This window comes from Bos javanicus, chromosome 15 (genome assembly GCF_032452875.1).
Source record: "Bos javanicus breed banteng chromosome 15, ARS-OSU_banteng_1.0, whole genome shotgun sequence".
Classification (NCBI taxonomy): domain Eukaryota; kingdom Metazoa; phylum Chordata; class Mammalia; order Artiodactyla; family Bovidae; genus Bos; species Bos javanicus.
The window spans coordinates 53,360,012-53,486,612 of NC_083882.1; the positions used below are offsets into that span (position 1 = coordinate 53,360,012).

General features: G+C 37.8%; 1 protein-coding gene and 1 pseudogene across 2 annotated transcripts; both read right to left on the reverse strand.

The window, feature by feature from the left end:
* Positions 1-2,822: 2,822 nt before the first annotated feature.
* On the reverse strand, positions 2,823-93,331 carry RAB6A (RAB6A, member RAS oncogene family). 2 transcript variants are annotated; one of them, XM_061380790.1, is made up of 8 exons: positions 92,631-93,331; positions 50,706-50,764; positions 37,225-37,278; positions 35,555-35,660; positions 33,672-33,783; positions 25,564-25,657; positions 6,101-6,167; positions 2,823-5,104 (listed from the first exon to the last, which is right to left on the reverse strand). In XM_061380790.1, the coding sequence occupies exons 1-8, from the start codon at positions 92,698-92,700 to the stop codon at positions 5,040-5,042; spliced, it is 627 nt and encodes a 208-aa protein (XP_061236774.1). In that variant the 5' UTR covers positions 92,701-93,331; the 3' UTR covers positions 2,823-5,039. The 2 variants fall into 2 exon arrangements, with proteins under 2 accessions (XP_061236774.1, XP_061236775.1); XM_061380791.1 differs by lacking the exon at positions 35,555-35,660 and adding an exon at positions 35,727-35,832 and having other exon boundaries at positions 92,631-93,199.
* Positions 67,617-85,229, reverse strand: LOC133226825 (zeta-crystallin-like; annotated as a pseudogene).
* Positions 93,332-126,601: the final 33,270 nt, after the last annotated feature.

Sequence of the window (126,601 nt, forward strand, 5' to 3'; positions counted from 1 at the left end):
TAATGCTCAAGAGTTTCTATTCTTAAACTGTTTCCTCTTGAGAGAAGATGAGCAGCACTGGGCCCACTCACCTCTGCCTTTTTTGTTCCCCACTTTGGTTGTGTTGTTACTTTCGGAATTGCACTTTTCACCTTGTCATAGTAGCTGCCAAAGTGTGTTTTTATAAACATAGGGTTCTAGAGCGCTGGCTTCCTGGGGCAGAGGAAAGAAAGAAATGCATGTTGTACAAAATCAGTATGTTCATATGTTTAATAAAATAGTTCTATTATTGAAGAAAAAAAAAAGAATTATCACATGATCCAGCAATTCCATTCCTAGGTTATATTCTAGGACAATGTTGTGATTCCACTTACATATGGTACCCAGAATAGGCAAATACACAGATAGCAGAATAGAGGTTACTAGGGACTGAAGAAAGGGAGAAACAGATTGTTATTTAGAAGTTTGCATTTACTAGAACTTTATATAAATGAAAACATACATATTTTTCTTTTTGAATAATTTTTTCTCACTAAGGATAAGTTTCAGAGATTCATTTATGTTGCGGGTATCAATAGTTCCTTCTGCTTTATTGTATGTGATTCCATAGTATGCGCCATGATTTGTTTACATAGCCACTTTTTGACGGACATTTTTGACGGGTTATTTCTAGTTCTTGCCTAATACAAGCAAAACTGCTATGAACATTTGTGTTCAAGTCTTTGCATAGAAACAAGCTTTCATTTCTTTTAGGTAAGTACTTAGGTGTGGAATGGCCACTTTATATAAATGTTTATTTAACTTTCAAAGAAATTTCCAAACTGTTTTTCCAAAATCTCAGATAGCTGAGTATGAGAATTCCAGTTGCTCATCTTCACCTACACCTAGTATGACCAATCTTTTTAATTTTAGCCTTTCTGATATGTATGTATTTCACTGTGGTTTTACTTTGCATTTCTCAAATGACTAATGATGTCAAACATTTTTCATGGTTTTTTCCCTATCAACTTATGAGAGTTCTTCATGTATTTTGAATACTGGTCCTTCATCAAGCATGCAATCTACAAATATTTTCTCAATCTGTAGTGTACTTTTTGTTCAGTTCATTTCAGGCTGCCTAATTAAGAACCTCAGTTCCTCATTGACTGAAGAATGCCCTCAACTCATTGCTGGGCCTCTCCATAGGCAGCTCAAATGTGGCAGACTGCTGCACAGAAGCAAATGAGGAGTCAGATTGTGTGGACAAGACAAACGCCACAATCTTTCATAATCTAACCTTCAAAGTGATGAAGCAACCCTTGCTGTATTCTATTCCTTAGATGCAAGTCACCAGGTGCAGACTATATTCTAGGGGAAAGGATAATGAAATGTATGAATATGAATACTAGAGTAGATATATCATTTCAGAAACTGCTTTCAGAAGATACACAGATGCCTATACAAATATTATCTTCAAAATTCTTTGTTTTCAGTACTTTATAATTCTTCTTGGTTTTTATCTTCCTGGAATTTCTGAATGTTGCTATGTATATTATTCTATTCCTAATCTTTACTTTTCTATTTTTTTGCTGTCTAATGAAATGGTTCCTCAATTTAATTTGCTAATTCAATCAATGCAATCCAGTCTACTACTTACCTGTATTTTTTATTTCAGCTATTATATTTTTCATTTAATAGTTGTATTTTTCACTCTTGCTCCACATATTACCATTATCTTATTTCTTTAATATTTATCATGCCATATTTAAATTATTGGTTGTCTTTTCAAGTATTTCTGCTTCAAATGGTATTCACTTTTTCTTTTGAGAGAGTTTTCAGATATCCAACTACTCTAGCTTATGAGTCCAAATTCTCCTAGGGTTTGGGCTGTAACTCTGGGAAGGTACACTGGGCAAGTGCCAAAGACCAGAATGTCAAGTATTAAGGTAGGGAAGGGACAAACCTTGGCACAGCTTTCTAGGAACCACAAGACCACATGTAACTGTTTCCATTCAGTTTCATCCCACCAAACCAAACCTTTAAATCCAGTCTAGGAAGAAGCAACTTTGCAGGAGGCAGTCTCCCTAGATTACAGACCACTAACTGATGTTTTCAAAGGATAGAGTGAGTGAAAAGCCTAAGGTAGATAAGTTATTTCCCACCTAGTTTCATTCTCACTACTCAAGGATTTTTTTTTTTTTTTTTGCCATGCCGCACAGCTCGAGGGATTCTCAGTTTCCTGATCAGGGATTAACCTGGGCCATAGCAGGGAAAGCCCAGAATCTTAACCACTAGATCACCAGGGAACTCCCTCTCACAGATTCTGTTCTGCCCTGACTTCACCCCTGTGGATATCTGCACCTGTAATCTACGTTGTGGCCTCCATTTCTATAGTAATGGGGCTAGTTATGGTTTGCCCTAAGGCAGGGATCAACCCTTTTTTCTGTAAAAGACAATAAATATTTTTGGCTTTGGAGGCCATAAAGTCAGTTACAACTTCTCAACCTGATTTTTGTGAGTATGGCTGAGGTCTAACAAAATTTAATTTAAAAACAGGTTGCAGGCTAGATTTGGTGGAAGGGTAGTTTGTCACTCCTGTCTCAAGGCAAAGGTGGAATTAAGAGTGAGGTGACATAAGTGATACTTAAACTGCTCTCCTTAAGACATCTTATCATTGCCTCCACCGGTGACCCTATCTTTCAAGTTGCAGCCACTTTCCCTCACCCTCAACAGTTGAAAAGCGTCTTCTGATTCCCCTGAGGTTTCTCAGTTTTGTTGTTACTTATCTGGATTCCATGTTCCCTTTACAGTCCTCGGGAGGAAGTAAGTAGCACATGTTTGGCAGGAATGGGCAACCAAGTCAATAACTGTTTTCTTTTGTGTTTATTTATACATTTTTTTGGCAGCAAAACTTTATTAAACAGAAAATCTGCACTATGAACACACTTCACTGCTTCTGTTGAAGAACCCCAAGCCAAATAAAAAGACCAATATTAAAAGCAGCATAACTGGTTACTGCCTTAAAGATACATCAAATGCTACAGTGTAGGAAGACAATCATCCCCATATCAGAAATCACAACTTCTTCCAAATAAAGAATATGACCGACCCATCTGCCATATTGAATTGATATTTATTTCAGGACATGCCATGTCAAAAGAAAACAAAAGAGTCAACCCTTGCCTTTAACAATAATATTGTATTATAAAAGCACTTTACAACTCCATCCCATCTTTGAGTACAAGTTACTGGGGTATGTGGGCTAATGATTATCTGAAAGCATTTCTCTATTCAGACCCATAATCCAAGTGCTCTCTGAATATTATAAGGTGATACAGTAAGTGGGAAGTGGAGGAGGAAGAGGAAAGAGAGGGGAATAAGGTTCTCCCAGTTAAGGGCTTTGTTGCAATGAGGGGATGAGGAAGTATGAAGATATTTTTGCTGTCTTTTCATCCTTATACTGTGTTAAGTAATGCTTACAACATAAATTCAGCAGGCTTTTCCTGAGCTGTACTCAGAAATTTACTTCCTGCAAACAATGTATTTACAAATGTGTTTATTAACTTACACAGCAATCTCACAATAACTAGTAAAGATTAAAATGGTGCACTCCTAGTATATTTGTTTGCAGTGTTTTAAGGGAAATACATATTGCCATTGTGATGCTCTAAAGACTGAATAAAACATCTAAAAATTCAAAGTAGTTAAAAAAGGCAAAGAAATAAATATCAAAGAAAAAAGATTAATTGTAGCTTAAATATAAAACCAACTCACTAATTAACCAAACTATACAGATCTAATAAAAAGCAAAACCAGGTTGAGAGAACCAACATAAAAAAAAAAAAAATGCTGAAAAATAAGGCATAAATCTGCATAATGTTAAGTTTTATTTTCACTCTCTCTTTTCCCTCTTCTATGTATGCTTGTTCAGATCTGCCTCTAAGGGCTTATGAGAAAACTTTCCATTTTCAATTTGATCTCAAATGTCCTGGGCTAAGTATTTGCTAATCTGCTGAAGAGTCTATAGTTGGTAAGCTTTAGATATCATTGTTTCCACTTGTTACAGTAGTTTTGATCAAGATGCCAAATTTAAATTCTTGCACTGGTTCTTCTTAAAGGAATTTGATTTCTACAGTGACTTGCCTGCATAGCATTTTTTAAAAAAGAAAGAAAGGAAGAAATAAAGAAACTCAAGAGTAATCTATTGCTTAAAAAAGTCTTTTTCAATCAGAACTCTATTTTGACAATTTTAAAATCTTGGGAGAATTAGCTCTTAGAAGAATTAAATATTTAAAACTTGTTCTGAAGCGCTTTTACTTTTCTCTCCCAGAGTCTAACATGTGAAAGGATCATTTGTTTTGGTCAGAAATATATTTTATGTTCATTTACTTATAAGTACTTAGTATGGTCATTAGGACTCATTCTGAAGACACATCAGAAACCCTTTCCTTATTCCAGCACTGCCTTCCATGATAGCTGAGTTTTGACCTCAATTAAGGCCTAAGTAATTTATATCAGTGCTCAAGAATAATTTTGGATATCTTGGCTCAAGGCCTAGAGCAAGTGGTATCGCTAAAATACAAGGTAATTCCAGTAGGCTTGGTCTGACTTTGCCTCCTCTTGTTAGTTTTGAGGGAGGGTGGGGAGGAATAAGAGATAGGGTAAAGGAGACGTGAGTACAGCAGGGAGAGATCAAATAAGTCGGCATAGGCAAGTACTCCTATGAATAACTGTTCCGTAACCAAGCCACATACTGCTGAGAGTTCCATCATTTTGAAGTACATTCTCATAACATTAAAAATGAAAAACAATGTTAAGAAAATGTATCTAATTTTTAAAGTTATCACTGGAATATACTGGAATCATTTGGCTTTTTGTAAAATATAAATAATGAAGACACTGACTTTTTTGTGCTTGTGAAGCTAATAGATCATCTCCACGATACAGGCAGCAATGATGAATTGCAATACATTATTACTGAAGGGAAAAGGTTCAAGCCAATATTCACACTGCAGTCAATGAAAGAGTAAGGGGGCCAAAGCAGTGAGCTTCTGGAGGAAAGTTGAAGATGCCATGGAGGATTAGCAGGAACAGCCTCCTTCGCTGACTGGCTGCTCCTGAGGCTTTTCCAGTTTTATATCAATCACTGAAACAAAAGTTAAGGAACCATAAACAGAGAAGTACAAATCCCATTCTCCTGGACACCAACGATTCTCCCATTTCTATTTGGCTTCAGAGCCTACTCATCCATTTTATTTCCTATATAGCTAGCCTACCACATGAGGTACTCATATGAAATAAATGTGCTTTTATCTCCTATATGCCGCAAGTTTCCAAACAAGGTTAATTCCTATTCATCAGAATCTATCCTAAGGTAATTATTCTACAGGAATAAGAAACCATACAAAGATGATGTTCCTTAAGGAATAATCTGTAACAAAAATCTGAAAACAGCCTACAAGAGTTCCAACAATACGGACAGAATTTAACAAACAACTGGGCTTCAACTCAATAGAACACATCATACTACTAATAAAGGCTTAGAAAACACATAACATTTAGAAGTGGGAAGAGCTGACTATAAAGTGCTATGAGTTCCATGGCTTTTAATAAAAATGTCTGCATATAGAAAAACACTAGAAGATAAATATGTGACAAATAAGGAAAATATAAAAACTTTTAAATAATAATTTACATGTGCTTTGTTCTGTCCCCATTTCTGAAAGCAGAGGCCGTGATAAAGCTTCAGACTGAGTTATCTCCTGCCTATTCCAAGTAGAAAGCTCAAATGTTAGAAAACACAGGAGTAAGATATATACTGTGGTGAAAAAGCCCAGAGTCAAGAGGAGTCAAAATTAAGAAGCAGCAGGGTGGGATGCTAAGAGTTTCCTGCTCATTAAAAACCAAGCAGGCAAAACAAACACAAACCCTGTCACTGATTAACTGTAGTGAGCAGCAGGCTCTAAAGAGTACACTTGGATAACCAGATTGCATTTACTATAGAAAAACTCAGAGCTTTTTTGCTCCCAAACCATCAATTCTTAGCTCTAAAAGGCAATGGCATAATATTCCTAAGTCAACCAAGTTGGGTTTTAAAGGCCTATGTTAACAACAAAATTTTCTTATGAAACAAAAAGGATACTGTCTTCTCTGCTTCTGTCCTGTGTGCTTTCCATTCCAGGTAGAGCTGCTGCAACACGTCGGAAGAGCTATGGGGAAAAAAAAGACATGATAATTGGGAGGGGAAATTCAGCAAACGACATCAAGTAAAGACCACTCGATGGCTGAGTTAAAAGATATGGCTTCTGGGTTATTCCTTAGACCTTAGCATAATTAAAACACATTAAAATGTCTATTTATTCTATAAACAAATGCTATATGAAAACCAATATGCCAAACACAAAGAGGAATAAAGATATGATCCTTGCTTTCCAACAAGTGAGATTAGACATGAACAAACAGCTAAGAACTAAGTAGTAAAAATACAATTTGAGTCACATAAACAAAGTACTATAGGAATTCAGATTAAGGACAGAATATTAATTTAGTTAAACTGTATAGTGGCATTCCTATCTTATTTATAATGAGTTAGGTTCTAAAGTTAGTGTACAGAACTATGGAATGAGGTTTGTGACATTGTACAGGAGACAGGGACAAGACCATTCCCATAGAAAAGAAATGCAAAAAAGCAAAATGGCTCTCTGGGGAGGCCTTACAAATAGCTGTGAAAAGAAGAGAAGTGAAAAGCAAAGGAGAAGAGGAAAGATATAAACATCTGAATGCAGAGTTCCAAAGAATAGCAAGAAGAGATAAGAAAGCCTTCTTCAGCAATCAATGCAAAGAAATAGAGGAAAACAACAGAATGGGAAAGACTAGGGATCTCTTCAAGAAAATCAGAGATACCAAAGGAACATTTCATGCAAAGATGAGCTCGATAAAGGACAGAAATGGTATGGACCTAACAGAAGCAGAAGATATTAAGACGAGATGGCAAGAATACACAGAACTGTACAAAAAAGATCTTCATGACCCAGATAATCATGATGCTGTGATCACTGACCTAGAGCCAGACATCCTGGAATGTGAAGTCAAGTGGGCCTTAGAAAGCATCACTACGAACAAAGTTAGTGGAGATGATGGAATTCCAGTTGAGCTATTCCAAATCCTGAAAGATGATGCTGTGAAAGTGCTGCACTCAATATGCCAGCAAATTTGGAAAACTCAGCAGTGGCCACAGGACTGGAAAAGGTCCGTTTTCATTCCAATCCCAAAGAAAGGCAATGCCAAAGAATGCTCAAACTACCGCACAACTGTACTCATCTCACATGCTAGTAAAGAAATGCTCAAAATTCTCCAAGCAAGGCTTCAGCAATATGTGAACCATGAACTTCCTGATGTTCAAGCTGGTTTTAGAAAAGGCAGAGGAACCAGAGATCAAATTGCCAACATCTGCTGGATCATGGAAAAAGCAAGAGAGTTCCAGAAAAACATCTATTTCTGCTTTATTGACTATGCCAAAGCCTTTGACTGTGTGGATCACAATAAAATGTGGAAAATTCTGAAAGAGATGGGAATACCAGACCACCTGACCTGCCTCTTGAGAAATTTGTATGCAGGTCAGGAAGCAACAGTTAGAACTGGACATGGAACAACAGACTGGTTCCAAATAGGAAAAGGAGTTCGTCAAGGCTGTATATTGTCACCCTGCTTATTTAACGTATATGCAGAGTACATCATGAGAAACGCTGGACTGGAAGAAACACAAACTGGAATCAAGATTGCCAGGAGAAATATCAATAACCTCAGACATGCAGATGACCCCACCCTTATAGCAGAAAGTGAAGAGGAACTCAAAAGCCTCTTGATGAAAGTGAAAGTGGAGAGTGAAAAAGTTGGCTTAAAGCTCAACATTCAGAAAACGAAGATCATGGCATCCGGTCCCATCACTTCATGGGAAATAGATGGGGAAACAGTGGAAACAGTGTCAGACTTTATTTTTCTGGGCTCCAAAATCACTACAGATGGTGACTGCAGCCATGAAATTAAAAGACGCTTACTCCTTGGAAGGAAAGTTATGACCAACCTAGATAGCATATTCAAAAGCAGAGACATTCCTTTGCCAACAAAGGTTTGTCTAGTCAAGGCTATGGTTTTTCCTGTGGTCATGTATGGATGTGAGAATTGGACTGTGAAGAAGGCTGAGTGCCGAAGAATTGATGCTTTTGAACTGTGGTGTTGGAGAAGACTCTTGAGAGTCCCTTGTACTGCAAGGAGATCCAACCAGTCCATTCTGAAGGAGATCAGCCCTGGGATTTCTTTGCAGGGAATGATGCTAAAGCTGAAACTCCAGTACTCTGGCCACCTCATGCGAAGAGTTGACTCATTGGAAAAGACTCTGATGCTGGGAGGGATTTGGGGGCAGGAGGAGAAGGGGACGACAGAGGATGAGATGGCTGGATGGCATCACTGACTCGATGGACGGGAGTCTGAGTGAACTCCGGGAGTTGGTGATGGACAGGGAGGCCTGGCGTGCTGCGATTCATGGGGTGGCCAAGAGTCGGACACGACTGAGTGACTGATCTGATCTGATGAGAAGGTCAGTCTAGTCAGAAATCACTATCTTAGAAAGCACCACACCACACTCAAGTTGGGTGAGATGTTCACTTTGAGAGGCATGTGGGAACAGAAACTGACTGAAGGAACAAAAGACTTACACCTTTTACTTTGTGCCCAGACCTATCTATCCACTTACTGCGTAGAATGGTAGGTGAAACTGCCACATTATTTCCATCATTTCTCTTTTTTTGTTAGGCATTCAGTGCAAAATTCCTATAAAATGCACATATGATGTAACTATCTTGTACTAAATAAATAAGTACTTGCTTAACTTGAGGCACTGTCTAAAGTTCTCCAGAGACACAGAAATGAACAAGATGTGGTTTTTAGATGTAAGGAGCTCAAAATTTGGCAAAGGATATAGACTGAAACCATTCCTTGTGATACAATGTTATGAGTGCTATAAATTAAGGAACTAGAAAATGACAGGCGAACACAGCTGTAAGAAGGCCCTGTTCAAGCAGATGAGAAAAATTCTTAGGCAATGACATTTGAGTTGGGATTTAAAGATTTCACTCAGTTGAAAACCATACCATGGAAAGCACTTTAAGAGTTTAAAAGCACTTTAAAAGCATGGAAAGAGTTTAAGTGTTCGATAAATGTTGCTGTATTAAAATGAGAAGTAACAGAAAGAAGGCCAGAGATGAAAGAATGGAACTATAAATAATCTGTTTAGGGAAAGAAGTATAGAAAAGGAGCAAATCTTTATCTGTAGGCAATAGCTTGATGGGGTAGGATTAAGGAAGATATGAATAAAAGTATAATTGTCTTGGTTCTATAACATTTAATAGCATTTTAAAGATGTGCCAAAGTTAGGCATTAGCCTCAATATTCAACCAAAATCAGTTATTAGACTTAAAACTGCAGAATGCTTACCTTAACATCATTTCTGCTACTCAAGAAATTGTGCATGACCAAAGATCATGCATAATTGTATAAATTACTATCAATCAAATCAACACAACATTAATTGTATAGTGAAGTGAAAGTGAAAGTCACTCAGTTGTGTCCGACTCTGCAACCCCATGGACTGTCCATGGAATTCTCTAGGCCAGAATACTGGAGTGGGTAGCCTTTCTCTTCTCCAGGGGATCTTCCCAACCCAGGGATCAAACCCAGGTCTCCTGCACTGCAGGCGGACTTTTTACCAGCTGAGCCACAAGGGAAGCCTAAGAATATTGGAGTGGGTAGCCTATCCCTTCTCCAGAGGATCTTCCCAACCCAGGAATCGAACTGGGGTCTCCTGCATTGCAGGCAGATTCTTTACCAACTGAGCTATCAGGAAAGCCCATTAATTATTAATTAATTATACAATTAATTAAGCCAGTAGTTAACTGTGTAAGGTGGGTCCATATGGATTAATATATGAATACTCAGTTTCAAATAAAGATCAGCATTCTCTAGATCTAGATATAAGAATAAATATTGCAACAATTAATGTCTGTGAAAGCTGTTAATGTTACGAACAAAAATAACAAAATTTACAAAAGCAAAATGAACAGAGAAATACACTGACATAGTACTTTAGATAAATGTAGGAAAAGTATTATGCCCTTTCAAAACTAGCAAGTGTTTATAATTAATGCATGCAAAGTTGGACAATAATTCTAATCTTTTTGAAGTTTTTATATATTAGTATTAGATAATACATTAAAAGCAGAATGCCAGCTTTGTCAGCTCAAAATTTTATGCATCAGGAAAGTCTGACACCCATTAAAAATCACTTTTCATCCAGAGGTGAAGAATATAGAGTATGAAGGAAAACATTTTATAGACAATAAGAAAGACTGAAAAAAAAAGTGTTCCCCTGCCAAAATCAACTGAAAATAATCATCTATTTAGGGCTGCAAACCAGTATACTGTATAGTGATTATTGGAATGATCTAGCAGCTGACAATATGGCACTAAATCTTGTATCCCAGAAATTCATTCTATAATGATGATACTCAGTTTTGGCTGCCATGATTTTCAAGAATGGATAGATAGTCCAGACCAGCTGGAACACACAATATGTAAAAGAATTAGAATGAAGCTATATATATTGAAGGGCAGACTAAGAAAGACCTGAAAAGAATGTGGATTTCATCCTAGCAAAGGAAGGTGCTAAAAAAAAGCATGCATTAAGACTTCTTTCTATAATTCCAGCATCTTACTATAACTATAAAGTCATATAAATCACATATTGAAAACAAAAGATACTAAGGTAGATGGCTAAAAACTAAAAGGTGAAGTTTTTACATTCTGGGTAGGTCACTTGACAGGCCATCTTTCTGTTCCTCAATTTTCTTATCTGTAAAATGGACTTAAGATAATAGTACACATAATTAACTAGATTACTATGAAAATTAAGTGAAATCATTATGTAAACTGCTTAAAGACGATCTGTTATATAGTAAGTCTTTCATATACAGTAGCTCTATTTCTATTAGAATAGAATATCATTCACAACCATCCATGGTCCTGTGGACTACGGAAACAGAATGTTTTTCCAAATGTTATGAAATTCTGCAAGAATTCGAGGACTACAGCAAAACACCAACAGATACAAAATTCTGCTTTAGGAAACAATATAAAACTGACAGGAAAAGTGTGGGGGCTGGGAGAAACTATCTGAAAATATTTAAGCGGAACTGAAATGTCCTTACTTAGGGAAATCTAGAAATTACCCCCAAGATCTCATAGTTTGGTTGGACATGAAATATTTATTTAATTAACTGCCTACCTGTTTATAATCTACATAATCTTTTTGGCTCCAAAGGATATTTTATTACGTGCTAGCTTAGAAATTGAATTTTTTTTTTATGGTGGAGGCACAGAGGTCTGTTTACCTTCCATGAAAATGGAATGAAGTTTACAAGTTTTGAGACTTTAAAAAAAAAGCAAATAACTAATGAGGTCTTTCAAGGAGGATATTGTTAGAATTACAGTCAACTATCTATTCTCATAATACACCATACCACAGTATTTAATGTGTTTATAGTATTTAATGTGTTTATAGAAAGACACAGAATTTGAGCCAAGAAACTCTGGTACTAACTACCCCATTATTACAAGTTTTGTGACCTCAAGGATATGAATTCCTCTAATCCTTAGATTCCTTCTAATAAAAAGGGGGACGTAGTTGTGCAGTTCAAAGGTCATAATGATGCTACTTTTCCTTGGAACATCCTCCCCTACTCCCAGCCCAATCAGTCTAGTTGACAGATCTTGACGATCCATTTCCTGGTAATTCCTGAGAAAAACGTCCCTAACCCACTACCAGAATTCTTCAATCCCACCATCTTACAATCAATTAAATACTTCTATATATTCTGATCGGAGAAGGCAATGGCACCCCACTCCAGTACTTTTGCCTAGAAAATCCCATGGACGGAGGAGCCTGGTAGGCTGCTGTCCGTGGGGTCGCTAAGAGTCGGACATGACTGAGCAACTTCACTTTCACTTTTCACTTTCATGCACTGGAGAAGGAAATGGCAACCCACTCCAGTGTTCTTGCCTGGAGAATCCCAGGGACGGGAAGCCTGGTGGGCTGCCATCTATGGGGTCCCACAGAGTCGGACACGACTGAAGTGACTCAGCAGCAGCAACAGCATATATTCCGAAAGTACCCTGTATTTCTTCTTTCAGAACTTTTAATACACTGATTGCAATGGCCTATTTACCTGTCTATCCCTCTAGACTTTAACCACTGGAGGACAAGGCTCATAGTTCATTTCTGCTATCCTCGTACATGACATGCAATAGATTTTTTTTTTAAATGTTAACTGAAAGAATGGTTAATACATGTGAAAACACATTAGAAAACATAGAGTACAGTACAAATGGTTGTTAGTGCCTTTAACCACTGACTTTTTTGAGTTCACTTGCATCTGAATTCCCAGCTAATTCTTTAGGCATGACTATCCATAATACTATTTAGCACATGACCACAGATCTGATAAAGCCTCTTTTTTTAATCAAGTGAAATAAAAATTAGCAATACTTATGCCCATCAAATTCTCCCAACTCCCAAAAAAGGCAACAAAAAAAATTAATGTATTCAGTTTCTTGTAGAAAAAGGAAATATAAAAGGAATATGCAGAGTGACAGTGAAGGAAAACACTGATAAACTTCAACTTGATGAAAAACAAACGCCTCTAAGTATCTCCAAACAAATATGAAAAAGAATTTTTTTTAAAAAGTTAGGATTTGACTAACACAAGAAAATGTAATGGGAGAAAATGACAAGAGGAACCAGAATAACAACTGGTAGATCAGAGAAATATGGGCTTCCCCATTGGCTCAACAGTAAAGAAGCCTCCTACCATGAAGGAGACATGGGTTTGATCCCTAGCTCGGGATGATCTCATGGAGGAGGAAATGGCAACCCACTCCAGTATTCTTGCCTAGAAAATCCCATAGATAGAGGAACCTGGTGGGTTACGGTCCATAGGGTCGCAAAGAGTTGGACATGACTGAGTGAGCACACACGCACACAGATAAATATACACTTAAAAAAAGCAACAACCCTCCATTATCTATAAAATTAAATATATTACACACAGAAGGGTAAATAGGTTAACATGATCCCATAGGTTCTTCCCACTGTTTTATTTAACTTTGAGAGTAATTAGAACTAAATACTTCAGGAAAGCTTTATTGAAAGGTTATGTGTGAAGTCCAGTAGTTCTCAACACCTATAGTGCATCTGAATTACCCATTAAACTTAAAAACAAACAAAACACCAGAAGCTTGGGTTCCATCCCCAAAGACAGAGTAAGCTAGTTTGGGGTGGGGCTGGATATTCAGTGTTTCATTCAAAAATCTCCAGATGATTCTAATGTACTGTGAAAGTTAAAGGCCAATGCTATAAAAATAACCTGTAAGGAGTGTGAAGTAATCAAATCAAGTAAGGGAAGAAAGAAGCTAATACTGAGTGTTTAACTTCACACACTTTTTCATTTTTATCCTTGCAGTAATTTGTAAGGAAGGTATTAATATCCCCATTTTACAGAAATCTAAGGCTAAAGAGAGTATCTGCCATTCACCAAATGAACAGCAGAGCCAAGATTCTGAAGTTCATATTTTTCCTATTATCTTATGTTGCCTAGTATAAATAGAAGTTGTTTCTTCTGTGGGAAGAGCTGTGTTAAGAAATAGCTAACAATCGATTCTGGGTATAGGAATTTGCTTTGTGAAACACTGATAATATACAAATTACAGACATAAAAATTTAATCCATTTTCTGTAACCTAAAATTTTTGCCTATAGCTTTAATCAATGTATTTGAAAAATTTAGTTCTCCTCCAAAATACTTCAGTTAAAAGGGTCAATTAAAAAGGTCAAGCATCACTAACTTATACTAAAGACATCCGAAAATGGGCTAAGAAATGCTTTCCAAAAAACCAAGTTCAACCCTTACATAAATATATGTAAGAGACAAGAAGGAGAAAATTCTGGAGGTTTAAGCTGTTTTAAATTATTAAAGGAAAATCTATTTCTTAAATGCCAACAATATGCTAACAGAGGCTTCTGCTAAATTAGAAATTACAGTTGACTAAATATGGGGTCGGTACTGTTGGTAATATTTTTTAAAAATCCTCTCACTTGTATTTACTGAGTATCCACTTTCTTTCTTTCTTTAACTTTTTTGTTTTTATTTTTTGGCTGCACCATGTGGCATGTTGGGCCTTAGTTCCCCGACCAGAGATTGAACCCACACCCCCTGCATTGGAAGCATGGCATCTTAACCACTGCACCACCAGGTAAGTTCCAAGAATCCACTTTCTACAGACATTTTGGGGCATCCTTGCCAGGACGCTTATTAGGACATTTTCTTTTCCTGGAAAAATGGTATCAATTCCACTTGGACCTCCAGGTGTATGGTATTTTACTTGTAATTTCTAGGGGGAAATAGACATTTTAAATTGCAGTGACAGCTACAGGAATTAGCTTTGGAGATGATGACAAGCTGAGTATTGGCTCTCCACAGAAACTTTCAAGTTGAATACTTTGGGCTATAATTTAAGATAGTTCATTTAAAGGGGTAAATTGGAGATCTCAAAGTAAAATCACTGTTGCTACCAGTTCTTACCTTTATTATAAAAGTAACTAAGTATTTTATAAGCAAGAAGAAATTCCATTCCGCAAGCCATCCTAATCAGCTCCGTTAACATACAAAAATTTTTCCATTATGAATATAATCTTTGTAAGAGCACGGAGTGTATTATACATCACTATAATTTGCACATGAGTGCTCAGTATTTGTTAACTTCGATTTTTTTTTTTTGCTAGATTTCTATTTTAATTTTAGTAGCCAAGCATTTCTTAAACAAAGTATTACCTGGGTTTTTGGTTGTTTTTTTTCAATAACTCTGAATAATCGTTTTGCTTCTACCCTTACCTCTCTACAGTCTACTTTTACAGAGTAGCCAGTGACTTCTTTTACATCCTAAACCACAGCATGTCAAATCTCTGATTAAAACTTTCCAACAGCTTCCTATACTACTCAGATTATTCAGCCAGCCAGGCTCCTCCATCCATGGAGATTCACCAGGCAAGAATACTGAAATGGGTTGCCATTTCCTCCTCCAGGGGATCTTCCACACCCAGGGATTGAATCCATGTCTCCTGCACTGGCTGGCGGATTTTTTTTTTACCACCGAGCCACCTAGGAATCCCATGTTACTCAGAATAAAAGCCTAAATCCTTGTTACAGCCTGCATGGACATGGACCTCTGTCCCCTAGTACTGTCCCTCTGTACGTTTATTTCCTGTCACTTGCCTCCTCCTTCACTTCACTCTAACTGAAGCAGCCTTACTATTCCTTAAACATGCCAACGACCTTTGAACTTCTCATTGCACTTGATGCTTAGAATGTTCTTCCCCAAATACACAAACAACATACTCCCTTAATTCCTTTAGATATCTGTTCAAATATCCTTATCAGAAAGGCTTTTCTTGATTATCTTTCATAAAACATCAATATCCTAACACTTTAACTACTACTCTTTATTTCCCTGACCTTACTTTTACTTTTTTCCAAAGCACTTATAGCCTCATGAAGTACTGTATTCTCATTTATTGCCTAACTTTTCATACTAGAATGCAAACTTCATAATGGTATGGAATTATGATATTTTGCTAACTATTGTATCTCCAGTGCCTTAACACAACAAAACTAGGCATGTAGGAGGGGATCAATAAATATCTGATGAGTGAATTAATAAGAACATGGTCAATATAATAATTTCTCATTTAACCAGTTCATATCCACTTGTATATGGATTCCTGACCATTGAGTGATATTAAAGTCCTACTGTGTTAGGGATATAAAGCACAAAAGGATAAATTAGGGGTAAGGTTAAATATGAAAGAAGCAGAATGGTGTAGGGTTAAGAGCACAGATAATAGACCTGGGTTCAAATTCTAGCTTCAGCTATAATCTTAAGCAAGTCACTTACCCTCTAAAACTTTGGTTTCCTCTCAGTGAGATGGATATACCTATCTACTTCACAGGGATACTGTGAGAATAAGTGAGATCAACACTTGGTATATTAAGTGGTTCTAACACATAGTAGCTGGGTAATTTGGAAAAAACTGTATAATTTCTGTGTCTCAGATCTTCTAAAATCAGGACAACAATAGCAGCAGACTTAGAGCACTGTTACATGGATTCATTCTTGTATTCAACAAAAATCTAAGCATTTATATACTGTATGTAAAGTACTTGGTAAGAAGACAACAAAGAAATGTTTTAAACTTAGTATTTATGATTTATGACAAGTATTTATACAATGTGTACTAGGCAGTCTTCTACTGTATGTTAACTGCTCTTCTTTCTTGGAGTACCATCTGTCTTTTATGTATCTAAATCAAGTATGTTCCTTTTTTTGGGGGGGGCTGAGCCATACAGCATGTGGGATCTTAGTTCCCTGACCAGGGACTGAACCCATGTCCACTGCACTGCAAGTGCAGAGTCTTAATCACTGGACTATCAGGAAGTTCTCAAATATACTTCTCAAGGATTTAACTTTTTTCACAGCATTAAAATAATTATTTATTTATTTGGCTGCACCAGGTCTTAGTTGTGGCACACAGGATCTAGTCCCCAGACAGGGATCGAACTTGAGAGCCCTGTGTTGGCAGCATGGAGTCTTAGCTACTGGACCACCAAGGAAGTCCCTTTTGCGGCATTTATAAACAAAGTCTTCCTTGATCATCCTATCTGAATATGATCTTATTCATGTGTCACTATTCATTTCACATCTCAATAATATCTTACTATCATGTAGCATTTGCATCTTTTATCATATACTACCTACCTTTCACTACACAGATTTCATGAGAACGTGATTCTTTTCCTCAGCTATAAATGTTTTAAAGCCGAGAACTTTATATTCTCTGAAGAACCAACAGTGGTAATACACTGTAGGCACTTGATACTTGTGGAATAAGGTATGTGATAAATTACAAGATTAAGATCTGCTATGAGTCAAGAACTATGGTGGACATGGGATATGGTGGTGTGGCAGAGACACCATCCCTACCAATGCTTAAAGTAAGTATGTCTTCTCAGCACATATAAAACAATTTTTTTCATATACACATGCAACTCCACTATGAACAGCACACAAGTTTTCACTGAGTTGTTAGTGCTGATGCCCATCAGTTATCATTAATTTCCCAAAAGTCCTCCTCTCTCTTTCAAACAAATCTTTTTCTTCTGATAAGTATTGATGATTTTAGAAGAGAAAGATCAAGGAGTGTTTCAGTTCTATTTCATTTTCCAGTAATGCAAAATTACATAATATAGCAAGAAGGGTAATACCCACACACTGAATACTTTACTAAAATAATGAATTAATCATCAGATGAAAAATGAGGTCGAACCTTAAATATTACCTTGTCATTACCATTTCCTTCAGCAATTTTAATATGAGACCACTTTCACAAAGAAAACAATATTACTGTTTTTTAAGAACAAATTTAGAAAAATAAAGGATAATTTTTTCTTACGCTGTTTCCATGACGATTTTAGAGTTAAGTGCTTAAACCAAAGAGTAAAAGGTTTTAAGCCAAGACCATTTTTAAATAAGAAGAATAAGTAGCAATAATGAGTAGGAATAAATTTATTTTATTTTAAGCCAAAGCTCTCAGGCACTAAGACCCAATTACTTGAACCATGGTTAGACATTAAATGATGCATTAGTGAAATCTCTCCTAGAATTGTTTAAAAAGGAAAACAAGCAATAGAGAAAGCCTATTTTAAGCTTTTATTATATGTATTATAAGCCAGTACATGAGGGAGTGGGGAGGAATCCAATTAGCAGAAAAAACTAAAAACACATCTCTGTATATGTAAAGTACAACTAGATGGTACCTTTAGTACTGATAAACATGTCTTATATACAGAATGACTTCTGTCTACCTTCGGTGAAAAGGCATGATTTTGTCAAATAAAATGAGTACAATGCACAATCATCAAAAGGAACTCTGTTTTGCAAACACATGGCTGAATAAAACACACACAATGGTTACTGAACAGCTCACAAGAGTGTGATTCCCAATGTGTTCCATGGTAGTGACTGGACTGTAAAATTTACCTAGTAAATTTTTGAATACCAGCACCATTTCTAAATTGTTACTGACCTACAACAAAAACTCCGAAGGAATTTGACATTATTTCTTCAAAATCACTTCTTTTGATATGTTACTCACTGACCAAATAATTTACTTCAAAGATCTACTGATATTGATCTTAGATAAGCAACAACATACAGAATCCAGGAGTAAACTAACCTTCAATATTAAATAAGACTAAGTATGTACATGCTAAATAGTCTCAGCTATTTCATTTATCAGATATTTTAATTTTTACCCCAGTTCAAGATAGACTCCACTTTTGGTAACAGCACAGCAGCTTGTATAGGACTAATACTCTTGCAGATAGCAATTATTAACTCTGAACAACTATTTGAAGACTTTCAAGAGTAACAAGAGGACAAGAGGACATACAAACTAGGAGTAATTCAATCCTGGGAAAAACAGAACCCACACTCAATGGGTGAGAGTCATGCTTATTAACAGGTTTTCCCAAGAGCCAATCCTAGCTTGTACAATAAAGGGTGGCTAGAACTCAAGCAAAAACTAGAGTTTTACATGTTTGAGGTGTCAACTGACTACCAGGATGGCCATACTGATGAAGGAAATAACAAAAAGGAGGGAGCCAAGAGGAGGGGCCCTAAAATCAACACATAAAATTCCTACAAACCCTCAGTTAACTCCTTAGTGGTACATATGTAGGAGAAGCTCTAAGGAGTCACCATGTAGGTGACTTCAAGGAACTACTTGAAAGCAAAAGCTAGAAAGAATGCTGAAAGAAATGAGCAGAGATTTCAGCTACCGCCTGCATCAGGGATATAGCTTAGAGTTTGAATCTCACCAAAATAGAAAAGCTTGCTAAACATCTCAGGCTTTCTACAGGTCCACCCAAACAATGCATAATATCAAACTATACAAATTCATGATCATCAGCCAGCAATATAACAACCTGCCACAATACAATCCCAAATTTTAGAGAAAAATACAGAAACCAGAATCTCTATGTATATACTATGCCAAGCATACAATAAAAAATTACTAGATACATGAAACAGAAAAGAAAAATCTACCTAGAGTCAAGAGAAAAAGCAAACAGCCAACAGAAATAGGCTCTTAGCTGACCCAAACGTTGGAATTTGTTGCTGTTTAGTCACTCAGTCGTGTCCGACTCTTTTGAGACGCCACAGACTGTAGCCCGCCAGGATCTTCTGTCCACAGGATTTCCCAGGCAAGAATACTGGAGTGGGTTGCCATTTCCTTCTCCAGGGGATCTTTCTGACACATGGATTGAACTTGCATCTCCTGTACTGCAGGTAGATGCTTTACTGCTGAGCCATCAGATACTTCCCATGGTGGAATTAGCAGACAAGAACTTCAAAGCAATTACTCAAATATGTTTAAGAACTTAAAGGTAACAATGGCCATAATGATTGAACAGATGGGGAATTCTGACAAAGAAATGGGAATTTTAAGAAATAAAAAAAATTTAGGACTGAATTAAAATATCTGAAATAATAAATTCACTGGATGGATTTCCTAACAGTTTAGATATGGCAGAAAAAGGATCAGTGAACTTTAAGACACTTCAATAATAATATATAATCTGAAAAGAAAGGAAAATAAGATCATAAAAACAATGAGTAGAAGCCTTAATGACTAGCAGGCATGGGATAATATCAAGTCATTTAATAGATGTGCCACTGGAGAAAATGAGAAAATGGGACAGGAAAAATACTTTAAAACAACACATTACAAACAGAGAATGATATAAATTAGAGTTCCCTTCTCATTAAAAACAATGGAAGCCAGAAGACAATAGAAAGGCAACTTTGAAGTAATGGAAGAGAAAAATCTCTTTCCAAAACAAAATTTAAAAACTCGCAAAAACATTCTTCAAAAGGCCTTTTGGCATACGTGAAAGCAGAGAGAATTTATCACTAGGAGACCCCTGAAACAAACAGTAAAGAAAGTTATTTAAGCTAAAGAAAAATATCAGGTGAAACAGATCTGTAAGAAGGAATGAAGAGCACTGGAAATGGTAAATATATAGGTAAATAGGATTATCTTTTTTCTTCTTTTAATTACTGTTTAAAGCAAAAATTTAAATATTTATTGGGCTTCCCTGGTGATCTAGTAGTTAGGAATCTGCCTTGCAACGCAAGGGACACTAGTTAGATTCCTGTGCTGGAAGATCCACAAGCTGCAGAGCAACTAAGCCTGTATGCCACAACTACTGAGCCTGTGCTCTATAGCCCATGAGCCGCAACTACTGAGCCCATGCACTGCAACTACTGAGCCCATGCACCTAGAGCCAGTTCTTCACAAGAGAAGCCACTGCAATGAGAAGCCCATGCACCACAACTAGAGAGTAGCCCCCCATGAGCTGCAACTGAAGAAAGCCCACATGCAGTAGTAAAGATCCACCACAGTCAAAACATAAAAGTAAATCTAAAAAAAAAAAAACCTTTAATATGGAGGTTTATAATATATGTAAATACAAAATATGTGACAACAAGAATACAAAGGACAGGGTGCATAATCTCATATGAAATGGCATAATACTAACTCTAATTTAACCCCTAGAGCAACCACTAAAAAGGTTATGAACAAAAGCTAAGGATCAAAAAGAGGAATTAAAACACAACATAAAAATATTTGATTAAAACAAAAATGACAGAGGGACAGGTAGAAAGCAAAGAGCAAATGGTAGAAATAAACCTAACTACAATTAAATCTAAATAAACCAAACACTCAAATTAAAAGACTGTCACACCAGAGGGAAAAACAAACATCCAACTGTATAACATCTACAAGAGACCCACTTGACAAAGAAAAAGAGATACCAAGTAAACAGTAAGTAGAGAGCTACTGTGGCCATATTAAGATCAGATAATGGAAAGGAGTATTATTAGAGCTAAAGAGCAATATTTCTCATTATTTTAAAAATTAACACATTAGGAGGATAACAACATTAACATGTATGCATCTAATAACAAAACTTCAACACACATGAAGTAAAAGCTGACAGAAGGAATTCCCTGGTGCTCCGATAGTTAGGACTCCATGCTTTCACTGCTGAGGGCTCGGGTTCAATCCCTGGTTGGGGAACTAAGTTCCCATGAATACAAATATTGTTATAGAGAAATTTAATACCCCATTCTCAGTAATTGACTGAACTACCTACCTCCCAAAATTACTAAGGCTAAGATTTGAACAATGCTATCAATTGTCTTGACCTAATTGATATTATTTATAGAACACTGTACCTGACAACTGCAGACAAGTTTTTCTTTTCCAGGGCACATGGAACATTCATCAACATAGGCCACGTGCCAGGCCATAAAACAAGTCTCAGTGAATTATAAATAACTAAAATATTATAGAGGATATTCTCTGATCACAGCAGAATTAAATTAGAAGCCATAACAATATCCAGAAATGCCTCAAATATTTGGAAATCAAACAACCTATTTCTATATCTTCCTTAATGTGGTCATTGTGAAAAGTGAACCCGCTCAGTCATTACATTTATCAAAATTCATCTAATTATAAACTCAAGATGTGTACATATCACTATAAATACTTATCTTAATAAACGAATGGAAAAAAGTTCAATATAAGTGTAGCTAAATTAAAACAAATTCAATGTATCTTTATCTAAGTTGCAGTCAAGGTACTGAATGAAGGAAAATTCCCCATGTAACCTAGATTTTTTAAGCTTAAGACACAGTCGAGCACAGTCAATAAATTATTAATCAAGCTCAGTATATTATTCTTTCATTCAATGAACATTTATTGAGTTCAGTCTAATGGGAGGCAGAGCTGACAAAAAAACTTCAATATTAAAAGTGCTACTACAACAAACAGGAAAGGCACTTAATCTACATTTGATTATGTTTAATCTGGGCTTTTAATTACAGATAGCAAACAGGGAGGAAGGAGTGTGTTAGAAAGGACAATCACATACAATGAAAATGTGAGAACACAGTAAACTTCAGGCACTTTAAGATGTATTGCATTGGGATGACCTGGAGGGATGGTACGGGGAGGGAAGTAGGTGGGGGGTTCAGGATGGGGAACACAGGAAGGAAGGATTCATGTTGATGTGTGGCGGAACCAATACAATACTGTTAAAAAAAAAAAAAAGATGTATTGTATGGGTATGTGGTGGCCAAAGATTAGAATTGTGATATATGGAGGGGCCAGATCACATATTCTGAACAGGAGAGCATAGCATATTAAGGAGTTTGCTTAAAATTCAGGATAAAATTCACAGATGTAACCTGAGCAGATCTGTATTGTAAAACAATCACTCTGGCAGCAGAATGGAGAGTAAACTAAAGTTGGGCAACGTTGGAGCAGCTATCAGTTAATAAGTTATGGGAGCAAACAAGGCAATAAATCAAGAGAGCTTCTGGGTTTCACTACATTTGTCCTCTTACTTTATGAAGACACATTTGACACTTGGGAGACATGACATTTAATTCCTCATGTTTTGAATTTGGCTTCTACAAAAGATTGAGGAGTTGGAGTGTAGGAGGCCTGTCTTCTGTATCTAACAGGGATTAGGGAATTAATATTTGCTCAAACAATTATCACACTGAATATATTTGATATAATTGACAAACCATCTCTATGGCTTTCTGTGTCTTTTTACAAAGTATGGTTTGCATGAGAAATCCCTTGGTATTCTTATTAAAAATGTAGATTTTAGGATATTAACCTACACTTACTGAATCAATATCTGTAAGTCAGGCCTCAGGAACTAGTAGTTTATATAAACTTTCAGGTAACTGATGCACATTAAAATTGAGACCCATTAATCTCTAATCCTAGGAAAATAAACACTGAACTCCAACCACACAAGGTGCACTGTCCAGTCAAGAATTGGGCAATGGTTACTGGGCAGATTTGATAAAGATTTTACTTAGGAAAATTTGAATTTTTCTATACAGCTAACTAGTATCAAAGACTTAAAAAAAAAAAAAATTAGGGTGACTTGTGCAACTAAAAAGATAAACACTTCCATTTAAAAACCACTGGTCATTTAAAAAATTAAGTTTTTAAAAGTGATACTCTAGCTGATTAGTTTTAAGTTCCTTTATAAAACCTAACTCAAGGAACAGATAATCCATAAAAAATAATTTTAAAAAATGGATTATGATTTATTTCTTATCTAAAAGTTAAAATCAGTCAGTAATTTCCACACATGGCAGAAATGCATTCTATATGATGCACTATCTACAGTTAGGGGGGAAGATTTTAAACCTATTACTTAAATAGGCTTATTAACATAAGATTTTAGTTGTTTTTTGATTTTTCATTATTTCATGGGCATGTGAGAACCCCAGGATTCTTTCTTCCGCAACTTAATTATATAAGCTAACAAGGCATAGGTCTTTAAATATTGAAATAAAATTCTAACACACCGTGGTACTCTCTATAAAATAAAACGTAATGGTTTTTATGAGTTAAGAAGCTACAAAAACATTAAAAGGCAGTTCTGTTCCAAAGTTTGAAAATGGAACTTTTAGTCACATTTATATTTAAAAAAATAACAAAATCAGGTCCTAATAGAATAGGGACTTTAGCAAAACCACACATTCAGACATATCATCTAAATAAGGAGAAATAATAAAGTAGCAAATGTGTTTCAAATTCAGGATAAGACTGTTCTGTAAAAAGTCTCTCTTCATTTTCAATGGCTATCAATATCTGTCTGTACGGGTCAGGCTTTTAGAAAAAATTGCATGGCAAGTGATGAAAATGTTCTAAAGCTGAATTATGCTGATGGTTGCACAATGATGTAAATTCACCGAAAATAACTGAATCCTACACTTAAAACAAGTGAATTTTGTGGTACACAAATTATACCTCAAGAAAGCTGTTACTAAACCTATGAGATTACTTAAGGTTGGGACTAGGGGACCACAGCAACCCCTTCTTTAGACATTAACCCAGATCCAAAGATGTCTTGGAGAAGTCCATATTCTAATATATAAGCAACTATTTCACATTCTTATCAAAACATCCGTAATACAGAAAGGTAGATGAAGCTACCCACTTCTTTGTCTTAATACAGTAACATATGATAATATTACGGCAACTTTTATTACTCAAACTGTTTAATAAATTCCTTATATACTTGCAGGCTCTGAGAATATATAATTTTGATGGGAAAGCAATTTTAGTACAATGTGGTAAGTTCTGTAACAGGGGTTTCACAGGGGTCAAGGATCTGTGAAAGCACACATGAGAGTCATTTATCATTAAGTGATAATACCTGGAGGTATGGTGGAGAATGGGCTTCCCTGGTGGCTCAGATGGTAAAGAATCCACCTGAAATGGGGGACCTGGGTTCGATCCCTGGGTTGGGAAGATCCCCTGGAGGAGGAGATGGCACCCACTCCAGTATTCTTGCCTGGAGAATCCCCATAGACAGAGGAGCCTGGTAAGCTACAGTCCATTGGGTCACAAAGAGTCAGACACAATCAAGCAACTAAGCACAGAACAGCACGGTGGAGAATGTAAGAGAAAATACCTCTAAATAGCTGACATCTAAACTGAAACTTAAAAATATGGGTAGGTATCCGTCAGGAAAGAAGAAAATGAGTATTCTAAGTAAAGAGAACACAGCATGAATGCAGATATGGAGCCATGAAACAGTATACTATGAGGACGAAATTAGTGACAATTCAGTATTACTTACAATGAGAATTTTTCATAAAGCTCTACTTACTCAGTTTCAAGGATTTAATTTTACCCCTTTACTGATAACATACGATTTAAAAAATAATTTATTGGGAGGTAAAGCCTATAAATCTGGGACAGTACTCTATATGATATGTAGACGTGAAGAATTAAGCAGGTAAGTTTTTGGTTACCCCTATCTTTAAGGTAACAACTTGATAAAGTGAGGTCTCCCTATATTTTCCTGCTCTCCAAAACAAGAATAAACACTGTTATAAACACTGTTAATACCAGCAGTTATTAAGGATAAAATAATCAGAATGTATTTTTATAACAAGCAAAATACCAACCCTGAAAGCAAATACTTGTTTTATCATAATCTTCTCATCAAACACTAAAATGAAGAAAATTCACCTTAAAGTAGGGATGCAGTTAGAGTATGGCAGGTTTACAACCCAGCAATCATTTTCTAATCATAATGAAATACTCGTTCTATGAACAATCTGAAAAGTTTGACAAGTCTCTTCTCTCTTTTTCCCAAACTATGCCACATTTAGATTTTTCACTGTTCACTGTAGTTATGTTGCTAATTCATGAGGCTTGCTACTGTCAACTGGAAGAAAATCTTACACTAGAGAATAGAAAACTAATACAATTATTTTAAAATATATTTTTTCAATTTGATAACTTTAACCCACTCATTCTCAAATAACTTACCTGCTTTACATTGTATCCTGCTTTTGCACTAGTTTCAATAAACATAACATTCAGCTCTTTGGCTTTCCTCTCTCCTTCCTCGATTGACACTTGCCTGTAGAAAAATAAAAAAAACAAATTCACCTTTTTGAAAGATGATGATATGAAGATTATAAACAAGGTTCTGAACTTCTCTTAATATGGTGCTGGTTATACAGGTAAGACTAGTTTGAGTAAAAAAACTGCAATATACTTAAAATTTGTGCACTTCTTAAGTCAGAAAGACAAATACCATATGATATCACTTATATATAGGATCTAAAATATGATATAAATGAAACAGACTCACAAACATAAAGAACAAACCTGTGGCTGCTGAGGAAGGGAGGGATGGAGTGAAGTTTGGGGTTAGCAGATTCAAAGTATACAGAGTGGATAAACAAGAACCAGAGGTGTATAGCATAGGGACTTATATTTAATATTTTATGATAAACCATAATGGAAAAGAATATATAAAAAAGAATGCATACATAACTGAATCACTTTGTTATACAGCAGAAATTAGTACAACATTATAAATCAACTACACTTAAAATCTGTGCACTTCCGTATTTTCACCCAACTAAACATTTTTTAAGGGCATTTTTTTAAATGATTTGCTTTTACCTGCTGAGCTCACTTTTATTTTTTAAATTTTAAAAACTTTAATAGCTTAATGGGTTGGCCAAAAAGTTCGTTTGGGTCTCCTGTAACAGTCTACAAAAAAACCCAAACAAACTTTTTGGCCAACCCAATATTTTAATATCAGATTATAAAAATTTAGTTTTGTGATTAAAATTTTTTAATGTAAAACAATTTTTAATGGATAGACATTTATCTATTTTAACCAGTCTCAAAGTATTAAAAATGTATGTTGCTTTCAAATTTTACACTACTGTGAAAATGTTGCTATGGACATCTTTGTGCTTTGAGCACTTTGGATCATTTCTTTAGGTTGGATTTTGTGGATTTCTATAACTGGAACAAGTGAGTTAAAGTCACATATGTTAAAGTTTCTTGATACACAGTATTAATGCTTCTTTTACAGGGAAGCTTCTCAAGATGTCAGCTCTTCAAGAGCAGTATTCTCTCATTTATCTTGGTGTTCCTTGTGCCCAGCAATCATATAGGTGTTTAATGAATAAGCAACTATTCTAATTAAATGGATCTAAGATGACACCACCCTTATGGCAGAAAGTGAAGAGGAACCAAAAAGCCTCTTGATGAAAGTCAAAGAGGAGAGTGAAAAAGTTGGCTTAAAGCTCAACATTCAGAAAACTAAGATCATGGCATCCGGTCGCACGACTTCATAGGAAATAGATGGGGAAACAGTGGAAACAGTGTCAGACTATTTTTGGGGGCTTCAAAATCACTGCAGATGGTGATTGCAGCCATGAAATTAAAAGACGCTTACTCCTTGGAAGGAAAGTTATGACCAACCTAGATAGCATATTCAAAAGCAGAGCTATTACTTTGCCAACAAAGGTCCATCTAGTCAAGGCTATGGTTTTTCCAGAGGCCATATATGGATGTGAGAGTTGGACCGTGAAGAAAGCTGAGCACCGAAGAATTGATGCTTCTGAACTGTGGTGTTGGAGAAGACTCTTGAGAGTCCCTTGGACTGCAAGGAGATCCAACCAGTCCATTCTAAAGGAGATCAGTCCTGGGTGTTCATTGGAAGGACTGATGCTAAAGCTGAAAGTCCAATATTTTGGCCACCTCATGCAAAATGCTGACTCATTGGAAAAGACCGTGATGCTGGAAGGGATTGGGGGCAGGAGGAGGAGGGGACGACAGAGGATGAGATGGCTGGATGGCATCACCGACTCAATGGACATGAGTTTGAGTGAACTCCGGGAGTTGGTGATGGATAGGGAGGCCTGGTGCACTGCGAATCATGGGGTGGCAAAGAGTCAGACACGACTGAGCGACTGAACTGAACTGAACTGAAACTATCAGCTGATAAATCTTACTTCTTACAAAACAGAAAACCAAAGCAATGTAAGAGAATTTCTACAAGCTCACACCACATCTATCCTACAATCTACTTGTGTGTGTGCCTCATAGTCTACCTCTAGACCCACGACTGTGGAAGAACTGTCCTTATTCCTCAAACTTATACCAATGTACTAGATTCCGCTCTCTTCTGGTCTACAAGAAGATACTATTCTACAATTTCTCCACCTTCTAAGAGCAAAATCATTCTTTATATATAATACTTCAACTGCTAATGCTTTATTCTATCTGCTTGTTATATCCACTCATTCTCTATGTATTCAAGTATAAATTTTTTAAAATATGTTTTTTTAACCATTTGAAAGTAAGCTGACAATCAGCAGCAGAACTTTAAACACTTCAGCACTATGGGTTTCTGAAAAACAATGATTTCAGATGCCCTAAAACTTACTCATTGGACCTTGTCTCTATCTACAATTACTGCCTTGGAGATCCTATGCAGTCTCATGGCTTTAAATATCATCTATATGCTGATGACTCTCAACTTATATATCTAGCTTGGACTGCTGCTCTGAATTGCATGCTCACAGCCAACTGCCTACCTGACCTCTAATTATTAGGATAGCTAATAGCCTTTCTACACTTAAAATGACCAAAAGCTGAAGTCATGATATTCCCTCCGAAACTGTTCCTTGATGCAGTCTCTCCTGTCTCAGTTAATGACGGTTTCTCAGGCCAAAAATCTAGGGGTCATTCTTGATGACTCCTTCCCCAACATAATATATTCCATCCATCAGTATATATTCTATCTATCACATCAGTATATCCTGTCAGTTCTATCTTCAAAATATCTAAATTTGACTACTGATCACCGCACAAGTTACCACTATCCTGGTCCAAGTCATCATTATTTCTTGCTTGGAATCAAGTCTAGTTTATCCTCCTCTCTTCTCCCCTTATGCATTTTCAACAGAGCAAACAGTGACCTATGAGAAGCTACTCCTCTGCTTAAACCCTCCAATCTCATTCAGAAAGTTTTTACTTTGTGCTACATGATCTGGCCTTCACTATCTTTCATTTTATTTTAATTTCATTTCATTTCCATATTGCTCTTTCCATCATTCTCTTTATCAGTTATATAGGATTCCTTGCTGTCTCTCAAATAAGTGTATTCCCGACTCAGTAATTTTGTATTTTCTGAGTCATCTGCCTAGGACCTTTTCTTCCTCAACATACTGGTATAGTTAACTCCCTCACTTCCTTAGCTTCTTTACTCAAAAGTCACCAATCATCTTCTCAGGGAGCTTTTCCACTGCTATCCCATCTAATATTACAAACTTGTCCTTAACATTTCATATTCCTTTTCCCTGCTTTATTTTCAACCTTAGCATATATCACTATAAAACATGCTATTTTTTTTATTTACTTATTGCCTGGTTTATTCACTGGAATAAAATCTCCTTGAAGATTTTAGTTCACTATCCTAAGAGTAGCATCCTCTGAAATATGCATGATACTCAATAAATATCTCCTGAATCAATGATTATTAGTCCATAAACCCTACATGTGAAGGATTCCAGGTAGAAATTCTAACTAGTTGTAGAACTATAAGTCACCTCAATAAAATGGTTCAAAGTTAGCTATACCAAGGTTCACAACAGTGGTTTGGATTTGTCAGAAGCACCTAGAAAGACTGAGACTTCCTAGGTTGCACGAGTGGTAAAGAACCTGCCTGCTAATGCAGGAGACAAAGAGACACAGGTTTGATCCCTGGGTGAGGAAGATCCCCAGCAGGAGGCCATCCATGGCAACCCATTCCAGTGTTCTTGTCTGGAGAATCCCCATGGACAAAGGAACCTGGCAGGTTACAGTCCACTGGGTCCCACAGAGTCAGACATGACTGAAACAACTTAGCATGCACATACCTAGAAAGATTAATTAAAACATAGATTCAAGGAACCTACTCTGGATTAACTGAATCTGGAAGGAGGCTCAAAAACATCAAAAAATTTAAAGTTGACCACAATCCTCTATAGCCAGAATCTTAAAAGAGGGTCTAATATACCATGTTTACCAAGTGATTCTCAGGTTTGAAACATCTGTGAAGCACTGGGCTACACAGGACAAAAAGAATACTGAGCATCTAGGTGCTAAGACACTATAACAGATATATTCTGGTCTTTCCTCTCAGTTTTCATGAAAAAACTAATTGTCAAAGAAAGTAGAAAAGCATTTAACTTTAAATTGCTGTTATTAAAACTTTTTTTATCTGATTACAACAGTAATTTTTAAAAGACCAATACAATAAACTCCTATATAATCCCACTCTCTTCCCAAAAAATACTAGTTAAATTTCATTTATTCTTACACAGATTTGTTCTAGGCCACAGAACCATCTCATTTATTTACTTGTTTTAAAGACAAAGGATTCAGGTATATGCAACGATCAAGGGTTTTTAAGCTTCATGTGTAAGCCAGCAATAAATTCCTCTTTTTTCCTTTTTTACTGACTCAAAGAATTTCACTTATATTAATAAAATACTACTACTACTACCAGTCATTTAGACTGATTTTAATTCTTTAATATTACAAATAATGGTACAATAATAACTCCTCTATGTTCATCTTTTCAAATTTCTGTGGGTATATCTATGGAGTAAGTTATTGGAAGTAGATTTCAGTCAAAAAGTATTTTAAATACTGATGTTAAACTGTTTCTGCTAAAAATTGTATTAGTTACATTTTCAGTGTATGAGAGTTCTTATTTATTCAGACGATTGATGATACAGTGCATTATCAATCTTTTGAATAATGGCCAATCTAAAAGCATCACTACGAACAAAGCTAGTGGAGGTGATGGAATTCCAGTTGAGCTATTTCAAATTTTGAAAGATGATGTTGTGAAAGTGCTGCACTCAATATGCAGGCAATTTTGGAAAACTCAGCAGGGGCCACAGGACAGGAAAAGGTCCATTTTCATTCCAATCCCAAAGAAAGGCAATGCCAAAGAATGCTCAAACTACCGCACAATTGCACTCATCTCACATGCTAGTAAACTAATGCTCAAAATTCTCCAAGCCAGGCCTCAGCAATATGTGAACCGTGAACTTCCTGATGTTCAAGCTGGTTTTAGAAAAGGCAGAGGAACCAGAGATCAAATTGCCAACATCCGCTGGATCATGGAAAAAGCAAGAGAGTTCCAGAAAAACATCTATTTCTGCTTTATTGACTATGCCAAAGCCTTTGACTGTGTGGATCACAATAAACTGTGGAAAATTCTTAAAGAGATGGGAATACCAGACCACCTGACCTGCCTCCTGAGAAACCTGTATGCAGGTCAGGAAGCAACAGTTAGAACTGGACATGGAACAACAGACTGGTTCCAAATAGGAAAAGGAGTATGTCAAGACTATATATTGTCACCCTGCTTATTAACCTATATGCAAAGTACATCATAAGAAACGCTTATGGCAGAAAGTGAAGAGGAACTAAAAAGCCTCTTGATGAAAGTGAAAGTGGAGAGTGAAAAAGTTGGCTTAAAGCTCAACATTCAGAAAACTAAGATCATGGCGTCCGGTCTCATCATTCCATGGGAAATAGATGGGGAAACAGTGGAAACAGTGTCAGATTTTATTTTGGGGGGCTGCAAAATCACTGCAGATGGTGACTGCAGCCATGAAATTAAAAGACGCTTACTCCTTGGAAGGAAAGTTATGACCAACCTAGATAGCATATTGAAAAGCAGAGACATTCTTTGCCAGCAAAGGTCTGTCTAGTCAAGACTATGGTTTTTCCAGAGATCATGTATGGATGTGAGAGTTGAACTGTGAAGAAAGCTGAGTGCCGAAGAACTGATGCTTTTGAACTGTGGAGTTGGAGAAGACTCTTGAGAGTCCCTTGGACTGCAAGGAGATCCAACCAGTCCATCCTAAAGGAGATCAGTCCTGGGTGTTCACTGGAAGGACTGATGCTGAAGCTGAAACTCCAGTACTTTGGCCACCTCATGTGAAGAGTTGACTCATTGGAAAAGGCTCTGATGCTGGGAGGGATTGGGGGCAGGAGAAGAGGATGACAGAGGATGAGATGGCTGGATGGCATCACTGACTCGATGGACGTGAGTCTGAGTGAACTCTGGGAGTTGGTGATGGACAGGGAGTCCTGGCGTGCTGCGATTCATGGGGTCGCAAAGAGTCAGACACAACTGAGCAACTGAACTGAACTGACTGAATAGGTGAATACAATTTTTATATTTATGTATTCAAACTTATCAATCTTTCCCTTTAAGGCATTAGGATTCCATGTTATGCTTATGAAAAGCCACCTAGTACCAAAGATTTTCTTTTAATGCTGTAAAAATTTTTTTTTAATTTTTTTCCTCATTTAAAAATTATTTTATTGGGAATTTCAGATTAACAGATACACACTGTATGTAAAACAGATAAACACCAAGGACCTACTGCATGGCACAGGAAACTATATTCAGTATCTTATAATAACCTATAATGGAAAAGAATCTAAAAAAGGATAAATACATATATATGTATTAATATAACTGAGCCATTATTTTTTCTGAATCATTTTGCTATATACTTGAAACACTATAAATCAACTATACTTCATTGGAAAAACAAGGCAACTGTTACATTAATAAATAGATGAAGTAATAAATAATAATAAAAATAGATGAAAAAACAAAATTATTTTAATGGAATGATAAGACTCCGATTCTTTTGTTTTTTTTTAATTAAATTTTTTTAAGACTCTAATTCTTTTAAATGTGAAAGCTAATAGGCAATAGTCTGGCAAAAATTACTGAGAAAGAAGTTCTAAAGCAATGGACAAATATTATCTTAAAGAAAAGTTACTATAAACATAATTTAGATACCTTTCTATATATCTGTATACTCAACTATTATGCAGTAAAAGAACAGACTCTTGTATGCATCCTTTTAGATAACTCTAGCTATAAAGAGAAACAAATATATATATTATCTTTCTTTTAATAGTGAAGGTATCCTGGGACTCTCCACTATAAGAATATATATATATATAAGATCTTCAAATTCTCATAGTGAAGATAAATAATGAAAATTTATATAATAGCATTGAAGTCCAAAAAATGATTTTCATAAAGAAAAGATGAAGTCATATGCTGAATTTACTTTTAAATAAAGAAAGACTTTCTTGCCAATTCCAAATGAGGTACTGTGAGCAGAAACAGGCTTTACATTTCATAAGTCTTTGAACATACTGTATTTCTTTATAACTTTTAAATTAACAGCAAAAGTTCATTACTGGAATTTCAATATCCAACTAATGAATAAACAGTAAAAACCTCAAATATTAAATTGTCAAGATTACTTAAAGCAGAAGGACTATCTAGTAGATCACTGAGGAATGCTAAAGGCAGATATTCAAGCCATGGGTTCTACAGTGAATGTTAATACATTTTGCATCCTGTGACTTGAATATGTCTTTGCTCATTTGACTAAGGTATCACAATCAAGCTATTCAGTTCAACCTCACAGTTTGGCTCAACCATACAATTAAAAAAAGAAAAGAAAAAAACTACACTACTGAATTATAATGAATATTTATAAGGCTAGCAAAAGAGTGTGCATTTAATCATTATGAATACTTTTTTAAAGATAGGATTTTGTTTTTAAAAATATTTTGTTCTCTAACAGAATACTGCTTTTATTTATTAATATGAGGCCTAAAAAATACAAAATAGCTATCAGCTTCATGTGTAAACAATCTTGCACGAGTTATTTATATATGGGTTTACACACAAAAATAATTATTTTAAGGACTGAGTTTAATGTGTGTTTTTTTTTTTTTTTGGGCACACTGCGGGGGGTTTGTGGGATCTTAGTTTCCCAATGAGAGATTGAACCCATGTCCCTTGGCAGTGAAAGCACAGAATTCTAACCACTGGACTATTAGGGAGTTTCCAGGACTGAGTTTACCTATTTCAGGTTCTTACACTAAAGAAAAGGGATGGGGGCATAAGATTAAGGATTAAACAAGTCTCCTTTTAAAACTAACAAAAATAATAGGATTCACTAACAAAAATAATAGGCTACTTAACAAAGAAATCAAACATTCCATATACATATGAAATCATTCCATACCTCTTGTCCGCAAGATCTGTTTTATTTCCTACTAGCATGATGATAACATCACTTCCTCTTTCTGTTCTGACATCATCAATCCATTTTGTAGTTTGCTGGAAGGAGTTAACATCTGGTATATAGGAAGGTGGACAGAGATTAGTGTTATTGCAAGTAACCTCCCAAGTGAAGGACCAAAAAAGGAAAAAAAAAAAGCACTTGAAGTTGGAAGGAGGTTGGCACATTAGAACCCACCTTTAATGTGCCTGCAACATAACTCCATTTTATCTGAGTACAAGTATCAGTTATCTAAACAAATCACAAGAATAAAATCCACAAGGTAACTTTTATAATAGTTTAAAATTTTTGTACATGACCAGATGAGTATACTATATGTAACTGAAAAAAAATATTTAAACGATGAAAGGATAGCTATGGCAGATAAGATGGTGTCATGTTGCCACAATGCTCTTTTGATTACTTACACATACCAAACGTGACAAAGAAAGCATCTCCAAAAGTACGTCAGCCAGTAAGTCCCAACACATCCACAAAATTTGTAAAGCCTTTCAATAGCTTTCAACACCACTCTGTTTGCATTGCTTATTCAGTTTGTGATCACTTTAACTTGGAGTTTATTAGTTTAATGTACCAGAATCACTTAAAACAAAACCCATCTTTTCCAGCCCTGGATTCTGAGTACTTCAATAATTCTTAAAGCAGCTAAAGAAAACAATTTGCTAATATTTTAACCGCATGTGCACAAATTTCAAAGAATACACCTGGTTTTACTTGATTTGGTTAAAGTAAGCACAAACATTTTAAAGCTGCAAAACTTGTGACAGCACAATAATGAACATACATTTTTAAAACAGGTAGCAACCCAAAGAAAAGCTTCAAGAAAAGAAGGACTGCATTTGGCACCTAACCAAAATAAAAAGTTTCTGAATGCAAACCTCTAACTTATAATTCTGCCACTGTAATTATTCTTAAGTAAATATGATTTCTGTTTGAGCAAATTTGTAAAAATGTATGCTAATATTATAGTTTATGTTTTTAAAGAAGTCCAAGATGTGGTACTATCCTGGTTTTCCTATAAAATATGGAGCACTATATGGAATGATACTTAATATTGCCTAATATATCATAAACCAATTTACAAAGACAATTTTAATCAGATAGCATTTCCCTGGCAGTCATCAAGGCTCTATTCAAAATTTACAGTCACTTAAAATGCCAAAGGCATTGTTATTCAGTCTTGAGGGAAAAGAAAAAGGAAGACCATCACTTGTTTTAGTCTCCCATTTAAATGTTTTTCTTGGAGAGAAATGAAAAGTGTCACTTGTTAGCAACAAAGTAAATGAACTAGTCAGAGAATCCAGATTTCACTCAAATGAAAATGATTAACAAAAATTAAGTTTTCTCTGCTCTTCCTCTATATAGAGGATGGCTAGAAGGTGAAAGCAGAGAAAAGCTGGTTAGCAGAAGCTTTTAACAGCCTCAGTGGAAGCCTTGAAGGATTTGGAAAACTTGGCAAGAGACATAAATGCAGATTATTTTAAAGAAATCTGAAATAAAATTAAATAAAAAAGGAAACACTCTTCCAACCATAATTATGGTGTAGCTTAGGGATAACAGGATAACTAAGAAAGCCTTGGAGAGGGTTCATAATTAGACCCAAATGAAAATTTCTGGGGCAAAAAACCCTGGCATAGTAGAAATAAGATATATTGGTACAAACAATGAAGCAAATACTCTGACCTAGATGGTGTGTGATAAGGTCTGGTATGATAAAACTCAATTTTACATGCCGGTATAGAAAACAAGCACAAAACAAGAACATGCATGCAACTAAGCTAAAGGTTGAAAGAAGATTAGAAATGCGTAATTCCCCCCCCACTCACTTGTGATATCATAAACAACAACTGCCACAGTGGAGTCACGAATGTAGCTAGGAATCAAGCTCCTGAACCGCTCTTGACCTGCTGTGTCCCATAATTGCAATCGTACCTAACAATAAAATCAGTCAAACAAGCAAGAAAAATAAGAAAGGTCAACCCGTTGCAAAATACCTACTTGTGATATCGTAAACTACTACAGCTGCAGCAGAATCACGGATGTAACTGGGAATGAGGCTACGGAAACGTTCCTGACCCGCAGTATCCCACAGCTGCAGCCTGATCTGTGGGATGGGAAAAAATAAATAAAAAAAAAAAAACAAAACAAAAAAAACAAACTCATACTAAAAAGAAAAAAGAAATAATGTTTTTAAAGGGAGGAGGGTGGCAAGGAGGTAAAAAGGAAACTCATGCAAAAGGTGGCAGGGATGTGAGGAATGAAAACAACATAAAATTCCTTTCCTTTTTCAAAAGGGAGTAATATTTAAAATTTGCTTGCTCTGAAGGTACATAACTCAAAAAAATACAAAAATAAAAAACAGCAATAGCAAAGATTTCACAGGACGAGAAGTACAGCTTCCTTTTTATCCCCGCTCTCTACAACCTCTCTTTGAATCCTATACCTTCCGGACAGCACAAGCAGACTGCTCATGTTCAAATAGTGAAAATAAAAGAGAAAAACAAAGGTAAATGTCAATGATCAGCCCCTCTCAAATGAAAATAAAATGTCTCTTTTCTCTACTGGATACAGAACACTTTGAAATTGGATCTCTGACAATTGTGCTTGTTCTCCCACACATTTATTTCTAGAACATTATATATAATCTAGCAAAAAGGAGAAATATCTTATTGCAACCCTACTTAAACGTGTCTTTACTTTCTTATTCACATCTACATTCCAGGAAGAAAAGCCTGAAAATAAGCATTAAGTTCTTTTACCATCATAAAGCAGTTTCTGTTTTCAAATTTTAAGAAATGAAATGCTATATATTAAAACATAAAGGAGAACATCCAAAAGAAAAAGACTTACAAACTTAAAGAAATGTCATTAGAGATAATGCTTTTTGGGTACAGGTCCCAAAATAATGCATTTAAGAGAGTTACTGTTTAGGTGACAAGAATCTCTTCAAAGGACAGCAGGCTAGAATACAGAATTTATATCGCACTTAAAGGGAGCAGTCCAAAAGATGGAAGACAAAAATCTAACCAGGAGATACATATTACTTTTGTCTATTCACAGTCATTTTGGTATATACCATATTCCAACAAAGCCTGGAAGTTCACAAACTGTGTGATATTCAAATAAAATGTTTGAATGGTTCAGCGTGGTACACAAAAGGTCTTTAGCAGCTCTAATTTCTTCATGAAAATATTCTTATCTCAATGCTATTTGTTATAATATTCCAAGTCAAGACAACATATTTTGTTTAACAAGCCTAGGGCTATCAGAGTATTACAAATAATGACTTTCTCTCCCCTTTGGAGTCTACTTGAGGATAAAAAATTCAAAGTGCTAAGTACTATTCATTCTATAATAACAGTTTTTCTCAAGGCCTGTACACCAACTTTGGCAACTTTGCTAAGTACTCTTATGGCAACAATCACTGATTACATTTTAAGCATAATATTCTGTCCTGCAGCGTTGCAGCAAATTGCACACTGAAAACATTACTCACTGTTCGATCCTCCAAGTACATCGTTTTTGATAAAAAGTCAATACCAATTGTTGCCTATAAAACAAAACAAAACAAAGAAGTTAAAAATAGTAATAATTAATGACAGCAATTTAGAGTTCAAGTGGGCATTATGATTGTAGAAAAAATAATGAATATATAAATTATTATAGCCAAATAATAAATGAACAAAATTTTCAGTGATAATGGCTTTTACCTATTGAGCACTTGCTGTACATTAGAGATTCTTTTAGGCCCTTTACATGATCATCTGTAATCCTAATACATCCCTACAAAGTAGCTACCAGCATCATTATTTTTCTCATTTTATACAAAACAATATTAGGGTTTGGAGAAGTTATGCAACTTGTCTAAGAACACACAACTTCTGCTGTGGAGTTGGGAGTAAAATTGTATCTCTAATACATAATTCTATATTCACTTTATATATATATATACTTAAAAAATCTATCTTTATATATATAATTTATAATTTCATGTATCATATATAGTTCATGTTATACATTTTATATACACTTTATACATATACTTGTGGTAAAATACACAACTGCGCTTTTAAAAAGTCTTTCAAAAAATGGTTAAGAGGGTTAAAGAGTAGTTTTTGGTTCACAGCAAAACTGAGCGAAGGTTCAGAGATTCCCTTTTGCCCCTGCCCTCACATACGCAGAGCATCCCTATTATCAACATCCCCCAGCAGAGTGGTACTACTTTTGTTACGAATGATGAACTTAACACTGACAGTGATGTAATTCTTTAAAGACAAGCTTTGTTTTCAAACTGTGGTAAAACAAATACAGGCTTGCCTGGAGGCTCAGCAGTAAAGAATCTGCCTACCACTGCAGGAGATGAGGGTTTGATTCCTGGGTCAGCAAGGTTCCCTGGAGAAGGAAAACTCACTCCAGTATGTCCCAGTGTGGGACTGGGAAATCCCATAGACAGGGGGGATCTTGTGGCCTATAGTCCATGGGTTTGCAAAGAGTTGGACACTATTTAGCAACCAAGCAACAATAAAAATATACATACCATAAAATATGATATTTTAACTATTTTAAGTATATAAGCAATGGCATTAATTACATTCACAACTGTATAACTGTAATATTTACAAAAGTTTTTCACCACCCCAAAATTTTGTACCCATTCAGTTCAGTTCAGTGGCTCAGTTGTGTCCGACTCTTTGCGACCCCATGAATCACAGCACGCCAGGACTCCCTGTCCATCACCAACTCTTGGAGTTCACTCAAACTCATGTCCATCAAGTCGGTGATGCCATCCAGCCATCTCATCCTCTGTCATCCCCTTTTCCTCCTGCTTCCAATCCCTCCCAGCATCAGAGTCTTTTCCAACAAGTCAACTCTTCTCATGAGGTGGCCAAAGTATTGGAGTTTCAGCTTTAGCATCATTCCTTCCAAAGAACACCCAGGACTGATCTCCTTTAGAATGGACTGGTTGGATGTCCTTGCAGTCCAAGAGACTCTCAAGAGTCTTCTCCAACACCACAGTTCAAAAGCATCAATTCTTCGGCACTCAGCCTTCTTCACAGTCCAACTCTCGCATCCATACATGATCTCTGGAAAAACCATAGCCTTGACTAGACGGATCTTTGTTGGCAAAGTAATGTCTCTGCTTTTGAATATGCTATCTAGGTTGGTCATAACTTTCCTTCCAAGGAGTAAGCGTCTTTTAATTTCATGGCTGCAGTCACCATCTGCAGTGATTTTGGAGCCCAGAAAGATAAAGTCTGACACTGTTTCCACTGTTTCCCCATCTATTGTAAGCAATACCAAATTACAGTGTATGGATATACCATTTCATTCATCCACTGATGGACATTTTGGCTATTAAGAGTTCCTGTTTTCAACTCTTTTTGGTATAAAACTAGGAATAAAACTGCTGGGCCATATGGTAATTCTTTTTAACTTTGTGAGGAAAGTTTCTACAGCAGTGGCACTATTTTATTTTAATTAATTAATTAATCAGTTAATTTTTCTTTATGGTCATGCTGCATGGCATGTGGGATCTTAGTTCCTGGACCAGGGTTTGAACCCGCATCTCCTGCAATGAAAGTGCAGAGTCTTAACCACTAGATCATCAAGGAAGTTCCCGGCTGCACTATTTTAAATTCCCACTAGCGATATATGGAACAACAGACTGGTTCCAAATCGGAAAAGGAGTACGTCAAGGCTGTATATTGTCACCCTGCTTATTTAACTTATATGCAGAGTACATCATGAGAAACGCTGGGCTGGAAGAAGCACAAGCTGGAATCAAGACTGCCAGGAGAAATATCAATAACCTCAGATATGCATGACACCACCCTTATGGCAGAAAGTGAAGAAGAACTAAAAAGCCTCTTGATGAAAGTGAAAGAGAAGAGTGAAAAGTTGGCTTAAAGCTCAACATTCAGAAAACTAAGATCATGGCATCCAGTACCATCACTTTATGGCAAATAGATGGGGAAACAGTGGAAATGGTGGCTGACTTTATTTTTGGGGGCTCCAAAATCACTGCACATGGTGACTGTAGCCATGAAATTAAAAGACGCTTACTCCTTGGAAGCAAAGTTATGACCAACCTAGACAGCATATTAAAAAGCAGAGACGTTACTTTGCCAACAAAGGTCTGTCTAGTCAAGGCTATGGTTTTTCTAGTAGTCATGTTATGGATGTGAGAGTTGGACTATAAAGAAAGCTGAGCACAGAAGAATTGATGCTTTTGAACTGTGGTGTTGGGGAAGACGCTTGGGAGTCCCTTGGACTGCAAGGAGATCCAATCAGTCCATCCTAAAGGAGATCAGTCCTGGGTGTTCATTGGAAGGACTGATGTTGAAGCTGAAACTCCAATATTATGGCCATCTGATGCGAAGAGGCTGACTCACTGGAAAAGATCCTTATGTTGGGAAAGATTGAAGGCAGGAGGAAAAGGGAATGAGAGAGGATGAGATGGTTAGATGGCATCACCGTCTCAATGGACATGAGTTTGGGTAAACTCCGATAGTTGGTGATGGACAGGGAGGCCTGGCGTGCTGTGGTTCATAGGGTCGCAAAGAGTCGGACACGACTGAGCAACTGAACTGAACTGGGTTAGATCCTGGGTCCAGGAAGATTTCACATGTTGCAGAGCAGCTAAGCCTGTGCACGGCAACTACTGAGCCTGTGTGCCACAACTACTGAAGCCTGTGTGTCCTAGAGCGGGCACTCCACAAGAGAAGCCACTGTGTTGAGAAGTCTGTGCACGACACCTCAATGAAGAGCAGCCCCCTTTCTCCACAACTAGAGAAGGCCTGTGCAAAGCAACGAAGACCCAGTGCAGCCAAAAAAATTTTTTTGTCATTTTGTTATTGGTTTGTACAAGTTCCTACATATTCTGGATATTAAATCCTTATCAGGGGGAGGGGAAAAAAAATAAATAAATAAATCCTTATCAGATATATAACTTTCAAATATTTCCCCCTATTCTGTAGGTTGGGCCTGGTGTCTCTGCTGAAAATCAATTGTGTGTGTGCTCACATACATACATACATATATATATAGATATGGATATATATATATATATATATATATGGATTCTCTATCCTATTCCATGGGGCTTTCCAGGTGATGCTAGTAGTAAAGACTCTGCCTACCAATGCAGGATACATAAGAGACACAGGTTTGATCCCTGGGTCAGGAACATCCCCTGGAGAAGGAAATGGCAAGCCATTCCAGTATGCTTGCCAGGAGAATCCCATGGACAGAGGAGCCTGGTGGGCTACAGTCCGTGGGGTCGCAAAGAGTCGGACACGACTGATCCTACTCCATTGTGTCTATATGCCATTACCACATTGTTTTAACTACTGTAGCTTTGTAGGAAATTCCCAAATTGGGAACTGTGAGTCCTCCAACTTTTTCATATGTTTCAGTAATGTCTTGGCTATTGCAAATTATGATTAATCTCTTCATATCTACAAAAAAAGGCATGGGGATTTTGAAAAGGATTGCAATGAATTTGCAGCTTGATTTGAGTAGTTAGTATTGACATCTTTTTTTCCAAAGAGATTCATTTTATTTTATATTTATTTATTTTTTGGCTGTGCTGGGTCTTCACTGCTACACAGTCTTTTCTCTAGTTGCAGAGAGTGGGGGCTACTCTCTGTTGTGGTGCATGAGCTTCTCATTTTGTGGTAGCTTCTCTTGTTGAGGAGCTCAAGCTCTAGGTCATTCGGGCTTCAGTAGTTGCAGTGTGTGGGCTCAGCAATTGTGGTTCCTATCCTATTCCATGGGGCTTTCCAGGTGATGCTAGTAGTAAAGACTCTGCCTACCAATGCAGGATACATAAGAGACACAGGTTTGATCCCTGGGTCAGGAACATCCCCTGGAGAAGGAAATGGCAAGCCATTCCAGTATGCTTGCCAGGAGAATCCCATGGACAGAGGAGCCTGGTGGGCTACAGCCACAGGCTCAACAGTTGTGGCTCACAGGCTTAGTTGCTCCATGGCATGAGGGATCTTCCAAGACCAGGCATCAAACCCGTGTCTCCTATATTGGCAGGTGGATTCTTAACCACCTGGGATGTCTCTCCATTTAATTAGGTCTTCTTTTATTTTTTTGAGTAGTTTTGTAGGTTTCAATTTCCCACAGACTTATATTTTAAACAACAAAAGCAGCTTCCTCCTTTATCCCAAACTATGTGACTAACATATAACCGAGTACTAATTCTACCTTATGACATTCAACTTGAATGTCATATCCCACTCTTTCATATGGGGATGGGCTTATAAACTTGAATTACTATGCAAGAGAATCTAATTGACAAACCCCAGGGAAGTACAGGAGTGGCATGGCTGCATTTAAGAAATCTGACTAGTAGAACCTCATTTACTCAGTGTGGCAGATGTAGTTAACTACCTACACAAATACCCATCTACTCCTTCTTCCTTACTAACACAATCAAACATTTATTTAAATCCATACTTTTCCCATTTGAAAAACTACATTTTCCAGCCTTCTTTGAACTTTAAATAAATGGGGTTAACTCAGTTGGGAGGTAGATTCTTATTTTTTCCCCCTTTCATCCTTCTTCCTTCCTGAAGTGGATACCAAGGCTGGAATCCAGGAATCATTCAGTAACCATGAGGCAAAATTCAATACGGAAATCATAAATTAGATTAGGTTAGACTTAAAATAGAAGTTTTGGTCCTGGATGACCATGGAGTTGCTGCACTAGCTCTGAAACACACTACCTTTACACATCTTTTACATGAAAAAAAAATTCTCATGTCACTTATCAATGTTATTTTGTGTTTGTTATAAACAGCTGAAAGTAATTTTTAATGGCTATAAATAGAAACAAGTATTTTCACATCTCACAGTCAAGATATAAATGTTTTTACAATTAGTACAAAGTCAGACTTTACAACAGTCCCCCCCTTCCATTATACTATCCAAGTTTTGGGGCATCATTTATATCACTGAACTCATAAAGATCAAAACTAATTTGAAAAATAGCCTGCTGCTGCTCTTTTTTTTTAGTTAATTTTATTTCAAGCTGGGCTACTACAGAAAAGTTGATCAGTTATAAGAATTAAGCCAATAGCAGGAAGAACAGAAATGAGATGGCTGGGAAACTAAGCATTATCAACTATTTCAGCATCTTTAATGCTACTGATGTGGAACTAATTCAAACTTTCATAAAAGACAGATGAGACGTTAGTGCAGTCTTTTGCTCACCTCTTTAGAGAAATGCAAAAAGCAATCATTACAGAAGAAATTAAAAGAGAGAATTCTCTCATGTACCTTAATTTACATTTACGTATTATTTTAAATGTTAACTAATTCATGGATGTTGGGGGGAGTGTCTACTCTGCAAAAAAAAAAAAAAAGAAAAAAATTAAACTACTTTTATAGGAGCTTACAAATCAAGACCGAACAACAGCTTATCCAAATATATCGGTGTCAAGGTGATAACTTCCATTTGTTTATTTTATTTGGATGCTCTTCACTCAGAAAGGTGCTTATTTATCTCAACAGCTAATTTATGAAAGATTGCAGATATAAGTTACAATTCTGTCTGACTTTGTATATAGTGGTTTGTCCCCTATCATGATGCCAGAGAAGCTAGAAACCCATAAACATGATTTTCACATGGGGAATGTATTTTACCCAGTTACAAAAGTAACTTGGTGAAGAAAACAAGTTTTGTTCTGTACAAAGCAATGATAATCAGCTTCCTTCTGTGGTTCAAACACACATAAAGTTCTGTTGCCTGGTTGCTGCCTTCTCAAGCAAGAGAAAATAGAGAAGGAGTTGAAAGACGCAATGACTAAAGAAAGAAAAGAGTGGATAAGTTAAAGAATCTAAAATTAACAGAAATAATTTTTTTTTAAATGAAGAAAGGACCCCAGAAAGAAGATGCTGATACATAATCTGATTTAGAAAAGAATCCCATTTAAAAATATCCTTACATATATGTACATATGTGGGGGAAAAAAATATATATATACATTTTTCCCCTCAATATCTTTCTGCCATATTACATTTCTGTCCATTAGGACAGAAACTAGGTAGAGTCTGTGGATTTTAAAAATGAGTCATTATAACGAGCATAAGATTTTAGTTATATAAGGTGAACAAGTTCAAGAAATTTGCTACAGAACATTGAATATACATGTAGATAACAATACTATATTGTGTACACTTTAAAGTATAATAAAAAGTTAGAATCTCATATAAGTATTCTTACCACAATAAAAAAAAAAAGAACCCCACCCCAAATAAAATGACAACACCTCTGGAAAAGCCAAAAGTCCCGAAAAAAGTCATTAAAAAATTAAATGAAAATTAAAAGACAAATCAAACACTGAGTCAGAAAAACATTCCACTGGGACTTCGCTGGCAGTCCAGTGGTTAAGACTCTGTGATTTCACTGCAAAGAGGCATGGGTCCCATCCCCGTTGGGAAACAAAGATCCTGCATACTTCGAGGGCAAAAAATATAAATAATAATGTTTAATTTAAAAAAGAAAAACAGTCCATCTAGTTAAGGATTTTGGTTTTATTGATAACTAGAATTTTGAATAGAACAACCTAGAGCTTCAACTTATACAGGTTAAGGATATACTTAATCACCACCATCATCTTTCTGGACAAGTTCATTAGTGTCTAAAACCCACTGTTTTAATCTATGCTAATTGTTGATTTGTAACAGTCCTTGGAATAAGAAATCCTCTAAATTCAAAGAAATCTCAAAGGTTACCCTGAGTAATGTAATATTCCTCAAAACAATCTACTCCAATTGTGGGAATCTTTCTTGAGCTTATTTATATTAAGTTGAACCATATAATATAAAACTGCCAATATTCTATTATTTTTGAATGATAAAGATAGCAATTATGTAATATGGTTCAAACTGATACATTTAAAACTACTGGAAAAATTTACAACTGGAAAAAGAAAACAAAACCAAAAAACTGGTGAAAAACTAGAGCAACTTACAAGAATCACTTACAGCCTCTAGCTACAAATGTTTACCAGATTTCTCAGGTTTTTTGGCTTTACTTTGAAATAACTGACTAAATATGGTCAATAAAGGACTCTTCTGGCCAACCAGTTTAGTCTTTTTCAAATAAAATTAATTCAGTGCAAAGGAATCATAAATAGCATGAATTATGAATTATATATAAAGTTTATCTTTTTTGTGAAATAAAATTTCATTTAAACTAAGTTTCAGATATACATTACATATAGCTCAATAATAAATTTCTAGTTATGAGACTAGCTCTTCAATTATTTCAGAAGTCTTTCTGTTGTGTGTATGGTCAGGGCATAAGATAGGGAATCTTAATCCACTGAAGAATTCTTCACCTGATAACTAAGTTGGCAGCTAACTACATATGGTCAATTCTTCATATTCCAAAGTAATACTTAATACACTGTCAAGATAATTTCCCTAGTTAAGGATGTGGGGTACTACATTATCCTAATTCCCCTGTTAAAGTAAGATAATATCTAGGACTGTGCCTAACTCTTATAAAAACTTGTAGCTTACATGGTTAATCAGTGTCTCCTATTAATGCCAAAGTACAGTGGTATTTTGGCTTCAACAACTTTTTAGAAAGAATCAAAATCTTTGCTTATCTGTTAAATGTAACCTCACCCCATCAACATTACCTCCCTTAAAAAATGTCTGCATGAACAAGAGCAATAATCTTAATGAATAAGTAGCAACAGCACTTTAGACACCTAAAGATCTCTTTAATTTCAGACAACTTGGGTATAATGAAATACTTCAGAAAGTAAAAGTACCTGGTTTGAACATTACTGATTTATTCTTTTTAACTTATTCTTTGGTTTTTGTTTTACAATTAAGCTATTTAAAAGATATATATATATATAACTTAGACATACACACACACACACATATATATATATGGTTATATTTATATACATATATATGGTTATATATACAGGGTTAGGGTTATATATATCGGAGAAGGCAATGGCACCCCACTCCAGTACTCTTGCCTGGAGAATCCCACGGATGGAGGAGCTTGGAAGGCTGCAGTCCATGGGGTCACTGAGGGTTGGACATGGCTGAGCGACTTCACTTTCACTTTTCACTTTCACGCATTGGAGAAGGAAATGGCAATCCACTCCAGTGTTCTTGCCTGGAGAATCCCATGGACGGGGGAGCCTGGTGGGCTGCCGTCTATGGGGTCGAACAGAGTCGGACACAACTGAAGTGACTTAGCAGTAGGGTTACATATATATATCAGATCAGATCAGTCGCTCAGTCGTGTCCGACTCTTGGCCACCCCATGAATCGCAGCACGCCAGGCCTCCCTGTCCATCACCAACTCCCGGAGTTCACTCAGACTCACATCCATCGAGTCGGTGATGCCATCCAGCCATCTCATCCTCTGTCGTCCCCTTCTCCTCCTGCCCCCAAATCCCTCCCAGCATCAGAGTCTTTTCCAATGAGTCAACTCTTCGCATGAGGTGGCCAAAGTACTGGAGTTTCAGCTTTAGCATCTTTCCTTCCAAAGAAATCCCAGGGCTGATCTCCTTCAGAATGCACTGGTTGGATCTCCTTGCAGTCCAAGGGACTCTCAAGAGTCTTCTCCAACACCACAGTTCAAAAGCATCAATTCTTCGGCGCTCAGCCTTCTTCACAGTCCAACTCTCACATCCATACATGACCACAGGAAAAACCATAGCCTTGACTAGACAAACCTTTGTTGGCAAAGGAATGTCTCTGCTTTTGAATATGCTATCTTGGTTGGTCATAACTTTCCTTCCAAGGAATAAGCGTCTTTTAATTTCATGGCTGCAGTCACCATCTGTAGTGATTTTGGAGCCCAGAAAAATAAAGCCTGACACTGTTTCCCCATCTATTTCCCATGAAGTGGTGGGACCGGATGCCATGATCTTCGTTTTCTGAATGTTGAGCTTTAAGCCAACGTTTTCACTCTCCACTTTCACTTTCATCAAGAGGCTTTTGAGTTCCTCTTCACTTTCTGCTATAAGGGTGGTGTCATCTGCATATCTGAGGTTATTGATATTTCTCCCGGCAATCTTGATTCCAGCTTGTGCTTCTTCCAGTCTAGCGTTTCTCATGACGTACTCTGCATATAAGTTAAATAAGCAGGGTGACAATATACAGCCTTGACGAACTCCTTTTCCTATTTGGAACCAGTCTGTTGTTCCATGTCCAGTTCTAACTGTTGCTTCCTGACCTGCATACAAATTTCTCAAGAGGCAGATGAGGTGGTCTGGTATTCCCATCTCTTTCAGAATTTTCCACAGTTGATTGTGATCCACACAGTCAAAGGCTTTGGCATAGTCAATAAAGCAGAAATAGATGTTTTTCTGGAACTCTCTTGCTTTTTCCATGATCCAGTGGATGTTGGCAATTTGATCTCTGGTTCCTCTGCCTTTTCTAAAACCAGCTTGAACATCAGGAAGTTGATGGTTCACATATTGCTGAAGCCTGGCTTGGAGAATTTTGAGCATTTCTTTACTAGCATGTGAGATGAGTGCAATTGTGCGGTAGTTTGAGCATTCTTTGGCATTGCCTTTCTTTGGGATTGGAATGAAAACTGACCTTTTCCAGTCCTGTGGCCACTGCTGAGTTTTCCAAATTTGCTGGCATATTGAGTGCAGCACTTTCACAGCATCATCTTTCAGGATCTGGAATAGCTCAACTGGAATTCCATCACCTCCACTAGCTTTGTCCGTAGTGATGCTTTCTAAGGCCCACTTGACTTCCCATTCCAGGATGTCTGGCTCTAGGTCAGTGATCACACCATCGTGATTATCTGGGTCATGAAGATCTTTTTTGTACAGTTATATATATATATAACCAGATATATATGCAACTGAGGGCAGACATCCTTGTCTTGTTCCTGATCTTAGAGAATACATTCAGCCTTCAAACATTAAGTCTGATATTAGCTGCGTGTTTTTCATAGAGATGTTCTTTATCATGTTTGGACACTTCCCTTGTATTTGTAGCTTGCTGAGTATTTATTACTGAGAAGGTAACAGGCAGGAAGGCCAGGGGTCTCCAAGCGGAGGAAATAGGCTGCAAGTGTCAGACATTTTTTATCTCTCCCTTAAGCGGCAGGAGGAAACAAACTACAAGTGTCAGATTTTTTTTCTTTCTCCATACAAAATTAAAAGCAGGTTTCTCTATGGAAATGTTTTTCTTAAGCTATGTTAATGAAACGATGTATTTGCTTTGGAATTTGCCTTTCTTCAAAATGGTTCCACCTAAGATTAACATTTTTTCTTTTCTCAAACCTTGGACTGATAATAGCTCAACAAACCAGGAGTCATATCAATTGTTTTATGGCTGGGGGATGACACACCTCAAGCCATCCTATCTCAAAAATGCATTTTGTGGGAGAGGGGCCTGGTGAAACTCCATCAGCCTTGAGGTGTCTCTCTTACCTGATTAATAGCTTTCTAATAGACATAAAACACCTTGCTAAAGACTAGCAGGGGGCACTCTCCGTCCTCCTTCTGATGTCTGTGTCAGAAGCTTTTCTCAAAAGCTCTTGAGCGATCAAGCCTGGTCTCTGGTTCCAAAGCTAAATCTTCTTCTTCAGAGATCACAAATCCGACATAGTTCACCATAAGCTATCATCATCATCAAAGGCTACTGGGTTGTGTCAAACGCTTTTTCTGTGTCCACTGAAATGATCATGTGATTTGTGTCCTTCTTTTTTTTTTTGGCAACAACGCACGGTTTGTGGTGTGTTAGTTCCTCAATCAGAGATCAAACCTGGGCCCTCAGGAGTGAGTGTGCAGAGTCCTAACCACTGAACCACCAGAGGATTTCCCTGATTGTGTCCTTTAGACTTTTCATATAGCATATTTCATTACTTTTTGTATGTTAATTCAACCTTGCAACCTCGGTACTAATCTACCAATCCCACCCGGTAAATGGCATAGATCCTTTTTACAAGTCAGCAAATTCAGTTTGGTAGTATTTTGCTAAGGTCTGTTGTGTTTATATTCATAAAAGATATACCCTGTAGTTTTATTTTTGATGTCTTTGCCTGGTTTGGGTATCCTCATAGGATAAGTTGGAAAATGTTTCTTCCTCTTCTATTTTTGGAAATTTATGAAGTATTAGTGTTGTTCTTCATGTATTTCACTGAAGTGATCAGTGAAGGCATCTAGTCCTACAATTTTCTTTGCGAGTTTAAAAAAGAAAAAAATTATTTATGGCCGTCCTGGGTCTTTGTTGCTGCACATGGGGCTTTCTCCAGTTGCAGTGCACGGGCTTCTCATTGCAGTGGTTTCTCTTGCTGTGGAGCACAGACTCTAGAGCACAGGATTAGTAGTTGTGGCGCACAGGCTTAACTGCCCTGTGGCATGTGGAATCTCCCCGGAGCAGGGATCAAATCCGTGTCCCCTGCATTGGCAGGCAAATTCTTAACTACTGGACCACAAGTGAAGTCCTGTGACAAGTTTTTTGATTGCTAATTTTATCTACTCATTCACAGGTATGTTCAAATTTTCTATTTCTTCTTGTGTTAGTTTTGGTAGTGTATCTTTCTTTGACTTTGTCCATTTCATCTAGTTTATCTCATATGTTGGCATATAACCATTTTACACTATTCTCTTATAATATTCTCTCATAGTAATCTCTATTTCCATATAGTTGGTTATAAGATTTTCTCCTACACTCCTGACTGTAATAATTTGAGTCTCTCTCTCTCTCTTTATTAGTTAGCTAAAGTCTTGTCAATTTTGTGGATCTTTCCTAAGAACCACTTTTGGTTTCATTGAATTTCTTGTTTTTCTGTTCTCTCGTCCATATATTTTTGTTCTAACCTTTATTATCTTCTGAATTAAGCATGTCTTTATTTTCTGTATTTTTGTTGTCCTGGTATCTGGGAGCTTCCTAACACTAGAGGGACTGGCCCTCCCAGAGTTTCCCATTTCCTAGAGATGTAAACTTGCCCATGAGAGGGACTTTCATATGAAAACCAACAAATCCAGACCCATACCCCAACCATCTCCTCAATCACACTCAGAGCCACTATGCCCCTGCCCTAATCACCCCAAGGCCAAGTACCAGAAAACCAAGAACAGCCCCTATAGCCCAGGGAGCACTGAAATTATTAAAACTAGGCTGGTCTTACCCATCCTTCTCACAAAAATCACAATTAAAAAAAAAAATCACAATAAAGGCTAGCACCCTAGTACCTACATTTCCTGTCCCCTACCCCATCTCCTGATCAATATCAGTACTTCTTTCATCTGCCCTCCTACTATGGCCTGGAGTGTCCCTCCCTCTTGGAATCTGTGAGTATAACAGCCTTTTCAGTAGCAATCATCTCCTGATCTGTTAGCTTCATCATACCTGAATAATAATAATAAAGCCTACATTTTAAAGCAGTTTCTTACTTCTGCTTAAGTTTACTTTTCTTTTTCTAGTTTCTTAGGGTAGAAGATTAAATTACTGAGTTAATATACCTCTTGTTTTCCTTACAGAACTGCTTTAAGCTGTATCCCATTAGTTTTGGAATGTTGTGTTTTCTTTTTCATTTATCAAAATACTTCCTAATTTCCCTTGTGACTGTCTTTGACCCATTCCCAAATCTCCTTCTATTAATGATTTCTAATTACAGTACTTATTCTTGACTTCAAGTATAGACCAAAATGTCACAGAACCCTAGACTTGGAAGAAATATCTCCAAAAGAATATGTATCGATATAATCACTCTACTTCTATTCTAGATGGTATCACCAATAACTTTTCAATAGATTCTACAAGAGAAGCTAAAGAAATTAAATGAAAAAGTTGAGGACTATAAGCATAATCAGTTATACTTTGTATTTATACAGCATTTTACAGGTTACACAAAGTGCTTTTATATCCAGGACAATGTAAAAAAGTGAATTTTTAAAAGTACCTTGAACATTACTTGCAAACAAAATAAAGACAACTAGTAGATTGGAGAAAACAAAATACCTGATAGGTATTGTCGAAACTGTCATACATGAATCTGGTAATCAGTGATGTCTTTCCAACTGAAATGAAAAGAAAAAAAAAAGATTCATTCAGTTAGCACATTAAATTGGGTTCTCAAGTAATTTTTCTACAGAGAACTGCAATTCAATTCATTGAGAAATATCTGAAATGGTTCTACTAATGGTAATTTAAAAACATATAGCCCTGAGTTTGTTGAAATGTCTTTAGTAACAGATAATATCTCAAATTGAGAGCACAAATAAAGCATATTCCTTTAGTTAAGAGTTGAGGAAAATAAAGAGAAAACATGAAGGAAAACAATTATGTTGACATCTCTAATTCACAAAAGGCAAGCAAATATTTACTTGGATCCTAACAAAAAGAACTAGGATTACACTAGGAAGAAATTATAGTAACTTCCTGGACAGTAACCTGGGGAAAACAAAGGTCAGATCCACTTCATTCAGTGAATCAAACCTTAATCTCTGGAAGTATGAAGACTAAAGATGAAGAGTTCCAGGAGGGGTATGAGGGCTGTAAAAACTAGACTGCTTAATGAAGTGACCTGGAAAATTGTTTTGAAATTCATCTCAGGATTAGAGCTGTATACTTCTTTGACAGGGCAGTCCCAAAGATTCATAACACTACCTTGTATTGGTATTTTTAGGTTAATCCACAAGGAAGTGCCACTAGGAAAAAATAGTGGTATACTGCCAATATCCTTATCCACAGGCACACTGTTCAAGGGCAAGAACCATATCTAATTCTCCTATTTCTCCAGTAGCTTGGCCAAGACTCAATAAATACTAAATGAATACAATAAATTTTATCAATTAGAAAACAACTGGGCAAATAAAATATTTCAAATGCTCCCCAAAATGTAAATACTTTGGGAAAAAGAAACAATACCTGGTCATTCATATTTTTGTATGGATTTAAGTAACTTTTGATTTCAACTTCTGATCTTTAAGAGACCTGATTTGGGCCTCTTTATTGCATCCTCCAGCCATGTTTCATATGAAAACATGAGGAAAAAACTGAGCCAAAGAGATAAGAATCTCATAAAATCACCTACTCCCAAACGTCTTATTTCAAAGAATCTAAAGTAGCAGGTAGAAGAGCTAAAGCTACTTTCCCTAGATCATAGTCAAAAGCAAATTAATATTTGAGAGGAAGTCTCTATCCGGAGCAATGAGTAGACCGATGCACTTCTTCATTAACAGATCAGTTCACTTCGGTCACTCAGTTGTGTCCAATTCTTTGCAACCCCACGGACTGCAGCACGCCAGGCCTCCCTGTCCATCACCAATAGTAGATAGTATAGTTTTTATTTTGTTTTGAAAAATGTCCCTCCTTCTTTATAAAAAGAGCAAAATGCATGCTACAAAGCAGGCAATACAGAAAAGACCAAGAACAAAGTGAAAATTACGTATATCCTACCACCTATATATAACTAATGTTAAAACTTTAGTATATTTCTAAAATGCTTTTATATATAAAAATATATATGTACTTAAAGGCAAAACCCACCATTCATAGTAAAGTCAGGAACAATACAGATACTACTATTAATATTATTTAACACCGATCAGAATCTATAAAAAGTAAATCTAAAAATCTGAAGAGATAAAAGGCAAAATAGTGATGGGGGAAAGAAAGGTAGAGAAAAGCCAAGGAACATACAAAATATACAGTGAAGAAATACAAAGTACCTAGTTAAAACAGTTTTTATTCAAAAGATTAAAATTTCATTACTAAGCATTTTAAATATGATTCTTCAATATAGGATCTTTGTAAATAAATTGTTCTTGTTCACCCCAAAACCTTCTGTAAAATGGTATGTAAACTTATAATGATTTGCTTAATGTTTGCTTTCCTTGATAAAATATAAGGCCCATATTTGTCTTATTTAGTCCACATCATCAGAGTCTGACACACCTTTGCTGAACTGATAATAATTTTCCAGAAGGTAAAAAATACATATCTAGGGTTCTTCCAAATAAATATTATTTTTAATTAAACAAGTTATTTTATTATAAATACTTCTACTACAAAACACAACAAAGTGATAATATACTTTATATTTTTAAAGATGCCTAATGAGAATAATTTTTGTTCAGTACAAGGACTACATATTACATATAGCACTACAATAGAGTATTGCAATAAAGCCAGTTATATGAAAAACAACAACAACAACAAACCCTATGGTTTGTAAATCCAAGGCAATGGGTTTGCTTCTATGTATAATAATGACAAAAAAATTTAAACAACCAGCTTCCCCCACTACCTGAAAGTAGAGTGTTCGTATGAAACCTTTCCTAAGCCAAAGTGGCATAAAGCAAAGCAGCAATTACCTTAGGACACATCTTGCTAAGTGGATGCACAAAATAAAATCAAGTTAAAGCACAGATGCTCACCCACACAGTTCAAAGCTATAACGGCTTGATGCTAAGTATAGTTCCCAGGGAAGGAGCTTGGAGGTTCCACTCCTGCTGCCTGGGGTACGTGTTGCCTCAACAACACCTCTCTACGTAAAAAACACTGAATGCTATTTTCACTTTTTGGTAAAAGCAAAATTCCTCTTCAGATTTCTTTTGGGTAGTGAAAACAAGTAGTCATGGGTCTTACACAAAAGTAAAGTGGCATAAAGCAGACTTGTGAAAAGCAGGGAATACTGTATCTTTTTCTCCCTCAGATCTTATACTGGGTATTTTATAGGACAGTGCTAACCTTGACATTAATTTGCAAGAAGTGAAATTTTATTTCCATCTTTCAAGAAATGGTAACATGCTCAGGAGTTTAGAAAATTGCCCAAGGTAATTCAGTTCCCTATTACAACATGATGCCATTCCATTTCTAACCAAAGGTCATGTTCTTCTCAATATACTACTTCCTTTTGCTATTTAAAACAAGCCCCCTCCCCCTCCCCCCAAAAAACCCATGGTCACCACAGCAGAAAAGCTACTGTTACTACCTACCTAGCCTCCAGGTTTTAAAGAACCTGAACTTAGACCATAAGAAATAGAAAATGAAAGGGAGTATATCCTTGAAAGAAAAAACCTCAAAGAATGAGATTTTTCAGGCAGTAACTTTTTTCCTGAAGCACTAGGAAACATAAGGGCTTCCACGGTGGCTCAGTGGTAAAGGACCTGCCTACCAATGCAGGAGACACAGGTTCAGTCCCCAGATTGGGACAATACCCTGGAGAAGAAAATGGCAATTCACTCCAGCACTCTAGTATTCTCACCAGGGAAATCCATTATACAGAGAGGAGCCCGGCAAGCAACAGTCCAAAGGGTCACAAAAGAGCTGGGCATGACTTAGTGACTAAACAACAAACAATGAAACACAACCTAATGGGCATGTTTCTGGTAGCAGAAGACCCAATTCCTAAAAGGTTTGAGGAGTCACAGGACAAAGTTCAGGGCTCAAAGAACACTTAGAAAGATTGGGAAAGTAGACTTCTGCAAGAAAGAGAGCTGCAAATAGAGAGATTTGTATTTAAAATGTGTCCAAACTCTTGGCTGATGTCCTCAATGATCTATGAGGACTTGATGGGGAGACCTCAGGGTTCCCAGCAGCAGATGGATGTTAAGAGTTCAGAATTTGAATCCAGCCAAAGTAACTGCCTTCTAGGACAAAACAACTCTTTGGAGACAATAAAATCTAGAGTCTGTATATATGTATTCTTCATCGTCCTGTATCCAATTAAAAAAGTGATAAAAAGAAATAAAAATATATAATTCATACCCAAGAAAAAAAGTAGTAAAAAAACAGACCCCAACCTGGACGGAGGGGAGTTTGGGGGGATAATGGATACATGTATATGTACGGCTGCATTCCTTCTGCTATTCATCTGATACTATCACAATATTGTTAATCAGCTATACCCCAATACAAAATAAAAAGTAAAAAAAAAAAACTAAACCAAAAGACTCCAAGATGAGTCAGATTTTGTAGTTAGCAGACAAGCATTTAAAGCAGCTATCAGAGACATATTCTAGACCTTGGAAGAAGACATGTATAAGAAATAAATAAAAGGAAAATTTCCACAGAGAAAAATGAGAAAAAAGAATCAAACGTAAATTGCAAGTACTTAACAATAAGTAATCAGAAAAGTAATTGTATGGATTTAACAGCTGATAGAAATGGCAGAAGAAAGAAGTGAAGCTGAATATAGATCAAACAGTTTAACATATATATAAAAGAAGTTCCCACTGGATAAGATAGAAGAAATTAGGGGAAAATATTTGTAGAAATAATAGCTGAAAACTTTTCAAATATAGTGAAAGGTTAAGAACTTACAGATCCGAGAAATTCAATGAACAGGACAAATACAAAGAAAATCATACTTTGACAAACTATTAAAATCCAAGTATAAAGGAAGAAAACCCTTGAAAACATCCAGAGAAAATGTACTACACATAGGAGGTGGACGGGGGAAGAGGCAGGAGGAGAGTGAACATACATTTTTATGAACTCCTCCACAGAGAAAGTGAGAACACAAGACAATGGAATTACATCTTTAAATTTCTTAATGAAAATATATATTTTTCAACATTTAAATACTATATCTCATAAAACTACCTTTAAAAAATGAAGATTAAGTGAAGATTATAAAGTAAGGTCATAAAGTGAAGTCGCTCAGTCGTATTCGATTCTTTGCGACCCCAGGAACTGTAGCCTATCACGCTCCTCCATCCATGGGATTTTCCAGGCAAGAGTACTGGAGTGGTTTGCCATTTCCTTCTCCAGAAGATCTTCCCGACCAAGGGATGGAACCTGGGTCTCCTGCATTGTAGGCAGATGTAATTAGCGTCTGAGCCACCAGAGAAGTCCACAGACAAGTGAAGATTACAGACAAACAAAAGTGAGAGAATTTCTTGTCAGATCTGTAATACAAAAAAGCTTCGGAATTACCTGGTGGTCCATCAGTTAAGAATCTGTCTGCCAATAAAGGGAACACACATTCAATCCCTGGTCCAGGAAGATCCCACACACCACGGAACAACAAAGGCTGTGTACCACAACTACCGAGCCCACGCTTGGCAAGAAGAGAAACCACTGCAATGAGAAGCCCGAGCACCACAACAAAGAGTAGCCCCCACTCACCGCAACTAGAGAAAGCTCGTGCAGAGCAACAAAGACCCAGCAAAGCCAGAAACAAATAAATAAATAATTTTAAAAAGAGAGAGACAGACAATTAAGAGAGTGAAAAGGAAAACCCAGATTGTGAGATATGTGAAAGGGAAACCAGTTTCAGAATGACACTGTAAGGAACTGCATGCACCAACTTCCCAGGGGAACTGGTAAGAATTTAAACAAAACAAAAAGCATTTAAAATCTCTGGAAACAGTCCTAAAGGCATAAAGCAAATGAACATTTACTCAAGAAAATATACTAAAATTCAGTAATAAAAGAATGTCTGTGGTATTTGAATAACAACAAAAAAGCCATGTACAAGTATGTTAAAAACAGCTTTATTCATAATGGCCAACAACCAGAAGTAATCTAAATCTTTATCAATAAGGGAATGGATTAAGAATTCCCTGGATGTCCAGTGGTTAGGGCTCTGTGCTTCCACTGTGGGGGATACGGATTCAATTTTAGTCTGGGAACTAAAACTGCACACACCCTGGGACTAAAAAGAAGGGAGTGGTGGGGGGCGGAAATGGATAAATTATGGCATAGTAATAACAAAATATTACACAAGCAAAAATAACATCTTATATACACAACATGGACAAATTTCACAGACAATACATGGGGTGAAAGGGGTCAGATATAAAAAATATATATGTTGTATGATTCCACTTATATATAGTTCAAAACTGGCACAATTAATCAATGGAGATAGAAGTCAAAATAGTAGAAACTTCTGGAGTTTCTAACTGGAATATGGAGTCAGGGAAACGTCTGACTGCTAGAAAGACCTATATTTTTATCTGAGGAGTAGTTACAAGAATGTATTAATACGCAAAATTTTCAACAAGCCATACATTTAAAATTTGTCTACTTTATGAACTTCCCTGGTGGCCCAGACGGTAAAGCGTCTGCCTACAATGCAGGAGACTGCGGTTCGATCCCTGGGTCGGGAAGATCCTCTGGAGAAGGAAATGGCAACCCACTCCAGTACTCTTGCCTGGAAAATCCCATGGACGGAGGAGCATGATAGGCTACAGTTCATAGGGTTGCAAAGAGTCAGATACGACTGAACGACTTCACTTTATGACCTTACCAGATATTATACTTTAACAAAAAGAATTTTTTTTAAAAAAGTAAAATACTTAATTATATATATGTGATTCCCAATAAAAACTGCATGTATTTATGTGGATATCATGTAATCCTGATCTATTGTATTAAGAAAGGTCTTTACTTCTGTTGCAGTCTACCCTACACCTGAGAAAAACAACAGACAAACCCAAACTGGGGGCACTCTAAAGCAGGGGTCCCCAACCTCTAGGATCTAATGCCTGATGATCTGAGGTGGAGGTGATATAGTAATAAGAGAAATAAACTGCATAATAAATGTAATGCTCTTGAATTATCCTGAAACACTCCACTCCACTCCACTCCTGTCTGTGGAAAAAGTATCTTCCATGAAACTCGTCCCTGGTGCCAACAACGTTGGGGACTGCTGCTTTAAAGGATACCTTGCCTCAAGATGGATCATGAAAAACAAACAAAGGCTGAATGAGAAACTGTCACAAACCAAGGGAATCTATGGAGACATGAAAACTAAATGCAATGTGGCACTCTGGACTGCATCCTGGAACAGAAAAAGGGTATTAGTGAAAAAAAAATCTAGTAGCATTCAAATAAATGTCTGGAGAGTTTGGTGATATATAGTAATATACTAATGCCAGTTTCTTAGACAAATGTACCATAGTAATTTTAGATGTTAACATGAGGTAAACTGCTGCTGCTGCTAAGTCACTTCAGTCGTGTCCGACTCTGTGTGACCCCACAGACAGCAGCCCACCAGACTCCCCTGTCCCTGGGACTCTCCAGGCAAGAACACTGGAGTGGGTTGCCATTTCCTTCTCCAATGCATGAAAGTGAAAAGTGAAAAGGAAGTCGCTCAGTCGTGTCCGACTCTTCTCGACCCCATGGATTGCAGCCCACCAGGCTCCTCCGTCCATGGGATTCTCCAGGCAAGAGTACTGGAGTTGGATGTCACTGCCTTCTCCTAGGAGAGGGTTAAATGGGAATTCGGTACTGTTTTTAATATTTCTACATATTTAAAATGATTTTAAAATAAAAAGTTCATTAACAAAGGTAAAACATACACACAAAAATCCCTGAATTCAAAGTTTAAAAGACTTATATGCTTTACTGTATATCTATTATGTCTAATCTAAAAAAAAAAAAAAGAAATCTAACAAGCCTCAGAGCCTGTACATGCTTGATCCCTAAAAAGGGGGATCAGAGGAGACCTGTAACAGGTCAGAGGATTCTGGTTAACTGGCACTAAACAGTACAAGTAACAGTATCCTGGAACTGAGTATACTATATCCACTTGAGTAAACCTTTCATTTAAGTTGGATGGAATCATCAAAAAGATCAGAAAACAGGGACACTTCATCAAGTTTACATACACTGTATGAAGAATTCTATGTCTGCCTGCTAGTAAATGGTTAATAAAAATCTACAGGTTTGACAGAAAGAGGGACAAGATAGAAAGGACCACAGGGAGGGAAGCTTGATTGCTACTCTTTCAGGGTAGCAGAGAGGGAGCATAGGAGAGAAATAAAACAAGAAATGGCAAAACATTAGTAACATAAGCTCTTTGATGGTACTTGGGGACTGAAAATCAAAAACAATTACAATCACACAGCTTACTATCTACATAAACATCACTTACCATTCTAGTGTTATCAACCTGACTTTACTACCCTGCATGTGTGCAGGCAGGTCACTTCAGTCATGTCCGACTCTTTGTGACCGTATGCACTGTAACTAGCCAGGTTCCTCTGTCCATGGGATTTTCCAGGCAAGAACTGGAGTCAGTTGCCATGCCCTACTCCAGAGGATTTTTCCAACCCAGGGACTGAACCCATGACTTTCATGTCTCCTGCACTTGGAGGTGGGTTCTTTATTACTAGCGCCACCCGGAAATTCTTATCTAGGGAAACAGAGTTGCAAATAACTACTGTTCCTTCAGGAAATTCCCCAAAGTCCATCAAATTAACATAAAACTGTCCATGTAGTCATAAGATAGCATAAAATGATTGTTTACTCTCACAGATTTTTTAAAAAATGTTTGCTTGTTTGTCTGCGCCAGGTCTTAGTTGTGGCATGCAAGATCTTCAGTTGCAGCATGTGAACTCTTAGTTGCAGCATATATGGGATCTAGTTCCCTGACCAGAGATTGAACCTAGGGCCCCCTGCAATGGGAGTTTGGAGTCTTAGCCATTAGACCACCAGGGAAGTCTCTCACAGATTCTTTGAACTTTGTCTCAAAATGCTCACACTTTGTCATGTCTACAAATTTTAAATGACTGCAACAGTCTTTATCCAATTCTAATCAAGCCTCTATATTAATACAGCCTCCTTAAATCAAATCTCCCAAACCATAAACATCCCAACTTTGCTCTCCTCCTTCCCAAAAGGCTACAGTGTTGGTTTGAATAGTGTATCCCCAAAGCTCCTGTTCACTGGCAAACTGACAAGTGACCTTCTTTGGAAATAGGGCTCTTTACAGATACAATCAAGTTAAATTCTGGTCATGCTGGATTAGAATGGGTTCTAGCAATAATCAGAAGCTAAGAGAAACAGATACGATGGTTTCTATTACAGAGCCTTCAGAAGGAGAATGACCTCCCTGACAACTTGATGTGGGACTTCTAGCCTCCAAGAACTGTGAGATAATAAACTTCTGTAATTTAAAGCCACTAATTTGTGGTAATTGCTATGGCAGTCCTAAGAAATTAATAAAGCTCCTAAAACTAAGCATTATCTTCCTTAAAGTGGTAAGCAATAAACTCAGATTTACCTTAACAACGGGTTGTGTTAGTGCTATTTTCAGGGAGTAAGCACTGAACAGAGTTCATTATACTATCTGAACTATATGACATATATTTGAAAAAGTCCATAATAAAAAGTATTTGAAAATATTTTCATAATCTAACATATCATGGCCCCAATGTGAAAATCAGCATGTTACAATTAAATTATTATAAAGATCAAAGGATGCTCTGTCATTAGTTCAAATATCATTTCACATGAAGTCTTTATCCAAGTCTTTACAGCTTCATCCTCTATGCTCTCCTGACACATAAATACAGCCTTAATGACAACCCTTTTCCTTAGGTAGAATGGATCCTTCTATGGAAAGACAAATAAACGAATGGTCCTGACAGTAACATTACAAAGGCTATAAATCCTAAATAGTATGGGGTAGTGAACCAAGAACTTCTAGATGTACAAGTTGGTTTAGATAAAGCAGAGGAACCAGAGATCAAATTGCCAACATTCACTGGATCATAAAGAATGCAAAGGAATTCCAGAAAAACATCTCCTTCTGCATCACTGAGTACACTAAAGCCTTTGACTATGTGGATCACAACAAACTGTGGAAAATTCTTAAAAGAGATGGGAGTACCAGATCACCTTATGATGTTTCCTGAGAAACCTGTATGCGAGTCAAAAAGCAACAATTAGAACCAGACATGGCAAATGACTGATTCAAAATTGGGAAAGGAGTGCAACAGGGCTATATACTGTCACCTTGCTTATTTAACTTATATGCAGAGTACACCATGCAAAATGTCAAGCTGAATTACAAGCTGGAATCAAGATTTCTGGGAGAAATATCAACAACCTCAGATATGCAGATGATCCCACTCTTAGGGTTAGGGTTAGGTTACGGCATACAGTAAAGAGAAACTGAAAAGCCCCTTGATGAGTGTGAAAGAGGAGAGTGAAAAAGCTGACTTGAAACTCAACAGTCAAAAAACTAAGATCATGGCATCCAGTTCCATCACTTTATGGCAAATAGAGAAAAAGTGGAAGTAGTGACAGATTTTCTTTTCTTAGGCTCCAAAATCATTGAGAATGGTGACTGCAGCCATGAAATTAAGACACTCTGTCCCTGGAAGGCAAGCTATGACAAAGCTAGACAGTATTAAAAAGCAGAGACACCACTTTGTTGACAAAGCTCTGTATAATAATATATAATATAATAGTTTTTCCAGTGGTCATGTATGGATGTGAGAGTTGGACCCTAAAGAAGGCTGAGCACGAAAGGATTGATGCTTTTGAATTGTGGAGCTGGAGAAAGACACTTGAGAGTCCCTTGGACAGCAAAGAGATCAAACCAGCCAATCCTAAAGGAAATCAATCCTGAATATTCATTGTAAAGACTGATGCTGAAGCTCCCATACTCTGGCCACTCATTGGAAAAGACCTTGATGCTGGGAAAGACTGAAGGCAAAAGGAGAAGGGGGCAGCAGAGGATGAGATGGTTAGATAGCATCACTGACTCAATGGACATGAATCTGAACAAACTCCAGGTGATAGTGGAGAACAGAGGAGCCTGGTGTGTTGCAGTCCATGGGATCACAAAGAGTTGGACACGACTGAGTAACTGAACAACAGTGTTAGGTCACCTAAGTACATTCATTTAAAATGGGAGAAGCATCTGGGGTATTTTATTTCAAATTCCAGTATTAGCAAAGCTAACAAAAATTTTGCACAGTTGGGAATAATATAAGGACAACCTTTCCTATAGAGCCACTTTGCTGTATTTATCAAATATGCAGCTCAGACTTCCCTGGTGGTCCAGTGGTTAAGAATCCTACTGCCAATGAAGGGGACATGGGTTTGATCCCTGTTCCAGGAAGATTCCACATGTTGCAGGGCAACTAAGCTCCTGAGCCACTACTGAAGCCCTCACACTCTTTAAAGCATATGCTCTGCAACAAGATAAGCCACTGAAATGAGAAGCCCACCCACCACAACTAGAAAGCAGCTTCTGCTCACCTCAGCAAGAGAAAGCCTGAGCGCAGTAATGAAGACCCAGCACAGCCAAATATTTTAATTAAAAAACAAAACGTGTAGTTCAATCCAGCATGCAGTTTGATCTAAACAAGTAAGAAAATAACCAGACATATACAAAAACATTTAGGTATAAGACTATGCCTAAAATAGCATAGGTACCACTATTTTAAGAGTAAAATTTAGAAAGAGCCTGCTATTACAACAGGGCTATCCACGGTTATATCAATTATAACATCTTCCTAAGGTCCACAGTGCTATGTATCTAATTCAAATTTCTGCTATAGAAATCTTAGTGACAGAGGAAATGGGTAAAATAAAGTTGTAAAAGAAGAATCTGTATAATTTTATTACCCTAATTTTGGTAAAGCAAACATATGTATTAATTATTCACAAACAAAAAAGATTACATCTACAATAATTAAAACTTATAAAAGCAAAACAATTTCTAATAGTAAAAATCTAAGTTAGAGGAGAATAAACAACTAAAGGAGAGAAGCCCTCTCAGAGTAAAACTAAATGGCAATAAGACAACTGTAAAATACTGGAAGTCAAGGTAGTTAAATACACTAGTTTTTTCTCAAGTAGCAAATATCAGCGTTTTAAGAAACTAAAATTGGTACTGTTATGCAATTAAGACTGAAATGCAATCAGAGACCCCCAGGAAGAAACAAAAACTTTTTTTCTAACCATGGGACAATTGCACTCATCTCCCATGCTAGGCTTGCATGCTAGGCTTCAGCATTATGCGAACCAAGAACTTCCAGATGTCCAAGCTTGGTTTAGAAAAGGAAGAGGAACCAGAGATCAAATTGCAACATTCGTTGGATCACAGAGAAAGCTAGAGAATTCCAGAAAAACACCTACCTCTGTTTCACTGACTTCATCAAACCCTTTGACTGTGTGGATCATAATAAACTGTGGAAAGCTCTTAAAGAGATGGGAATACCAGACCGTCTTACCTGTCTCCTAAGAAACCTGTAGGCAGGTCAAGAAGCAACAGTTAAAACCCTGTATGGAACAAATGACTGGTTCAAGATCAAAAAAGGAGTACAACAGGGCTGACTGCTGTCGCCCTGCTTGTTTAATCTACATGCTGAGGACATTATGAGAAATGCCAGGCTGGGTGAGTTACAAGCTGGAATCAAGATAGGCGGGAGAAACATGAACAACCTCAGATATGTGGATGATACCACTCTTACGGCAGTAAGTGAAGAGGAACTAAACAGCCTCTTGTCGAGGGTGAAGGAGGAAGAGTGAAACAGCCAGCTTAAAACTAAATATGAAAAAAAACATGGCCCCATTACTTCATGGCAAATAGAGGGGAAAAGGTGGAAGTAGTGACAGATTTCCTCTTCTTGGGCTCTAAAATCACTGCAGATGGTGACTGCAGCCATTAAATTGGAAGACGTTTGTTTCTTGGCAGGAAAGCTATGACAAACCTAGATAGTGTGTTGAAAAGCAGCGACATTACTCTGCCGATAAAGGTCCGTATGGTCAAGGCTATGGTCTTCCCAGTGGCCAAATACAGTTGTGAAAGCTGGACAGTAGAGAAGGCCGAGTGCTGAAGAACTGATACCTTTGAACTGTGGTGATGGAGAAGACTTCTGAAAGTCCCTTGGACGGCAAGACCAAACCTGTCAATCTTAAGGGAAATCAAGCCTGCATACTCGTTGGAAGGATTAATGCTGAAGCTGAAACTCCCAGTATTTTGGTCATCTTATGCAAACACCTGACTAAATGGAAAAGTCCCTGATGCTGGCAAAGATTGAGGACAGAAGAAGTCGTCAGAGGATGAGATGGCTGGATGCCATCACCGATGCAATGGACATGAACTTGGGCAAACTTTGGGAGATGGTGAGGGATACAGAGAGACCTGGCATGCTGCGGTCCATGGGGTTGCAAAGAGTCAGAAATGACCGGGTGACTGAACAACAAAAAATGTAATATTCAAATGTCCCATTCTGATACATGTATTTTCAAGTAATCTCTAAAAAGACTACAATGGCATTCAAAATGCTGCCTCAATGCCACCTCCAGAAACAGACATTCTAGCCCAATTCCAACATTTATAACAATGTGTCTGAAATCAGACCATCAGCAAAGCATTATTTATACTCTCTTGTAGTTCACTAAAGACTAAGCATTGATAAGTTCTTATTGGGATTCCTATTTTACTGTAACAATCACTGAAGAACAATTTAGGTATGAAACCTAATTCAAATGGTGTCCCTGTTCAAATTAAGTAGGGAAGACAGAAAAAACTATTGCACTGTGATTAAAAAGTAGAAGTATGTACAGAATGTTGTGGGTGGGAGGCTGGAAGACCAGGAAAAACCTGAGAGAAAACCTTTAAAGCTGAGGTGGAAAACAGATTAGCTAGGAGAGAGAGAAGATGGCATCTCATGACCTTAACAAGCATTATGAACTACCCTATATTAGTGAGCTTACTTGTGGAGCTTCATTTAATTTTCCAATCTTATCTGGAATACATCTAAAAAGAATTAAATATACAACTCCATTTCTATAGAAGTACCTGAATTCTTCAAAAACAAATCAGAAAAGAGCATTTGCAATAAGCCATATATAGGATATAATTCTTAAATTACAAGCTGATGAGATTTTACTTCTAATACTGAACCTATGGCAACCTCAAAAGTCTGAGTGAGTGAATAAGCAGTTTAGGGGAAATAATTTCTGAGTTGGCATTCCAGTTCTGTCTTTTTAAAAGAAATTGAAATACAATTCACATATCATAAAATTCACCCCTCTAAAGTACAAACTTCAATAGTTTTTAATATATTCGCAAAGTTGTACAACCATCACCACTAATTCCAGAACATTTTCATCCTCCAAAAGAGAAATTCCATACCCATTAGCAGTCACTCCACAAAACCCTAGTCCTAGCAACCATTAATCTACTTTCTATCTCTATGGATTTGCCTATTCTCTAGCCCACTTTTTTACCAGCTACGTAACCTACACAGTTTACTTAATCTTTCTGTGCCCCAGTTTCATTTGTAAAATAAGTATACTAATAACTCCTGTATCACAGGGTGGTTATTAATACGGACAGAAAGTATGATCAGTGACTATAAACAATTACTAGGAAGCATTTTAGAAGACAGTTTTCTTCATAATGATTTAAGATTTCAACACAAGGATGAGAATAATTCTAGATGAATCCAGAATCTAGTTATCCTCTAACTGAAAATAAATACTGGTCTATCAGGCAACCCTGAACAAATGTCAGTGATTTGAAACACAAAATATATTTTCTACCCTCAGTGAAGCTGAAAAAGAGATTTATAAACAAGATATCTAGAAAGACACAAAATGTTTGGAAATAAACTAATACACTAATAACTAATTAGTGTATACTTTCTTCCATGAAGAAATCACAAGGGAAATTTTAAAATAATCTCAACTAAATGATAATGAAAATACTATATGTTATGCATGATTCATAAAAGTCAAATGTTTATAACCTTATGAATGAATAAACAAAGTGTGATACATCCATATAATAGAGTATTATTCAATCATAAAAAGGAAAGAAGTCCTCATACATGCCACAAAGAAGATCAATCTACAAAGCACTATGCTAAGTGAAAGAAGCCAGTCACAAAAGACCACATATGACTCCATTTATATCAACTGTCAAGAATAGGCAAATACATAGAGACAGGAAGCAGATAAGTGGGTGCTTAAGGATTGGAGAGGGTAGGGGAATTGGGTGATGATAGTCAATGGATACAAAGATTCTTCTGGAGGTGATGAAAATGTTCTAAAACTGTTTATGGTGGGACTTCCCTGGTGGTCCAGTGGTCAGGAATCTTCGTGCCAATGAAGGGGATACGGGTTTGATCCCTGATTGGAGAATTAAGATTCCACATGCCATGGGCTAAGTAAGCCCATGTGCCACAGCTACTGAGGCCACGGTGCAACTACTGAAGCCCTAAAGCCCATGCAACTGCAACTAGAGGAGCTACTGCAACGAAATGCTCTCGCATCACAACTAGAGAGTAGCCCCACTCGTCAAAACAGAAACCCCACATGCAGCAAGGAAGAACCTGTGGGCCACAATGAAAACCCAGCATAGCCAATATAAATTTTAAAAAGTGCTTATGGTGATGGCTGCACAACTTTGTGAATATACTAAAAACTACAAACTGTACACTTCAAATGCATGAATTTTGCTTTCATAAGTTTCCAGTAGAATTTATTGCAGAATTTATTTCCAGTAGAATTTATTATCATGTTTTCCTTTTAATTTATATTGGACTACAGCCATGAAATTAAAAGACGCTTACTCCTTGGAAGGAAAGTTATGACCAACCTAGATAGCATATTCAAAAGCAGAGACATTGCTTTGCCAACAAAGGTTCGTCTAGTCAAGGCTATGGTTTTTCCTGTGGTCATGTATGGATGTGAGAGTTGGACTGTGAAGAAGGCTGAGCGCCGAAGAATTGATGCTTTTGAACTGTGGTGTTGGAGAAGACTCTTGAGAGTCCCTTGGACTGCGAGGAGATCCAACCAGTCCATTCTGAAGGAGATTAGCCCTGGGATTTCTTTGGAAGGAATGATGCTAAAGCTGAAACTCCAGTACTTTGGCCACCTCATGCGAAGAGCTGACTCATTGGAAAAGATTCTGATGCTGGAAGGGATTGGGGGCAGGAGGAGAAGGGGACGACAGAGGATGAGATGGCTGGATGGCATCACTGACTCGATGGATGTGAGTCTCAGTGAACTCCGGGAGTTGGTGATGGACAGGGAGGCCTGGCATGCTGCGATTCATGGGGTCGCAAAGAGTCGGACACGACTAAGCAACTGATCTGATCTGATCTGATAGTTGATTGACACTGTTGAGTTAGTTTCAGGTGTACAGCAGAGTGATTCAGTTATACATATACTTGTACCTATTCTTTTTCAAATTCTTTTCCCATTTAGGTTATTACAGACTATTGAGCAGAGTTCCTTGTGCTATACATAGTACATCTTTGTTATGGTGGTGGTTGTTCAGTCAGTAAGTCGTGTCCAATTTTTTTGACCCCATGAACTTCAGCACACCAGGCTTCTCTGTTCTTAGCTATCTCCCAGCGTTGGCTCAAACTCATGTCCATTGAGTCAGTGATGCCATCCAACCATCTCATCCTCTCCTCCTGCCTTCAATCATTCCCAGCATCAGGGTCCTTTCCAATGTGTTGGCTCTTTGCATCAGATGGCCAAAGTATTGGAGCTTCAGCATCAGTCCCTCCAATGAATTTTCAGGGTTGATTTCCTTTAGGATTGACTGGTTTGATCTCCTTGCAGTCCAAGGGACTGTCAAGAGTCTTCTCCAGCACCACAGTTCGAAAGCATCAATTCTTCGGTGTTCAGTCTTCTTCATGGTCCAACTCTCACATCAGTACATAACTACTGGAAAAGCCATAGTTTTGACTGTATGGACCTTTGTCAGCAAAGTGATGTCTCTGTTTTGTAAAACGCTGTCTAGCTTTGTCATAGCTTTCCTTTCAAGGAACAAGTGTCTTTTAATTTGATGGCCGTAGTCATCATCCTCAGTGATTTTGGAGCCCAAGAAAATAAAATCTGCCACTGTCTCTATCTTTCCCATCTATTTGCCATGAAATGACAGGACCAGATGCCATGATCTTAGTTTTTTGGATGTTGAGTTTTAAGTCAGCTTTTTTACTCTCCTCTTTTACCTTCATCAAGAGGTCCTTTAGTTCCTTTAGAGATTCTTTAGTTCCTCTTCACTTTCTGCCATTAGGGTGATAACATCTGCATATCTGAGGTTGGTTATCTATTTTAAATATAGTAGTATGTACATGTCCGTTCTAAACTTCCAATTTATCCACTCACCCACCCTTCCCTCCTCCCCCCTTCACCGCCCCCCCAACCCCGTAACCTTAAGTTCCTTCTCAAGTCTGTGAGTCTCTTTCTGTTTTGATTAAGTTCACTTGTATCATTATGGAGACTAATTCCTTGTCAGTCACATCATTTGCAAATATCTTCTTCCATTCTGTGGGTTGTCTTTTCGTTTTGTTTATGTTCTATTTTTCTGTGCAAAAGTTTTTGAGTTTAATTAGATCCTTTTTGTTTATTTTTATTTCCATTACTCTAGGAGACAAACTGAAAAAGATATTTCTGCAATTTAAGTCAAGGAGTGTTCTGCATATATTTTCCTCTAAGGGTTTTATAGTATCTGGTTTTACACTTAGGCCTTTACTCCACTTTATTTTTGCTTATGGTATTAAAGAATGTCTTTTCTTTTTTTTTTTTTTTAACATGTAGCAGTACAGATTGTTTCTTCAATTTCTCCTTCTGATCTTTTATTGTTAGTGTATAGAAATCTAATGGAGGTCTTGCCCGGTAGCCAATGTAGGAGACAGGGGTGCCCTGGTCTGGGAAGATTCCACATGCTGCAGAGCAACTAAGCCCATGTGCTACAACTGCTGAAGCCCATGTGTCCTAGAGCCAGTGCTCTGCAATGAGAAGCCATCGCAATGAGAAGCCCAAGCACAACTAGAGAGTAACCCCTGCTCCATCAAAACTAGAGAAATCTGTCCCACACACAGCAACAAAGACCCAGCACAGCTGAAAATAAATTAGTTTAAAAAAATGCAACAGATTTCTGTGTGTTTATTTGGTATCCTACAACTTCACCAAATTCAATGATGAGCTCTTGCAGTTTTCTGGTAGCATCTTTAGGATCTTCTGTGTATAGTGTTTCATCTGCGAACAGTGACAGTTTCACTTCTTTTCCAAATTGGATTCCCTTTCTTTTTCTTCTCTGATTGCCGAAGCTAGGACTTCCAAACCTATGTTGAATAGAAGAGACGAGAGTGGACATCCTTGTTTTGTTTCTGATCTTAGAGGAAACGTTTTTCAGCTTTTCACTGTTGACTATGATGTTAGCTGTGGGTTTGTCATATATGGCCTTTATTATATGAGATATGTTCCCTCTATACCCCACCCTGTAGAGTTGTTATCATAAATGGGTGTTGAATTTGTCAAAAGCTTTTTCTGTAACTACTGAGATGACCATATGGTTTTTTCTTCAATTTGTTGATGTGGTATATTACACTGGTTGATTTGCTGATACTGAAAAGTCCCTGCATCCCTGAGAGAAATCCCACTTGATCACAATGTATGATCCTTTCAATGTATTGCTGGATTTTGTTGAAGTTTTGCATCTATGTTCATTAGTGATATTGGTGATGGTTGCAAAACTTTCGAATACACTAAAAACTATGGAATTGTACACTTTAAATGAGTGAACTATATGGTATATGATTAAAAAAATTTTAATTTCCTCTAGAATTTATTACAGCTACCATGTTATAAAAACAAAAGATCATTCTCAATGTGCCGAATTCATTAATGAAGTAAAAATATTTAATCCCAATCACATAAAAAGATAATTCTAACTCTACCTTGAAATTGAATCAATGAATAATTATCTATTTGGAAACTACATACCTAGTATCATATTATACCAAAGATAAGGCTGCTGTCCTCACAGAATATATGGATCATTGGTAATCAACCATTAAACTAGTGAATGTCACAATGTATTGGGAAATATTGGAAAATTAACAAATTTATCTGGATACTGTTTATCTTGCCCTTCTGACAGACTTATAGATCTAGATGAGATTAGTTTCAAAAGGGGGTCTTGTTTAGTCCAAAAAATTAATCAGAGACTAAGGGCTTCCCAGGTGACTCAGTGATAAAGAATCTGCCTGCCAATGCAGGAGACAGGGATTCTATCCCCTGGGTTGGGAAGATTCCCTGGAGGAGGGAACAGCAACTCACTCCAGTATTCCTGCCTGAAAAATTCCATGGACAGAGGAACCTGGTGGGCTGCAGTTCATGGGGTCACAAAGAGTCAGACACAACTGAGTGACTGAACATGCATGCACGCAGAGGCTAAAGAACCTTTATCTGAAGAAGTAGGCTTGGAAATCAAGCAGTCCTCTTTTGATGTTTTAGTCGAAATTATGGAATTACTGATCAAGTATCAAGAATTTCCTACTATGATGGTACTTTGATGAGAGACAGAAAGCATAAAGAATGCTGCCAGTATTAAATAAACTGCACTCCAATGCCTATGATCTCTAAAGATAAATCTTTTTAACATTAGAAAACTCACTGAGTCAAATGAATGATAATTAAAGAAAATGTAGCGTACATAAAACTGAAGTAAGAAACCTCTAATTACATAGGAAATCTATGAAAGGATCGATCATTTTAAGAGAATTATTTTTCCACTAGTCCCACTGCTATGAATATCATCTCCATGAGGCTAGGCCACTTTTTCCAATGGATACTGAGGACCCATTACTGATCTTAACTAATCAATTTCCATTTTGGCTTGAAGGACTGCTGCAAAATGCTGAAATTCCTCCTTGGTAGATGAATACAGAGCAAATCCTATTATGCTAGATTCCTTTGCCATGATGTCCCATGGATTTATTTCAAAGGACCTCTGCTGCCAACAACTATTACTTGTCTTCCGTGTGACAAAAGATTCAAATCATTGCTAAGATTTACATTAGCTAACATTTCAATAATCACATCAACTTCTTTTCACAAACAGATTTCCTAATTTTATCAACTTAGCTTTTTTGTGATTAAATACTTCATGGCGTCCATTTTGCTAAACAATGTTTTGTCCTTCTTCAGAATCAGCTGTGCACAAAACCTTTAAGCCATAAGCTCTAGCAATGTGGCACACTGCCTACCCAACTCCTCCACCAGCCCCATAACCTGAATACTTCCTCCAGCTTTCACATGGGTACTGTGGAGCAGAGCTCAGTAAGCAGTAAAATACAGGAGCTCCTTGTTTAAAGTCCAGTTTTTCTGGCAGTGTGTAAACAAATTTGACTGCCTGCCAGACCATACTTTGCGTAGCCCCCTGAAATGTGCTGGTAGTGAGAACTCTTGTCAGGTTTCTTGAAAGCAAATACATGTCCTCCAACAGCGTCTATTATCCCAACTAAAACTAAACCAGGAGTATAAGATAGAAGTGGTTTTCTACTTTAAGCACCAAAGTAAATGTGTTCACCAGGTTTACATCACATGCTTGGACTTTGATTAGAACCTGATGGTCTTGCAGAATGATCTTGCTGAATCTGACTGGAGTTATAGCACTTTTGATCCACCAAATTTAAAAACTAACAGCTCTCATCAACCTCTCTCCAGTCACCATGATGACCTAACCTAGGTATCAGTTTTAGAGGGGGAAAATCTGAGAGTTCCTTCAGATTCCACAGGAAAGCAGGGCTGTGTGGCATACAATTTTATCTCAATAAAGCTGTGCTTAAAAATCTATGATAGTGATTACTGTACAACAAGGTGAATATACTGGATGTGAGAGTTGGACCACAAAGAAGTCTGAGCACCAAAGAATTGACACTTTTGAACTGTGGGGTTGGAGAAGTGAGAGTCCCTTGGATTGCAAGGAGATCCAATCAGTCAATCCTAAAGAAAATCAGTCCTGAATACTCCTTGGAAAGACTGTTGCAGAAGTTAAAGTTCCAATATTTTGGCCACCTGATCCGAAGAGCTGACAGGCTGGAAAAGATCCTGATACTGGGCAAGATTGAAGGCAAAAAGAGAAGGGGGTGGCAGAGGATGAGATCGTTATATAGCAGCACCAACTCAATGGACATGAATCTGAGCAACCTCTGGGGGATAGTAACAGTAAAGGACAGCTTGTATAAATAGAAATAAGTTAAAATGGTAAATTTTGCTATGTATAATAATTTTAATATTGGAATACTAAAGATAACTAAAAAAAGGCACTGATTAGTTATCAGTGCTAAAGATTACTAAAGATTAGAGAACTAATTATTGGGCCTCCAGAAAACCAAAGGATACTAATTTAAGAGAGAACTTCTGTAAGTTAACTTCTATAAAGTAATTCCTTACATAATATATTCTTCGAGAATACTTAGGATTCAAAGAATGTAAGACTAATGTTTGCATAAAAAGAGAAGTCTCAGTTATTCTACAACATATATAAATGAACATTTATCAACTGCTTCGAACCTTGTCAGCTACATTGGCCAGGTAACACTGAAAGAGACAAGATATTTAGATTTTCTAACTTTTCCCCACAAAAATAAACCACTATAAAAGATTAATGTGCTATGATAATACAAGTTTAAATCAGATGCTATGATTTTAGTAACAGAGTTAAGCATAAAAATACAACAAACCACAACACTATCTGTAGTCCATCATGGTAACAAAGACACCTGAAAAAGGTACCTAGGGACCACAGCAAAAAAGCTCAGCTGAAAGCAAAACTCATTGCAATATTATACCCAGGATGTCTCACCTAGGTGATGCAATTTTACAGCAAAACAGAAAATCAATTAAACCAAGCTAACACTACACCCACGTAGCAAACCTAATCAAAAACACTGAAGTTCAATAAAGCTAGTAACCTTTCTCTAAGGACCAAAACTGAATAAAGATATTGTTTCTCCTAAAGTTTTTAAAAGAAGAAAACTACAACTACACTTGTACAATCACATTAAAAAAACAGGGAGAATGAATTCAGTCATATAAATTGCTAAAATAAGTAATTTCACAATATGGCTCAAAAGTTTTTAATAAAGATTTTTTATTTCTTTACAATAATATTTATGTTAAAGGCATTATATCTATAATATGAATTTCCAGGCTGATGAAATGGAGATATCCTAAGTAAAAACAAAAAATAGTTAATTACACAAGAAGACAGAAAAGATATTCACATACAGGTAAAGACTCACTGATGAATAAAACATAAACAAATATATTAATTCTTGGATGGCTACTATTTCTCACTTCATTCCAAAACTACCGACTGCTAGGAAACAAGGAGGCTGGAGAATGAGATTGAAAACCAAATAACAGTAAGGCCTTGAAGACATGAGAAGTTTACGATGCACTGAGACACAAATATGCACCCATACAAGAGTCAACAAGAAAGCACTGTGCAAAGTAAGTGTCCATTCTCTACGCTGCCAGAGTTTGTTGTTATGTTGTGCTCAGTCACTCAATCATGTCCGACTCTCTGTGACCCCATGGACTGTAGCCCACCAGGCTCCTGTGTCCATGGGACTTTCCATGCAAGAATACTGGAATAAGTTTGCTTTTCCCCCTCCAGGGGATCTTCCTGACCCAGGGATCAAACCCACGTCTCCTGCACTGCAAGTGGATTCTTTACCACTGCGCCACCTTGGAGGCCCACTGCCAGAGGTATCATTCATCAATTTATAAACATTCTAATGCTCCCCAGTATTCATAAGCTAAAGATCCTTAGCAGGCACTCAAACTACTGTCATCTCCTACCCCTGCCAAACATAAAAAACATCTGACAGTGATGGAAGGCTATTAGTTATTCTTCTTGCATAACATGTTCCTTTGAGCCTCTGAGATTTTGCTCACGTAACCTAATTTTGTGGAACTTTTCTTTCTGGTTACATTATGAACTTATGAATTCAGTATCAGATACAGTTCTGCCTGGAGGAGAGAAAAACTAAATTACCTCTCAACATTACTCTCAGCTGAATTCCCTGGTGGCCAAATGGCTAGGATTTTGGGCTTTCACTGCTGTGGTCCAGGTTCAATCCCTGGTCACGAAACTGAGACTGTGCAAGTTGCGTGGTGCAGTGGAAAAAAAAAAAAATTACTTTCAGCCTAAGATTGTATTTCAAGAAGTATTTTAGATGGCAGCAAGGCTTTTAACTTATTCTCACAACAGAGTCAACATCCATCTATGAATGTATCTTAAGGATAAAATGAGCTGAATTAATTTTAAAAGATACATGCATCCCAATGTTCATACCAGACTATTTACAATAGTCAAGACATGGAAGCAAGCTAAATGTCCACCAACAGAGGAATAGATAAAGAAGATGCGGTGTATATATACAATGAAATACTACTCAGTCATCAAAAAGAATGAAAAATGCCATTTGTAGCAACATGGAAGGACCTAGAGATTATCATTCTAAGTGAAATAAGTCACAAAGAGGAAGACAAATACCAAATGATTATCACCTATACATAGAATCTAAAATATGATACAAATGAACCTATTTACAAAACAGAGACTTACAGACTTAGAAAACAAACATGGTTATCAAAGGGAAAAGAAGGTGGGGGAGGGATAAATTAGGAGTCTGAGATTAGCAGATACAAACTACTATATAGAAAATAAAGAGGTTCTATTTATAGCACAGGGAACTATATTCAATATCCTATAATAAACTATAGTGGAAAAGAATATGAAAAAGAATATATGCATACATACACACTTACATATACATATATATCTAAAACTGATTCACTTTGCTGTACACCAGAAACTAACACAAATCAATTATACGTCAATAAAAAAAATTATTTTAAAAAGATGAGCTAGAAAAAAATCTGCATCCTCAAAGAACAGTTGAGTGCAAAGTTCAAAATTCTAGCGTAAGTTTTACATTAGCTTTACTCAAGAACTTTTAAAGTCTAATTGTAGAAATTTAAGGTAGTTCAGACGGTAAAGCATCTGCCTACAATGCGGGAGACCTGGGTTCAATCCCTGGGTCGGGAAGATCCCCTGGAGAAGGAAATGACAACCCACTCCAGTATTTTTGCCTGGAAAATCCCATGGATGGAGGAGCCTGGTAGTATACAGTCCATGGAGTTGCAAACAGTCGGACACGACTGAGCAACTTCACTGAAGGTAAGGAAGGGCTTCCCTGGTGACTCAGACTGTAAAGAATCCACCTGCAACGTGGGAGACCTGGGTTCGATCCCTGAGTTGTGAAGATCCCCTGGGAGGAGGGCATGGCAACCCACTCCAGTATTCTTGCCTGGAGAATACCCATGGACAGAGGAGCCTGGAGGTCACAAACAGTCGGGACACAACTGAGTGACTACGCACCCACACACAAGGTAAGGAAAAGCAAGATTCACTTTTTATAGTGGGAGAAAACTAGAAAAAATGGCAATATAAGAAACATCTCAAATTACCTTATTTATGCATTGTTTACCATTTTACCTTTCCCAATTTATAAATGATAAGCTGCAGAATAGGGACCTTGTCTATCTTGATCACAGCTACACTCATAGTTTTGGTACCTGCCTGCACGAAATGAAATAATGAAAGAAACCACCAAGTAGGCAGCATTCACTAAGGTTGTCAAGAGTCTGCATTTTTGGCAAGTTAAAAATAGATATAGCTCACAGGGACACACATCATAAAACTCAATAAACAGGTTTTAGAACCAGAAGGCCAAATTTACTAATCAATGTAAGAAATAGCTTTCATAAGGATGGGAATATTCAGGTCAATATGACTAGCAAATTTCCTCATTCAAGCTGACACTTAGGACTTATATGCTTTTCTACATGCTGCACTTCAATAAAAAGGTTTCCTTGTAAAATAAAAATCTAATCGTTGCCTGAAATGGTAACATGGGGTTTTATACACACACACACTTAAAGTACACATTGTAAGTCAAGTCAGAAGGAAGAATGGTAAGTAGAGTTAGAGTGCCAAGGTCCTTGAATTGTCCAGAAGGGTAAAGGAATCACTTACCTGTAGACTTGTAAGTCATGGCTGTGTGCCACAACTTCTAGGGTAATCACTTAATAGCAAGAAAAAAAAAAAAAAAACAAAAACGTATAACACCCCAACTAGTAAAGAATATGGAATAATTTTTTTAAAGACTACAAATCCAAATAACACAAGGGAAAAAAGAAATACTCAGGACAAAAAAAAGCACATTAAAATGATGGTAGATTTATTTTTAATCCAAATATATAATTATATTAAATGTAAATGTACTAGATTTCCCTGGTGGCTCAATGGTAAAGAATCTGCCTGCCAGTGCAGGAGACACAGGTTCGATCCCTGATCCAGGGAAGATCCCACATGCTGCAGAGCAACTAAGCCCATGTACCACAACTATTGGGTCTGTGCACTAGAGGTCAGGAACCTCAACTACTGATCCCATGTGCCACAAACACTGAAGCCCAAGCTCCTTGTAGCCTGTGCTCTGCAACAAGAGAAACCACTGCAATGAGAAACCCCCACCCTGCAACTAGAGATTAATCCCCGCTTGCATCAACTACAGAAAAGCCCATGCAGCAATGAAGACCTAGCACAGCCAAAAATACACAAATATTTTTTAAAAATGTAAATGTACTAATGTTCCAATTTTAAAAACAATTACCAGACTGGACAAACACAAAACCTAACTAGATGACTACTAAGACACATCTGAAACATAAGAATACAAAAATGATGAATGTAAAAAGACAGAGGGACATTCCTGACAGTTCCACAGTTAAGACTCTGCATCCACATATGGATGGCTAATAGACAATGAAAAGATGCTCAATATTAGGAAAATGCAAATCAAAGCTACAATGAGGCATCATCTCACATCAGTCAGAATGGGCATCATCAAAAAGTCTACAAACGGTAAATGCTAGACAGGGTGTGGAGAAAAGGGAACCTTCCTGCACTGTTGGTGGGAATGCAACAGGCATTATAGAGAACAGTATGGAGATTCTTTAAAAAACTAGGGAAAAAAAAAAACTACCATATGACCCAGCAATTGCACTGCTGGGTATATACCCTCAGGAAACCATAACTGAAAAGACACATGTACCCCAATGTTCACTGCAGCACTATTTACCATAGCTAGGACACAGAAGCAACCTAGATGTCCACTGGCAGATGAATGGATAAAGAAGTTGTGGTACATATACAAAGGACTATTAATCAGCTATAAAAAGGAATGCATTTGAGTCTGTTTTAATAAAGTAGATGAACCTAGAGCCTATTACACAGAATGACTAAGTCAGAAAGAAACAAGCATCATATATTAACATATATACATGGAATCTAGAAAGGTGGAACTGATGATCCTATTTGCAGGGCAGCTTCCCAGGTGATGCTGCTGGTAAAGAACCCACCTGCCAATGCAGGAAATATGAGGCAGGTTCAATCCTGGTTGGTGAAGATCCCCTGGAGTAGGAAATGGCAACCACTCCAGTATTCCTGCCTGGAGAATCCCATGGACAGAGGGGCCTTGTGGGCTATAGTCCATAGGGTAGCAAAGAGTAGCACATGACAAGCAACTTAGCACACAAAGGAGATGCAGATATGAAGAACAGACTTTTGTAAGAATGGGGGAGGGAGAGGGCAGGATGACTTGAGTAGTACTGAAACATATACATTGTTGTTGTTCAGTTGCTAGGTCATGTCCCGGTCCGACTCTTTGTGATCCCATGGACTGTAGCGTGTCAGGCTTCCTTGTTCTTCACTATCTCCTGGAGTTGGCTCAAACTGCTGTCCATTGAATCAGTGACGCTATCCAACCATCTCATCCTCAGCTGCCCCCTTCTCCTCCTACTCTCAATTTTTCCCAGCATCAGGGTCTTTCCCAATGAGTTGACTCTTCGCATCAGGTGGCCAAAGTATTGGAGTTTCAGTTTCAGCATCAGTCCTTCCAATGAATCAGGGTTGATTTACTTTAGGACTGACTAGTTTGAGTTCCTTGCTGTCCAAGGGACTCAAGAGTCTTCTCCAGCACCATGGTTAGAAAGCATCAATTCCACACTCAGCCTTCTTGATGGTCCAACTCTCACATCCACAAATGACCACTGGAGAAACCATAGCTTTGACTACACGGACCTCTGTCGGCAAAGTGGTGTCTCTGCTTTTGAATAGGCTGTCTAGCTTTGTCAAGCTTTCCTTCCAAGGAGCAAGCACCTTTTCATTTCATGGCTGCAGACACGGTCCGTAGTGATTTTGGAGCCCAAGAAAATAAAATCTGCCTCAGTTTCCACTTTTTCTCCTTCTGTTTGCCATGAAGTGATGGGACCAGATGCCATGATCTTAGTTTTTGAATGCTGAGTTTTAAGCCAGCTTTTTCACTCTCCTCTTTCACCATCAAGAGGCTCTTTAGTTCCTCTTCACTTTCTGCCATAAGGGTGGTATCATCTGCATATCTGAAGTTGCTAATATTTCTCCAGGCAATCTTTGATTACAGCTTGTGACACATATATATTACCATATGTAAAATAGCCAGTGGGAATTTGCTGTATGATGCAGGGAACCCAAAGCCAGTGTTCTGTGACAACCTAGTGGGGTGGAATGGGGAGGGAGGTGGGAGAGAGATTTAAGAGGGAGTGCGTGTGCTAAGCCACTTCAATTGTGTTCAACTCTTAGCAACTCTATGGACGTAGATCACCAGGCTCCTCTTCCACGGAATTCTCTAGTCAAGAATAGTGGAGTGGGTTGTCATGCTGTCTCCAGAAATCTTCCCAATGCAGGGATTGAACCCTCATCTTTTGCATCTCCTATACTGGCAGGCAGGTTCTTCACCACTAGTGCCAGCTGGGGAAGCCCTTAAGAGGGAGGGAACATGGGTACGCCCATGGCTGATTCATGTTGATGTATGGCAAAAAGCATCACAATAGTGTAAAGTAATTATCCTCCAATCAAACCTATACTAACATCAGAGTAAGTATATTAGTACGTGCTCATTCACTCAGTCATGTCTGACTTTTGCAACACCATGGACTGTACCCCACTAGGCTCCTATGTCCATGGGATGTCCCAGCAAGAATACTGGAGTGGGTTGCAATTTCCTCCTCCAGGGGATATTCCCAACACAGGGATCGAACCCACATCTCCTGCATTGGCAGGTGGATAACATCAAAGTAAACTTAAGGGCAAAAAGCATTACTAGAAATAGTGGAACACCTGATGATGATAAAAGGTTCAAGTCACCAAGACTATAACAACAATTCCAAATTTGTGCACACCTAATATCAAAGGCTCAAAAACACAAGTTAAAAATGGAAAAACTACAAGGATAAACATACAGAGACACAATCATGAGAAATTTTAACATACCTCTCTCAATAACAGGACAAAAACTGAATAAAGACACAGAATATTTGAACCACTTGATTAACAAAACTGATCCAGTGATCATATATTGAATTCTGCACCTAATATATACACATTCTCTTCAATCACACAGGGAATACTTATTAAAACTGACATAACATATGGACCATAAATAAAGTCTCAAGAAAATTAAAAACACTGAAAATACATTCTCTGACCACAGTACAATTAGATATCAAAAATATAAAGAAAATTATAAAAAATAATTCCCCAAGTGTTTGAAAATAATAACTTCTAAATAACCAATAAGTCAAAAGAGAAATCAGAAATTAGAAAGCATTTTGTACTGAATAACAAAAATGCTGCATAACAAATTTCCAAAACAGTACAATAGTACCTAAAGTGAATTTTATACAATTATACACACACACTTATATGCAGCATATATTAGGAAAACAATGACAACAAAAAAACCCAGAGCTATATATTTCTCTCTTAGGAAGATGGAAAACATCAGCAAATAAACCAAAGAAACCATAAGTAAGGAAATAAAAAGCAGAAATAAGACAGAAAACACATGACTGAGAATCGGCAAGGCTGGTCAATAGTTTTCTGGGGGAAAAAAAACACATTAAATTTATATGTGCTCAGTTGCATCCAACCCTGTGACCCCATGAACTGTAGCCCGCTGGGCTCCTCTGTCCATGGGATTTTTTCCAGGCAAGAATTCTGGAGTGAGTTGCCATTTCCTTCTCCAGAATTAAACTTATAAACCTTTAGTAAATCTTACCAAGGAATGAAAGGTACAGATAATGAGTATTAGAAACTAATGAAGCATGACTACAGACAGATCCTGCAGACATTAGAACATGAATAACTTGTGCTAATAAGTTTGAAACATTAGATGAAATGTACACAGTCCTAGAAAAATAAGAAAAAATAAGAAAAGAAAATCTTAAATCTTACTAAAACATTGAAGCTCTACTTAAAAAATTTTTCCCATGGTCGCAGAAGTCCAGAATTGCCAAGCCACTCTTAAATAAAAAGAATAAGGTGGGAGGATTTGCTCTCTGGTAAATCAATAATTTTTATATTAAGTTATGAGTAGGTTTTGTATTATTGCAATAGTAGACAAAGCAATGATCAGAACAGAAATTCCAGAAACAGACTGTTTGTAAAATGAATTGACAGACAGACATTCATTAAAAAATTGACATGGCAGAGCACTGAGGAAAAGAAATGTTTTAAAATATATGATGTTGGGATAATTACACATCCATATTGAAAAAAATTAAACCTGACATCTATGTGATAGTACACATAAATACAATTTCAGGTGGATTATAAACCTAAATGTGAAAGGCAAAACAAAACACAAAAAGCAAAGCAAAATTTCTAAAGTATTATACGGGAAGCTATCTCCATTACTCACACTATGGAAAAACTACTTAAAATGGGACACAAAACTCAGATTTTTATAGACTGATACATCTATCTACATTAAAGCTAACATTTTCTATGAAAAAGTTGTCATTAAGAGTGAAAAACGCAAAAAAAAAAAAAAAAGTGAAAAACGCAAGCAAGCATAAGTTGGTCTATTTAGAAGAAAAAATTACACGTTTGGTTTTTCTTTATGGAGAATAAAGGACACATGTTTTGAAGGAGAATGAAGCAACAGTTTAAGACTATCACAGTGTCTCTGTCACTGACTTTTAAAGTTTTTCTTTAAACTGTGAGTATAGTCTCTTTGATGTACACCTTAACTTTTCTGTCCATGGCAGAATTTAACCAAATAATTTTGATTTGGAAAAATACTTCTGATAATACAATAAAGTAATCAAAACTAAAAACCCAAAGAAAAAAGCAAAGCTCAAAAATACCCTCCTTACAACTCTATTAAAACACATTTCCAGCATACTTTTTAAGTTACAAGAAATAAGAAAACTAAAGGCTTTGCTCTCATGGGATTTAAAACTGCCAATAAACATACCTTACAATATAGGTATATATTATTTAGGTGTGGAGGATAAATTCTTTAGTATTTTAGTTCAACTAGTTTTTGTTTTGTTTTAAAGACAGAATCTCCAAATAGTAGATCAGGATCTGGTCAAGCCCTGAAGTTGTTATATCTTCCTCATACCCCAATATTTCAGCGCAAGAGTATAGTCTACTTAGGTGGCTCTTTTACATTGTCTAAAGACATATTTTAGTCCTCTTTGAATTATTCCTACCCACTAATGATCACAAGATTTCCAGAAATTAGAATAGCTCCTTTTCACATAAATATTAAACATATCTAATTTTAAAACAGCATTTCTTCGGTATTTGCATTTCTTCTGTATTCATTCAGAGCTCTTCGGCTAAGCTTACTTCTCCAAAACAGTTTTCAAAATCCCTACTGGTACATTTATTACATGCCTTCCCTGGTGGCTCAGCAGTAAAGATACCACCTGCAATGCAGGAGATGTGGGTTTGATCCCTGGGTCAGGAAGATCCTCTGGAGAAGGAAATGGCGACTGCTCCAGTAGTCTTGCCTGGGAAATCCCATGGACAGAGGAGCCTGGAGGGCTACAGTCCATGCGGTCGAAACAGAGTCGAACACAACTTAGTGACTACACAACATTCATTATATCCTCCCATATAAAAGCAATTTAAATGATCATTTCAAACACTAACCAATCTCATACTGAACACTGTGGCTATTCATTTTTTGTTCAACAGTATTTTTAGCATTTGTACTTAACACTCCTGTGCAACCATACATACAAAACTTCATATAGCATTATACTCTAATACCTTTTTTTCTATCCCACTCCCAACCCATGTCATGTAATTTATTCTATATTATACAAATAAATTTATCCAGACCATCACCAGAAGGTCTGATTAAATGAAGCTTATATTGAGGTAAGACCAACTAAAACTAACAAATAAGAACATTTAATTATCAACAAATATGGTTCTGCAGAACACAAAATAGAATGTTAAGCATTGTAGTTATACTTCTGGTTCTGTCTGAGCACATCTAACTCTCCCAAGAAATCATTTCTCTGTTCAAAAAAGGAAGTATCTTCAGGTGATTTCATAACCCACTCTTAATGCTTCTACAATGTTTTCAGTCAGGAAATTCTTCCATATATATGACTTAAATTCACATGTTTTAGCTTAAGCCTTTCTCCTATTGTTCAGATCTTAGAACTGAAAATTAATAAGCCATTATCTTTTCTGTAAGATATTACAAATTCAAAGACTTTTTTCAGTTGTACTTTTGCTTCTTGAGGTGACTAAACAATTCTCATTTGAATATCACATTTTAATTCCATGATTAAATAAACCTATAATGTTCCTTGAGTATAAGCAACATTTTGAAGTGATTTTGATAATTCAGTATTAGCCAGTAACAATCACCAAAGCAAATTTTATCAAAGCCACTGAATTTTAAAACTAATTTATCTTACTATCTACTTAACAGTTTAAGTGACATGTATTAAAAATTGTCATGTAAATTACAAAATTCCAGTACAGCAAAATACCTGAGAAACACTTAAATTTATGTAACAGACTTAGTTCATATAGTTCAGCTTTCCACAGATGATTACAGTTTTTTCACTCTTATTGTTTCAGGAACACCAAAGTATCCTGTACTTTCTGCACAAATTTCACCTACACAAAATTTATCAAGGAAGGGTAGTACAGATTTTGTGTTTCAGTACTAGAGCTCCAGAACCAGACTGCTGAGCGGAAACCCAAGTGTGGCCAGTTACTAAACTGTATACATTTGTATATATTGGGGTTAGCCAAGTAAAAGGTTCATTCTTTTTTCCCCATTAAGATGGCTCTAGTAGCACTCAGATATCTTTAACTTCATTCAAAACAAAATCAGATTGTATTGTGACAGATGTCATATCAGTGTACATTTTTTTTAAAAAAATTATCAAAATTCATGAATTTTTGTGTAGTCATTTTGAAGATGGAAGAAAAAAGGATCATTTTCGGCATATTAAGCTTTATTATTTCAATAAAGGTAGAAACCAACTAAAATGCAAAAAAGACGCACAGTATATGAAGAAGGTGCTGTGACTGATGGAACATGTCAAAAGTGGTCTGCAAAGCTTCATGCTGGAGATTTCTCAATAGATGATGCTCCACAGTTGGGTAGACCAATCGAAGTTGATAGCAATCAAAGCAAAGACATTAAATGAGAACAATCAACATTATACCATGTGGAATATAGCTGATATACTCAAAATATCTAAATCAAGCGCTGAAAACCACGGGCTGAAAATCAGCTTGGTTTTGTTAATCACTTTGATGTCTGGGTTCCATATAAGTTCACTGTATTTCTGCATGCAAATCTCTATGAAAACGTTCTGTTTTTAAAACAAACTGTGACAGGCAATGAAAACTAGATACTGCGCAATCATGTGGAATGGAAGAGATCATGGAACAAGCAAAATGAAACACCACCAACCACACCAAAGGCTGGTCTTCATTCAAAGATGATGATGTTGTACGCTGCTGCTGCTGCTGCTAAGTCGTTTCAGTCGTGTCCGACTCTGTGTGTCCCCACAGACTGCAGCCCACCAAGCTCCCGTCCCTGGGATTCTCCAGGCAAGAACACTGGAGTGGGTTGCCATTTCCTTCTCCAACGCATGAAAGTGAAAAGTGAAAGTGAAGTCGCTCAGTCGTGTCCGACTCTTAGCGACCCCATGGACTGCAGCCTGCTAGGTTCCTCCGTCTATGGGATTTTCCAGGCAAGAGTACCGGAGTGGGTCGCCAGTGCCTTCTCCGGATGATGTTTGTATACACGGTGGTATTAGAAGGGGGTCCTCTATTACGAACTCCTGGAAAACCAAATGATTAATTCCAAGAAGAACTGCTCCCAATTAGACTAAGTGAAAGCAGTACTTAAGGAAAAGCATCCAGAACTGGTCAACAGAAAACAAACAATCTTCCATCAGGATAATGCAAGACTGTATGTTTCTCTGATGATACATGCTACAGCTTGGCTGGGAAGTTCTGATTCATCTGCCATATTCACCAGACACTGTACCTTCAGATGTCCATTTATTTCAGTCTTTATAAAGTTCTCTTAATGGAAAAACTCTCAACTCCCTGGAAGACTGTAAAAGGCACCTGGAACAGTTCTTTGCTCAAAAAAATAAAAAGTTTTGGGAAGATGGAATTATGAAGTTACCTTAAAAATGGTAGAAGGTAGTAGAACAAAACAGCGAATAGGCTGTTCAATAAAGTTCTTGGTGAAAATGAAAAATGTGTCTTTTATTTTTTAACTTAAAAAAATGAAAGCAACTTTTTGGCCAACTCAACACTACTGAGAAAAGTTATTTGAACCTATCTGTGCCTCAATTTCCTCATGGTAAAATGAGAATAAATAGTGGTTAAGAATCTGCCTTGCAGTGCAGAGGAGGCAAGTTCAATCCCTCATGGGGGAACTAAGATCCCACATGCTGCAGAGCAACTAAGCCCGAGCACTCCGGAGGCCATGCCTTGCAACTAGAGAGCCCGCATGCTGCAACGACGGAGCCTGCACGTCACAACTAGAGTCCACGAGCCACAACAAAAGACCCTGCATGATGCAACTAAGACCCAACACAGTCAAATAAACAAACATATAGAGAAAGAATATCAATCAGACTGAGACTGAAATAACCACTTAGATTGTTTTTACATAAAAGACTAAATACTACAGTAAATATATTGAAAACAAATGTACAATATTTTGGAGAGGAAAGTTTTTAAGAATTTTGGAAGTACAAAAAGAATCCTCTATTTAAAATTAAACATACTCAGTCTTTCTGTGGAGAGGAACTATTTTCAATTTCTGGAGGCTTTGTGAGGATTAAATCGGTAGGAATACGAGAGGGTGCTGACAGTAAATCCCTGCATGGAGCCTACAGAGAATCATCTATGCAGCCCACATTATATGGGTAGATTCTTTTCATTTTACATAGAGATTAAAATAAACTCTAAGAGCACATACTATATAAGGTGGTAGAGCAAAGATCATAGTTCAGTATCCCTAACTCTTGCCCTCCAACTTTTCCCCCACATCACATTAACTATAAAAATTTTATGGACCAAAGGAAATAAACATTCCATATTAAACAACTTGAAAAACAAACATAAGAGGTTGCAAATTAATAACTGCAATAGCCATCCAGTTTTGTTCTATTTACTTAATGTCAATATGCTGGTGCTTATGTCATCTTCTTAAAGATCAGTTTCCTAATGACTGGCCAGATTCATTATCTTATGGTTGCCTATATGAAGGACATTATGCTAGACACCAAGTACAGAAATTTAAAAGATTTAAGATGGATTTCGTGCAGCCTTAAGAACTATCAGATCTAGAATAAAGTAACCATTTAGATTGTGTTTACATAAAAGACAGAATATTACAGTAAAAACTTTGAAAACAAATGTACAATATTCTAGAGAGGAAAGTTTTAAGAATTTTGGAAGTACAAAAGGAATGCTTAATCTAAAACTAAACGAACTCAGTCTTTTTGTGAAATGGAACTATAGATCAAAATATCTTTAGTCCAGAGGTGGCCTAAAATCTGTCTAAATCACATTCTCAATTTAAAGTACACATCTCCATTCAGCTCCAAGAAAGCTGGCAACCAAACTTATCCTCTCCAGCAGAACACTGGACAACTCTCCTTTAAGAAATGTGACTGGCAAAAAGACTTAAAAGAGCTAACATCAGAGACTTTCCCCCAAAAGAAATCAGGCAAATTGTCCTACAGAGATGCCCAATAAACCCACCTAAGAGCTTAAAAGCAAATTTTTGTGCTCAACTCTTAAAAAAAGGCAGACAGTTAAGAATACTAGTTCTCTGAGGACCACATCAAACAAGAAATTAAAAAACTAGACTAAAAAGTAAAAAGCAATTTACAAAAAACTGAGTAATGAGAAAGTCATATCCTTTTAATGTTCTCAAAATGACAAGAGATACAGCAGAAATTAACAAACGTTGAAAATCAATTACACTTCAATAAAAAAAATTTTAGTGACAAGATGCTAGACTCAAAAAAGATTCTACAGACAGAAACAATCAGAAAACAAAGAGCTCTTTGAAATTAAAATGATAGCACAAATAAATGTAATAGAAGTTGAGAAAATCTTTTGAAAATTAAAACAGAAACAAATGAAAAAGGGACAAGATAAAATACAATTAGAGGATCAATCCACAAGGTCTAATAAGAATTCCAGAGTGAAAATGGAGAACAGAATATCACATTAGTTAAGTCAAGAAATTTTCCTGAAATGAAACTTGTTTCCAATTTGAAAGGATTTACACCTATTACTCAGCACATAAAATGAAAACAAACACATTATCATGAACGATCAAAAGACGAAGAGTTATAATGGCAACACTAGACACTACAAGACAATATATTAATGTCTTCAAATTTCTGAAGAAAAAACACATCCAACCTAAAATTCTAACACCACCAAACTTCAGTGTAAGGGCTGTACAAACACATTTTCAGATACACAAGGTCTAAAAAAACTTTCTCCCATGTTCCTTTTTGGGATTTTCTCCAAGATGGCAGAGTAGAAGGACGTGTGCTCATCTTCTCCTGAGAGAACTCCTAAGAATCTGTATGCAGGTCAAGAAGCAACAATTAGAACTGGACATGGAACAACAGACTGGTGCCAAATTGGGAAAGGAGTATGTCAAAGTTGTATACTGTCACCCTGCTTATTTAACTTATATGCAGAGTACATCATGAGAAATGCTGGGCTGGATGAAGCACAAGCTGGAATCAAGATTGCTGGGAGAAATATCAATAACCTCAGATATGCAGATGACACCACCCTTATGGCAGAAAGTGAAGAACTAAAGAGCCTCTTGATGAAAGTGAAAGTGGAGAATGAAAAAGCTGGCCAAAGTATTGGAGTTTCAGCTTCAGCATCAGTCCTTCCAAAGAATACCCAGGACCCATCTCCTTTAGAACGGACTGGTTGGATCTCCTTGCAGTCCCAGGGACTCTCAAGAGTTCCATCTTCACCATTACCATCATTCAGTTCAGTTTAGTTCAGTCACTCAGTTGTGTCTGACTCTTTGCAACCCCATGGACTGGTTGGATTTCCTTGCAGTCCAGGGGATTCTCAAGAGTCTTCTCCAACACCACAGTTCAAAAGCATCAATTCTTCAGCCCTCAGCTTTCTTCACAGTCCAACTCTCACATCCATACATGACCACTGGAAAAACCATAGCCTTGACTAGACAGACCTTTGCTGGCAAAGTAGCGTCTCTGCTTTTGAATATGCTATCTAGGTTGGTCATAACTTTCCTTCCAAGGAGTAAGCATCTTTTAATTTCATGGCTGCAGTCACCATCTGTAGTGATTTTGGAGCCCAGAAAAATAAAGTCTGACACTGTTTCCCCATCTATTTCCCATGAAGTGATGGGACCGGATGCCATGATCTTTGTTTTCTGAATGTTGAGCTTTAAGCCAACTTTTTCACTCTCCACTTTCACTTTCATCAAGAGGCTTTTTAGTTCCTCTTCACTTTCTGCCATAAGGGTGGTGTCATCTGCATATCTGAGGTTATTGCTGGTACCATCACTTCATGGCAAATAGATGGGAAAACAATAACAGTGACAGTCATATTTACAACGTACCTTTCCCGAAACACCATACTCCTCTGTCACTTCTCTGTACCTTTTACTTATACCTTTCAAAGTAACTGCACTCATCACACTATACTGTGTGTGCATGTGTGTGTACTCAGTTATGTCTGACTCTTTGCGACCCCAAGAACTGTAGCCCACCACACTTCTTTATCCATGGGATTTTCCCAGCAAGAATACTAGAGCTGGTTGCTGTTTCCTCCTCCAGGGGATCTTCCTGACCTAGGGAATCAAACCTGAATCTCCTGTGTCTCCTGCATGGCAGGTGGATTCTCTACCACTTAGCCATCTGGGAATCCCATTATATATTTCTTCCATGATGAAATGTTTATTTCTTAAGAGTAGGCTCATATTAAACTATTTGACCACATAGCAGTTTTCAGTGCCAGGCACTCTTCTAAATACTTTACCTTTTATTAACTAACTTAATCTCCACAATAATTGTGTATGATAGGTCCTATTATTTTTATTTTATAAAGAAGTCAATAATTTGCCCAACATCAGTGATTAGAGTTAAAATAAAACACTGTGCTCATAATTACTAGCTTTACTGATTAGCTTTACCATTTCAAAACAAGATATGGAAAAAATTCCTTCCGTTCTAAATACAATATGAAGCTATAAGATACAACTGGTTTAATATTATCTAGAACCTAGTAGTTCTCAAAATATGGTCCACCAACTCCCAAGATCTCTAGGTCCCTTTGGCTGGGCCCACTACTCTCTTGAGGGTCAAAACCATTTTCATAAAATCAAGATGTTATTTGGCTTTTTATCACTTTCATTCTCTCTTGAGTGTATACTGGAGTTTCTCAGAGCCTATATGATGTGTGATGTTATAAGAGACTGAATGCAGAAGCAGTTATTAGAACCAGATGACGTTTAATATATCAGACATTACAGAGATTTGCAAATATGCAAAACGATGCCACTCTTTCACTAAATTTTTGCTTGGAAAATAGTTCTCTTTCATTAAAATGATTATGTCAACATGTAACATTTAATACTATTATTTTTAGATGAAATAAATATTTTAAAATTTTCTCAATTAACTTTTTTTTTTTCTCAATTAACTTTTGATGCAGTAAACAGGAATATAAAAAGCTCTTTAGAAGCCTCAACAATTTGTGACACCGTAACAGGATTTTGAGAAGAAACAAAGAGCACTGACCTAGCCAGTCAAAACTGTTCAGTATTTCTTATCTCTGATATTAAGATTTTTTTTTCCAACACTGCATACTACAATTCAAAAGAACTAATGTAAAAAAGGTAATAAAAAGTAAAAAAATAAGCACTACTAAGCCAGGTATGTGCTTCTTTTTGAGATTACACTTCCTAATTTGTAACTGATAACATTTGTTTGTATTATTTTCTACTCTAAACTATCATGACATTCTTAGAAGTGCCTCTGCATTTCAAGACAATGGTTGAAAGTAGTAACAAAAGAGGTTCCTCAAATAAAATTTAAATACACAGATTTAAGATGTGTATTTCAACATTTCTTTATTAAATCATCTATACTACTGTAATACAAAGAAACCATAAAAGTTTACTACAGTAAGATTACCAAGACTGATGTCATTAATTCAACATGAGACTTCGTAATACTAAACAATTCATCTTCACTATAGAGCACAGATCCTTAATTTTTTGAAAAGCTAAATAAAACAGTCTGCTGTGGCTGCTGCTGCTAAGTCGCTTCAGTCGTGTCCGACTCTTTGCGACCCCATGGACTGCAGCCTACCAGGCTTCTCCATCCACGGGATTTTTCAGGCAAGAGTACTGGAGAGGGCCCTAACTTCAAATCTGTTCCATGAATCTGTCTTTAATAATCATTTGACACATTTTAGGCACTATAATCAGAGAAGGCAATGGCACCCCACTCCAGTACTCTTGTCTGGAAAATCCCATGGATGGAAGAGCCTGGTGGGCTGCATGCAGTCCATACGGTCGCTAAAGAGTCGGACACGACTGAGCGACTTCACTTTCACTTTTCACTTTCATGCATTGGAGAAGGAAATGGCAACCCACTCCAGTGTTCTTGCCTGGAGAATCCCAGGGACGGGGGAGCCTGGTGGGCTGCCGTCTATGGGGTCGCACAGAGTCGGACACGACTGAAGCGACTTAGCAGCAGCAGCAGGCACTATAATAAAAGAAAATAATTTAAAATAACTTTAACAATACAAAACTAATTTTGTTCAACTAAAAAAAAAGGTATAAAATTATGGTCACTTTTTTTATGCGCCATGATTAAGGCTGTATGTAAATTATTGGAATCCATGCCCCCTGAGCATATGGACTATCCCTATATACAATCAAATAATGTAAGTACAAAATGTTATTGTTGGGAATTCACTGGCAGTCCAGTGGTTAGGACTCCGCACTTTCACTGGCTGGCCTGGGTTCAATCCCAGGTTGGGTCCAGAAACCATGCAGTGCAGCCTCCCCCTCCCAAAAGAGTTAATTGCATAAGGAAAAAATGTAGACTTCACCAAAACAAAGATGACTCTGGCTTTGGTTACTATCAGATTCAATCATCATTCATTCTGAGTACCTGCTATAAGCCTGGCACTCTTCTAGGCACTGGGGATACAATGAACAAAAAAAATAATTTTTAATCTTCATGGGACTTGCATTCTGTTGTGGGAAACAGACGAAAATAAACACAAGTAAGAATTAGAAATATGGTAAATGCTATTAAGGAGACAAGGCTTTGCTACAGATTAGTCTTTGAAAGATGAATTGTGGAATTCTAAAACCTAAAAATAAAAAATTCATGAGTTAAATCAAGATGACATGGACTCTAGACTTCTGCTAATGCATAAGAAAACTACAGACACTGCTTGTGAAAACAGAGATCAACCTTTCCAAAGCCAATGGGTGGTATTACTGAGCAATACAGTGGTCTCAAAAGATAATTAATCTCACAGTTCTACATAGTTAAAAAGCATGTAAACACAATGCTAAAAGAAAAAATCTAAGATGAGCCTAAGGAGACAGGACAACCAAATGTAATGTGGCATCCTGAATTGAATGTTTAAAGACAGATAAAAATTAAGAAAACCTGAATAAACTATATATTTTAGTTAATAATGCATCAAAATTGGTTCATTAACAGTAACAAATGCACCATAGAGATATAAGATGTTAATAATAGACGAAACCGGGTGGGGTTAGATGGGATCTCTGCACGATCTTAATTTTTCTGTAAATATAAAACTGTTCTAAAAAATCAAGTCTAGTTACAAAAAATTTAAGACGGTGGAAGGAAGGGGAGTTAGTTAAGACTTAAGAAATTAAATGAGAAGCCATAAAACTCTGCAATGTGAATTAGAATATAAATACTCAAGAAGTCCAAAGGAAACTCGAAGATTCTTAAATTATGGTCTCTACTCACACTAAAATCTTCTTAAGACAGAGATTAATGTATTTTTCATGCAAACTAAATAGCTGTGCATCACAATGTAAGGCAGGCAATAAAATCCCTAGAGTGCACCATAAGCACTTTGTGTGTGTATGTGTATGTGTGTCCTATTTATCAATAATGACCAATAGTTGTATTTTATGTATGGTACTGTCTTGAAACTGTCAAAATACATAGACAGGGATCAATCTCAGAGGTTTCACTAAGTTACTTAAAGGAACAAGTTTATATTTACTTCAGGAAAAATACGCAAAGAGGAGACTTGATAAGAGGTCAGGGAGAAAAGATTATTTATGAAAGGAGAAAAACGATTCCTCAAGTCCAACTGGAAGCAATTTTGCAACTATTATTAACCTACTTTAATGCCATTCCAATTAGTATAAATAGTTCAAAGTAGTAATAAGAGCTCCGAATTTATTTGCTATCTATCAGTTATCTTCTTTCCCATCAAAAGAAATAAATGTTTTCTATAGCCTAACCTAAAATATCTAGCAGGTAACTCAATTGTCTGATGACTCGGGAGAAACTAATCTCTCAATGACTCGATTTTAAAGACAAGAAAAATGTGAGAAAAACAACAGAGCATGATAATCGCTAAACTACAGAGTTTGAAGTTTGCATAATATAGCATAAAACTGGAATTACCATAAGAAGTAATTTTAGAGCCGGTCATCACAAAATTAGAACCTTATATCTAATACAAAGTACAACGACAGCACAAGTTTGACCAGGTAAATGACATAACAATTTCACTCACCAGATACTAAATAATATTAACTATACAAGAATCATTTAGTCAAAATGATATTACATATTCAAATCTAATTTAGATAACAAGTGGATGAATCGATTCCTTCTCTACTCTTCTCTACTCCCAAAGCCCAAATGAAATCCTACAAAACAAAGATGTTCGTTATTCTAAACCCGTCTCTCAAAGGAATCCTAAATATTGATATATATTTGGAAAATACTAATGAAATGGAATAATTAACACCTCCCCAGTAATTTCTGTCTGCACCACCGTGAGGAGAATCAGATACTGCTCCGCCTTGAAGCAAAAAAAGGAGAGGTGAGATGTGAAAAATTCCAAGTAAAACGATCATGACATAGCATCTGGCAGAGATTGGAAAGGCATGAACACTGCCGAAAGGATCGTCAGGGATGAACGTCAAGAGAAGAAAACGAGGTTTTCCAACGGGCCACAGCCTAAACCAAGGGGCAAAAATCGTCACTGCCGCCGCCACTCCCTCACTCACCAACCACTCCATCCTCAAGTCCCCTCCAATTCAGATATATATCCTCCAAAACCCCGGCCAATTCCCCACCCAGGTGAAAACAATCCAATAATTTCCTAGGACCCCCAACTCCCTACTTCCCACCTTCGGTAAGACCCGCACTTCTCGCGGCTAAACCTCTGGGGAAAACAACGCCCAGATCCCACCCTCATAGCGCTAGGCTGAAGAGGGCCGGTTACCACACCGTGGGGCTTCCCGGGTGGGCCTCACAGAGCAGACCAACTGGGATAAGAGCAAGGAACAAGGGTGGGGCTCAAGGGAGGGAGCTGGGGTAGGCGAGACGACGGAGAACGGAGGAAGAAAGGGATGGACAGGAGGCTGGGGCTGGGCGGGGTGAGGAGTGGGGAGGGCAGATCGACCCGAGAGGGCCGGGCTGCGGGGAACGGAGCCGGTGGAGTCGGGGACTGAAGGGTCAAAATCCGAGCGACGGATCATGGGAAGAGGAACGGGTGGCGAAGAGGGGTCGGCGAACCGAATACGAGCAGGGGCTGCGGGGGGTAGAACCGAGCGCGAACGCGAGGCCCGCAGGGAGCCTTCACGGACTGAAGGGCCGCATTGGGGGGCGGTGCGGAGAAGCCACGGCCAGCCGCCAGGAGTGGGGGAGCCGCGCACTCACCGCTCTGCTCCCCCAGGAACACCAGCTTGAATTTCCTCAGCGGATTCCCGAAGTCTCCGCCCGCGGACATGATGGAGCCGGAGAAGCTGCCGCCGCCTCAGCCCAGAGACCTCCCGGACCGACGCTGCTCCAACCGGTTAACGAAGAGGCTAGAGGAAGGGCCGGCGCCGAGCTATCTCGGCCCCTGCAGGGCCCGGCGGCGGAGCAAGGCTGGAGAGCAGGGCTCCTCTACACAGACAGGCAGCCGTCGCCGTCGCCTCCCCTCGGAGTCGCCTAGCACCTAGCGAGGCCCGCAGCTAGAAAGGGAATGAAGGCGGTGTCGGAAGCAGCCAGGGGCGTGCTAGGGGTGGGGGGATCCCAAGGCTAGAGCCTTTCCCCTCTCAGCACCCGGCACCGAAACTGAGGTGAGGGTGGCGGAGTGGGAGCCGCAGAAGCGTTTGGGACCTCTCACACGCAGCGCTTCAGCTCCACAGCTGCCGCCGCCGCAGCCCAACCTGCTGAGTGCGCGAGCCTGTGGCGCGGCGCGGGGCGAACCCGGGCGCGAGCCTGCCGCCCCGCCAGCCCCGGCGTGCGTGCGTGCGTGCGCGTGCGCGCCACAGACTGCGCCTTCCTGGTTCAGCCTGCTTTCCCGGCTCCGCCCGCTCAGCGGAGATCAGGGGTGGTTAGGTTTCCACTGGCTTGAGGAGACGCAGGGAGGTGGTGGGGCGGAGGCTGGAGGAACTGTTGGAGGTGGAATAGGGAGCACTTACGTCAGTTACTGGATGAACCAATCGAAAGAGGTCAAGGGCAGGCAGAGATAGGAGTGAGGTGGCGGCCCCAGAGCGCGCGCGCCACCTTCGCGTGGTGGAAAGCGGCTGAGCGTGGCGGCCATGCGAAGTGTGGCCAGTCGCAGCCTGAGGGGAGGGGAGGGAATTGGGGCGGAGGCGGGGCCGGAAAGGAGATGGAATTGACCCAGACAAGTGCAGGTGAAGTCGGAAGGCCTTAGGTGTGCAGATGGTTCCTCTTTCCTGAGCCCTCAACCTTGCTTCTCATTCCTCACATCCGCCTTTCACCCACTTTCTCCATTTTCTTTCTTATAATTCTTCACATGATACCCTTCTTGGTACGTTCTCCGCTGTTGCTCCAAGGAGTTTCATAACTACCAGAAGCAGGGCTTTCATATTTTTTGCAGATGAAGAAACAGAAGCTCATGGGAAGGAAATGACTTACAAAATCCACAGTCATAAAGTGGAACCCAGGTTTTGTCTTTTCCCCCATTGAACCTCCATAACTCCTTGTTGATAAGCCTATTCACTTTCTTTGCGTGACCTGTTATGGTCTGTTCCCAATCTTTGTTGCTCAGATGTGGACAGCTCTAGGTGACCCCACCTTCTACTGTGATAGAAAAGGATTTAGATATCAGGTAAACCAAATCCCCCATTTCACAGCTGGTGTAACTGAGGCTCATGTAGGAAATGGGTTTGCAGAAAGGTCACACAGCAAATTGCAGGTAGAGCATGGCCCTGATGTGGGGAAATGGATATTCTAAGGATCATCCGTTTCTTCTAAAGCAGGGTTTCCGAATCTGCTGTGGGTAGACCTCCCTTAAATTAGCCATCTACAGCTTGCTTATTTTTCTGTGAAGAGAGTCCATAACTTTCAACCCAGTTCATGACCCCCAAAATGAAGATGACCCCCCAAAACTAATGTCACACTCAAGAGGAGCTCAAGAAGATGTGACAACTAAGAGTAATGTGAATACAACTAACAACTAACATGATAACTAAACTGTTAAGGCTGAATGGAATCCTGGAACAGAGAAAGGACACTGGGCAAAAACTAAGGAAATCTGAATATATATGGATTTTAGTTAATTACAATGTAACAATATTCGTGTATTAATTATAACAAACATACTAATCAGGGTAATAGAGGAAACGGGGGGTAAGGAGAGGCATATGGGGATTTCCTGTACTTTCTACTCAATTTTTCTGTAAATCTAAAACTTTAAAAAAATAAAGTCTATTAATAAAAGATAAATAAATGTTAAGAATTACCAAATAAACGACTTGTCAAATTAGAGAATTTGGCATCAACCCTTTACCATAGTTCAGTCACAACTCACCATACTATAGGACAGCATATGAAAAAGTAATCCTTGCCCTTGAAAAAGACACTTGAAAACTGGTATCAAAAATACTTCCAAGTTAATAATAAAAAATAAGTTATTAAATTTGTGTATAGAGCCATACCATTCACAAAACACATTTATGTACATTTTCTCATTATTTGAGGGTTATTTACTTAGCTATAGAAATGACAGGATCAAACAATTGCCTTCTCAAACCCAGGGATGAATTGCTGAATGAACTAGGATAAATTGAGGGGAGGAAAAGAGATTCTTACATCTTCATCTATTCTGGCCTATCAAGACAACAGATATATCCTCGAATCTCCTTCTCCATCAAAATTTACTTCTGTCTAGTTCCTGTCAACCAAGCAGCAGAAAGATTTTAGAACACACATCTAAAATGAAATGGTAAAAACCTCAGTCATGACATGGACACAACTTTGATTTTTCTTTTTTAATATTTGATTTTAAAAGTAATTTGTCAGGTCTGCTAAGGCCCTCCCCACCAGTAACCCAGAACCTTAGTACACAAAAAGAGTAGCTAATACCAAGTAGAAAAACTCTGCAAACAAAAATGAGTGGCGATTTTTTCTTTCTGATGTGTACCAGGTCTTCATTACGTTTCCTAAAATAACCTTTAAAGGAACATGTGAGGATTGGAACTATAATTATTTTGTGCTTCCTCCAGAACTTTATGAATCAATTCTTCCCTGCTGCTTTGATCTCTGTAATCACCTGGGTGGGTGTGACTATTCCTACCATTCTAAAGAGCGATATTACATAGGCATCTCTTACCTCAAATGTTTTTAATGTTTTAACTTGGCATTTTGCATTGACACATATACAGTCTCATTCTCTTCTGAAGCTAAATTCATATATATCAAGTGCTCTGTGTAAGTAATATGTTTTATCTTTAGAGATCTTATGGTCTAAAAGTTGCATATTGTGTACTATGCAACTCCATTCATCAAATGGAGAAATTACTTGGGAGAAGAAGGAATTAAAGGGGCCTTTTTCAAGGGTGCTTTCCCCAACACTTTCACCTCTATGATTTCTCCTTATCTTGAACACCTTCCTTCCTCTTCCCAATTCCTCTCATTCTTTAAAATTACCTTTAAAAAGTTCTAAAAAACCTTCTCAGTCTGCCCCCGTTCCCACCAAGAGTAAATATCTTTCCTGAACTCCCACTGTATCCTGCGTGCATGCTAAGTCGCTTCAGTTGAGTCTGACTCTTTGCCACCCTATACACTGTAGCCTGCCAGGCTCCTCTGTCCATGGGGGTTCTCCAGGTGAGAATACTGGAGTGGGTTGCTTTTACCTTCTGCAGGGGATCTTCCCAACCCAGGGATCAACCCCTTATTTCTTACATCTCCTGCATTGGCAGGTGGGTTCTTTACCACTGGCTCCACCTGGGAAGCCCTCCGTTGTATCCTATTCTTCCCCATCACTTAATTGTATTTGTTAATTGTCAGTCTTCCCCACCTGACTACATGCTTAATGAGGTAAAAGCTCATGTTTTGTATTCCCAACACTTGCAGAGTGCTTGCTCCACGGTAAGCATGTAACAAATTTTTGTGAAATAAATGAGAGATTATTTTTAGTTTTCTTCAAAAGGTGACTGTGATTTGGGCATATGGAGATAGAAGGGCAAGAGCATCTTGGAGAAAGAGAACATCACTTAAAATCATGTGATGTAAATGGATACTGCATTCCTTTAACACACTTATGGAAAAGATGCCCAGATCAGAATTTCATAACTAAAAATTGGGGACAGTGGGAGAGGACAGCCTTGGCAGCTCCATTAGGAAAGTACCAGAGCAGCGTTCTTTCATTAGTTCAAAAAGGATTGCTAATTTAAAGCCCATGAGTGTGACCAGGAATCTAACACACAGAAATCGTAGTACAATTGCAGCTTGTCTTTCTGCCCCCAGAGAAAAAACCTCCTGAAGGAGGACCATTTCCTGTGACAGACACTATTTGTTGCCTATCCAAACCAACACACACACACACTTCCACAATATATACTGGAAATGATGAATACTTTTCCAGCTTCCCTTCAGCTAAGCTATATAGGCACCTGACTTTATTTGAGCTGATGGGATACAAAGGAAATGTGCCAGAGACTTCTAAGATAAATTTTCTTCCTTGATGAGAAGAGATAGATGAGGAAAAACTGCCATCTTTCTGCCACTGAGTATGGTTATATAAGGATGTGATATCTAGAGCAAACACATTATGTGAACATTAATATATAATCCTGAAGAAAAAGGTCAACTCACTGATGATGGCTAAGCAAAAAGCTAAAAGGCATCATCATATCACTGAACTTCCTCTGGGTTTCTTTTTAGCAAAATAATAAATGTCTTTATATGTATTAATGTCTTCACAATATGTCTTTGTCATTGTTACTTGTGGCTGGAAGCATCTGATAGTCTCATCTTTAGATCCCTTAAAATACCTCATACAACTCCTTAAATATTAGGCACTCAATACTGTGTGCGAGTGTATGTATATATAATACAGTAATAGTTACTACTCTGGAATGCCTTTTTCTGCTTACTACTCCCTAAAAAGAAGTTATTACTCTTGGAGAGGCAGGAAATCAATAAAAGGAGAAAAACTACCCAGGTAAAAGAACTGAACTCATATTGCTCATATTTGAAACAAATAATAACTCTGGCAGGAATTCAAATTCCATCAAATGTGAAGCCCTTCTAACCTATTCTGAAAGTTATTAAAACCATTGCTACTAAAAATAATAGTGGATCAATATTACAAAGCATAAAAAATGACAAATGCCCAATAATTCAAGGTGACCAATTACATGACCACAATTAACACAAGATATATTTAAGCAAGTCCTATTTCAAAAGGAGTACAATTAAAAAAAAAAAGGAGTGGGGGGCCTCATATCAAAACCTATTTTCCAAATAGCTTATGTGTTGTGGGAGTAGTATAAAGGTTATTCAGTCAAGGTGGAGGAGAAGGCAGGTAGAACCTCAATGGAATGGTTCTTCCTATGATTATGGCCAATTCATAAGCTGAGTCAGAAGATATTTTTGCTACAGAGTGATCTACACAATCTATTTTTGATAGTTCCATTTTGTTCTGTTCATGTGAATCATGGTCCCTGTTAAGGATAATGCGGTTTCTCAGAGCCTTAGATGTGAGATGTTACTTCTAGGCTTTGAAATGCAGTGGGGGAAGAGGTTGCTTCTTTTAAAACTAGTCCAGAATGTGTAATACCTGACACATGGCTGGAGCTCTCAACTCTCCACACTCTATCCCCCACAAATAATAGTCTCCTCTAAGATGTGCAGGAGAATGAATCATCCCACCTGCTACTAAGAGATTATCACTCTCACAGAAGAAGAGAACAACTGCTTCTATTGCTGTTTATGTAAAGAACAGAGTATCTTAGGACAGAAAAATGAGACCAATACTGTTTGCACTTAAATGCCAACAGACTGTACAGCCAAATTTTAACTTGCCTAAAACGCCAAGAGAAACCATCTTTGGGGGGACATTTTTCTGGATTTTTGAATTTTATACAAAAATCAAAAGGTATAAAAATCTTTATTTTGTAGCTGAAAGTATCCAGTGAGATGATAAGCTACAATATCATTTGGAAAAACTGAACAAACTTCCAGTTTTAGCATAGTCGATTAAAGTTGTTTCTGCTTTCTTCCTTCTCTGAAACTGTTCCAAAACAAGAACAACAAAAATAAAATGCAAACTCTGGCTTTAACATCTCTAACCCAGTTCCATAATATTTTAAGTTAGGAGACAAAGAACAATGGTAGCTGACTGTACAGAGGATAGAAAGTGCTTACTGAAAGGGAAAGTAACAAGAAGCAAGTCAATCAGCCAAGCAGAATACTAGAAAGGCTCAGGAATGTGAAGTTCTAGGTACCACGTAAGTTAGGGAGGAGAAAAGGGACACAAGGGAACTGTATCAAAGATCATATAAACAGTAGTTAAAAACCTATCCCTAGAAATGGAGGAATTGAACATAAGAGGCTCTAGGCATAGTATCTCTAGGCATATACATATCAGGCATGGTAGAGTACTAGGGTGAGGAGCTGTCAGAAGATATGGGGCTTGATAGCCAATGGTCTCTCTCCAAGCACCTTTCATAACACGGGCAGCAATTTATAAGTCTGAAAAAGAGATGGGAAGATCCTTCTTTATATAAGCTGAAACATCTCAGAGAAAGGGCCAGTGAATTCTGAATATAGAGGTAAGTTCAGCCAGTTCACGATCAAATCATCCTATATTGAACCCTTCTAATCAGTAAATGCTGGGAGAAGGCAATGGCACCCCACTCCAGTACTCTTGCCTGGAAAATCCCATGGACAGAGGAGCCTGGTAGCCTGCAGTCCATGGTGTCGCTAAGAGTCAGACACAACTGAGCGACTTCACTTTCACTTTTCACTTTCATGCATTGGAGAAGGAAATGGCAACCCACTCCAGTGTTCTTGCCTGGAGAATCCCAGGGACGAGGGAGCCTGCTGGGCTGCCGTCTATGGGGTCGCACAGAGTCGGACACGACTGAAGCGACTTAGCAGCAGCAGCAGTGGCAATCAGTAAATGCAACCCCCTCACACTGAGTTTCCGATTATTTTGATGCTTCTCTTAAATCTGAACAAGCTGTAAAGGTTTGCTATATATTTGATAACATCTCCAATATTAAATAGAGAATATAAATAAACCAGGAAAAAAAAGGAAAATATATGGCAAAAGCTATTGCATTTTTGAAAGAATAGCAAGATCCTATTTTTAAAAAAGGGACACTTTGAAAACAGGCTTTCTTGGAAATTAAAATTATGATAGCCAAAGTTTAAAAATAGAATATTTGGAAAATAACATTAAGGAAATGTTCCAGAAAGCATAGCAAAAAGCTAAGAAATGGACACTAGATAATTTGAGGAGTATCTAGGATTAATCCAGAAGACACAGCATACAAATAATAGAAATTCTAATGCAGAGATTATTATAAAATAAATCATATAAAATAAGTTCTCACATCTGGGAAACATGAGTTTCCAAATTGGAAGGGTATGTCAGACATCCAGCAAAAAGAAAATAAGAATATTTCAGGTTACATCATTATGAAATTCCATATCAAAGACAAAAGAAGATCTTAAAAGTTTCCAGAAATTTTTCCTGTGGTCATGTATGGATATGAGAGTTGGACTGTGAAGAAGGCTGAGCGCCGAAGAGTTGATGCTTTTGAACTGTGGTGTTGGAGAAGACTCTTGAGAGTCCCTTGGACTTCGAGGAGATCCATCCAGTCCATTCTGAAGGAGATCAGCCCTGGGATTTCTTTGGAAGGAATGATGCTAAAGCTGAAACTCCAGTACTTTGGCCACCTCATGCGAAGAGTTGAAGGAAAACTTAACAACAAGTGCAAAAAAAAAAAAAAAAAAACTAGACAAATGAAGAGAGAATTATAGCACCATTAGACTTTTTAAAACTATACCTATACACATTTTGATTAAATGTAATTGAATTCTATAAATGGTGCTGGAAAAACTGGACAGTCACATGCAAAAAAATGAAACTAGACCACTATCTCACACCATATACAAAAATCAACTCAAAACAAATTACAGAATTGAATGTAAGACTTGAAACAATAAAACTCCTAGAAGAAAACATAGACAGTACTTTCTTTGACATTTGTCTTAGTAATATCTTTCTAGGTGTGTCTACTCATGCAAGAGAAACAAAACCAAAAATAAACAAATGGGACAACATCAAACTAAAAAGCTTCCAAACAGCAAAAAAAACTATCAACAACAACAACAAAAAATAACCTATTAAGTGCAAATGAAACATTCAATAAGGGGTTTATATCCAAAATAATAAAGAACTCATACAACTCAACAACAAAAAGCAAACAACTCAATTGAAAAATGGGCAGAGGAGTTGAATACACATTTTTTCAAAGAAGACCTACAGATGGCCAACCGGCACAGAAAAAGATGCTCAACAGCACTAAATATTAGGGAAATACAAAGGAAAACTATAATGAGATACCACCTCACAACTGTCGTTTGTTGCTGTTTTAGGTTCTAAGTCATGTCTGACTCTTTTGCAGCCCCGTGGACTAGTCTGCCATACTTCTCTGTCCATGGGATTTCCCAGGCAAGAACACTGGAGTTGTCATTTCCTTCTCCAGGGGATCGAACCTACATCTCCTGCATTGGCAGGCAGATCCTTCATCACTGAGCCACCAGGGAAGCCCCTCATAACTGTTAAAATGGCTATTACTAAAAAGGCAAGATATAGCACATGCTGGTAAGGATATGGAAAAATGGAAACGTTTGTGCTGCACAATTGTTAGTAAATTGGTGCAACTACTATGGAAAACAGTATGGAGATTCCTCAAAAAAGTAAAAATAGAACTAAGGTGATCCAACCATCCCATTCTGGGTATTTATCCAAATAAGAAGCAATTAACATGAAGATACTAATTCAAAAAGATATATGCACCCCTATATTCACTGTATCATTATCTATAATAGCCAAGATATATAATCAAACTAAGTGCCCATCAATGGATGAATGGATAAAGAAGATGTGAGATATATATTTATATAAAATCAAATACTATTCAGCCATAAAAAGATGAAATCTTGCCATTTGTGACAACATGGATGGACCTTGAGGGTAATATTCTAAGTGAAATAACTCAGATGGAGAAAGACAAAAACTGTATGATTACACTCATTTGTAGAATATAAAAAAACAAGACTAAATAAAGGAGCAAACTAAATCAGACAAAAATAAAGCCATAGATACAGAAAATAGAGTAGTGGTTACCAAGAAGGAAGTGGCAGAGGGGAGAGAGAAATGGATAAAGGGAATCACCTTCTATGGTGACAGAAAAAAGTGATGTAAGGTATATAGAAATAGAATGTTTTACACATGACATTTATATAATGTTATAAACCAATGCTCCCTCAATAAAAAAATAAATCAAAATTTAAAAATGTAAGTGATTCTTTTAAAGTACTGAGATGGTTTATGCCAGGCCACACTGATCTTTTCTACTCCACATCCATTTTCATTCTTAAAATTTGTGCCAGTCCTTCATTAAGCATTAACCATATGTTACCATCTATTGTTATTAAATTTCTTTCAGAAAACTAAATATTTGAGTGTCTATTAAGCACCCTAATTTAGTTGTTGTACTTTACAATAATGCTATGCTGCTGCTGCTAAGTTGCTTCAGTCGTGTCCGACCCTGTGCGACCCCATAGACGGCAGCCCACCAGGCTTCCCTGTCCCTGGGATTCCCCAGGCAAGAACACTGGAGTGGGTTGCCATTTCCTTCTCCAATGCATGAAAGTGAAAAGTGAAAGGGAAGTCGCTCAATCTGTCTGACTCTAGCGACCCCATGGACTGCAGGCTATCAGGCTCCTCTGTCCATGGGATTTTCCAGGCAAAAGTACTGGAGTGGGGTGCCATTGCCTTCTCCAAATAATGCTATGAGGTAGATATTATTATCTTCATTTAAAGATGAAGAAATAAGAGAATCAGTCATAGAGCTAACAAGAGTTGGGAATTACTTAAATCAGATATTTACTGTCATCCTTGACTTTTTCTTCTTCCTTATCATTTATATTTAATTAGTCACCACACCCTGTGATAGCTATCTCTTCAACATCCCTCTGTTACAATTAGTTCCATCTTCACCATTACCATTATTCAGTTTAGTTCAGTTCAGTCGCTCAGTCGTATCCAAGTCTTTGCAACCCCATGGACTGCAGCACGCCAAGCCTCCCTGTCCATCATCAACTCCCGGAGTTTACTCAAACTCATGTCCATCGAGTTGGTGATGCCATCCAACCATCTCATCCTCTGTCATACCCTTCTCCCGCCTTTAATCTTTCCCAGCATCAGAGTCTTTTCCAATGAGTCAGCTCTTCGAATCAGGTGGCCGAAGTATTGGAGTTTCAGTTTCAGCATCAGTCCTTCCAATAAATATTCAGTACTGATTTCCTTTAGGATGGACTGGTTAGATTTCCTTGCAGTCCAAGGGACTCTCAAGAATCTTCTCCAACACCACAGTTCAAAAGCATCAATTCTTCAGCGCTCAGCTTTCTTTATAGTCCAACTCTCACATCCATACACGACTACTGGAAAAACCATAGCCTTGACTAGACCGACCTTTGTTGGCAAAGTAATGTCTCTGCTTTTTAATATGCTGTCTATGTTGGTCATCGGAAAAGGCAATGGCACCCCACTCCAGTACTCTTGCCTGGAAAATCCCATGGATGGAGGAGCCTGGTAGGCTGTAGTCCATGGTGTCGTTAAGAGTCGGACACGACTGATCGACTTCACTTTCACTTTTCACTTTCATGCACTGGAGAAGGAAATGGCAACCCACTCCAGTGTTCTTGCCTGGAGAATCCCAGGGACGGGGGAGCCTGGTGGGCTTCCGTCAATGGGGTTACACAGAGTCGGACACGACTGAAGCAACTTAGCAGCAGCATGTTGGTCATAGCTTTTCTTCCAAGGAGCAAGTGTCTTTTAATTTCATGGCTGCAGTCACCATCTGCTGTGAGTTTGGAGCCCCAAAAAATAAAGTCTGACACTGTTTCCACTGTTTCCCCATCTATTTACCATGATGGGACTGGATGCCATGTTACCACTATTAAGATAATATGAATGAATCTAGGCCTTTATAATTATACTCCTACCACAGGCCCATTTCAGCATGGTACCACAGTCCAAAGAAACAAAAAATATCACTCTCTCACTCCACTGTGTTCTCAAATAGAAAGTCTTATTACACCTACAATCAAAATCAGTCTAAGGAATCTCAAAAATTAAGATTAGGGAGCCCCAAGCTGAAACTAGTGACTCAAAAGTCTTTAATGGTATGGCCTAGAAAATCCATTTTTAACAGGTTTATTAAATGGATTTTTATGCACCCTAAGTTTGAGAATCAATATGCTATTCCGTACTTTCTTTGTGTCCTGGTTTTCCAATTAGATCATAAGTTATTCAAGGTAGGGTTGTACCTTGTGTATATAATGTACTCATAGTGTCTTACAGTGTTTGGTGTTCAGAAATACAGGTATTTTGGTGCATTAGAGTTAACATCATGAGTCACTGCGTTTCTGACAAGGGTGAAATCTCAGTTGCATTTTGGCATACTGGCAGAATTTGAATAGATGAAAAGGGAGGAGAAAAAAGTAAAAGTACTGAAATTTGTGTAAATAATATTGTAATAACTGCAAAGAACTGGTGTCAATATTTATCTTTAAGTCTCCTGAATATAATTACCATTAGAATTCTGCCCATAGGTTAGAAAATTCCAGCACTGAGAGGTAGAATCAGGCTGAATATCCTCATTATTTTCATCAGTAAAAGCAAGAAGTCTCCATATCACTGATCCTAAAATACATCTTCCTAGCTTCACTTGACGGAGAAGGCAATGGCACCCCACTCCAGTACTCTTGCCTGGAAAATCACATGGACAGAGGACCCTGGTAGGCTGCAGTCCATGGGGTGGCCAAGAGATGGACACGACTGAGTGACTTCACTTTCACTTTTCACTTTCATGCATTGGAGAAGGAAATGGCAACCCACTCCAGTGTTCTTGCCTGGAGAATCCCAGGGATGGGGGATCCTGGTGGGCTGCCGTCTATGGGGTCGCACAGAGTCTGACATGACTGAAGCGACTTAGCAGCAGCAGCAGCAGCTTCACTTGACATGTAAATTATTGTTTTTGTTGTCTAGATCTGAGACTATCAAGGTTAATATGCAAACAGTCCTTTCAGAGGAGGTTTGCAAGAACATCTACATTACAGCTTGAGTGCAACACAGACAACAGAGTCAATGTGTGCTCTTTGTCCAGAGTCTACATAGTCTAACGAGGAAAAGAAAAGGCATAGGTTATTTACTATGTTATCCTTTTACTAAAATTATCAGTTAGGAGTCTTTCAGCTGGAAGAAATAGAAAATTCAACTCTAAATAGTTTAAACAGTGGGGCAATTCACATAAAGAAGTCCCAAGTTAGGGCAGCTTCAGATTTGCTTAATTTCTATCCAACAATGTCTGTAAAAACTACTTTCTTCTATCTTTCTGTTCTGCTTTCCTCAGTATATTGACTTTGCCCCTAGATACTAGCTTACCAAATAATCATAACATGGCTGTGGTAGTTCTAGATAGTATAAAGTCCCAAGAAAGAAGATACTTCTGTGTATCTTCTTTTTTTTTTTTGGCTCCACATGTGATTTGTGGGATCTTAGTTTCCCAACGAAGGATTGAACTTGGACTCTGGGCAGTGAGAGTATGGAGTCCTAACCACTGGGAAGCCAGGGAATTCCCCAATGTATCTCTTTGTAAGTGAGAAACTTTCCCCAGAATCTCCCCAGCAGACACCTCATTACATCTCACTGGCCAGAATTTCTTTATATACCCATCCTAAATCTGTCCCCAGCAAGAGAAAGAAATAGGATTACTCTGATATATACACGTGTATAGCTGTGTGGAGGGAGATGGGTTATTATAATAAAATTACAATTTTCCAATAAGGAAGAAAAGATGGAAAATGACATTTGGCAGTCTACCACCAATGTGCACTACATTAACACACCATTTCAGTTTCAAGTATGTTCTGCCTTGACATATTCATTTATTCATTCTACAAATACTTTTACCTACTTTATACCAAGCACTATGCTTTCCTACTGGAAAGACAAAGCAGAAATAGATTTGGTCCCTGCTCTTGAGTTTATATCAATCAACTGGTGAGACACATATGTAAAAGTGTTAACTAGAATGAAGTACTAGAGTTGCAGGTACATTAAAATTCTATTTAAAATACACAATCAGCTAAGAAGAGTATATTATGGTCTTACATATAGTCTTAGAGACTTCAGAGATCATACATATATTCCATATTTCATCCACCACTTTGAAACTTAACACAGTATGGGTGAATCTTAATTTCCTTTCCCAAGAGCAACAGTATTTATCTGCTAATTTGATGAGTTTTCTGTTGCATTTTATTACAGACAAAGAAGAGCCACTGTTGATGATAAGCAATTTTACTACTATACTCTACCAGACTGGAGCTCATGGCACAAGTCTGAACTGGAAATAGAAATTTTGAAGTCATAAGTTTACAGATGGCAGTTGTGACCATAAAGATGAATGTAATCATTTAAGTAAAGAGTAATCTGAAAGGTGAGGACAGAACTGGATGGAATAGCAATATTTGAAGTCAGGCAGAGAAAACAATCTGTGAAGAACTAGCAAAAAGTTTGGAGGGAAACCAGGAGAAAGTGATGGCTAAAAAGAAGGGAAGAGAAAGTTTCAAAAGGAAAGGTGTGGTCAGTAGGGCCAAATGTATTCAGAGCAGTTAAGTAACCTGTGGGCTGAAAATCATTCATTGAATCTGTTCTCAAAAGGTAAGTAACTGCAAATGGGCACAGGCTCTTTTCTAAGCACTAGAAATGTTCTAAAATTTTATTGTGATAATTGTACAATGCTGTAAATTTACTAAAAATCACTGGATTATAATTAAGTCACTTGAAATGAATGATTTTTATCATAGGTAAATTATATCTTAATAAAGTTTTCTTTTCTTCAAAGGGTCACTGGCTTGAGTTAGAAGTTTCAATGGAGAGAGGAGGAAAAAAGCCATATTTGGGTTTAGGGGGAAATGGGAGATTGAGAAATGGAGGCAACAAGAACAAAATGAATAAGAGAAGAAGAAATGGAGGAAAATGGAGGCTCTTTCATCTAAAGAATTTGGTTCAGAAGAGAAGGAAAGAAACAAAAAGGTAGCAAATAAAGAGGTGAGACATACAAGGTCAAGGAAGGGAGGAAGATAGCGAGTTTAGTTTTACACATATTACATTTGAAGTAAGAATCCAAATAGCTGCTGCTGCTGATGCTAAGTCGCTTCAGTCGTGTCCGACTCTTCGAGACCCCATGGACTGCAGCCCACCAGGCTTCTCCGCCTGTGGGATTTTCCAGGCAAGAGTACTGGAGTGGGTTGCCATTGCCTTCTCCTCCAAATAGCTAGAGGTAGATAATTATTAGTTTTTGTTTAGAAGTAGGAATTGTAGTACAAAGTTCCACAATAGGTGGGCATAGGATTGAAGCTGGAAAGGGAGCAACCACATAAAATTCCCCTCTCTGATCTCCAGGCAAACTCCCTTTCCCATAATTACTGAGCTCAGAGAATATCTGTAGGATTTAATCATCTCTATCAGTTTCTAGGCATATAAACCCCTAGTAAAGCCCCTAGTAAAGAAAATCTCTCCAACCTCCCCATTTCAGTTCTTCACTATCAGGAAGTTTTTACTTGTATTGAACTCAGCTCTCTCTTTTCAAAATTAAGTGTTTCAAACTTTTCATTTAAGAAAAACATTGTGTGCTGTTGTGTTTTCTGTTGTTAGTGTTTAAAAGACTGCCAAATAGCCTACAAAAACATTGGATCACATCTCTCTCTGTAGCCTTGATTTCTCCACCAGGATTACATTTAATATCTGTAAAGCATTTAGTATACCAGCACAGAGAAAGAACTCAATAAATAGTTACCATTTGGAGGGAAAGATAAAAAAGTGTTTATGTAGAGATGTTGCTCTCTTCCCCATGGGATAACATCCTTTTGGTACTGATAGAAAAGTTAACATTTTACGAGCTACTAACCCATTTTACTTATAAACTCATCAATTGGACAGTGAAATTATTCATTTTGCAAAACAATCCATCCATTGCAAAGGGGTCACAGACTTCCTTTTCGTACCATCTTCTTAAGTGTTTGTTTATTTATTTTTATTTATTTATTTTTTCCCACACGGAATGTGGGATCTTAGTTCCTCAATAAGGGGTTGAACCCATGCCCTTGCAGTGGAAGCATGGAGTCTTTAACCACTTGACTGCCAGAGAAGTCCCTTTAAGTTTTTGTTTAGAGATCATTAAACTCCATTAAGTTCTTAACAGAACGCAAACCAAAAGCTCAAGTATAACAAACCATTACTGATTAAACATCAATCACAAATGAAGATAAAGCAAGTTTGAAATTATAATGAAAAAAGAGCATCTAAGTGTATAGCTTTCTAATTTTTCACTTTACTGTAGAGAGAATTAAAATATTGGACAGCCCTGTTCAATACCAATATTTATGCTTTGGTAGCAATGAACAGGGAAAAGCCATGCTAATTTCAAGATAGAACTTCACTACAGAGGAAGGACTCGGTTGTTCTTACAAACACCTGAGAAGTACCAATACTCAACATTCAAAGAAACAAACTACAGAGACATTGACAGTCAGTTCTATATATTAATTTTACTATACATGTAATTTTCATTTGCTTATATATAATTTTAGTGTCTGCCTGGTATCTTCCAATATTATAAAATCTTTGAGGACACACATTTTACCTTCAGTTTGACCTACAAAGCCTAGCCCAACATTTCACTATAGTGGTGTTCAATAAAACATATTGAAATAATAAATGCAAAATATTGGTATATTAATTGGATTGTGTTGCCAGATAAAACACTTGATACCAGACTAAATTAGAATTTAAAATTCTATATTCAAATTTAACTGAGCATCCTTATTTTCATTTGCTAATCTTGCAACTCTATGAGTAACCTTTAGCAAGAAATCAAATCTTGCATTCTGACAGATTGGCTAAGGGTTTTTTTTCTGCCTTAATCTGAAAGCCTTAGAACCAAGCAATCTCACATGCTCAACAGAGAGACTGAAATAGAAAACATGTACTATAATGGTCAGATTTTATAGAAGATAGATTAAAATACTATAATTCTTATTTGCAGAAAAATTGGGAAGGAGATAATTATTATGCCTTTTTATATTCCTGAGAAGACATATGCTCTGCAGGTACAAAAATCATATTTAGACACACTTGTCTTTCAGGTCTGTTTATTTTTAAACGCAGTTCTGATAGAAGATGGGCTGAAGGGTGGAAAGGTTTGTGGAAAGGTTTGAAAGAGACAGTATTATAGTTGGCAATTTCTTCCCTTTTTAAATTAATTGCTTAGTGAATGCAACATTTATTTTGGACAACTTTTAAAATTTTTTATAAGTAAAAACTTCCATATTTTTTTAAAGCACAAAATAATATGGACAGATGGAATTGGAACCTCTGACTTTTGGGGTGGTCATGTTTTTCAAGTATTACCTCAAGGATCAAGGAGACTGGGTCTATACAGTGAAGAAGCTTGACCCTATGAGATAACAGACTTGCTCAGCCCATTCTGGTCTGTTAACCCCAGACCACAAATACTCTTGACGCCCAACTACCATCAGGGAATGCCTCAAGGTACTCATGACTCAGTATACATTCACCCATTCTCTGAGGATCTCTTAAAATTTACCTGCTGTCACCATGTATACCAGCTCCAAGTAAATATAATACGCCTAGCCGCTGTTAACGGAGAAGGCAATGGCACCCCACTCCAGTACTCTTGCCTGGAAAATCCCACGGACAGAGGGCCTGGTGGGCTGTAGTCTATGGGGTCGCTAAGAGTCAGACATGACTGAGCGACTTCACTTTCACTTTCTGCTATCTGCTAGCTTTCAAGAGACTTTCTGAAACCAAGCTCTTCAATCTGTGAGCCCTGAAGCCTTCCTACAACTCTTGCTGTTCAGAATCTGGTCTCATTATTGCCTTTGATCATGCTTGTTGTAAGGCAATGTAGCATCCCCATACTTTGAATCACTGCCAGAGTATTAAAATGATTTGAAGAAAAAAGAACATAATATGACCCCATCAACCTTACCACCTACTTCAATTAGGACAGGGTCTAAGATCCCTCCTATTCCGGTGATTTCTAATTGATCTCTATTCCAAACCTTATAGTCTCAAGGGAAAATAATAATGCTACTAAGATGTCCAGAAACAACCGTGATGGGGAAGCACTGGCACTACAGATACACCACATTTCTTCTTGACTTATATACATGCTAGAAGGAGTAGCCTTGTTCAAGCCCTAATAGAGAGCACCATATAAATTTCAGAGAAAGAGAAATTCATAATAGTTACAAATTAATGAACAAAATAGGAATAAAGACCCTAACAGACCTAAAGTTCTCTATAGGTACTTGTTGAATAAAATGATTTTAAACTTCAGACATATGTGCTCAATTTTAAAGGCAATTTTGAAAGGCATTTCTATTCATGTACACTGGTAAAAAAATTTAAGTGAAATTGACATTTTGGCTCTTGGCCTCAACAGGGAGCCCCCACAAGTAACTCAACCAGTAAAGATTTAGATTTCTAAATTCCTAGTATACAAGGCCATGAATTAAAGGGTCATTCTACAAATTTTATGTCCTGAAGTAAGCCAGGTTCTTGCTTGTTTCTTTCTCAAAGAGATCAATTTTTATTTGTTTGTTTAATACCAACTCCAAAAAATGACTCAATCAAAGTTGTCTACTGTCACAATAATTTGAACTATATATGCAATCTTCTCTGTTTATTCTAGGAGCAAAGTTATTCTGAAGGCTCTACTCTATTATACTGTTTTATTATTGAAGGTAAAATTCCCCTCAATAATTTTTAAGCATTTAAAAAAATTGATGGTTTTGAATGGAACTCTGGATTTTAGTCCCAACTGTCATTAATTGATGGCAACATTGAGCCCTCAGGCTTTTCCCCATGTAGTCTTCAATTTCTTCATATCTAAAATGAGATGGGCCATGTGACCTTAGATTTGGCAATGATTTCTTAAGTATGATACCAAAAGCACAGGCAACAACAAAATAGATAAATTGGACTTTACTAAAATTAAAAACTTTTGTGTACCAACAAATGTATCAAGAGAGGGGAAAGACAGTTCACAGAATGGGAGAAAATATTTGCTAATCCTATAGCTGATAAGGAGTAATATTCAGAATATATAAAGAACTCCAACAATTCAACAGCTCAAAAATAATGGGCAAAGGACTTGAATAGAAATTTATCCAGAGAAGACACACAAATGACCAGTAAGCATATGAAAAGATGCTCAATGTCATTTGTCATTAGGGAAATGCAAACCAAAATTACAGTGAACTACCATTTCACACCTACAAGATGACTATAAAAAGTAAAAACAAAAATTGGAAAATAACAAGTGTTGGTAAGGATGTGGAGAAATTAGAATCCTTATCCATTGTTGATGGGAATGTAAAATGGTACAGTTGCTGTGGAGAACAGTAGGACAGCTCCTCAAAAGGTTAACACATAGAATTACCATACGAACCAGCAATCGCACACCGAAGTACATACTCAAAATAATTGAAAACATGTAATCAAACAAAAAATGCATATGGGAGTGTTCATAGCAACATTATTCACAATAGCCAAAAGGTAGAAACAACTGAAGCGTCCATCAGCTAGCTAATAAATGGATAAACAAATGGTGGTATAACCAATGGAGGGCTCCCCTGGCCGCTCAATGGTAAAGAATCTGCCTGCCAATGCAGGAGCCATAGGTTCAGTCTCTGGGTCAGGAAGATTCCCTGGAGAAGGAAACGGCAACCTACTCCAGTATTCTTGCCTGGGAAATCCCGTGGACAGAGGAGCCTGGTGGGCTACAGTCCACCACTACAAAAGAGTGGAACACAACTTAATGACTCAATAACAACAACAAATAACCAATGTAAGGTTATTATTTCATTATATGGAATGAAGTACTCATACATGCTACACTATGGGTGAAAATATGCAGAGGAAATAAGTCAGACCTGAAAGGACATACATTGCATGATTCCACTTATGTGAAATATCTAGTACAAGCAAATTCAAAGAGACTATCAGGGACTAGTTCAGTTGGGGCTGAGGGAGTGGGGAGTAATTGCCTAATGGGTAGAGTTTCTGCTTGAGGTGATAAAAAGTTTTTGGAAACAATGGTGATAGTCGCACTATACTGTGAATGTAACTACTACTACTTGCTGCTGCTGCTACTAAGTCGTGTCAGTCGTGTCCGACTCTGTGCGACCCCATAGACGGCAGCCCACCAGGCTCCCCGTCCCTGGGATTCTCCAGGCAAGAACACTGGAGTGGGTTGCCATTTCCTTCTCCAAAGCATGAAAGTGAAAAGTGAAAGAGAAGTCGCTCAGTCCTGTCTGACTCTTAGCGACCCCTTGGACTGTAGCCCACCAGGCTCCTCTGTCCATGGGACTCTCCAGGCAAGAGTGGGTTGCCCACTGGAGTGGGTTGCCATTGTCTTCTCCATAATACTACTCTCCATAATACTTCTCCATAATACTACTTAAAAATGGTTAAAAAGAATTTGCAACACCATGGCTAGAGCTGGAGGGTATTATGTTACGTGAATAAATCACAGACAAATCCTGTATGTTCTCACTTATACGTGGAATCTAAAAAATAAACAAATGAATATAACAGAAATATATATACATAAAAAAAAATATATATATAACAAAACAGAAACACTCACAGATACGGAGAACAAACTAGTGGTTACCACTGTGAAGCAGGGTAGGGAATGGGCAAGATAGGTTAAGGGGATTAAGATGCATGAAGTAGTAGGTATAAAATAAATGATACAAATATGTAATGTACAGTTGATATAACTTTAAATGGAGTAAAAGCTATAAAAATATAGAATTAGTATGTTATAAACCTGAAACCAATGTAACATTGTAAATCAACTATACTAAAATTAGAAAATAAAAATGAAAAAAAGAAAAGTTAAAATGGAAGTGTTTGTTACATACATTTCAACACACACACACACACACACACACACACACACACACCACCAACAAAAGAACCGGGCCTAGGATTTGATGATCTGGAGTAGGGTGGCTCTAAATTCCCAAACAGTTCACATTTATGACTGTTGTGTCAATGCTAATTATTAAGTATCCCCTTAGGCTTTCAAAGCTGTCGCAGTTCGAACAATAAACTCTTCGGTCACCCTGTCTCTAATGATCTAAGGTTGTGAGACCCTAACCACCGGGGCATTAGGACCTTGGAAAGGTTTTGCGATGACATCACCTCTGGAAAACTAAAAGTCCCACTGGACTCCCGGGAACTGGAGGCAGGGCAGGGGACCTCTGCACATTACACGAACGCCCCGCTACCAACTGGGCAAACTACCCTTTCTTCTGGGTCCTGATAACCCGAGACCATAGAGAAACACACGGAGGGGGTAAAAGCCAAAGAGCGAACCACACCCGCTTCCACGTCCCGCCACACTCAGTATGGCTACTCCTGTCGGAAGTGGGGGAGGGACGCACCACCTTTCGTAGGCCCAGGGGGGCGGGCTCTAGGAGCCAAATAAATTTCAGTGGACCAATGGGGAGAAGCAAAGGGCGGGAGCTCGCCAAGGGCGTGGGCTAGAAGGCCTTCCGGGACCACTCGGGCGAGGCCAGCGCCGCTGGCGTTTTGCGGCTGCCACGTTATTCCCAGGCTTTGCCGCTGGATTTTGCCCGGTAGGGTGCCACCGTCAGCGCTTCCGGCTTGGACTCCAACTTAGCTGATCAGTCCCCACCCTATCCAGTGCTTGTCCCTCCCCTTCAAAGCCAGCCCTTGTCCTTGCCCGGCTGGCCCCTCCTTCGCCTTTGAGGTGACTCATCTCTATATCCCGACAATACAGTGGCTGCGCCAGGTGTGGCCTAACATATTTGAACTTAAAAGGTTTTTTCCGATTGTGAAAACATATACGTAATTTAGAAAACTGGGAACGTGGGAAAAGAATAATGAAAAGAAAAATCCACCGACCAGAAATAATCATGACTGATTTTTGTCGTTCTTCCTTTTATTTTCTTCTGTGTACCCAATCGGGGCAATGCAGTATAAAGTTATGTATCGTTTGTTACAAAGTAAATATTTCTTTTACTATTTTAATTGAATACATAGTATCAAGTACTCTGTGGATGAATGTGCCATAATTTTTGTATTCCACAAATAGGCTTTTAACTGTTTGTTTATTTGGCTGCCTTAGGTCTTAGTTGTGGCTTAGTTGCCAGGTTGAATGGCAAGGAAGGCAGGCCCTAACCCTGTCCTAACCTGCTTCCCTTGGATTGGAAGGCAGATTCTTAACCATTGGACCACAATAAACACCTGAGACTTTAAGTTAAAAGCAGATTGGAGGTGGGGCAGGTAGAGAAGGAGAGACAGCTAAGAACTGGCTAGTCCACAAATTGATTTTCCTTTGGAAAGTTCTTCCATAAGAATTACAAAATTGTAGAGCCTTCAGAGACTTTACAGTCTTAGGATTCTAGAGTGTTACAATCTTGAGAAACTCAGAATCATAGTATCTTGGGGTGTAAGGATCTTTGAAGAAATAAATCCAAACTTCACCAAATGGTGAATATCTAACAATCAGAGTCTTCTCGAAAGTTGGGTCCTTTATATTTAAAATGTCACCTCTGGATTTCCTTGCTGGGTCAGTGATTTGGACTCAGAGCTTCCACTGCAGGGGCCTCTGGTTGGATCCCTGGTCTGTTGTGCATGCCTTAAGATAGGGCCAAAATACCAGCCCCCCCCCACCCCCCCCACCCCCACCCCCGCCTCAAAAAAAAAAAAAAAAGACACCTCTTACTAGATATACTCAGTGTTTCTCCTGTGTTAAAATGGCTCTAACAACTCTTCACAGCCTGGTCAAGAATTGTCAGGTGGTATAGCCCCAACTTCTTCCTACCTATAAGCTTTTCTAGGTATCTGTCTCACACTGCAGTTTCTAATTAGGCAGATAAGCAGGATAGGAAGGGGGAGTTTTTCATGATTTTATTCACTTATTTATTTGATAGGCGAGTAATAACTTTTGATCCCTTCCATGGGACCTTCCATAGGAGTAGAGAGACTGACTGCTCAGGGATCCTGTAGTAAAGTTAAACTGGCCTGAATGTGAGTCTCCAAGTAACAATTATCAAATGATATAGTGACAGTGGCATGGTGGTAAAGAATCCACCTACCAATGCAGGAAAGGAAAGAGATCCAGATTGGGAATTCTGGGTTGGGAATTCCCTGGGTTGGGAATATCCTTTGGAGTAAGAAATGGCAACCTACTCCATTATTCTTGCCTGGAAAATGCCATGGACAGAGGAGCCTGGTGGGCCACAGTCCAAGGGGTCATTGTAAAGAGTCAGAACAGCTGAATGACTGAGCACACACATAATGTTGAGTAGTGGAGGTTGGATGAAAAGATCATTGGGCTAAGAGATTAAAACCTGAGTCCACTTTTCTAGCTGTGTAATATTGAGCAAGTCACTGCAATTCTCTGAGTCTTATTTTAAAAAAATATTTATTTAATTGGCTGTACCAGATCTTAGTTGTGGCACGCAGGATCTTTGATCTACGTTGAGGCATGTAGGATCTAGTTCCCTGAACAAGGACTGAACCTGGGCCTCCTGCATTGGGAGTAGGGAGTCTTAGCCACTGGATCACAAGGGAAGTCCCCTCTTTGAGCCTTAATTTCCTCATCTTGTGATGAAGATGTAAGTCTTCCTTATTAATTGTGTATAAGGAAGATTATATATAGAAGAAGAATTGAGAGAATGTCTGTGAAGATGTTTATTAATAGAAAAAGAAGGCATTGTATTATTATTATTAGATGGCATAAACACTTTTTTAAAGAAAGTTTTGAAACTTTTAAAGAATCATAATCCAGAAAAATTGGAGGAGGAGATGTGGCAAAAGTAAGGTGGCATAGTAACTCCCCTAGGCCCATATGGCTGTGCATGTAGGGGAGTCCTTCCTGAGGTCAGTGCCCACTTCCTATGTCATGACAGCATTATCAGCAAGGGGTGACTTCTGTTTTACTTTGAAGAATTTGCTTCCTTGACTTGGAAGGGACAGAGTTACTTAAAGTGATTTAGGGTAGAGATTTGTTGAGCATTTCATGGTGAGGATTCACATGGTGGAGAACCCTGAAATGCTGAGCAGTTAGTTCAGTTTCAGGGAGAGTTGGAATGCAGGAAGAAAGAGTGGTTCTGGATTCAAGAAGGGGCTGCTGCTGCTAAGTCGTGTCAGTGTGTCTGACTCTGTGCGACCCCATAGACCGCAGCCCACCAGGCTCCCCCGTCCCTGGGATTCTCCAGGCAAGAACACTGGAGTGGGTTGCCATTTCCTTCTCCAATGCATGAAAGTGAAAAGTGAAAGTGAAGTTGCTCAGTCATGTCCGAGAAGGGTCTAGGGACCACGATAGAATTGGAAGGTCTGGCTTCCTCTTAGCCAAACTTGAAGAATAATCTGTCCATTTGGGTTTAGTTTGCTCATCTATGAAATGGAAAAAACAACAAATTGCCTTTGTATGGCAGAATAATGGAATCCAAGACCTTTAGAGATGAAAGGGCCTTAGGAATTGTATGTAAATGAGGGCCTGGGTTCAATCCCTGAGTTGGGAAGATCCCTTAGAGAAGGGAGAGGCTACTCACTCCAGTATTCTGTCCTGGAGAATTCCATGGACTGTGTAGTCCATGGGGTTGCAAAGAGTTGGACACGACTGAGTGACTTTCACTTCACTACATAATAGATTAAAAGAGAGTTGTCCTAGTTGAAGAAGAAGGCAAGAGTTTTGGACAGTAGCCACTTGGCCTTTCCCTTTATCTTACAGCTCCTAGTGTTTCACCCTTATTGTATAGTTTTGAATATTGAGGTCTAGAGAACAGTCACTTCCTCTGGGTCATATAATGGTAGTGCTGGGGCTTGAAATCAGATTTTTTGAAGCTCAGTGTGGTTTTCTATCCCTGACTATAAGCTGCTTCCTAAAACATGAGAAGAGTATGTATAAAAGGCTGAACTTGGCAGAAATAAGAGTATTAAGACTCCAAAGGATAAATAGGTAGCCAGCAATTCACAAAGGAAATAAAATTGCATAACCAAGCATAGGGAAATGTTCAGTCATACTATCAATAGAAAATGAAAACTATGCAATTTATAAACTATCAAATTTGTGCGGATTTTTCATATGAAATCTTTTACTTAACAAGCTTTGAAAAAATTTTCAGATATATTAATATTCAGTGCTTCACGAAATGTGGTAAAAAGACGAAATACAAAAAAATAAAGTGATAGCAATTTGACAAAATATACCAAAAGCTTCAAAATGAATCTATCTAGAAGTAATTCTGCTTCTCATGATAACTATCATAAGGAAGTAACTTTTTTAACGTAAGAAAAAAATCTATGTATTTATTTGGCTATGTGGGGTCTTAGTTGTGGCACACCAGATCTTTGATTTTCTTAGCAGCATGCGGGATTTTTTTACTGCGGAATGTGAACTCTTGGTTGAAGCGTGTGGGATCTAGTTCCCTGACCAGGGATCCAACCTGGGCCCCCTGCGTTGAGAGCTCAGAGTCTTAGCCATTGGAACACCAGGGGAAGTCTCAAGGAAGTAATTTTAACATGAAAATTTAGTACAATCTGTAATACTGAAAGTAGACAATTTAGGATCCAATGATATATCTTTGTAATAGAATATTATGCAGCTACAATATGATATTTGCAATGAGTTTTTTAATAAACTAGAGTATAGTTTATGTTATACTGGAAATAAAACTACTTCTAAAACTGGATGCAGACTATGTCAAAATTATTTTCAAAATACATGGATAAATAAGAAATATAATGAAATGTTAACATACTGGCTGTCTTTGGCTAGTAATGATTTCCTTTATTTGCTTTCAATTTTCTATCCAAATGTTTTGCAGTAAGTATGTCCTCCCCACCCTTTTAAAAAAAGGCTTTCAGGGACCCAAGTAAGAATAGCATATCATTAGAACTATTTATGTTTTGATTAGGCTTCCCTGGTGGCTCAGATCGTAAAGAATCCGCCTGCAATGCGGGATATCTGGGTTTGATCCCTAGGTTGGGAAGATCCCTTGGAGGAGGGCATAGCAACATCACTCCAGTATTCTTGTCTGGAGAATCCCCATGGACAAAGAGCCTGGCAGGCTACAGTCCATGGGCTTGCAAAGAATCGGACATGACTGAGAGACTAAGCACACACACACGTTTTGATTAGAAAGCCTGGGGCCAAAGATGTTAGTATTCTTCTGCAGGCCCAGTGTTTGTCCACAGATATTTTCTGGTGCCTTCAATATGTACATGCAATAAAGATGCTGAGAGAAACACAATGCTGAATCAGACAGGGATTCTCATCAAAGAGCATTATCTAGTGGTCAAACACATCTGTAAGCAACTATAGTACAAATGGTGAAGTCCAAAAGGGAGGTATAGGAAAAGAGGTAGATCAGAATTTCAGTGCAACAGAAGCAATGACTATGTAAATAGGAGTGGTTGGAATGGCAAATTGGCAATAGATCGTGAGAGTTATGAATTCCAAGGAAAAGAGTGTGCTGTTAAACTGGAGGGCTACAAGTGGCAATTGAAGTTTGAGGGTTTTTTTTTTTTTTTCCTGGCTGTGTTGCAAGGCATGCAGAATCTTTAGTTCCCCAACCAGACTCTTTAGTGCCCCCTGAGTGGAATCATGGCACTGGACCGCCAGGGAATTCCCCTAATGTTGTTTTTAAAATTATGATTTACATGACATGTACTTCAGGAACACAGCTTTTGGAAATAAACCAGAATGGGGATGAGACTGAAGGCTGTAAGAAGCCAGCACAATAGTTCAGATGAGAGACAGTACAAGTGGATCTTGGAAGGTAGATGTGGAGGTAAAGACGAGGAGGGATTCAAATAAAGTCAGGGACAAGATGATTGGAGATGAAGGTTAGAAGCTCCTATCTCAGTAGGTCAAGGAAGTATTATTATTTTCTGAGGAATTTATTTAAAAATGAGCCTTCACATCATGATTTTATAAAATCTGCACTTGTGTCTCTGATCCCAAGTTGTTGGGGAGGAGAATTACACTTGAAACTGTGAGCAGTTTGCTAGAGTGAAATTACAGTTTTTCTATTTTTCAGTACACATGTGATATCTGGGGCTTGGGCAGCAGCAGTACAAAGGATTCTTCCTAGTCCATGAGAAGAGTTTTTCAATATTTAAAGTTTTTAACATGATGAATGTGCTTCTTGCTTGTAAATATTAAATATTATTATAGTATTTACTATAGGAAATTGCTACTTCATTACCAACCTTTTGTTTACTTGTGACCATGGAATGATAGAAAATTAAGGGTAATTAGCATTTGTCTATATTAATCACCTATATGTACAATTTCAGTGAACAAAGTGCAGTTTTGTAGTGTTTTTCTTTCAACCTATGTTATTTTTTGTTTCAATTCTGTTTATTCAAGTGTAATTTTATGTCTGTTTAAAATATTTGAAAGTGAAAAAAGAGTTTTCTTATATGGAGTAATGGTATGGACTAAAGAAGTGGTTTTGTGCAGCTCAACCTTAAAGGGACGGGAGGAAGCGGGAAAAGATGGCCTCTCAGGTATCTAGAGGAGCTGTGTGCGGCAGGAACTCTCCCAGTATCCCTGGGCTGGAGGCGGGGTTGGACCAACCTGCACACAGGATCCAGGCTTCAAGAGAGATTCTCAACTGAGTTACACATCTAGCTGCTTGGTGAGAGGTTCTTTGCACCCTCTCTCTCCTTTTTTGTGGTCTTCTAAGATCCTACTACCACCAGAGCTTTCCTCTTGCAACCTGTTTCATCATCCTTTCTCCCTCTCTTCAGGATTAGGTAATTTCGCATTCACTCGGCCCAGCCCAGCCCTGCACAAGCAGAAAACTCCAGGTAAAGTATAGGCAGGAGAGTCAGCTCCATTTCTTTCTGGCTTTTTTTAGGTAGCCAGTTCTCTTCCACTTCTGGCCTTTTATTTTATTTTTTTCCCCTTTCAAGTATGATTTTCTTTGTACCAAAATCATACCAAAAAATAGAAGCAGAAGAGTCCTACTGAAGCTAAAATAGTTTCAGTTGGAGGTAGCTTAAATGCATATCTTTTCACGTAAGTCAAAAATTAGAGCTATTTGACATTTTTGAGAAACTTTTTATAATAGGTCCATAGAATTATTATTTTAAAGGAAGTTTAACCTGAGATCAAACATCTTCTAAAGGGCCTCCTTTTATCCTCTCTTATTCCCTAAAGTTTTCTGTGATGTGGTTGTGTTGAGGAATGAAGTATTTTTAAAAGCTTCTAAAGACAGCTGGCCTATAAAAATAAAGCCAGAAAGGCAAAAGTTTCTCCATGCTTTGTGTGTGTGTGTGTGTGTGTGTGTGGTGCAAGATCTGGAGAAAAATATAAATCCATAAGAACCGTTGAGGAAGCTTTAAATACTCACTCATTCATTATTTCATTCAACGTTTTAGGAGCTTCATTATGTTCTATGAACTGTTTCAAACGCTGGGGATATACACAAAAATAAAGAATATTCCTTTTTGGATATGCTACACAGGACTAAGTATAATATTTTTTTATTTTTTAAATTTAAATTTATTTATTTTAATTGGAGGCTAATTACTTACAATATCGTATTGGTTTTGCCATACATCAGCATGAATCCACCATGGGTGTACACGTGTTCTATAATATTAAGTTGACAAAGACTAGGAGACATCTGTCTTGAGGGGGAGGAGAAATTTACAAAGCTGAAGCAGAAGTTGGCCTTTCAGTGCATTTAGCCTCCATTCTTATTTGGGAAGATCATTATTAGTTCCTCAGTTAAGTTGCTTCTAGCCAAATTAATTTGTCGTGTAAATGCCAAGTCACCAAGTGTTGGTTTGAGATTTGGGATTGGCAGTGAGAAGATCTCAGAGCTTCTAGTTTGCTTTTGCTCTTGTTGACCATAAAAGGGAGTTTCAGAGCAAAAAAAAAAAAAAATCTATTGTCATTATCCTGTTTTTGTCACTTGCTTTTGCTGCTATTGTTCAGTTCCTTAGTCATGTTAGACTCTGTGTGACCCCATTGAGTGTAGCGTGCCAGGCTTCCTGTCCTTCACTATTTCCTGGAGTCTGCTCAAGTTCATGTCCATCTCATCCTCTGCCACTTCTTCTCCTTTTGCCTTCTATCTTTCCCATCATCAGGTTCTTTTCCAAACAGCTGGCTCTTCAAATCAGGTGGCCAAAGTATTGGAGTCTCAGCTTCAGCATCAGTCCTTCCAATGAATATTCAGGGTTGATTTCCTTTAGGATTGACTGGTTTGATCTTCCTGTCCAAGAGACTCTCAACACTCTTCTCCAGCCCCACAGTTTGAAAACATTGGCACTTGGCCTTCTTTCTGGTCCGCCTCTCACATTTATAGATGATTACTGGAAAAACCATAGCTTTGACTACATGGACCTTTGTTGGCAAAGTGATGTCTCTGCTTTTTAATATGTTGTCTAGGTTTGTCATGGCTTTTCTTCCAAGGAACAAGCATCTTTTAATTTTATGGCTTCAGTCACCATCCGGGGTGATTTTGGAGCCCCCCAAAATAAAATCTGTCACTGCTTCCACTTTTTCCCCCATCAATTTGCCATGAAGTGATGGGACCAGATGCCATTTTCTTAGTTTTAAGCTAAAACTAATGTTTTGTTTGAATGTTGAGTTTTAAGCCAGCTTTCACTCTCCTCTTTCACCCTCATGAAGAGGCTCTTTAGTTCTTCTTCACTTTCTGCCATTAGAGTGGTATCATCTCCATTTCTACGGTTGTTGATACTTCTCCTGGCAACCTTGTCATGTACAAACTGTTTAAGCTTAGGCAAGCTACCTATCTGCTTCCCTTCAGTTTTGTCATGTACAAAGTGAGAAAACATACTTATCATCCTATCTGAGATAAAGCTACATAATGTTCACGTAGATGGGTTGGAAAGTACAAACCAATAAACAAAATAATATCTGTGTTAATCTTTGAGGTGGAAAAAAATACTCCTTTAAAAATGCTTACAATCTAGTGGGAGAGATATACAAGTGAATAAATAGTTACAATACCCTTGTGTTGCGGGCATGAAAAATAGGCTGGACAAGTATAGTAGAGTATAATTCATTTCATTTCTGTGAAATGAATGCAAGAAGCTAAATAGGAAAGGTAACATTCAACTTCTGTCTTGAAAGATGAGTAGATATTTTCCAGGAGGATGAGTAAAGAAAGGTCATTTTAGCAGGGGAAATTGCAGATACAAAGGCAGGTTGGTGTGAGAGAGTATATCGTGATTGAGGAATTGTAGGAATTTATTGACTGGGGAGTAATATTTGTGTTGAAAGGAGTGAGAAATGAGGCTAGATAGATAGGCAAGTTCTAGAGAGTGAAGGACTTGGTATGTTATATTCTTATACTCTGGAGTTCAGACCTGATCTGGATCCAACAACACAAGAGAAGACTCTACACATGGACATCACCAGATGGTCAATACCAAATTCAGATTGATTATATTCTTTGCAGCCAAAGATGGGAAAGCATCATGTAGTCAGCAAAGACAAAACCAGGAGCAGACTGTGGCTCATCATGAACTCCTTATTGCCAAATTCAGACTTATATTGAAGAAAGTAGGGAAAACCACTAGACCATTCAGGTATGACCTAAATCAAATCCCTTATGATTATACAGTGATAGTGACAAATAGATTCAAGGGATCAGATCTGATAAGAGTCCCTGAAGAACTATGGATGGAGGTTCCTGACTTTGTGCAGGAGGCAGGGATCAAGACCACTGCCAAGGAAAAGAAATGCAAAAAGGCAAAATGGTTGTCTGAGGAGGCCTTACAAATAGCTGAGAAAAGAAGAGAAGCTAAAGGCAAAGGAGAAAAGGAAAGATAAACCAATTTGAAAGCTGAGTTCCAAAGAATAGCAAGGAGAGATAACAAACCCTTCTTCAGTGATCAATGCAAAGAAATAGAGGAAAACAATAGAATGGGAAAGACTAGAGATCTCTTCAAAAAAAATTAGAGATACCAAGGACACATTTCATGCAAAGATGGGCACAATAAATGGCAGTATGGACCTAACAAAAGCAGAAGATATTAAGAAGGGGTGGCAAGAATACACAGAACTGTACAAAAAAATCTTCATGACCCAGACAACCACGATGGTGTGATCACTCACCTAGAGCCAGACATCCCAGACTACGAAGTTAAGTGGGCCTTAGGAAGCATCACTACAAACAAAGCTAGTGGAGGTGATGGAATTCCAGTTGAGCTATTTCAAATCCTGAAAGATGATGCTGTGAAAGTGCTGCACTCAATATGCCAGCAAATTTGGAAAACTCAGCAGTGGCCACAGGACTGGAAAAGGTCAGTTTTCATTCCAATGCCAAAGAAAGGCAATGCCAAAGAAGGTTCAAATTACCGTACAATTGTACTCATTTCACGCGCTCACAAAGTAATGCTCAAAATTCTCCAAGCCAAGCTTCAACAGTATGTGAACTGTCAACTTCCAGATGTTCAAGCTGGATTTAGAAAAGGCAGAGGAACCAGAGATCAAATTGCCAACATCCATTAGATCATCAAAAAAGCAAGAGAGTTCCAAAAAATATCAACTTCTGCTTTATTGACTCTGCCAAAGCCTTTGACTATGTGGATCACAGCAAACAGTAGAAAATTCTCCAAGAGATGGGAATACCAGACCACCTGACCTGCCTCCTGAAAAATCTGTATGCAGGTCAAGAAGCAACAGTTAGAACTGGACATGAAAAAACAGACTTGTTCCAAACTGGGAAAGGAGTAGTCAAGGCTGTATATTGTCATCCTGTCAGACACGACTGAAGCAACTTAGCAGAGTACATCATGTGAAATACTGGGCTGGAGGAAGCACCAGCAGGAATCAAGATTGTCAGGAGAAATATCAATAACCTCAGATATGCAGATGACACCACCCTTATGGCAGAAAGTGAAGAACTAAAGAGCCTCTTGATGAAAGTGAAAATGGAGAGTGAAAAAGCTGGCTTAAAACTCAACATTCAGAAAATGAAGATCATGGCATCCAGTCCCATCACTTCGTGTCAAATAGATGGGGAAACAAAGGAAACAGTGAGAGACTTTATTTTTAGGGACTCCAAAATCACTGCAGATGGTGACTGCAGCCATGAAATTAAAAGACACTTGCTCCTTGGAAGAACAGCTATGATCAACCTAGACAGCATATTAAAAAGCAGAGACATTACTTTGCCAACAAAGGTCGTTCTAGTCAAAGCTGTGGTTTTTCCAGTAGTCATGTAAGGATGTGAGAGTTGGACTATAAAGAAAGCTGACTGCTGAAGAATTGATGCTTTTGAACTGTGGTGTTGGAAAAGACTCTTGAGGGTCCCTTGGACTGCAAGAAGACCCAACCAGTCCATCTTAAAGGAAATCAGTCCTGTATATTCATTGGAAGGACTGATGCTGAAGCTGAAACTCCAATACTTTGGCCGCCTGATGCTAAGAACCTACTCATTTGAAAAGACTCTGATGCTGGGAAAGATTGAAGGTGGGAGGAGAAGAGGATGACAGAGGATGAGATGGTTGGATGGCATCACCTACTCAATGGACATGAATTTGAGCAAGACCCAGGAATTGGTGATGGACAGGAAGGCTTGGCGTGCTGCAGTCCATGTAGTCTCAGAGTCGAACAGGACCAAGTGACTGAACTGAACTGAGACCTGATCCTATAGACTACTCCAGGGAGCTACTAGCCATATGTTGCTTTTTACATTTTAATTAAAATTAAAATCCAATTCCTGCTGCTGCTGCTAAGTCACTTCAGTTGTGTCCAACTCTGTGTGACCCCATAGACGGCAACCCACCAGGCTATCCTGTCCCTGGGATCCTCCAGGCAAGAACACTGGAGGGGGTTGCCATTTCCTTCTCCAATACATGAAAGTGAAAAGTGAAGTCACTCAGTCGTGTCCGACTCTTAGCGACCCCATGGACTGCAGCCCACCAGGCTCCTCCATCCATGGGATTTTCCAGGTTGCACTAATCACATTTCAAGGGCTTAATTGCCACAAGTGGTTGGTAGTTACCATTTTGGACAGAGCAGATATAGTACATGAATATATTTGCAGGAAGTTCTGTTGGATAGCAGTGCTATAGGGAGTGTGTGGGAAGTATAAAATGTCCTTGGGCGGAGGAGGTGATATGGTCATATTTTGTTTAAAAACATCACTCTGATGGCAACACTGAGTGGTTTGGAGGAGAGGGAAAGGGGGATTTGTCAAATCATTTTAAAAGGGAAGCAATCACAGGACCTCCCCAGCTGAGACTGCCCTTTTGGAAACCTGCAGTTGCTGTTCTATGGAGTAGAAGGAGTCCAGGTGATGAAATCAGCCAGCTCATCACTTATAGTGTGATTTATGCTAACTAGGTAACTTCTTCATACCTCTGTTCCTCATCTATGTAATGGGTATAATGATGCTCAGCTTCTCAGCATTATTGGGAGAATCAAATAAACATACCTAAAGAGATCTGACCTTATACAAACTAAGAACTTGAAGTGTTTTGTTTCCTATTTGAAAGCTCGCTTCTGGGGTTCCCTGGTGTTCCAGTGGTTAAGAATCCGCCTTGCAATGTAAGGAACGCTGGTTTGATTCCTGGTCAGGGAAGATCCCACATGCTGCTGAGCAACTACCTACAATAGCCCTTTGTAACTCCTTAGAATTTCAGCATAGGAAGGACTGATAAAGCAGTAGGATAAGGTACCTTGGCAGGGTTTCTGACAATAAAGCAAACTCTGACTTACTGAAGACCCATTCATATTTACCAGTTTTTACATCTTTTACTTGCTAAGAACAAAAAGAATTATAACAAAAACAGAAGCAAAGTAATAATAACAACAATAAAAATGACTGCATATTGGTTATTTCACTTGATGTTGACTTTGTGACCATGCACTCCCTTCATGTACAGAGTTTATGTGTATATCTCTGTAAGTGGAGTTCCTTATTGCTTTATAATTGTCTGTTTACAACTTGGCCTCCCTACTAATCTCTATGTTGTTGTTGAGTTGCTAAGTCTTGCCCGGCACCTTCGTGACCCCATAGACTGTAGCCTGCCAGCCTTCTCTGTCCATAGAATTTTCAAGGCAAGAATACTGGAGTGGGTTGCCATTTCCTTCCCCAGGGGATCTTCCTGATAGGAAGGAAGGTCCTTCCAAGGACTTCCAAGGACTGAAGCTGCCTCTCCTACTTTGGCAGGTGGGTTCTTTACCACTGAGTCACCAGGGAAGCTCACTAATCTCTACAAGCCACTTAAAAATTATAAAATATAATTTAATATATGTATACCTAGTGAATTGATTACTACAGTGAAACTAGTTAATATATCATCTCCTCACATAGCTTTTTTTGTGATGAGAGCACCTGAAATACTCCTAGCACATTTCCAGTATTCAATATAGTGTTAACAACTATAGTCATCATGCTGTACCTCAGATCTCTAGATTTATTCATCCTACATAACTGGAAATTTGTACCCTTTGACTAACATCTCCTCATTTCTCCTCTTCATCCCCACTACCCCAACCCCTGGTAACCACCATTCTATACTGTTTCTACGAATTTGATTGTTCTACATTCCACATAAGTGAGATCATGGAGTATTTGTCTTTCTGTGCCTGGCTTATTTCATTCAACATAATGTCCTTCAGTTTCATCCATATCATAAATGACAGGATTTCCTTCTTTTTAAATGCTGTTGTAATATTCCATTATACATATATTGTTTTTACTGTTTTCTATAATGGCCATAACAATTTACATTTCCACCAACAACGTGCAAGGGTTCCCTTTTCTCAACATCCTCACAAACACTTATTTTTTTATTTCTTTGATAATAGCCATTCACTCAGGTGTGAGGTATCTCCTTGTGGTTATAATTTGCATTTTGCTGATGATTAGTGATGTTGAGCCTCTTTTCATGTACCTGTTGACCATTTGTACATCTTCTGAGAAATGTCTTTTCAGATCCTTTGTCAAATTTCAAACCAGGTTTATTGCTATCAAGTTGAGTTCCATATATATATATATATACTTTAGATATTAGCTCCTTA

Excerpts from the sequence above, each read along its gene's own strand:
- RAB6A (XM_061380790.1), bottom strand. The coding sequence starts at position 92,700 with ATGTCCGCGGGCGGAGACTTCGGGAATCCGCTGAGGAAATTCAAGCTG. Across the intron at positions 35,661-37,224 it reads TGTACTTGGAGGATCGAACA|GTACGATTGCAATTATGGGA; the intron begins GTGAGTAATGTT and ends TTTTATTGTTAG. Across the intron at positions 25,658-33,671 it reads ACAGATCTTGCGGACAAGAG|GCAAGTGTCAATCGAGGAAG; the intron begins GTATGGAATGAT and ends ATTTTTCTACAG.